The sequence below is a fragment of the Pholcus phalangioides genome, unplaced genomic scaffold (genome assembly GCF_987345545.1).
Source record: "Pholcus phalangioides strain wild (caught in Gottingen) unplaced genomic scaffold, Ppha-v1.0 ptg000018l_1, whole genome shotgun sequence".
Lineage (NCBI taxonomy): Eukaryota > Metazoa > Arthropoda > Arachnida > Araneae > Pholcidae > Pholcus > Pholcus phalangioides.
In genome coordinates, this window is record NW_028301611.1 from 761,955 (window position 1) to 873,996 (window position 112,042).

At 39.7% G+C, this 112,042-nt stretch overlaps 4 protein-coding genes and 1 long non-coding RNA gene across 5 annotated transcripts; 2 read left to right on the plus strand and 3 right to left on the minus strand.

The window, feature by feature from the left end:
* Positions 1 to 12,728: 12,728 nt before the first annotated feature.
* LOC149071495 (fatty acyl-CoA reductase 1-like) lies at positions 12,729 to 13,525 on the minus strand. The gene is made up of 3 exons (XM_089247986.1): positions 13,412 to 13,525; positions 13,025 to 13,261; positions 12,729 to 12,876 (listed from the first exon to the last, which is right to left on the minus strand). Exons 1-3 carry the CDS (start codon positions 13,486 to 13,488, stop codon positions 12,729 to 12,731), a joined length of 462 nt encoding a protein of 153 aa, XP_089104112.1. The 5' UTR covers positions 13,489 to 13,525.
* Positions 13,526 to 25,124: 11,599 nt separating this feature from the next.
* ksh (transmembrane protein 167A-like protein ksh) lies at positions 25,125 to 39,108 on the plus strand. The gene is made up of 4 exons (XM_089247913.1): positions 25,125 to 25,270; positions 26,581 to 26,690; positions 35,091 to 35,125; positions 38,992 to 39,108. Exons 1-4 carry the CDS (start codon positions 25,268 to 25,270, stop codon positions 39,060 to 39,062), a joined length of 219 nt encoding a protein of 72 aa, XP_089104039.1. The 5' UTR covers positions 25,125 to 25,267; the 3' UTR covers positions 39,063 to 39,108.
* Positions 39,109 to 39,408: 300 nt separating this feature from the next.
* LOC149071497 (uncharacterized) lies at positions 39,409 to 47,952 on the minus strand. The gene is made up of 2 exons (XM_089247912.1): positions 47,696 to 47,952; positions 39,409 to 40,149 (listed from the first exon to the last, which is right to left on the minus strand). The coding sequence occupies exons 1-2, from the start codon at positions 47,850 to 47,852 to the stop codon at positions 39,533 to 39,535; spliced, it is 774 nt and encodes a 257-aa protein (XP_089104038.1). The 5' UTR covers positions 47,853 to 47,952; the 3' UTR covers positions 39,409 to 39,532.
* Positions 47,953 to 71,246: 23,294 nt separating this feature from the next.
* On the plus strand, positions 71,247 to 109,143 carry LOC149071498 (uncharacterized). Its single transcript, XM_089247987.1, has 12 exons — positions 71,247 to 71,359; positions 72,769 to 72,975; positions 75,658 to 75,860; positions 76,453 to 76,657; positions 77,861 to 77,998; positions 80,080 to 80,201; positions 80,502 to 80,678; positions 87,511 to 87,655; positions 88,780 to 88,928; positions 100,476 to 100,653; positions 105,368 to 105,590; positions 108,762 to 109,143. Exons 1-12 carry the CDS (start codon positions 71,353 to 71,355, stop codon positions 108,991 to 108,993), a joined length of 1,986 nt encoding a protein of 661 aa, XP_089104113.1. The 5' UTR covers positions 71,247 to 71,352; the 3' UTR covers positions 108,994 to 109,143.
* LOC149071499 (uncharacterized) lies at positions 95,210 to 98,625 on the minus strand. The gene is made up of 2 exons (XR_016194571.1): positions 98,342 to 98,625; positions 95,210 to 97,690 (listed from the first exon to the last, which is right to left on the minus strand). It is a non-coding gene; the product is annotated as an uncharacterized LOC149071499 (long non-coding RNA).
* Positions 109,144 to 112,042: the final 2,899 nt, after the last annotated feature.

The window sequence follows — 112,042 nt, forward strand, 5'->3', positions numbered from 1 at the left end:
CGAGTATAAGCCAATCCCTCCCCCTTCCTTCGAGAAACGAATTTTTCCACAAAAAAACTCGGCTTATACACGAGTATATACGGTATGTATTTTACACTCGAATCTTTTGAATAAGAGCAGAATTTCGAGTGTCTCACCGCACCAGTACCGATATCTACTTAGGGACTTAAGGGTCATTCAAGTATTACGTCAGCATCGAAGGGGGGGGGGGGGGGTTCAGATTTGTGTTGACTTTTGATGACAAGGGGGGGGGGGGGTTGAAGGTTGCTTACGTCATCAATCACCCCTCTTTGAAGATATGAAACATTCTAAGCTGCTGACGAAATTTTGTTGACAGGAGGGGAGGGTCAGTGTTTTGCTGACAAGGGGGAGGGGGTCAAAAATGGCTGAAAATCTGCTTACGTAATACTTGAATGGCCCTTAGACTGCGTTATATGGGAGCGAAGTGGTCAGCGGTATGACAATTTCGACTAGGAAGGAAAAACTTCATATATAGTGGTGGAGGAAGAGACGTCCGCGCATAGTAAAAGATGAGGAGGAGGATGAAGAAAATGGCCGGGGGAGTTCTGAAATGTTAAGGGTCTGATGATGGTGATTCCTCCGCAGAGGAGGGAAAGAAAAAAGGGAGAAACGGACCAATCAGCAGATCGAGGTGAAAATAAACCGGATTGTTCAAGTCATGCATCTCGTTGAGTGGCCTCTTTCTCTTCTTTGTCTCGCTGCTTGAGAGAGTTGTGAGTTTTAGAACAAAACAATACAATTGTTTTCGTCGCTAGTCCCCATTATGCACTCCCGTACCTCGTGGTCGCCTCGCTATGTGTTCGGCCTTTAGTCTAGAGACACCCTCCGGAAAGTTCTTGCCATACTTTATGGGATTCCGGTCAGGGGAACTGATTCCTTTGCTCAAATAATATCTGGATAGTCTCTCGTAATATTTCTCCTTACGATAACTAGTCATCGTTAACAATGATATAGTAAGTCTCGCAGCGTCATGAATATTCAAAATATTTTACTGCGTGCGGTTAAACACGATGTCGTCCCCGTCGGTAATTGGATACGACATCTGCTCGCGACACCGGCGTAGGACGTTGGTGGATTAAAATCAGTACAGATTTTGGTTGCACGCGACCGAACAGTGGGGAAATGAAACTCTATTGTGTGTGTGTGTGTGTGGGGATTACAAAAGACACTGAGAATAATGAATATTCTGGATTCGCAACGACTGTTTGTTCCATTCACGGGCGACAAAACGCTCAGTCGGAAATCCAATGGTTTCGCAACAGACATCGGAATCGATACCGACGAAAAAAGGAAGGCACCAGTTTAAATTGCGGTGCCCGTTATCGACGGTAGCAACAGGTCGGGAAACAGACTTTGGCAATGTTCACGCGAAATCTAAACAAAGGGTGCAGGGCGTATGACATTTTACTGGCGTACCGTTGATCCTAGAGGCACACTTCCAATAAGAAAAGGTATTCAAATAACGTGTAGTACCAGAATAGGTTATTCACTTTGCAAGGGGCTGCATAGTTATTAGAATAAAAATAATAATCTCTATACATTCCCCGTACGCCCAAAAACCCACTTACAGAGTTGTTGAGGTGTCTCTCTTGATGCCAACTAAAAAAATTCGGCATTTCTAAAAGCAATATTCAATGAGATATTCGAATTCGAAAAACGGAGGAAAGTTGGAGGAAAAAACAGTGTTAAATGCGGGTAAAACGGTTTATCTGTATACCATATCTCAAAGAACCCCTGTCTATACGTGGATTCGTACGACCCATCTCGGAAGCCCCGTGAATCGAGTTTGCGTTGGGACCCATAGCTCAAGAGCCCTTGGCTCAATGGATTTGAACGATTCATCGTTTTGGAAACCCATGCGACCCAAGTTTGTGTCGAGACCCATAGGTAAAGAACCCTTGCTCTAGATATACAGCTGTATTCTTACTAGTGTATAACAAAGGAAGAAGCATATCCTTCAACGCTTACAACGTTCGATTGCATTTATGGAAAAAGGGAAAACTTTGGCAATCGGCGGCAGCTGTTCTTTCGGGGCTATTCATCAGGAATGTGTGTGTGTGTGTATTATATGAATGGAATAAAATTCCTATTTCTCTCTCCAGATTCAGGAAAAGAAGAAGGAAAAATAAGGAGAAAGAGTTTTAGAACTTTGTTCCTTGAGAAATAGCAAAACAATGCCTTTCCTTGTATGTGGACAAATATTTTTCTTCGCGATGGAAGAACGTCCGTCCGTCCGTCGTCAAGATTGAACAAACTTCTTCAGCTAACATGTGTTATGGGGTTTCTCTTTTCTTATTTCCGACATTTCTTCGCACAAATATATCGCGTTAGATTCAGTAAATGGCTACCGTGGCGTAAACCTCTACTTCTTCATTCTTGGGGTTTTTTTGTGGGAGACATTTGAAGGGGGAAAATGTTTTTTCCATGTAAGAATGGTTATATTTTTGTAGATTTGCAAAAACCAGGGCTGCAACTGGGAGGGGGAGAAGCATGTTGTTCTGGGGCCCCCGGTGCTGGACCAGAACTCGCTATTCAACTGCTCATTCTACATTACACGGGGTGCCATAATGCGTGCTTGCCCCAGCTGACAAAATATCTAGTTGCGTCTTCGATACTCATTCCCCAATTCTCGTTTGAAATATTGTTTAGTATTAACGTTATTTACATCAGTTACGTCATCAATTATTTCTTTCATTAATTAAGGAATTATTTTCTTTAATTCTGAATTTTTATTAGTACCGAAGTTTTTCCTCCATTAGTTTTGGCATTTGTTTTTCCAGAGTTTAATTATCGCTATTATTAACTGTTGCGATACGGCAGTCGATGCGGCATGCAACTCCACGCAGATTGGTTAAAAACCTGAATTTCAAATTTTTTTTAACCAATCCGCGTCAAGTTGCATGCTGCATCGATTTCAGTATCGAAAAGGCCTACCTGCCTAAAATTTGAGCAAGTTGGCAGCACCAAAAAATCACCTACTGCCTCCCTAACTTTTAATGAGGCTTTTTGGATCACGTGATATTTCCGCCTTTCTTGAGGGAGGGACATACAAACCGTAGACAAGGTAACAAATATGGCGACTCCCTGCGTGACTCATGAAAGAAACAAATCTAAAACAAATGTAGAAATGAATCCTTTTTTTCTTTTTGATGGTCGCAAGATGTTTCAAGTTATTGATCTGCCTGTTTCTGCTCCAAAAAATGCTGGATTAAAGTTGCGGAATTTCTTCAATGTAATTTATGGGCTCATAATTAATTTCAAAACGTCCTAAACTATATGGTTGATGCAGCTTCATATTATGAGACAGTACGGACACATTAATTTTCATTTTCGTACTTGAGAAGAAATTTGAAATCCAATTGCATTTGGAGCGAGACCTGTGCGGAAATGTGAATATTATTATTCATTAAACATATTTACAAAGAACGAGAAATGCGACGGTGTCGATGGCACGTGGCGAACTCAAAGGTCGAAGACGAACTTGTATCAGTGTTAGTAGATTAGTGGTGTCCACAGATATATTTTTGTCCTCCCAGAAAGACCTTTTTCGTTCTGCCACCATCCGTGCTGCCATCTGTTGGGTTTTTACTTAACGGCAAACAGCACACCTGAATATCCAACTCAAAAAAGTAGGTCCTGTTAATTATTCCATATTTCTGGGTTTAGTATATGGGCGGATATACGGAAGGGGGGGGGGCGTCAAAGGTGGAGTCGACTGATCTAATGTATATATGCAGTGCCGTTTTAAGGCATGGGCCCACTCGGGCAAGGCCCGGGGGCCTCACAGCAATGAGATCTGGTTGAAATTTCCGAGAATTTGCCTGGTAGGGCCTCAGAAAGATCACTTGGACCAGAGGCCCATGAACTCTCAAGACGGCCTTGTATATATGAATTGACATCATCATCATCATCGTGCCCCCCTCCCCCAGACTTCCAAGTCTATATCCGCCTATAGCTAAGCGAATTCAATGCTTCCAAAATCTAGAATGCAATTTAATTTGTGTTCAATTGATTGTGTTCAGGCCCGTCATTTATGGGGGGGGGGGGGGTTCTGGCTTTTTGAAATACACTAAAAAGGGTATATATATATATACACATACATACATTGGGTACATTAGCTTTGCCCTCCTCCCCCTGGAAAAAGTTGAAATGACGGCCCTGAGATTGTTCTCAATTCATGTGGCGGAAAACCACACCAAATTCCCGCATTTCTACGGTGAAATCGGCAATTTTAACATTGATTTCTATGGGGATCATCCTGTGTTTGTTCCTCAATGTGATGCTGATGATGATTATGACTTCTATTCAAAAAGCCTCATTCGTAAGTTAGATAACATCACCTGTCTACACCACGATTCTGCATCTCTAACTAATAATTATAATTTATTATGTTTAGAGATGTCGCGCGAGTTCGATACCCGGTTCGTCCTTGATAGAAAACTTTCCTGACACCGGGTTACAACAAACACGGTGACATGACCACAGAAAAGAATTGCTACCGCAGGGAGTGACCCCCATCGAGGAAGGGGGGGGGGGTGTCAGCGCACCAACCTCTCAATGAGTAATAAAAAAAAAAAGCTGATGAGTCAATAAGAAAAGCTTAGAAGTGACTTCGCCAATCACATCACCAAAAATGATGTAATGCCTTCTTTCCTTCCTGACTCTGCGACCAATCACGGGACGTGAAATTTCTCTCCTCACCGGAAGCAGTGTAACGTTTGTTAATATGGCTGTCTGAAAGGTATTTTTGAAACTGCATTTTCGTGCAATGCAGATTCGGGGGGGGGCGCTTAGAAAAACGTTTCAAAAACTAATCACGATCCTATAAACAGTAAATCAAAATTATATATCCATTTTCTGTGGCTGACAATTTCCATATCTCTCATGCTAACCACACCCTTGGGAATGTTAAATATCTTCACGGCAACCCCCCGCTTGATCTCAAAGCTCTCCGACGACTATCCTAATTGTAACTGAATAATTCAATTTTTACTCATTTGAGGAAATTAACGATATTGATTAGTTTAATTATATAGTTATACCATCGCGGAATAATTAGCAATATTATGCCATGCTAATTTCTTTTGCAATTCCGGGAAATTAACTCCATAAAAACACCGATTAGAGCGGTTATAAGGAATCTCATTACGAGGTTTCATTTTATTATTGAATTGTAATCGATAATTTTATTATGGTTGTGGTTTTTCGGTTGGAATGTAAAAATATTTAATCGTATTAAGAGATTTTCTTCTCAACTTTTGGGGCCGTTCAAGTATTACGTCATCATCGATGAGGCGCGTCGGGGGGGGGGGGGGGGTTCCGATTTGCTGACTTTTAATGACAAGGGGGGAGGGGTCGTTTGGATAATGCTTACGTCATCAACCACCCTTTATGAAAATATGAGTTGGATTCAGAGGGGCAGAGCTGATGACGAAATTTTGCTGACAAGGGGAGGGGGTGAAAAATGGCTAAAAATTTGCTTACGTAATACTTGAAAGACCCCCTTTATGCCCTCACGGCACTCGTAACTTCTTATTGGCTTTTCTGTATATTACAAATGCATTTAGTTGTGTATATATATATATATATTTTTTTATATATGCACTGCCAAAACCCTAACACTTGGTTATATTTTGCTTTGGAAATGAAGAGTGCTTTGATGTTTTTGCCATTGACGCTTGTATCAACGTGACCGACTTGATGAATTCACAGAGCATACGGTCAATTCCGCATCAAAATTCGGAAAAAATAGTATACAGTCGAATCCCGTTTTAACGAATACCGTTATAGCGAAAATCTCGTTTTAACGAACACTTTTCTAATCCCCGACATAAATTTACATAGAAATAGGGCAAAAACCTGGGATTGCTTTATAACCCAGGGGGCGTTAACGCCCACGTTGGGAATCACTGCTATATAGAGCATAGTTTCCCAACCTTTTTTTGTCCCATCGCCCCCTTCTTCGGAAATTTTTTTTCTCCCATCGCCCCCCAAAGCAATCTAACCCATAGGATCCTATGCTATATCCGTAGCTTCTACCGCCCCCATGGAACATTCCATCGTCCCCCAGGGGGCGTTAACGCCTACGTTGGGAAACTGCTTGTTTAGAGGAATTCGTTGTTTCCTCGGCTTCCGCAATACTTGTGCAAAAAAAAAAAAAATTACGGATTATTTGCCTTTTGCTACAACGAATTATTTTTTTTTTTTCCATTCGTTATAACGAAGTGATTTCTTCGGTCTCTTGTAGTTCGTTATAACGGGATTCGACTGTATCTCGACTTTTTTTTTTTTACTTGTTTACGAAGTTTCCATTTCTTATTTACAGATGGCAGCACAAAGAAATCAGAATTTTTGAAAAAAATAATTTAAGAATTAATGAGAAAAAAATAAAAGTTGTGAGTGAAAAAGGAATAATTACATGATGATTTGCACATTGTGAAAAAAATAATTTCAGATTTTATGGAAATTTAAGGTTAATGAAAAATAATTTCAGATTTTATGGAAATTTAAGGTTAATGAAAAATAATTTCAGATTTGATCAAAATTGAAAATTAATTTCAAAAATAATTTCAAATTCAATGAAAAGGAAATTAGAATTAATTAGAGGAATAGTTTCCGACCCAATTTCCAAGATGACGGAGAATTTGAGTTAAATTTATGATATAATTCATACTTAAAGAAAAGTCAGAATAATTTAGAAATAATTTCAGATTCAATAAAAACTTAGAATTAGTTTAAAATTAGGTTTATAATTAATTAATGGAGTAATTTTAGGAATGATGAGAATTCAGCGTTAATAGAAGAAATAATTTAAGATTAAATGGAAATTTCAAGTAAATTCATAAAACGAATTCATATTTGATGGAGATTCAGAATGAATTGAAGAAATGATTTTGCAATAAAAATTCAGCGCCAGTGAAAGAAATAATTTCATAATTTTAAAAAATGCAAAGTTAATGAAAAAAATTTTCAGTATTTAAAAGAAATCGTTGATGAAGAAAGAATTTTAGATTATATGGCAATTTTATATAAGCATATAAAAGAAATAATTTTATAATTAATGAGAATTCATTGCCAATGAAAGAAATAATTTCAGAATTAATGAAAATTTATCAATAAAAAAATAATTTTAGAATTAATGAAAATTCATTGTCAATGAAAAACATAATTTCAGAATTAATGAAAATTCATTGCCAATGAAAAAAATAATTTTAGAATTAATGAAAATTCATTGCCAATGAAAAAAATAATTTTAGAATTAATGAAAATTCATTGTCAATGAAAAACATAATTTCAGAATTAATGAAAATTCATTGCCAATGAAAAAAATAATTTTAGAATTAATGAAGATTTATTGTCAATGAAAAAAATAATTTTAGAATTAATGAAATTCATTGTCGGTGAAAAAAATAATTTTAGAATTAATGAGAATTCATTGCCAATGAAAGAAATAATTTCAGAATTAACGAAAATTTGTCAATGAAAAAAATAATTTTAGAATTAATGAAAATTCATTGTCAATGAAAGAAATAATTTCATAATTAATGAAAAATCATTGACAATGAAAAAAATAATTTTAGAATTAATGAAAATTCATTGTCAATGAAAAACATAATTTCAGAATTAATGAAAATTCATTACCAATCAAAAAAATAATTTTAGAATTAATGAAAATTCATTGCCAATGAAAAAAATAATTTCATAATTAATGAAAATTCATTGACAATGAAAAAAATAATTTTAGAATTAATGAGAATTCATTGCCAATGAAAGAAATAATTTCAGAATTAATGAAAATTCATTGCCAACGGAAGAAATAATTTAAGAATAAATTAAATTGCAGAAATAATAAAATAATTATAGGACGGAAAATTCCAAATAACGAAATAATATTAGCGCGCAAATGAATGTCTTCAACAATTAGAAAGCCCGGTTGGACCTAGGGGGGGGGGTTCCCCCAGGCACCGGAACCCACCCGTCAAGACACCACTGCTGCATACGGCGAGAGAGAGTGCACAAAAATCACCTTTAATTAAATCCGACAAAAAAAAAACTTTCAAAAGTTTACAAATTCATTTTTTTCATTAGGAAAAACTGAAAAGAAAAAATACGAATGTGTTCATAGCCATTTATTTTCTTGATCACGTCACACGGAAATAAATTCACAACCAAAATCGAATGCTGGAAACAATGAATAAAACGGTGTTTCTTCTGTATCATAAATTTATGAGAATCATCCGGTTTTATAACAGAGACTTTTCTTTATTTTTTGAAAAACCTTTCCGCTTTTCATTAAACAAAAAAAGGATAAAGAAATCAAATATAACAAACTCAAAGAATGAAAGTGAGAATATCTGATATCAAGATCCCAATGAGAACCATGAAGAATGTTGCGGATATCCACTTGATACTTGTCGTAATGAGATGAGTCCTGTAAAAACAACCCATTAAAAACAAAGAAGAAGTAACATTAGAAACAAAGTCTTATTCACGTGGGTGTAATTCTTTAATATACGGGGTGATTATAAAAAAACTATCCCGACATATGGGCCCCTAACTATCATACCATTCACAGAAACTGAATGAAATTTTGGCATAAGGTATTTTGAGGTATGTGCTCAAGAATGATATGGAAAACGACAGTGTCACTCGAACAGTTACGGTGAGAAAATTTCGAAAATATCAAATGGCAACACCAAGTTTTTTGTATTGGAATGCGATCTCCATACTGAAAAACACTAAATAGCGTTGGAATGGCACCTGTAACACGAAAATCTCCGGAGCTAGGCAAGGAAAAAGTAAAAAGGCCGTGCACCAGAGCATTAATGTTCGTTTCATTCGTCACACCGTTTCTTCGGCTTAGATCCCAGCCTGATTAGTCCTCCACAAGGTCATGTGGAAAACACAATAAAATGCTTTATTTTATGCTGCTTCTCCGTCCTTATTGGTTGTCCTCACTTTTAGCCTATCTACCGCCGGTGATTTTCATGCTACAGTTGCCGTTCGCACGCTATTTAGGGTTTTTCACAATGGAGATCACATTCCAATACAAAAAACTTGGTGTTGCCATTTGATATTTTCGAAATTTTTCTCACTGTAACCGTAACTGTTAGAGTGACACTGTTGTTTTCCATACCATTCTTGAGCGCATATATCAAAATACCTTATGCCAAAATTTCATTCAGTTTCTGTGAATGGTATGATAGTTAGGGGCCCATATGTCGGGATAGTTTTTTTATAATCACCCTGTATATTTAGAGACACGTTTTTAAAAAAGCGCGCAATCGTAATCTTGCGCATGCACAGCCGCCCTTAGGGGATGAGAGATTTGGATAACCCCCGATGATAATAGAAGTGTGTGAAAAAATGAACGATACCATGTGCCTGTGTGAGCTTCAACTGATTTGATTATGGAATTTTTTCATCAATTCTGGGGTGTTCTGTCTCATTAAATCTGAATTTCCGTCGATTCCGGGTCGAACATACCCACACGGTCTTATACTAAAACATTTTCCCCTCATTCCCAGGGCCGCAACTAGGGGGGGGGGGGGAGCAGGTGGGTTTCGTGCCTCGGACGCTGGACCAAAGGGGGCGCAAATTTTATTATCAGACCTCTCCTTCAACATTACAAGTCGGGTGCCAAAATGCGCACTGGCCCACGGGTGACCATACATATAGTGGCGGCCCTGCTCATGCCTGTAACTTTGTTCAAAAGAACCTCAAATGAATATTTACGAGGGTGGTTTAGTGAAATTTGTAGTGGCCCATGGCACGAAATGATTAAAAATTTTGTCTTTTTTTTCTATGTGCAATGAATTGCAGAAGGCACATCCTCCTCCTCCTCCTCCTACCCATGGCCCCGTCGCTCTGTCTCAATGAAGAGGTAAAGACCTGGGCCACGCGTATGCGTTTGTGAACCTAACGTGAAGTTAGTCTCTCTGTAATGCTTGTTATAGTGCTGCGAGCTGTCATTTATATTTCGAACTATGAGTGTAGCGAATATTTGTACCGTTGTAGGACCATTGCTCTTTGTGGCGTGACTTTTTTTTAACGGGGAGATCGGCTCCCAGAAGCCGCCACGCATGCGCAAAGTTGCCACACAATGTAAATGAAAAATAATTGCTGGTAAAACTCCACTTCAAAACTATACCTCGTATGGAAATTTACATTCACATATTTCACAACCCGTATTACAGCTGCGTTTCCCTCCACATGCCTGCGGCAAATCTCAAGAACATGCCGTACAAGAAACATGAACATGAGTTAAATGAAATTACCAAAATGAAATCAAAAGTGAATTTGTTTACCTGCGCGCAATCTCGGTGCGTTCTTTCGGTGTTCGGCGGTCCTTTGACCAATCGTAATACGGAGCTCCTAGCGGTGAAAGCTTTATTACATCAGAGCTCTTATGTTTCCTCAAATCAATTGGAAACATCTGGAAATGTAATTACAAATCATTATTAAATATAGACCAATTGTTGGATCTTCTCAAATTCCAAATTGTGTCACTCATACGGTCACTGCATGCGAAATTTCAGGGGTGAAATGTCCAGTTAACTTGACCACTCTCATACGGTTACTCCGTATGATCACTCATACATTACTCACTTGGGCTCTCACTTGGACACTCCTACGTTCACTCACTTGGCCATTCATACTACTTCTCACTTGATCACATAAATGATCACTCACTCACCTCACCGTAATAGTAACATAGTGCATCCCATCTGTGGCAGATTTGTTCTCTAAAACATTTCTGGCGATAACCGTGACTGGTTTTAAATCGGGGGGGGGGGGGGGATTTTTATCGGAACTGAAGGGATGTAGTATAGTGGGAAGAGTAAAAAGAAAAAGAAAAAAAATGAAGTAATCTGGATGTACAGCGTTATGACAGCGCAGCCAATTAGGAGCTGGCACTGTAAAGTCCCAAAATTTGCATTCGCGTGCGAAATATACTTTCGTGTGGCCAAGCGGGAGCGGCGTCACGGAGTGGTATGTATAGAAAGGTAATAAACTGTCTTTGTCCAACACAAACCGTCCAAACCACATCTGCTTCTCGGAAAATCCGCTGATATCCCGCAACGGACAGAGCGGGGGGCCATGTTTGGTGATATGCTTCTCGGAACATCGTCACACAATCAGTTAATCTACGGAATGGGTTTTGAGGGGAAAAGAAAGCGTTTCACTTTTTGTAACGGTTTTCTTTCCCTCATAAATTTCCCCCTCTTATTAGGCTGACCATATTTCCTCGAGAGAAATACGGGAAATTGGGATTCCCCAAATATGGGAAAATACGCGACATCACTAATTATCGCCAAGAACAACGCCAAAAGTGCACAAAGTTGCCAAATGTTGCTGAAATTACGGAAAAATCGCAATGGCGGTAAACGAAGCATTGCTTCAAATTACAGTGGATTGAAATGAATTATACGTAATAAAACGTTCAACGAGTCAAATATGGGTGATTAATGTTCTTACTATAGTTGTAATTATCATAATATAACTTATGAGTTTAAAAATAATTTCAATCTTTGACTTCAATAAAGAATAAAAATCCAAATAAGCGTCATGTAAAAAACGGGAAAAATCGGGACGCTTTTGCCAAAAAGTCGGGACGGTCAGAAAAAGGAAGAAAACCGGGACTGTCCCGGGAAATACGAGACGTAAGGTCACCCTACCTCTTATGTCCCTTTCGACTCTTAAGTCGCTATAGAAGTTTCACTTCAAAAATGCGCAGAGGGTATAATAATAGTGGCGAATCGTACGCGCGGCAATGCATGAAATTACTCAAATTGGAACTAAAAGCCTGGGACTCGTACGGCTTTAGTTCATAAGGCACATATTAGGATATATGTGCCATGAGGAGGAAGAAGAGAGATTTAAAATAAAAAAAATAGTTCGATTTTTGACCACCAGGTAAAAAAGCGGCGCTTTTTATCGCAGTTATCTTTTGGTCCAAGTAACGTATATACCAAGTTTCAATGAAATACGTCCACCGCAACGGCGCTACATAGATCGGAGCAGTGTCAGTATAATTTGAACTGATACCAACCAGCACCTTCTAGAGATAGAAGGCCTCCGCACTCATCTTGTGACGTCAGTGAGTAGTCTATTTTCCCTCCGAATATTCAGGGGGGAAAAATTCAAATTCCCCGCTTGTGCCAGTATCATCTTTGTGAGGAAAAGAAATGATCGGGTTCAGAATTGGTGATTTCTATGTCCCACATCCAATCACTATGCGGTATTTGTGAGCCGATGGAGAAGATTCTACGCCAAAATAAGAAGAAACGAAATAGGATGCTGTGTTTCAAAATGTGGCAAACTTGCTAAGTAGTCTGAATGACGTTTATGGCAAACAGCGCAGAGGCCTTCTATCTCTTGGAGGTGCTTTACCAACTCAGCTTAATTGTATTGACACTATTCATACCTTTGTAGCGCCTACTGTGGTGGACGTATTTCATTGCACTCGCTATATACGTTACTTGGACCATAGGAGAGTGAGAGATAACTGCGATGAAAAGTGACACTTTTTCACCAGGTGATCATATAAATTGAACTATATTTTTCCCTGAATCTTTCTTTTCCCCCGTGGTCAATATGTATACCAAGTCGCATCAAAATACCTCCATCAGAATGAGCGCTACATACGTCTGAGTAGTGGTCAGTTTATTTACAACCGCCCTGCACATTTGGTAACACCGTCGCAATCATATACTCACTTCTCTATCTTTCTTGTTCTGAGAATCCATCAGCATTACATAATTGTCATACGGGAACTTTCCCATATCATGAGCATGGAAAATGAAATCTGAGTAATAGAGACCCAAATCGTACATCAAGTACGTCTTTACTAATCTAAGAGAAAAGAAAATATTTTTATTAACCCAGAACTATTACACGCGCACACAGGTATATGCAGGGCGACCGGTTAAAAGTTCGTAAAAGTTCTATTACACATACGTAGAAGAATATTTGATATTCATAAAAAACAACAACAACAAGCTTTGGCTTTTTTCCTTGAAAGATTCGTGCGACGTCCATGAAGATAGCCGGCAAGTAGTGGTTTATCAGAGCACTCGGCAAGTACGTCCAGTAGGTTTCCCTGAACAGCAAGTAAGGCTCCTGGTAAAGATTCGGAGGTGGGTAATTCTTGCCGAGTTTAGCCAAGAAGCACAGCGATTCTCTAGCGGTTAATGAACTCTCTGATAAGATGTTGTTAACCACAAATGGTTTTTTCGGCCTTAAAAAAATTAGAGGAGTTTTGTTTTAGTAATTCCTTTGGAATCCAGATGCAACGTCAGAAAATAAGTTCAATTTGCAGATTTTGGTTACCTTATTTCGATACATACATATAATGGCATCATTTGACCGAATTCTTGACGTAACTCACTTTTTGGCATAAAGATACCAGGCCGCTGTCAACATCGTATTTGCGACGGTGTCAGCAGGAATAACATCCGCAATCATGTTAGGATCGCCATAAAATACTCGAAACAATCCTCGCGTTATCTGTAAAAACAAATACAACGTGAGTGGATCGAGCAAATAATACAAGTAATATTCATTGCTCAAAGTAACATTGTTAACATTGTTGTCTTTCTCTGATCCCCCCCCCCCCGCCCACGAAATACCAGTCGACCCCATCTGCGAAATAAATTTCTTCCTACTGCTTCGTTTTCTATTGTGTTTTTTTTTCTTAAGTTCAAAGTCAAAGTTCAAATATTTCTTGTAAGAACGTAAAGTATAGGTTTGTTTTTCATTTCAGCGCAATGAAAATCAATTTCAGTCGCAAGGAAATGAAAAATCTTCATTTCAAACATGTATAAATCGGTATGAAAATATTACTCGAGGAATAATCAATAGAAAAAAAATCCGCCCGCGGGCGTCCATAATTGTTTTGAATATGTCAATTCATAAAATAATTAGTCTCATTAAAAGTTTCTGATGGAATCGTTGTTATTATTTTGCTATTTTCACCAGTCACCTTCGTCACAAGATACGATTTTTACACACTGTATTGAAACTTTTTACTTTTAACAGTTCCGATAAAAGCGTAAAATAACTCAAAAAATATTGATCGATATTTTTTGAGTCAAATAGCATCACAGGTGGTCTAATGAGAGGAAAAACAAGACGTAAAATCTTCTCTCTCGCTCCTACAGTCAAAGCCAAATTAAGGAGATGGACCAGAGAAATGTTTCTCTTCTTCTCAGAGAACGCGGTCCATTTCATTCTTATTTGGCTGGATTCCACCGAAGGACGGATAAATGTAGGTTCTGTGAGGAAGGCACAGTATTACATTACGCCACGTCATGTTCTCTTACAAAAGCCTACCACGTCTTTTCTCCATCTTTCAATGCACATCAGTAGAAATCGCATCTTTTTAGGAATCAAGAATTCTATCAAAAGATCAATAAATTAATTAACTACATGGAAAACAATCAAGACCATATCATCGTTCCTAGACCTTTCCTAGACTGTTTTATTGATCCACTTGTAACCTGATTAAAACGACAGCGTAAAAAAACATGATCGCAGAGTAAACACAGCAAACACTGTGCACTGTGTATATTCACTCTTCCTCTCAAAGCATTTCGCTTTAATAGTAAAAGAGAGAAAATTACCACATCTTTTTCGGATTTGGTTAAACAACTTTTCAAACAGATCTCATTCGGCTAACACTTTACATCTGGTTATAAATTTCCCTATAGAGTGGGCGAAGCTAACAAGTAATAACAAGGTTATAACATCGTACTACATGGAGAGAAAAAACGCCAATCTTGAAAGAAGAAGACCGAACTTGGCTTCTAACGGGACTCGATATTTGAGCTCATTTTCAAAAAAGCTGTAACCCTCTGCTGTGGGAAGAGGTTTACTTTCGTTAGGTGTTCGGCGCGTAACTGGCCGTTACAAAACTAGCATGTCAGAAAAGTTCAAAATGACTCCCTAAATATTATATATAGTCTGATCCTAAAACGCAAAACACTTAACGAGGGAGCATTTCACTTAAAAAAATGTAGTGCCATGGGCGGGAGGTCAGAGATAGACTATCACTACGGTGACCACATACGTCCCTTATTTGTTGGGAGGACAGTCCCGGTTTTTTATCCGTAATTCCCGTATTTTTACCGAGGAAATTTTGTCAGCCTCTATCACCCACCCGTTCCCCGAGCCTGTGTCCGCTTATGACCACCAAAGGTGCCATAATCGTTTTTTAATGCAAAAAAATATTTTTTTTAATTGAAATTTCGGAAGAAAATACCTTTTTTTTCCTATTATAATAAATTTCTGTTAATTTCAATGCTATTTGAAGGCTATGAACTCAAAATGTATCTTTAATAAATTCATTGCGACACACCCTTTAAGTCATACAATGATAAATCGCATAAAGACACTTGGGTTCGGGAAACCAAATATGGCCCTGGGCTTATCTGATGCGGCCTGCCCTCCTCAAACCTAAGTTTGTAAAAATGAACATTTACATGCACATTTACAGATCCCTTAAGTGTCCCGTGGTAAAATTCCAGAGCATTTAAGCGGCCGTGGCACATTTTTAGATCACTTCAATGACCCGGGACACAGTTCCAAAACACTTAAGCGATCCGTGACACATTTAGAGTTCCCTTGAGTGACATGTGACGTAGTTTTAGAGCACTTAAGCGGGCCCCAGTGTGGTTCAACATCACTCAAGTTACCCGCGGCAAATTCTCAGATTATTTAAGTGGTCCGCGGAATATAATTACGGATCACTTGAGTGATGCGTGGCACAGTTCCAAAGCACTTAAGTCAATAGTGGGGAGGAATGTTACTTCAAGTGCCCACAAACTATTTTGGCTCATCGGGTAAGATGCCATTAGAATATTTCATATTTTCATAAAGGGGTTGGTTGGTGACGTAAGCATTATCCAAACCCCCCCCCCCTTGTCATCAAAAGTCAGCAAATCGGATACCCCGTCTTCCCATCGTTGATGACGTAATACTTGAACGACCCCTAAGTACTTTTTAGTTGACACTACAAAAATTAATAAAGTAATTATGAAAATAATAATATAATTAGCGATACGTAAATTTCGTATTTACGAAGTGACCGCGATAAATGCGAAATTTGCGAAATTTGACGAATAAATGCTAAAATTTGGTTTTTTACAACTTTTTCGCAAAATCTTGGTAATTTGCACTTTTTGAAGTGGAAAGTCGTAATTTTGTTTATACGCGGCCCGGACACTGGGAGATTTTTTTCCAGCAAGGTGAACTGCTTATATCCCTCAAGGGACAGAGCGGTGGCCATGTTGTGTGGTCTCGCTCTACTTGTATGTCGCAAACCGGCCTCGTAACAAAGGTGCGCAAAACTAATAAGCATGTAGCATGTTAAGTTGCCACTATGGTGGTCGAGTCGTCATATTGACGGACTTGCATCGCGACGACCCGGGTTCGAACCTCGCCATAGTGGGTGGTCGGCTGAAGTTGGTTTACTGTGGTTCCCAACTTCAAGGCGCGAATGCGAGCAGTTAAAAAATGTCTCGCCCCAGACCTACAAACAGCACAAATGTAATTCAATCATAACACATCACTCACTTCACTTCTGAATTATAGATGGCAGCACTGAAACTCAAACACAACACTACATATGCAGTCAGGCTGTAAGGTACACGCACAGTTACACCACCTCCGGCACAACTCGCTAGGTAATAAGTCACCCACAAATGGTGATAGACCCGAGTTTGTGCTCGGTTTGAAAGAAAGAAAAGCATATTATATATAAGTTTACATTAAACAAAAGGGTGGATCCCTCGAATTTCAACAATGCCGAAGACGAAATTTCATAACATTGGGGCATTACTAAAAAACACTTGAATGCAGAAATTTCATTTTGTCCGGTTTTGTGGAAATGGGCAGTTCACCACAAACTGTCAGCATCTCAACAGGTACCGAAATTATTGCTGAATGTATGGCCTACTCGGGTGACGAAAACACAGAAGATGATCCAGGGAAATTAGAAGGGAAAAAGTAACAGTGAAAAAAAAAATACCGAACAATTCAGCAAAAGAAACGCTGTGTCGTTTTCTGGAGTAAACTGCGGATGTAAGGCCCGGAAGAAATATCTGCATGCGCTCGCTAGTATACGAGTAGATGCTCAACGAGCACAAAATGTAATATAATCAATCTTGTGCGGATTATTTCAAATAAGGTGCGTACATTTTGAATTGAACAAGACAAATTCGAACATATTTTAGTGCTTGGTATTTGCATATAGTGTAATTGAAATTTGATTGCATAACTTATCGAATAATTTCATTATAGTATGGGATCATTTTCAAGTATTACGTCATCATCGATGGGGGGGAGGGGGTTTCCGATTTGCTGACTTTTGGGGACGGGGGAGGAGGATTTGGATGATGCTTACGTCATCAAGCACCCTTTGTAAAAATATGTAATATTCTTAATGGCATCTTTTACACTCTCTCGTTGGACCAAAAACGAGAAAAACATTTCGCTACTTTGTGGGCACCTGAACTAACATTATTTTCCCTAATGATAAATCCCTTACAGAGCCACTTCAGCGGTTTCTAAATGTTTCACGGATCCTTCAAGTGCTCAGGAATGTGTTCGGGCCGCTTAAGTGCTGTGAAACTGGGCGCTACGCATCGCTCAAGTAATCCGTACTTATGGCGAATCATTTAAGTAATCTGGAAATGTTCCGCGGGTAACTTGAGTGATATCTAGAACTGCACTGGGGGTCGCGTAAGTGCTCTAGAACTGTGCCACATGTCACTCAAGGAATCTCTAAATGTGCCACGGATCGTTTAAGTGTTCTGTAACTGTGTCAAAGGGTGGGTTACAATGAATTTTTCAAAGAGGAATTTTGAGTCCATAGCCTTCAAATAACATTGAAATTAACGGATTGAAGCGGGTTTGAAACCCGCTTCAAGATTCCCATTTAACAAGGCTCTTTAATAATAAGGGCTTAATTTTTCTATTTCCCATGTAAACAGGGCTTTTGACACTTGACTGAGTTTTTTGGACGTTTTTCCTCAGTCGTGTGTGTGTGTGTTCACGACAATATCAAATCTAAGCGAACATGCTAATAACACGAGGTACCAATGTAAACAAACCATGAAATAGGTCAGATAAATAATGATATTTTTTCTCAACCGAAATGGTGCGAAGTACAATCGCTAATTTAAAGAAGAAACTTTTACAACGCGAAATCCGTACCACGTTCCTGCGAGCAGAAGTCAGGAGATTACGAGTCAAAATATTGGTATGATTCATATTTTTTTAGGAACTGAAAAATTAAATTTTTATCATTTCAATTTCCTTTCATAATCAGTCAACGTGTAATTTTTTTTTTCCATCTCGCACCCACAAAAATGCTCTCCCGCACCTCCGGTTAGGAACCACTGGTCTAGTTCTCTAGTGCAGTGGTTCTCAACCTTTTTTTGTCCATGGCCCCCTTTCAACCATTTCTCCTTCCTGTGGCCCCCTTGCGAACATGAATAATTTTCTACTTCCCCTTCCTTTCTCCCCCCCCCCCCGTTTTCCCATTAGAAAATAATTATTCAAAAATTGTGTAAAAGATTATGGTTTCATTGAGAAATGTCAGTTGTAGCTTCCAAAATACGCATTCTTATAATGATAAAAATCGCAAAAAGTGGTAGCAAGCAGTTTTATTTATTTTATTCTCTTCGTAAGGATAAAAGTAGTAATGAGGGAGTAGCCACACAAATGAATCACAATTGAAAAGTTCAACCTTTCACATCGTTTTCAACAATAATACATGTATCAAGGATATAGATTCATGTTGTAGCCCTACTATGAATTTAAAAAAAATGAGCTAAAATACATGTGAAAATTTTTTAAATATTTGTTTGAACCATTCATTCCAGAGAAATCATGTTTCCAGTGACAAAACTGTTCGTGTGAACATAATAATGATTCGTTATCAGGATTTCAAGCCCATCGGAAAATATAAATAATCAGATTTTCAAATAAGAAAATGATCAGTTTGTTGACTTCAATTTCGATACGGTGAAAATCTGATATTTCATTGGATGACAAGCTACCTTCAAGTGGCTTTTTGGTTCATAATGTGACCGCTCTCTCGCAGGCGAACGAAGCAACGTGCGTGTTGGCTTAAACACAACACAATATTGTTGTGTGTTGGCTTAAACACATAACAGCCAGTACAATATTTAATATACAGGGCGCATAGGTAACGGAGCGTATGGCATTTTACTGGTGAACCATTGGTCCTAGAGGCATACTTCCAGTTGGAAAAAGTGCCTGAATAATTATGTAGTACTCAGATATTTGATTCATGTTGCCAGGGGTTGTGCATAGTTATTAAAATAAAAATGTTAACTTTTTATACGGACACCCTGTGCTCCAAAATCCAATTGGAAAGTTGTTTCCTTGTCTCCAACAAGAAATTCAACGTGTCTAAGTTCAAATTTTCACTGAAATATTCGAAGAAAGTTGGAAAAGAACATCATTAAATGAGGGGAAACCAGTTTACCCGCACTGAATGCTGTTTTTTCCCAAATTTCCTCAATTTTTCGAATTCGCATGTCTCGGTGAATATTGCACTTAGAAACGTGAAATTATTTTAGTTGGCATCAGTAAAGACAGAGCAACACCTTCTTAATTGGGTTCTTTGGCACACGGGGACGGTATAAAAAGGTTTTTTTTTATAGCTATACAACCCCTTACAACATGAATGACGTATGACACGTGATTTGGATACTTTTTCTAGTTGGGTATGTCTCTAAGATTAATGGCTCACCAGTAAAGTGTCATACACCCTGTTACCCATGCAGCCTCCAAATACACGTAAAAAAATAGTTTGAGACGAAATACAGTCAACTCTCGTTTTAACAAATACCATTATAACGGGGAAAAATATCGTTTTAACGAAAACTTTTCTAATCCCTCGGATAGGTTTACATAGGAACAATATAAAAATCTGAAATTCCTTCGTAACGAAATTCCGTTATTACGAAGTGATTTCTCGGGTCTCTTGGAGTTCCGGTCTAATGGGGTTTGACCAAAGCGTATTAATAAAGGGTCTTTAATACGCTTTGGGTTTGACTGTATTTCCCCCCAAAAAAATCGGACATTTTTGCAGTAAAGTAATTGAACTTCGGTAATTTGATCTGAAAACAGTCCTTTTTATAATGATTACGTCCTTTTTACTTTTATAAATTTAGGAAGGAAACAGAAGGAAGAAAGGGTGGGGAGAAAAAGAAAAATGGCCAAGACGGACTGGGTTGTGCGTAAATGCTTCGAAATTCCACTTGTGCGCAAGGGGATTCGTGCCTCACTCTCAGTTTTATGACGAAACTTCATATTTATGAGACGTTTGACTACGGACACGATTAATCTCTATATATATAGCTTTCAATATTAAAATATTTCATTTATACGAAGCACAATTTAAATTATTTGACATTTTCATTTCGATTCGAACTCCAGATCTTTGGCATTTAGATATCATTTCCATTGCGCCGCCTGGCAGTTGAGTGGTTAGGGAACTAGCTTCTCACTGTGAGGTCTGGGTTCGGGCATGGATGTTTACTCACCAACACTAACAAATTCCCTGGACGGATCATGCTGATTCCTTGGGAATACGTGAAGATCACGTTATTTAAAAAAAAAAAACTATCAAATCCAAGCAGATTGTGAAAACGCGTCGCTAAATTGGTTTTGCATGCGTATTATCAACACTAAAAACTATAAATTTTAGGTTGACAAATACAAAGAGACGCATTGAGCGGGTTATGGACAAAGTGAAGACTTACGTGAGAATTTATTGCACTTTTTTTAGAAATCAGCAGATGCAATGAGTCTCTAATAAACGGGTTTAAATTGCTTTAAATGTAGTCATACGCCTTTTTAGATTTTTTTTTTTCTAATGTCCACACAAAATTGTTCTTGCTGGATAGGAAAATTGCATTGAAATTATTTAGGATGCTGCAGGCCAGTAGTAGGAAAGTTAATAGGAAGCATTACAGTATTGATTAAAAAAACTTTAAAAATGTGGTGTCAACCTTAGAGGAAGTCCCAATACAGAGGCGGATCGAGCTTACCTGCTACCCGGGTGCGAAGCCTCATGTGCCGCCCCTACTGGCGACCCTGCCAGGAGGCTGATAGGGCTTCGGTGAAGGGCACCTGGAGATAAACCCGATTTTTTTTTTTTTTTTAGAAGAAAGCCGCACATCATTGTTTACTGTGCAAAATGTACGTGACCATATGTCCCGCTTTTGAAGTAGAAAATTTTTTTGTCTTTGTTTTTTCTTCTAGAATTATTTTACCATTCTAAATAAATGTCAGATAACTTAATCCTTGAAAGAGCACTTATTTTTGTGAGCTGTCATCACTTATCCTGTAAAGATGATATTTAACGGGGTAATTTTTATTAAGAAAATATTTTCAAAGTTGTTTCTGGTATTCCAGGGGCCGGACAAGTCAAAAACCAAATTTTTCCTTTGCCTTCATTTGACTATTATGGATCAAATTATGAGTGAAGGTATGGGCTCCTAGGCTGGGATCTTTTGCAGGCCCCCCTCCCAGTCAGATTTCTCCCGGCACCTTCTATAGTTAATTTATAGCCTGAAAAAGCCAAAAAATTATGAGAATTATCCCGGGCTCTTGTGGAGGCCATGGGTGAGGGAACCAAAATGCACCTTGTAATAGAGTACAGGGGTGGCGCTTGGCCTTGGTCATGCGACCCATTGCGACCACACGGGGCACCGCTCAAGAGGATGCTAAATCCGGGGTGAATGGATAAAAAAAAATTCCATTGGCCAAAAAAAAACCAAATTGTCGGCTCTGGAGGGGCGCAAAATCCGAAATGAAGGGCCGAAAAAAAATGTTTTGTTAGGAATTGTTTGGATAAATTGTGAGGGAGGGGCATGACCTTCTAAGGGTAGGGCTGACAGGGCTCCAGCTTCAGGCCCGGGACTAAATCCTTATAACTTTTTCTTTTTTCACTCTATAAATTAACTGTAGAAGGGGCCCCGTGGAAAATCGGGCATGGGCACCATGAAAGATTCCCTGACGCAGGAGGTAGGGACTATGGAGGGAGGAATAGGTAGGAAGCGCAAAAAATAAGTCCCACAGGGGTACAGATTTTGTCTCGAGCCGCCCAGATAGCTTGCATTCTTTGGTATTACGATCAGAGGACTTGTGTATTTTCTCAACGTTTCCGTTGTCGAGGTATAGTATGACTCAAAAGCGTGATGTCGTGAATTTTTACTGTGCTAAATCTTGTTGTCTTAAGTAAAGTCTACGCTGCCGCACCCCTTGCACCCTCGCTTAAGCCACCCCTGTTCCAATACATTATCACAGCAATGTAGTTTTAAAAAATTAAATTTCGCGCGTATGTTTCCTCATGTATGATTTGGTCTCTTGGAGTTCGGTATAACTGAATTCGACTTTATTTCTTTTCAGCAGAGGCAATGGGTTGACACCCCCTTTCAAAATTCATAAAAAAATACCCCAGAGCAATCATTCTCTATTCGATTTTTATAAATATATTCCGCATCAGACCTCTCAGTGCTGGCTGAAGATAACTTTCTGCTAAATTAGATGGTTATTCGTCTGTAATTGTATGAAAACGATGGGTTTTCTACAAGCTTTCATTTTTCACCCATCTACTTTCTTGGATTACATTTACTACCAGCACTCAAAAGAATGTCAATGAATGATCAAGAAATCTTTGTCTGTTTTCTTTATGGCAGTTCTCTTTGAATGAAAAGTCTGAACACACACAATTTTCTGTGTTTACAGTTATTCCATTTTGCTTAAGCCTCTTCTACAGTTTGTGTCGGGACCTACTATCAGCCCCAAGTCGTAAAACCAACGAGATTACATGAACCACTTTTTTTATTTCCTTCCTCATGTTAATGTTACTTGAATGGGAAAAAATTACAAAAAAAGATATTCTATGCATTTTGTTTGAAATTAAATTTTTTTAGTCAGAGTGACTAAAAAATATTTAATGTCACAAATTTCTTCGTGGCCCCCGTATCAGTAGCCGTGGCTCCCCTTTTGCAAGATTTTCATCCGTGGCCCCCCTGGAATATCCTAGGGCCCCCCTGGGGCCATATGGCCCCCGGTTGAGAACCACTGCTCTAGTGTATATCACGAATCACGATATTCTTTCCAATGTACAATACATTTCATGTATCCCTTGAGAATTTGTTTCCCGGAAAAATAAATTTAAATCCTGTCAACTGAAAGAAACTGATCAAGAACTGAATGATATGGCTTTTTTTGTCATACATTTGCCTCCACTATTTAAGTACGGAAATGTTTGTCAACAAAAAAAATGTGAGAGAGAACACCTAAGTCTTGCAGCCTATAGGGGAAAAATAAGTTTGGTATAATTAGTCTTTGGATTCAGAAAGTCGAGTAAGTTTGGCTTCAGAATGCTCAAAAAAAATAAAAATTTATACTGTGGGAAAGAAAAAATTGATAGCATTATCCGCAGTCCCGATAATTATGGACGAATTTTTTCCATGTTACGATATTGGTCCGCTCCGTTCTTTGCAAAAGTAATAACAATAATACTTTCTTCTCTTTCTTCCAAACCGAGCACAACTCCGGTCTATCGCCATGAGCAACTTACTACCGACTGAGTTGTGCCGGAAGTGTGAGTGCATGTACCTAACAGTCTGAGTGCGTATATGGTGTTGTGCGTGAATTAGTGCCGCCATCTATATTTCAAATCTTGAGTGAAGTGTAATGACTGAATGGTTGTACTGTTTGTAGGGTTGTTGCTCTCTGTGGCGCGACTTTTTTAACGGGAAGATCGGCTCGCATTTGTGCCTCAAAGTTGGGAACCACAAAAAACCAGCTTCAGCCGACCACACACCACTGTGACGACGGCGGGGTTGGAACCCAGGTCCTCGCGATGAGAATCCGTCACTATGACCACTCGACCACTACAGCGGCTAACAATAATACCAGAATGATAACATTATCCGTGATTTTAATGAGCCACGTTGATTGTATTTGCGAATGATTGTTGGGCCAGGCTGGACACGAGTGTGGCTCTAGCTTTAGTAATTTCTGTGAATAATCCTGTATCTTAAAGAAAAGTCCTAGTGCCCCAAAAAAAAATTATTGTACTGTATTTTCATTTACAAAATGTGTGCACCTCTGATTGTTCGTTCCATCCTGCAAGTGTGTAAAATTTCGATAATGTGACGCCATCTGTCGGAGAGACAGAGAGTTAATTCACTGACTTTTCCCAACTAATATACAAACAGTCACGCATGTTAGTCGGTGCCGCCTTCTGGATTTAAAGTTTAAAGCTCTATAAGAAATGTGTGTGTCCTACATTTCTGGCTGACACGCAACAATAACCATTTTTCAGACCAATACACAAACAATAATTGCATATGTTATTCAGTGCCACCATCTATGTCTAAAATTTGAAGCTCTTCAATAAATACGTGCCTCATATTTCGATTTCCGAAAACTGATAATAAATTATGCATGTCAGTCAGTGCTGCCATCTATATATTAAAGTTTCAAGCTCCACGTGAAAATGTGTCCCATATTTTGATTTCTGAAATTTGGTGACCCTGATTTTCTCTCTCTCCAGAATTAAAATGAATTCATTTCCCAAGAAGCACAATGGACACCATGGCCCCACATCCTGGAGCGGGGTCCCTAGGCTGGGACCTTTTGCAGGCCCTCCGGTTAGACTTTTCCAGGGCCCCTTCTATAGTTAATTTATAGCGTGAAAAAGCAAAAACGATGAGAACTGTCCCGGGCCCTGTCAGATCCCCCCCCCCGCCCTTTGTGGGTGTCATGTGGACAGCTATAAATGCCCTGACTGGCAACTATTCCATGCAATGTCCCGCTTTTGATGTGATACAATATGGTAATAGAATGTCAAGTATCGTTTCGGTTCAAATTATCGTAATAAAATATTAAATAAAACAATGATTATTTTTGCAAGCATGAAAATCGAAAACTCGAACAAAATTATTATTGAAATATTGTCTGAGGCTTATTATTATTATTTTTGAAATAATGACCAGTGCTTTTTTTTTTTTTTTTTTTTTCGACCGCATGATGGCGTTGTCGATTAGCACTTTCTCCTGGAACCCGCAACTTGAACCGCCAGCAGCTTTTGTTGGTAAATTTACCGAGTGAAGGAGAAGTTTATTCGTCTCGGCTCCGATGTTCACGTGAAATTTACCCGTCGGAGATTATCTCGTCCATGATCTGAAGGATGGTGAGTCTATTTACATGGTGTTTTTTTTTTTTTTTTTTTGTATTCTTGCGTTGCGGGGCCCACCATACTTAAGTGAACGAAACGGGTTTGAATAAAAAGTGATTAATATCCACCCACGCTATGAAAACTCATGTTATTTGGGCCAGGTGTTGTAGAAAGCATTTATATGTTTAATTTATTTAGGTTAGCTTATACATGCTCAGCCCGTGGCCTCAAAAACCTGGTTCTGTAGAAATGAACTGAGCGACACATTGCCAGATCGCTTTGGTGATCTGCGGCACAGTTTCAGATCACTTGAGTTACCCGTGGCATATTTCCAGAATATTTGAGTGGCCTGTGGCACATTCTCAGATCATTTTTAAGTGACTGCCAGCATATTTATAGGTCACTTGAGTGACCTGTGCCGCAGTTTATAACGCTTTGGAGTGTTGCGGCACATTCCTAGATCACTCAAGTGACTGGTATATTTACAAATCACTCTGACACAATTCCACAGCACTTGACTTACCCGCACCACAGTTCCAGATCACTTAAGTGTCCTGCAGCATATTCCTAGATCACTTAAGTGTCCTGCAGTATATTCCTAGATCACTTAATTGACTCATGGCATATTTGCTTATCACCGCAGCACAATTCTGGGTCGCTTGACTGACCCATGCCACAGTTCCAGATCACTTAAGTGACCTGCAGCATATTCCTAGATCACTTAAGTGACTCGTGGCATATTTGCTTATCACCGCAGCACAATTTTGGGTCGCTTGACTGACCCATGCCACAGTTCCAGATCACTTAAGTGTCCTGCCGCATATTCCTAAATCACTTAAGTGACCTGCAGCATATTCCTAGATCACTTAAGTGACTCATGGCATTTTCACTGATCATTGCAGCATATTTCTGGATCACTTGATTGACCTGTGGCATTATTTACTGATCACTTCAGTGACCGACATGGAAACAGTGACTTTTAGACAGTGACGTTTAACTTTGACCTGATCGGTTTATTATTTCAAAGAGAGTCTGGGTTTCATACTGAGATTATTTATTTATACTATTATTTATAATATTATTGTTGGTTTCCACATTTATGTTTTCATGCTGGTGATTTTTTTTTTCTGGTGTCCGCAGTCAGTTACGGCCTTAGCGACTTTTCGTTGGGCTGTCGGACCTGTTTGGCACCGGAAAAAAAAAAGTCGCCTAGGAGATCTGGATTATACTGCATCTGTTCCGTTGTGTATGGGGAGGGATTATCTGATTGTTATTATTTTGCTGATTTTCGCAGTTGTTGTATGATTTTGTTTTTGTGTTCCCAGTCTGCTCTCTTCAATTTCCAAAGTCTGCTAACAGTTGTGTTGTTGCTGATCTGCACATGTGCATATATAAGGTCCATTGCACCGAAGTTGCTTGACAGAAATAAAACCGGGTAAGTCCTCAGACTTTCTTATATATACAGTAAAACCTACCAAAAACTTCCACTAACGGCACCATGAAAATGTGTTGCCACTATTGGGAATACATTACAATAGTTATATAACTGTAAAACCCCTCTTAACGGACACCCCCTCAGATGTGGTCACTTCTCTTTTATGACCAAATAATAATTCCCCCATGTATAATAAAAGTATGCTTTCCTAATCCCTGATTAATGGTCGCCCCCTCTTTTACAAACAAATTTTTTCATCCCGTCATAGTCCGCAAAAAAGAAGTTTTACTGCATTAGAAAAATGTGATTACGTTGATTATATTGTAATATTATAATAATTGATTAATCAACAATGTCGCTGCTGTAGGGGGATCAGTACCGGGCCAGAGGGGTTGTAAATTTTACACTCTAAACTCCCATGCAACGTTACAAGGGGGCTCCAAAATGTGTGCTTAACCCTGGCTGAACAAACATCTAATTGCAGCTCTGTTAATCGATCTACTGTGGTATTTTGGCATTCTAAAATTTAAGCTTGCAGCACTGAGATAGAACATAACAGGTTTGGTGGAGAACAACTGGAGAAACCGCGAGACACCCAGGCTCTGTCGCAAGAAGCAACGTAAGCGCTTCGCGTCCCCCCCCCCCTGGAGGGGGGAAACAGGGCATCTCCGGTAAAACCAAAATTTATTGATACGTCAAAGATTACATATAGTGCAAAGAAATCAAAAATTATGTAAATCGAAGAATCAAATTAATCAAGTTAAAGTAAAGTGCAACGGGCACAGATAATAAATAATCATGGAAAGTTGTATAAAAATCGTATCGCAAAAGGCGCAATCAGAAATTTGATTGATCAAGGATTGTATCAAATGACAAGAAGGGCAGAGCACCTCATTGCACTCTGGCAGTTCAATACAGTCAGTCTAATTTCTCCGAGACGTCATTAATTAGGTTTGGGATTCATCCTGCTCCTCGCTCGCAAACAGTGCCACCAGCACACTGTCAGGGTGAAGACGCGGCGATCTCCTTAACAGCGCTGGTACCGGAGTTGCAGGAGCTGGAGGAGATGGATCCCTTATCTTCTCGGGATGTTCCTCAAGGAATTTCACCATTTTTCTTATCTTTTCCTTTGATTCCTCTCGACGTAGTATGCCAAGCATCCATGGTCTGTGTAGATGGGCAGTCGGCGAACGGAAGTGATAGGGTGTCGTTTCTGGACAGCATGTGGCGTAGTGCAGGGGCGTGCCAGGCTCAAGACAAGAGCATTTATCGCTGGCAATCACTTTAAAGCGATGTAAGGTTGCCGGGAAAGGCCCATGACCGGTGACAAATAATATGAGCTCTCGTGACCAGCCCCTGCTCCTAGTATCTACTTTCTTCATCACTTCATGAGTTGATCTTCCTGACGCCTCCGGCATATCCCAATGCAATTGCCAATTTGCTATCATGTCTCTCCAGAGGAGTGATTTTGCGTGAGAAGCTGGATATAAGAGTTCGTCGTAAAAGACTCCGGTATTGGTCGCTTCTTTGGCCGCCGCATCCGCAAGCTCGTTTCCCCACTGGCCGTTGTGGGCTTTTACCCAGGAGATGCGTATTGATGGGTGAGATACAAGTATACTCCTTATCTTTCTGGCCATTGCGTTTTCAGAGAGCGGGTTTAGAATGGCCTGGATACTCGAACGGCTATCGGATCTTATTACAGTCTGCTTCCTGTTTGTAGCTGCATCCAGAGCTGCTGTAAATATAGCGAGCATCTCAGCTTGATATACTGAATTATTTTCTTTTAGTTTAGCAGCCCATTTATCCACGATCTCCGTTCCCACGGTTTTTATACAGGCAGCTCCTGTACCTGATTCCAGTTTAGAGCCATCCGTGTAATATACGACGGATTTCTCCTCAGGTGTATCATCCTCCGAAGATTCTATTAATACTTGATTGGCCTGCAGAGATTCTGCAGGATGCGAGGTCCAGCCTATAGTTTTTTGCTCGAAGGCGTCCGGGACTAATGTTTCCTCTAACAATGGACATGGCTTGTGAAGCTTTAGAAGACGTGTGACTCTTGCCAGGAATTCTATCTTGAGGGATAATGGCGGGAGCCCCAAGATCACCTGAAGAGCATTCGTAGGTGTAGTTCTATACGCACCAGAGATATATAGAAGGAAGGGTCTTTGTATAGAATCGAGCCGTCTGAACATCTGGACCTTGGGAGAATGCCATATTGAAGCTCCATAAGCTATCATAGGCTCAACCACTGTCAAGTAGAGGGATCTCCTCAGAGCCCGTGTCAGTCCCCACTGTGGTCCAGCCATCAGACGCATCTTCTGAAGAACACGTGACGCCTTTCTCTTCTGTTCTTTGATGTGATCTTCCCAGCTAAGTTGCTTATCGATAAACACGCCGAAATAACATAGCACGTCCGTTTTCTTGATGGTTTTCCCTTGGAACCAGATGGTGGGAGGTCTTTTCTTTGATATCCACAAGAATTTTGTCTTAGCCATAGAGAGAGTGAGCTTATGCATGTGCAGCCAATTTGACACTGTTCTAAGGGCTTCTTCTGCTAGATCACCTGATCCCTTGACAGTAGGGGCAGATGCAATTATCAAAAGGTCATCAGCATAAGCCTGAACTTTGACGTTTGAGGGCCAATTAATTTTCAGCAACTCATCCAGAACAAGATTCCATAACAAGGGGCCGGAACATGAGCCCTGAGGTGCACCCTTTTGAAGCTCTTTCACAGCTTTTCCCGCACCCGTGACCAACACCGCTCGGCGGTGGTTCAGAAGGTCCGATAAGATTACCTTGAGCTGTTGTGGTATGGGCGCTATTGCTAGACGGTGGCGTATAGACGAGTATCTGAGGTTATCGAACGCCCCTTCTATATCCAGGGATATGATGGCTACGTCATTACCTCGATTTCTTTGCGTCTTAACCTCTTCCATCATGTTTGCAAGCGCCATTTCTGCTGAACGACCTTGTCGGAATCCATACTGGTTGGCATGCCAGAATCCTTGCCTCTCCGTGTAAAACATAACTCGTTGTACCAAAATTTTTTCCAGTACCTTCCCGAAGCCAGAGAGTAAAGAGATAGGGCGGTAAGCTTTTGGGTCTCCTGGACGTCTTCCTTTCTTCAATAAAAGGAGTAACTTACCTTCTTTGAAATGATTTGGAAAACATCCCAGTTGCAGGCACTTATTGTATAGGGAATGTAAAAGATCTGGAAATGCTTTATTTATCGCCTTGACCATCCTGTTGTTCACCCGGTCTAGACCCGGGGCTTTCCGCATATTAAGCTGGTCAACGATTCTTTTTATCTCTTGCTTAGATATTGCTCTCATATTCAAATCCGGGTCAAAGTACATACTAGAGCTCATACAAGGAGGACCATAATCATCGGAGTCAACATCGGGGTAAATGTCATTAAGGTGTCTTTCCCCCGCCTGCAAAATTGTTTCGTCACCAAATTGGCTCATAGTCAGCTGCGGTTTCGTTTTGCGAGACATAGAAGCACGATATACGGTACCAAATTCAGAGGCCATTTTTTCACATAGTGCACGCCAGGCAGATAATTTTGTTTTACAAATCTCTTTACGGTACTGAGCCTGATATTTATTAAATACGATGCGCAGGCGAATTTTGTCCCCCTGATCTTTTGCTCGTATATATCGTCTTTTCAGAGCCCTGAGCTTCTTGCGTGACTCTTCCAGTTCAGTTGTCCACCATGTGCTTTTGGATTTAACTGGCATCTGCGATCCGTTGCTCCCAGGGACTAACGACCTATTACCTGCCTCTTCTATTACTTGATGCACAGTGTTTGTAATATGCTGAAGTTGATCATACGTTCGGCACTCACGAATCTGCCTTATCAGGACTGGTGTCGTACTTCTGAGGATACGAATAAAATTGAAGAGCTTACGCTGCGTTGTTTTGAAACAAGGGGTTTTAGTTGATGGAGATGAGTCACATATCACCATGTGAATATAGGAGTGACTACTTGCCGAATATTCCTCTCCCACAGACCATTGTATGGCATTTGCTAGAGACACGTGATTGCATATAGATAGATCCGGCCAGCCGAAGGATCCAGTGTGTCCATAGGTCGGTGTGCTGTTGTCGCCATTCAAAAGGAAGAGGTCTTTGGACATAAGGAAGTCTAGGATGTCTTCACCTCTTTCATTATTATCGGAATAACCCCATAGAGAGTTGTGTCCATTCCAGTCTATGGCAATAATGATCCCGTGCCTTCCATTCTTTACCACGATCTCCTCAATCTCCTGGATGGCTTCTTTTATGTCCTTGTATGGAGAGGAATATGAGCTAGCCACGATCAGCTCCCTTCCGTCCACGTGCAGTTGCACCGCCACCGAGTTATTCATAACCGACAGCACAGCTCCATGAAGTGCTCTGTTGCGGATCAGGATCGCAGCCTTCCCATTATTTGATGTCCAGCGTGACCAAGTCAAGGGGAGACCCTTGAGTTCCGGACCTTGCGCTGTGGACCAGACCCAGGGCTCTTGGGCCAGTACTATGTCCACGTTCATTTCGTTGGCAGTTTTTTCTAATTGGTAAGTAGCCGCTTTAGAGTGATCTAAGTTAATCTGAAGTAATCTAATTCCCTGCTCTTTACTCAGTAAATTATTATTGGCCATTACAAAATCTATTTCATGATATATCGTCTACCCTTGATAAGAAGAAAACTGGTGCACATACAATCATTGGCACGGTGATAGACATCGAGATTTGTGCCATGTGCTAGGTTTTGGAAACAGCACTCCACACATCGGTCCTTTCCTTCTCTCCTGAAATCGGGGATCGACGGGAAGTTATATTGATAGAGTTGAGCACCGAATCGGAAACAATCAGCTTCTTGGCAAGATCTGCCATTATCATAATTTGCCTGCCGTCTACAGTTTTTGCCACTACTATAGCTATTTCCATTAAGATGCTTCATATTTCCCGTGCGTCGCTGACGATCTGAGTCAAAGTGATGTCGCCATCTACCACAATCCAAGATCCATCGTTGCAAGTCCTTCTGGGGTCTTCTTAGAAGCCACAGGTGATACCACAGTATGCTCTTTCCTCGGTAAGACGATGTTCATATGCTGCTCCTGGCAGTTGAGTGATTGTTCCAATTGGTGAAATTGTATACGCAATTCTTCCTGGGCGTGTAAAGGCACAAATCGCTTGTGCTTTCCTACCGAGTTTTTGCGGGGAGCAGTTAGCCATTCCCATATTCTTCGCACATGCTCATTAGAGAAGACGCCTTCGTAATCTGTCTTGGACAGTGTCAAAGCTCCTATATCCATCTGCTCTGTCTGATCTGCAGTACCCCTATTGTCCCCTACTAACGACATCATTGAAGATTGTAAGGTGCGCAGCTGATTATTACCGTCTGCTACTACACTTCTCTTCAGTGCTCTAAAAGTTTTCATTCCTATGTATAAGCCAGTGCTCAGATACCTATTTTAAATGGTCTTATCCAGCATACCAGTCGTTATAGAGGTACGTCGTCGTTCTTTTCTGATTGCCAAGAGCGTTAGTAATGAAAAAGTCACACGTCTTATAAAAGGCAGCAATGTCTCGAGTCAAGTTCCGACAGTAAGACGCAAAGGAACACTGATGAGAGAGGCCTTTAGAAAACAAAGAATAAGCAATGCCTTGGTAGCAATGTTGAAGCGGCCATAGGAAATGGGACAGATTCTATACTAAGCCTAATTCGGTCAGAAAAATTGCAAAACACTTCTGAGTTTGACATGAATCAGCACAATTTAGCGCATAGATGATTCGGAATATGAAATCAGAAATCGACACACACATGATTATATTTCTAAATCAATATATAAATCACTTGCGATCGCGCAAAGTTCACTCGAAGTCGCTTCGCCGATTCACACTATGGCCGCTGTCAGAGTCCAGCTTCCATCGGCGGGATGATGGCAATATTTTAGGAACTGCTCCTGCTAGAATCTTGAGACTAGTCTCGTCAGAGACCCCACGGTGTAGGTGAAAACGGGAACTAGTGAGCACTGCTAAAACAAACAGGAAAATGCGTCCTTTTGGAAGTTGAAGAGGAGCTCCGTAAAAAAGCGTCTGAACAGTTCTGCAGCCATTGTTCACACCTCGGTGGAGAACAACTGATATGGACGAAGGCGTTGTACCCCAACGACTCCAAATACTTCTTTATTCCCACCCATAACCAACTAGACCATACATGCTCAAACCCATGATGTATAGGGGGGAGGGCCAAATGTGGCCCTCGGATACATCTGATGTGGCCAGGGATCTCAAACTAATTTTGTAAGAACGAACTGAGCTGCACATTCTCAGATCACTTAAGGGACCCGCTGTGCATACTTCTCTGTGAGTATTAAAAAACAAAGAAAGGCTGCAGTTCGGAATAGTCAATAAATTGTTGATTCCGGTCTAATTAGCTCTTGCGTGCGGAAAGTGGCAGTGGTTTCTATTAAAATTATCAGACTCACTGTGTATTTAAAGATCACTTTAGTGACCCACAGCAACACTATAGCTCGCTGAAGTGCCCCCCCCCCTACTGCCAATATACCCGTCTAGAATTTGTACCCAGGAAAAGAAAGCTCGATTTCCCCTCCCCGGCCAGGAGGGAGCACTCCCTTGAAAATTATTTTTTCGCATAGTAATAGGCATATTTTTTCTCCTCCAGTAGCCGTTGTTCAGAAGTTATCTGTATGTTCAAGTCTAACATGTTCTATATCCGAAGGTTCATTGAAAAAAAAGTAAAGATTAATTTACCAGTTTATAACCAGACTCCCCCCCCCCCCCACCCCTCTCGCTATGGCCTTGTTTCTATTGAAGAAACTTAGCACTGTGCTTGTGTGTGTGCCCAGCATGTTTCATGTTCAGTAGGTGGTGCCAGCCATCCAGGGCCACAACTAGATACTTTCTCAAATGGTACAAGCATGAAATTTGACTCCCCCCCCCCCATGTAATGTGGAGGAAGCAGTTTTTTTTGTTTTTTTTTTCAAACCGAGCACAACTCAGGTCTATTGCCATAGGCAATTTACTACCTAGTGAGTTGTGCCGGAAGTGTAATTGCGTGTACCTAACAGTCTGAGTGCGTATCTAGTGTTGTGTATGATTTTTCAGTGCTGCCATCTATATCTCAGAAGTGAAGTGAGTGATGTGTAGTGACTGAATATTTGTACTGTTTGTAGGACTGTTGCTCTCTGTGGCGAGACTTTTTAACGGGGAGATGGGATCGCATTTGCGCCTCGAAGTTGGGAACCACAGAAAACCAACTTCAGCCGACCACCACTGTGGTGCTCGAACCCGGGTCCCCACGATGCGAGTCCGTCATTCTGACCACTCGACCACCACAGCGGCGGAGGAAGCAGTTATAAAGAGTGAATTTTTGGCATCCCCTCTAGTCCAGAACCCAGTGCACCAGATATGCCTGCTCAACCCCCCCCCCGCCCTTCCCAGTTGCGGCCCTGCGTCTATCCTACAAATCGGTGATGTGTGAATTTGAAACTTAATGTATACATATTTGTGTTAGATCGTCATGAATTGTGTATGATTGTCATGGCAACCACAGCTTTTTTTTTTCAAAGGAATAGCCAACTCAAATTTAGAAAATCATATTTTTAGCCAGTCGTGGGCTCAAAACCCAGAGTTTCGTCGAAATCGGGGGGTATAAGGGGCCCATGCCCCCCCCTTTCCCCCCCCCCCCCCCTCCCCACAAGATGATCGAAAATTAAAAGTAAAATTTTCTACGAAAAATTTCCAAATATTCCTGAATTATGGGAAAAAATCATAAGTGTATCAAAATATCTATTATTTGCAAATAAGCAGTGCAATTGTCGAAAGTTAGGTAAACTTCTATTTTTTCCTAACGTAAAATAATTTGATCTAAAAAACTCCCTTTTTTTGCTTGTTCAACCGTCTCTCACTCATAAATTTAGGATATCACCCATGCTTATTTATGACTTCCACAGTCCATGGGTCAAGTTTTCAGGCTCCTAAAAGTGGCCCTAACCCCAAGATATGAGGAAGTATTTTCAACCAACAAATGACAAAAAAAACAACGAAGAATTGTGAAAATATACGAGAGAAATGTCACGGAAATTTATTAACTGCCAATACATGGCGATTTTGAAAAATTATTTGTGATAATACAGTGGGTATCATAGTTGACTCGTCAAGGTTTAGCTATCTTGTCGAGTTAAGGTGGTTTCTCCCCATTGAATTTAGTATTGTGTCAACTCAACCATTGGAATAATAAATGTTAAGTTATCGAGGTTTTACTGTAATTACTTTGTAATGAATCAATGAAGTTACCCAATTATTACGAAAAATTCATCTACTCAATTGTTTTTTTTTCTGTTTTCACAATATTCTAACCATGTTTTTTCTTGCATATCATTTCAGTTTCCTTGGTATTTTCTGGAAATGTGCAAGAATCGGTAAGTTTATTTTTGCTCCTTAACGTGTTTTTACTAAACAGCTCATATTCAAGATTGCTGTCTCTTGAAATATAGTTTATGTTACAACGTTTATATACGTTATGGTAAATGTGATAAAACGGGTTATTACGCATGATTGCTGATCAGTTCAGTTTGATAAATTTCCCTAAATCAATCACTTTTGCCAGCGGTTATGCATAGTGCCTAACAGAGATGCCGCTGTACTGTAATTTACCTGGGCAAAATAATCTGGGTCCTTTTCAAGTGAGTCCCTCTTAAAAAAAAAGTTAAATTACTGTCTTTCTTTCTCTTTCCCCCCTCCCCCCTCATCATTCATGGGTGTGGCATTCCTGTGAATCATGAATAATTCATTTCTGAAAACGTTCAATCCGAAAGTTCATCAAAAAAAGGTTAATTTATCGGTTTATGACTAGGTTCTTTTACGTTCATTACCTACTAGTAGAGAAAAGCTTAAGCTTGTAAAAAGAAACTAGTAATACCAAGAATAAAAACATCACTTTCATCGGTGATTATGCATAGTACCCTGTGTTGTGCCGTTGATAAACAGGATAAATCGTAATGTATGATATATTTTGCGCGACATAATTCATACATATATTGTATCCTTATATTGGAGTCTGCCTATATTCATCACACCATACTAGACCCATTTTGGATTTTTTTTTTTTTTCAAATGATTCAGTTGCACTATGCATAATCACATATGGTGATAAATTGCAAGTATTTGTCAAATTTACCAATGATGCTTGGGTATTATAAGCACATTTGTCAGTAAAAGTGATAACTTCATCAAACTTACTAAGACGATTGGTAAGTATGAGCTGGATTTTAGCACCATCCATCACAAGAATTTATTTCACTCGAGCCAGATTAACACGTCTTACTTGGAATTTTTTTCCAGATGTACAGGTACGAAATGGTACAAAACTGGATGTCACCGCTTTTCTTTCTGAAAGTATTTGAACCATTTCATGAAAAATGAAAGATTCAGCTAATAAAAAAAAATGCATTGAAAGAAAAGCAGCTCGTGTTTTCAGAGCACAGGCTCTTTCAGTGCAAGACTTTAGCATCGAACTGGACAGTTTGGTCATTGTACATCATAGTTTCCCAAACGTTTTGTTCCATCGCCCCCTTCTACAAAAAATCTTTTTTCACCCCACCCCCTCCCCCCCCCAAATCAAGTTCACCAATAGAATCCTATACTAAATTCATCACTTCTACCTCCGCTCACGTATTTCATTGTCTCCCTCCCCCCTCCTCCGCAGGGAGTGATATTGCTCACTTTGGGAAACACTGTTCTAGATTATCTTTTCCAACTGCATAATTATGAGACAAGTGAGTTGACCAAATCACAAATTTACGGGGACACCTACGAACTCTACTACATTGTGTCAACACCAGCTTTAGCAGATTAAAGTTGGTGTTGGTTATGTACATTAGTGTAAAATAAAAAGCTCTTAAGTCTCTCAGCTTCCTATAGATCAGTTTCCCAAACTTTTTGTTCCATCACCCTCTTCAGAAATTTTTTTCTCTCATCGTCCCCAACTCAAGCGACCCCCATGGGATCCTATGTTATACTCTTAGCTTCTGTCGCCTCTCTTGGACCATTCCATCGCCCACTTTGGGAAACACTGCTATAGATGCTCATTTAATCAATTTTGAACGTGTTAGTTCTAGCCTTCAGTAAGTTTTTGTCTTTTTTTATAGTCCTACTTGATGTTCTTTTAAAAAACTTTAAATTTTGGGTAATTTCTGGGATGAATTAAACAATTTTCCATAGAAACCTATTTAAAATTGTGTTTCGGATAACCACGCGTATACATAGGATCAACCTTTAGCAAGTGCACAAAAAGGTTGGGGGGGGAGCCACATAAATTTTCTTTCAGAACAATTTTGAGTTACTACTCTTCAAAAAGCATTTAAATTAACAGAAATTGGTTAATATAACATATGAAGGGTAATTTCTTTCGATATTTCAATTTTTTTCACCGAAATAATTTTTTTCTCAAGTTTTCGTCAACTTGGTGGTGGGGGGGGGGCACAGGTTTTTCCCTGAAAAACCCTTGACTGCATATGCCACTACTGCTGATGTGCTAACGAACACGTTTTCGGAACAATTCCTCTTCGCTAGCTGAGATATTTGCTGTATTTATAAACTTTGTTATAATGAACTTCAACCAAAAATTTGGTTTGCTATATGCACTGTACCCAATCTGATAAGATTATCCCAATTTGAAAGTGTTTGGGGAGGGACCAAATATTTCACTTGTTACATTTAAATGTTCGTTCCAAGCTGGGCGTGACTAGGTACTCAAGTTTCGTGCTTTCAATTGAATTTAATAATATTCGGAAAATACAAATTCTCCACATTGCAAGATTTTTTTTTTCATAAAAATTAGAAATCGTGATTTGAATGTGTTAATCAACTTTTTGAGTAACCGATACCCCCCCCCCCCCCACACTTGGGTGTTAGAGAATCAGTGAAGCAAAAATGATCGTTGGATCTAAAAAAATTATATTATTTATTATCAGTGACTGCATGTACTTTACATAGCAAAATATGAATCGCCCGGGAAGGAGGGGGAGAGTCTGAAGTCACCTTATAGAGGCTATATATATATAGAGAGAGAGAGAGAATCTCTGATAATTGATTGTGAAAATGTAATAAATAAGACCTTGCGAAACCAGGGTAAATTTATTTTTACCTGATAATCTGTATTTTTACATATCCAGCCTCCCTAATCCTGTCACATAGCTGGCAACTTTTGAAAATGAAAATTAGGGAGATTTTCGCACGGACCAGTATTATGTACTAAATCCACTCCCTAATAAATACAAAAGGGATTTTTCTAAATAAAATAGGGATTTTACACACATGGAAGTTAAACCCTTTGGGAATAAAATCCCTACGCAAAAATCAAGTGAAATTGGAGGCCAAAACTTCAATAGTGATCTAAAAAATATAGGGCCTATATATTGTGTGTTCAATCAGAAACGATGTGAGCAAACATTCTGCATGAATGACCCCAAAATCATCTAAGACCAAGGAAAAAGCATCAATTTTTGAAGAACACTGACTTTTTGTTACACTTGCTTGATGTTTTTTTGATTTCATATGGGTGATTTATGTCCGTAACACAACGTGTACAAAAAGAAAAAGTCGCCCTTTTCTGGAACATTTGATGAAAGGAAATTCATTGGGAAATAAGCACCTTTAAAATTGATTAAATCTTTTTTTGCTTATCAGTATTCATGTTTTGCTATCGCAGGTACGTAACTTCAACAAAAGAAGAAGTTTTCACCACATGCGCATCACTGTAATCTTCGATTATTATCCACGACTATTGGCTGCTAAGCTATAACTGCGCTAGGTTATTTGCAATGAATTACGATGGAGGCACTTATGTTGTGTACCAAAACATAAATACTGTAGGACAGACTTCAAATTTTAATATGAAAAGCAGAAAAGTGTAATTTCAAGAGATGGATGTCGAACAAAAAAACACCAGACAGCTTTTTCAAGACCTTTCATCAGTGAAGATAACCTGTTATAGCACAGGCTACTAGCTGGAAAAAAAAACTGAAATCTTTCTTTAGGAAGTGGCCTGTAGTTTAACAGGCTATTTCCACTGGCAAGGGAAAACTCTTGAAACAACTGCTCTTTAGTGAATTTATATTGCAAAAATGTCTCCGGTCCCTCATTCCATGCTAGAGCCCTACTCTTGTAAGAGGTCATGTCACTAGAACAAGGGTAATGACATTCTAACAACTTGGGCTTTTGGAATTGAACATTTTACCTTAAAACATGTCATTTACCAAATTTACGTTTTTTTTTTTCTTTCCAGGTGAAAGAAAGAGCCCCTATGTTGGAATTTGTTGTGTCGCGATGGCGTTTACCATTTTATTTTGGACGTGAACTGATTTGTTATGGAAATGTGCCGAAATAAAATTTTATGTTTATATGTCGCAGAGTGGTGAAAAAAATATTGTTGGTAGTGTTTGCAAAAATGTGTATCGATAAATTGATTTTATTTCTTTCATATGGCATTCCTGGAATTAGAGACTCCTTTGGTGAAAAAGGAATGGGTTTGTAATGAATGATAAAGAGAGCTGACGTCAAAAAAAAATATGTTGTAGTGTTCAACATAATTTCTTCCCCCCCCCCCTTAAAATAATCGCTGTTACAATTTTTCTTTACCATTGTATGAATGTCTTTTGTTAGATTTTTAAGTTCCTATATCATAAAGGTAGGACAACAAAGATTGTTATAAATTTTTAGCTTTTATTTACAACAGCTGCAATTACATACAAAGATATACTAAACATGTGTGTTTTCAAATCAATTTTGAATATTTCTCAATGATATTTGGCTTCTGAAGGAAACCCTCACGAGTTGTGGTTAGTAGGTGAATTGCTCTCTTTCCGATTTCTCAAATTCCTGTTGGCAGATTGACTCTTCTGATTCAATACGTCCATGTCGGTTACAATTTGAAAGACTTTCATTTTAGTCTGTGTCACAAGTTCCGGTCTGAATTTTTTCACAGTCATTGCTATGCTTTTGAAAAACAGGTCGATTTCGTCTTGCTCCTCTGGTTTCGTCAGTTCTTTGATACAGTTACTCAAATTTCCTTTGTCATCTATTTTTTCCAGCAAGTATTGTACTATCGAGGAATTTTCCCTCCTTCGTTTCAGTGTTGGAACTTGGAATACTGCAGCTTGAGAAGGCTGGTCTGGCATTTCATCTTGATTTCTCAGCGAAAGACAGTCCTCCCCAGTGCTGCTGTTGTGCTCATTGTCCAGTTGGATGGATGCCCCTTCTTTTTCATGTATTTCAACGAGAACGTTTGGAAAATTGTCTCTTTCATCTTCGACGTTATCTAAAAATCTCAGCCTGTCCCAGTAGACTGCTCTCTTCTTACTAGCAACAGATCCTGTATGTTCGTCTTTCCTCTGCCTTTTATAGTGGTCACGGATACTTTTCCATCGTTTTTGGCACTCGTTTCCTGCAACACATACAGAAAGCATAATATAGTAAACTAAGACATCTAAATAACTGTAGAAAATACACTACAATTGTACTTTTGTTTAAATCTTGTTTTGATTCTCTTTTCACGGGAGAGTATAGTGTAGGTCATTAGCATTTAATTACAGCATCCCATCAAGCTCTATTTACACACACATCAGTGATGACTATGATTCCAGAGATCGTCTTGTCTCGGTTCTCCACACAAAAATTCTTCCTCTACTAGCATATTTATTCACACTCATTAGGTGCAGTTTAGAATCCAGTCCTAAAGGTATTTTGGAGAGATGGAAGGGATCTCTTAGAATGGATACAGGTCTTGACTGTCGTGTGTGAATTCGATGTGAAGAAAGAATATTCTCCTTGATGTAAAAATTGAATAATCAAAAACAGTCTTTCTTTAAAGTAATGAAGAAAAAAAATTAATTTTGTTTATACTAGCGGTTCTCATCTTCTGTCACCCGGGGACCTCACAAAAACAAAAAAAAGGTAAAAGATAGAACGGACCAAGTTATTTTTCTGAGGCCCTAACCTGGCCCAGGGGCCCCATGATGCTCTTAAGACAGCACTGTCACCCGCAGCAGGGTTGGCAAGTTTTTACTGTTTAAACTGCCATGTCAAACCTCAAATATTGCTTTTCAATGCAAAAAATTCCCATTGGAAATATACACATTAATCGCATGAAATGTTTAAAGTGACTGTGCTGTACAAATAATAAATACTTAATATGATTGTAAAATAATTTTGTATACCCTACAGAATTATTTTGGACAATATATATGGGTTCCCCCCCCCCCCATATAAAATATGCAATTTGAATAAAGCATAGCATAAAAGCTGCAGGAAAAACTATGGTTAACTATTTGATATTATTCAAATCATCTATTTACACCATATATGTTGTGGCAACACTCAGTCGCTTGCCTTTTTTTCCCTGATCAGATTTGTGTCATGATTTTCAAAGTTTCACCATGTTACAGTTCTAAATATTTCAAATCAATGCATCACTGGGATTTCGGCCCTGTGCGTCATATTCTTGATTGTGGAATACAGAGCGGGCGACACCTTTTTCTTGAGGTATAACATTTCCCCCTCCCCGTATTTTTTATATCGTATTAAGTGGTACTGGTCAATACTGGCACGGCCGTTTCCATGATTCCGCGTAGTAAAAGTTACAAAAAAATTAAAACCTATGAAATAAAATTGTTTGCTGCAAACGTCTCGCAAATTAAAATTTTTGGCACTCATTTTGAAAATGTCAATTTAGGGTTGAAGCAAAAGTTGCCCTTTACGTTCTTGATCACAGGTCACAAGACCTATTCTCAGAGCCAATTTGTTGAGCAAATTTGAATTATTAGTCGACATAAAAAATTGGTGTCTTATCAAGTGACTTCACGCAGTATCAGGGCTAGAACCGTGTCTGGTCCTTCGATCAGCTTGAGTTTTGTTTCTAATGATTGGGAAATTCATAAATTACTTTCAGAATTTACGGAGATAGACAATTTCGAATTAACTATCAACGACGGAAATATGTATAATGCTGATTTCTGTAAAAATTCATCTTGATATAATCACTGATACAGGGTTCGTACAGTGCTTAAAAACTCCTTAAAAAATCATTAATTTTCATTTCCTTTTTAAGGGCCCTTAAAATCCCTTCTAGCTGTTTCTAAAGAAAAAGTCGACTTTCCCCCGCTCTCGATTTTGCCCCCGAAAATCGGATTGTGGTAACTGCAGCTCCTTATTCAAATTATCGGTCCCTCATCAGGCTTTTCATCGTGAAATTCCTATCGTATCCTTGATCGTAATTTGCTCTCATTTTGTAACAATTTCTTTCTGAGTATAACTGAAAAACTTAATTTTAAAGAATTTGTATGTGTTGATCCACTTTGAGCGAGAGATGAATAAAGAGTTGCTACAAATATATAATTTTGTGAGAAAAATCTTTGTCAGCTGTGGATTTTGAATGATTGGGGGAGGGGGGAATGAATATCACTTTTAGAATTTTTATAATTTATGTGATGCTGTTACGAGTGACCGAAACTTGAAAGTTTTAGAATACTTTGGTGACAATGGAAAAGTATGTGGATTGATTATTTTATGAATTTTTATGATGCTGGTTAACAAATCAAAAGTTGTAATTTCTGAACCACTTCTACGTCTATATTTTTGAGAAGAGGGAAAATTTGTTTGGCAAATTAAAAATAAATTTGCATATGTGCCCCGCCCCTTTTTTTGCTGTAAGACTTATAAGTTATGAAGTTTGCCATGACTCCTTAAAAACTCCTTAATTTTTATTTAGGAAATTTTGTATGAACCCTGTGATAATTAAAACAATACCCTTGTGCATAACATTAGAATATATCTAGCAATCAAAATACTAAACTTTAGGACTAAAATGTCCTTTTTAATTTGGCAGTGCTGGCTTGTATATATATGATGCTTATTATAACTTATTCGTATTGCAAAGGAAAGTTTGACTATGATATGGTATATTTACCAGCATTTATACAATCTCTAACAATAAAGTTTGGTGAATGAAGTTCCTGTAACATTAACGTAGATGAAATGTTAACGAAAGTTACCTTACTGTCCTTCGAAATAGTCACCTCCCATTACTATGCACCGCTAAGATCTCCTATACATGTCCTGGAATCTTTGCAAGAAGTCTTCTTTTGGGATGGAGTTCTAAAACCTCGTCAAATCTCTTTCCTTTCAAAGCGAGTTTGAGTCGTGAAAATAGGAAGAAGTCTGGAGGATTGAGATCTGGCGAGTATGGTGGATACTCAATTTGCACCACCCCTTTTTTTGCCAGGAACTGTTTGACAATATTGGCTGTGTGAGGGCGAGCATTGTTGTGAACAAGAAACCATGAACCTTGTTGTGCGTACTGAGGTCGTACCCTGCATAGACATTTCATGAAACGGGTAAAAATTTCAATGTACCTTGCAGCATTCATCGTCATTCCCTCAGGTAGAAATTCCTTGTGGATTTTCCTGTTCTCAGTTAAGAACCAACGCACTAAACAAGCACTTTGTAAAACAAGTCTTTCACAGAACACAAATGAAGCTCAACTGGCGGCAGATGGTCAACACCTGCCACTACACATGTGTAGCATTTTGCTTCGCCAGTGTTGCCAGATCAGCCGTTCTGACTTCATTCACCGAGCTTTATTGTCAGAGGTTGTATATTGCAATGTTTTTCCAACTGAAGCTGTAGCAAAACAATGCTTTGGGTATCAAGTCCTGCCACCTCTGTGCTTTGATCGAAAATACTCTTTAAAACTCTGGATTTACACAACCTGATCCAAGATATTTTTAGGTGAGAATAAATTAGTTTAATTAGCATATTAACAGATGCTGCGCGAGAATTTTTTGTAGAAAATTTAAAATATCAAAACACATATTTTATGCTCAGTAAAATATAAAACACTTTAATCGACATAAAAGTGTTTGGTTATTTAACATATCTATTTTAAAACACTGGCAGTAAGTTTTGGTCAGCTTTAATACTGAGCTAATTTCTAAGATCAAAAACCTAACCCTGATCTCCTATCACACATATCTTGAATAAACAGCTCCATTTTGCTAAAATTCTGTGGTGTTTGGTCAGAACATGATAACTCCAAAATCACATTTTTCACATATAAGAATTTTCATTGTCATTTAAAGCTCAAAAATAAAGCAAATGCAAACAAAAATATCATACATTAGCATATTGTTTAGCCGTATGCACGTATTTGTGCATTTCTCACACTTCTAATTAGTTATAATTAGCAAAACTTTTAGATCAAAAGCCATTTTTTGGAGAGATCGTGTTCTCACCAAATACCACAGATAATCAGTAGTGTAGATAGAGACGTGAGGTGAGAATATTCTCCTGGATGTAAAAATTGGAGAATAATCGAGAATATTCATTTTTCTTTTAAATAATTTAAATTTTTTTACTAATTTTGTTTATATTGTGAAATATAAATCAGTTTTCATTGCCTGAAACATTTACAACAAAATAATTTTTGGTATAATCACCCCCCAATATGACAACTTTTAGTTCGAGAATATTCTCCAGGTGATGACGAAAGGTTTTGAAAGTTTGGTTAAAGATTTTAGAAACCTTTATATTGAAACCTTAAAAAACCATTTTAAAATTAGATAAATTTTCAGAAATAAGTTCACAACAAAATAAATTAAACCAAAGTTGATTGATAAAGGAAGCTATTCTTATACAATCGCCTTGATTCTAAGATACAGAACTGTTTTCTTCTTCAATGCACATACACTTAAATTCTGTATCACTCACATTCTAAAAGTTGCGCAATGTTGGTTTCATTTTCTTGCTTACAAACTTCAATACACCAATTTTCTTGACGGGAAGAGAGACGGGGACAGACTATTCTCTCAAAGGACTATTATAAATTACTAGAGAATATTCTTATCAAAAATAATTATTATTCTCAAGTTATTTATCGAGATTATATATGTATATTACATATATTCCTGATAGTACTCTCTGGAAAAATTTCGGTAACAAGAATATTCTCTGGAAGGCCTATTATTAATAGTCAGAATAATATTATTATTATTATTTTCTATAATATTCCCCAGTAATTTATAAAAGTAGTCCTTCCACAGAATTTTCTCAAGGATATTATATTTAACTATATCATGAATAACAGGAGAATATTCTCAAGTTACTTGTAATAGTGGCCTACCAGAGAATATTCTCCGAAAGATTATTCTCGAGAATTTTACATCTCTAGTGTAGATAAAATGGAAATAAAATTATATATTATCTGTTCTAGACTCTGTATGTTAAAAAATTGAAAATTATATTTCGTTTTAATCGTAATAAATTAATGTTTCAAAATAAAACATAATATGCAAAATAAGTTTTCCCATTATGTTATACACCTATTGTTTTCAAAACATTATCCAAAAGTTCATTTAGGTTTTTGATGGTTTCGACGGTTTAAACCAATTTTTGATGCTTATCATGTTAGTTTAGTCAATGTTTTCACATATAAATGAGACACAAACAAATATCTCCAGCTCTCTGCGATGGCCATAAGAGCCGCAACGCACTTTGAGAAACACTGGTTTATACAGTCAGACCCCGATATAACAAACACTGATTCGTGACTTGCAAACGGTTTCCGGGTTATTAGGCCATGGTCTTGGAGATTTTCTTCCTGATGTTTTGCCTACATGTGGCAGGCATCATCTGAGGTTATTTGGACGTAAGTCTCTGTGCCAAGCGAGAAAGGCTTTGTACATCTGCTGTCATTGACTTGTTCTCTATATGCACTTCTGAGACTTGATCGGCCGCAGAAGAACCGCATTGGTCAGCTTGTGTGGATGTATTGTGCGCTGATTGGCTGCAAGTGGTGTCTGGCAGCGATTGGCTGTCGAGGTCATTTTCTCTCTGGCATTCATCGGAAGCACATCTCGACTCTCTACGCCGCTGAAGTACCGGGACTCGAGTGGGATGCACCTTCGTCTCCTCCTTTCGATTTATGTTTGGTGCTTGAATATTTTGATGGCTTCTCTATGAAGACGAGCATGGTAGTGCACCTCGAAAAGACCGAGATAATATCGTCCAAGGCAGCCAATCAGCGCACAATACATCCACACAAGCCGACCAATGCGGTTCTTCTGCGGCCGATCAAGTCTCAGAAGTGCATATAGAGAACAAGTCAATGACAGTAGATGAGCCTTTCTCGCTTGCCGCGGAGACTTACGTCCAAATAACCTCAGATGATGCCTGCCACAGATGTGGCGAAACGTCAGGAAGAAAATCTCCAAGACCATGGCCTAATAACCTGGAAACTGTTTGCAAGTCATTTAACGCCGGCCATGAAAGCCTCAGACAATATTTCAAAAACACTGATTCATCAAATTTTTTCTTAAATAGATCGAATCAAAATTTTTTTTGTCAATTCTAACGAAAATAAAAATCAATTGGCACGATCGCATATATATCTGCTTTATCTATATGTCCCGTTTCGGGCCCGACAAATTTTTTTGGTTTGCAAGATTTGACTTTTGAGAGGTAATTTAACCCAAGGACATTAACCTACTGGTTGGCGATGGCTTGAACAGTTGTCGTCACGGTTTTTGAATGGGAAAATATCCCCAAAATTTCGCTTTTACTAATGAAAAATCCATAAAATGTTTTAAGACCCCTTTTACAATATCAAATCAATCTCTGCCAATAGCCAAATAATATGGGAAAATTTGTGTCTGTCCCGTAAAATGCAAGATCAAACAAACTTGCACAATTTGCCCCTCCCGACAAATCATCTCGGATCCACGCCTGGTACTACGTGGGGAACGGAGTTCCCCATTCTAATGGGAACATTGTAGGCGAGATCCACTATAGTGGGTGAGTTTCCTATCTAAAACATGATTTTCTCTCACCTGCATGGGCAAGTGGAGGGCCCAAAAAAATTGAGTTATATATCAATCAGGGGCGGCTTGTAATGAAGGCGCACACAGCCCCAGGAGAATTTCTAGGCATCAGTTTGATACCCTACAGTTAGCTGAATGTTAATGTAATGTCTCAAAACTGATGTATATCCCGTGAGATTTATCACTGATTGATTGAAGAAATTTTCTGAAGAGAAATTTGGTTTCTGTTTGCAGAAGAATTATTTAGAATTTGTAGCAAAAGATTCAATTGAACAACAAGTTCAGTTCATATTTTTGGCGCACAAGGAGTAGCAGCTTGGTCCTGATTAATCAAAGCTCTTTGACCCCAGTTGCAACGGGGGGGGGGGGGGCCTTTAATTAATACTTTGCCCGAGGCCCCAAATTTGGTTGAGCGTAGACTCTTAAAGGCTCAATTACATTAGGCAAGTTTACTAGCTACTCGCTGCTACTAAAGTTGCTCTGTGTGATAACATTAACTAGTTTAACTCACTCTGCTAGTGCGAGTAAAGATGAAGGGTGGACTACTTTCCTCCCGCTACTCACCGTATTTTTGTGGCTACTTTCTTCCCTCTCTCGCTTTGCCTCGCAACAAAAGAGAAAGACAATTCACAAAAAAAGAAAACGAGTCGCTCGCTCATCTCTGGTGAGCGATTTTACTAGTTGTGTGTAATTGAAACTTGCTGCACTACATGAAAACATGTTCGCTCACCAGCTACTTCAATTGCCTGAGAAGAGCTAGTATACTCGCCCAATGTAAAGGAGCCTTAAGGCAGCTTTGCCAGAGCCTCATGTTAAAATCCTTAAACCCCCCCCCCCCCAACCGCCACCGAGTGATTTTTCTGAGTTACCCCCCCCCCTCCACCCCTTTAGGCGAGAAATGACTGCCAACCAATTCGCATGATTACCTCTCGGCATTTTCAATGCGATCTCATTCTCATGAGGGCTCCCAAACCCCCCTGTACTTGGGGATCCTGGGCACTCAAATCTCGAGTGAGAAATTTTACAAGATTTACTGATTATTTTACAATAGTCATGTAATGAGAGAAAATAATGTCTATCCATGATATTGAATAATGAATGAATTGAGATGGCACTTGCTTGTTTTGTTGAGCATCTTGCCAATGTCTTTCCAAACCTCATCCTTTTTGAAAGTGTGTTTGAAATCCGGGTGTTTCATGTCCCACATGAAATCGTGACAAGCAACCATTTGTATCAACTGCTCGTCTTCTTCGTTCGTGAAGCGCATTTTTGCCATTTTTTTTTTGTGCAACAACAATGACAAGAACGCTATTAAACAATACAGAGAAGGTCTGCAACAAAAAACGCCAGCGCAGTAATAAGTGTTAAGTAGGAAAATACTCACGCTGCTCTCCTATTGGGTGAGCCGACGGCGTGTTGCGCTTGGCGTTTTACGTTCAACTCGTACGAGAAATAGCGACATCTATAAATCATCGATGTAACTCAAAGAGTACGTATCTCCAGTCTTTAGTTCAAATGAATAACCACAGATGGCAACAGTTGAGTTCAATCATCTTGTCTGTCATTCTTATATATAAGGTTACCATCCGTCCTTCTTTTTTTTGGCGGCGGTGCCTTAGAGGAGAAATAAAGTAAAGTGAGGAGAAATATCTTCTCGATGGGCGGTACAGTGGCAACCCACCCCCCCCCCCCAGCGTCAAAAATGAAGTCGTCTCAGAGGCGTAGCCAGAAATTTCGTTCGTGGGGGAACCACTTTAATCACCCCCCCCCCCCCCCGCTACGCCCTTGAGTCGTCTAGTGTATATATCAATTGACATCATTTTACCTCCAACCCAGACTTCCAAGCAGGGCCGTCTCAAGAGCATCATGGGCCCCCGGGCCAAGTGATTTTTCCTGAAGCCCTATCGGGCAAATTCTCGAAAACTTCAACCGGGTGGACCCATGCACGGCACTGCATCCAAGTCTATCTCCGCATATGATTTGTATAAGTTAATTATCTGAGAATGTTCCGCGGGTAATTTGAGTGATGTAGAACCGCACTGGGGCCCGCTTAAGTGCTCTAAAACTGCACCACATGTCACTCAAGGGGTCTCTAAATGTGCCACGGATCGTTTAAGTGTTCTGGAACGGCGTCACGGATTACTTGAGTGATTTCTGAATGTGAAAGTGATCTTTGAGGCCTACTTCAGTGACCTTGAAAGTGTGCTGACGGGCTTTTTAAATGCTCTGGAATTTTGCCTCGGGCCATTTAAGCGATTTGTAAATGTGCCGCTAAGTTCATTTTTACAAAATTAGGTTTGTGGGGGGAAGCCACATCAGATAACCTTCAGGGCCACATTCGGTCCTCGGTTCAAGGGTTTACCATGCATGGCTTAAAGGGTGGGTTGCAATGAATTTCTTAAAGAGAAATTTTGAGTTCTTACCTTTCAAATAGCATTGAAATTGACAGAAAAATTGATTATAATAACATACAAAAGTATTTCTTTCGAAAAAAAAAAAAAAATTTTTAATATTTTTTGCAATTTAAAAGAAAAAAATGTTTTCGTCTTGGGGGGAGGTCCACGAGCATGCCCCCCCCCTCCCTCGTACGTTTCTGATCCCACCAATATGCGTTAGGAGGCAAGGGGCAGTGCTGACGAAATTTTGCTGACAAGGTGGGGGGGGGGGTCAGTTTCGCTGACTATTGCTGCAAAGGGGAGAGAGGGTCAAAAATGGCTTAAAATTTGCTGACGTAATACTTGAACGGCACCTTATGGCCGGTTTTATGAATCAGTACAGTGGTGCAATTTGTTGTGGAGATTATGGAATGTGAAGTTTCTAAGGGTCCTCTTTTCTCAGTTTTGGAATCTGATTACCCTATTCATGTAGGGGGGGGGGGGTAACATCCGTCCTCATTTTCGGTGTCATTTCAAGTGTCTTCCGAACGTCCTTTCGCTTTTTTGCCCAACTTTTCAGATATTTCGAGACTCATTTTCTCTTCTTTTTTTTTCACTCTGAAACATATACAGTGTGTCTTCATTGGCCTGAATGTGTTTGCTTGTGTGTTTTTTTCCCACAATTTTTACACGTTTTGACCGACGCCCTCGAAATTCCCAGACGAATCCAAGTTGCATCCATGGAGAATGTGCATTTTTCACACCATAGGCATAAAGTTATCAAAGATATTGGTGGGACACCAGCTCAATATTTCAATATATACCTATTTAAAATTATCATGATTTCATGAAATATCGTTGGGGGGGGGGGCGCTTGAGCCAGTGAAAAGTTGCACCTGCGAATATCATACTCATAAAATATATTTCTCTAATGTAGGCTACTATATATCAAAATATTCTCAATATTCAATAAATTAAAAGAAATGTATTTTCAATGTTTTATAGGTTTTGTCTGAAACATAGGATTGCTGAAATTTTTTTGCTGGCATGAAGCACCCTATTTCATCTACAATAAAAAGTCGTCTTAACCGCAACTGCATCAAAAAAATTTATCAATATTTGAAAATATCTCTTTAAAAACTTGTATATGGAGCAATATTAAATCATGTCTAATAATTCTATTTGTGCTTGCTTTATCTTTGCTCTCTTCATTTAATCCCCAGAAAACTGGAACCAGTTTTATTTGAACAGGTCATATAAAATACATTTAAAATTATTGGTGGTGTGTTCAAATGACCTGAATTTCTAGGATCCTGTACGTGTATAGTGTGAGGTAAGTACACCAGTAATAGGCTTCAAGTTTTAAAAAATGTATTTCAAAAGTTATGAGAAAACTCTGTAACCTTTTTTACCATATACCATGCTATATTCTTTCAGTTGCCGTTTGGTGTCCAAGCCCGCTTTGTAAAAAAGAAAACAGGTGAAAAAGGATGCCAATAATCAGTCAAAGCAACACATTTCATTTTGCACTAAAGAGTATTAATTTCATACCATCATATTCTAAATACAAAATCGATTATGCTTTAAAGACACAAACTGCACATGAAGTTGAAAGGGTGGCCTATTGTAGGATCAATCATTTTCACATTATTCAAATTGTATGACGTGACATTGCTGTCAGGCCTACCAATCTTATTGGAGTGGTACCCTCCTCTGTGAACAATCTTAAATATACATTTTTTCCTTCAAACATACTATATCTTTTAAGAAAATTATTTTCTATCCACAAATACAGATATTAAGACAAAAAAAGCATGAGACTAAATTCCTGCCGAAGCAACTTCTGAAATGCTTAAATGAAAAATGAAGCTTAGAAAACAGAACAAGCAAGAATTGGGAAAGAAAATAAGAATAAGATAAAAGAAAAACTCAAAATAAAACTTAGTTTCATGTGTTTGAGATTGACAGGAAATAATAGGCGTTTTGTTCATGTATAAAATTATGTGTTTATAGTCCGTTTCAAGTTAACTTTGCAGTGAAGAGGAAGCTACGAGGGAACCGCATCACTCGTTGCTATGGGAACGAAAGCCTCTTAACCAATGTATCGATGCGCAGCCTCGGTAAGGTATGGCTGATTCTCGCCAATCTCGCCAATCAAAATATTTTTTACGTATAACGTAATGCTTGTAGAAAAAATTGCAGTCGGTTAGTAACAAAAAATTAGCTAATGAAAAAAAAAAATCATTGTCGATACTTTCAGAAAGTAAAGGGCGGTTTTTGAAATCATTTTTTTTTTATTGAAAAGTATCTTAGTAACTTCTATTAACTCGGTTTTCACGTCTGAATTTGGCCCCAAATAATAAAAATGATACGGAAAAATTTAGAATTCTTTTACCCACTTTTCTTGCCGAAAAATATCCGTCGCTCACCCACCCAAACTCACGGTATACGTCGATTACACTTATTATCACTACAGTTTTAGTCATTTTTTACGGATTCCCATTCTATGGAATCCTCACTTGAAGTTGTAGAACTATCGGATTCTCTATTACTTATTAATTGCTGTTGCTCCAACATGTGTTCCATCTGCAATCCAAAATTCCTCTTTTCAATAACGGGCTTCATGCATTACTGCCAAAAAGAACGGAGAACGTTTTAGCGTGTCTGTCTCTGGTGAAAAGATACAACTGTCACAGAAGGAAAAAATACACTGCAAGCCTAAACCATTGTGGGTCTCTCTCTTGCTTATTTATATTTATCTGGAGAGACAGCCTCTGTATGTGTGTGTATGTGCAAAAGAGACATTACTTATGTCAACACCCTCCGCTATCGGCTATTGGAATTCAGAAACCACCCCTACCTATCCCACGAACACGGCAAGAAATAGATAATTTAAAAAAAAGGAGAGGGCGCCTGGAACCGTAACCTACACCCATAAAGAGCCTCTCACAACGGTATCGGCGCTGTAGTGAAAGAGGGACTTTTCCTGTAATCTGTGAGTGAATATCTGAATTCGTTGGAGGTTATTTTCGGGAGAATAAAAAACCTGATTGAATATTCGTCTGGGTGTGTAGGCCTATAACTACATGCAAAACTGAATGGAAAAGTGTATTGGAAAATTCAACAAAATGACGATATATATAATTATACAACCAAAAAAAAGCACGACAGTGATATTGGCGGGGAAAATTTCTTGGAAATCGCGCCAAAATGCTCTTGAGCTCGCCATGGATTTTTGATGATAGTAACCAATATTTTTTCTGATTTAAAAATTTTTAACGAATATACATTAGTTCAAAACGGTATTTTTTCAGTATCTTTTTCGAAATCATAAAAAAATTTGAAATATTCTATATAAATGATCATCAGAAACCTGCGATGTATGGGAACTGTATTTTGCGGCGAAGGAATACACTCTCTACCTTTCTCTTCACTGCAAAGTTAACCTGAAACAAACTATATTAATCTAATTTTACAAGTTGCTGGCACAAGTGTTGCAAACAATGTGCGATGCCCACGATTTTTATCTTGGTCTCCGATTCGGCATCCAAACGGTGATATGCCGTTTCAGTCAGTGCCGTGATCACTTGTTTCTCACTTAGAAAGGGTTCCCTCGCCACACACATGTTTATAGCGCACGTAGGATTTTCTCAATGTGGAAAAAAAGGGGTTCGGCTCTTTTTCTTTTTTTTTCTTCTTCCCATGAGTTGGTTCATTTTTTAAGGCAGAAATACACTATAATATCGGCTCTGCTCTCTCTCTCTCCCCCCCCCCCCCTCCAACGTACGCCAGTGCTCAAAGAAAAAGCTGTCAAGACAGTTCACATAAACTCGAAGCATTCTGAAATGAGAAAACGAGATCACCAAAAGCCATAAATAAACATTTACGCACAATGAAAATTTAAATGAAGTCGAAATATATTCACTTTTATAAATGAATATTCACAGCCGCCCCCGTCCTATCCAGGGCCCCCCTCTACCCTCATCCAAGAGTGAGATACTTCCTATTTTCTTATTATGAATGAAATTTTAATAAATCAGATCAATCTCTGGAATCCTGGATGTGTCTGGCTAGGACACATTTCCAGATCACTTGGATCCGCTAAACATTTAGAGATCACTAAAGTGGCTCTGTAGGGCACTTATCAATAGGGGGATGCTACTTCAATCGCCAACAAACTATCGAAAGGTTTTACTCGTTTTTGGCGCACCGAGTAAGATGCCATTTTAAAAATATTTCATATTTTCATAGAGGGTGGTTCATGACGTAAGCATCATCCAAACCCCCCCCCCCGTCATCAAAAGTCAGCAAATCGGAAACCCCCCCCCCCCCATCGATGATGACGTAATACTTGAACGGCCCCTAAGCCAGGGCCACACTTGTGTCAAGCCTGGAATTGATTCGGAATACATTTTTTAAAATTATTTCTCCGTCTTTCTGTACGTGTCATTAACTATATGCGCATTTATGAGTAAAATAAAACATTGCGCATTAGAACAGTGGATTCCTACTTTCCAAGCTGTGAAACAACGACCGTTTTCAATCCAGACATAAGCCGGATTATATCGGTCCAACGCACAAAAATCGCTTACAAAGCTGTATTGCAACAAATTTATCAGAACGTATTTTAATGGAGACTGTCGAAAGGAAAAAACCATGACGTGTCGTAACACCTGCTTGAAGATATTTACATTGATGCGTTGTTATACCGATGTAGACGCGAAAAAAGCGGGGAAATATATTTTGGCATCTCTCATCTTGGAAGGCATCAAATCCACATTTTATGGCTTTTTTTTCCCCCTACGGGGTGATTATAAAAAAACTATCCCGACATATGGGCCCCTAACTATCATACCATTCACAGAAACTGAATGAAATTTTGGCATAAGGTATTTTGAGGTATGCGCTCAAGAATGATATGGAAAACAACAGTGTCACTCTAACAGTTACGGTTACAGTGAGAAAATTTCGAAAATATCAAATGGCAACACCAAGTTTTTTGTATTGGAATGCGATCTCCATACTGAAAAACACTAAATAGCGTTGGAATGGCACCTGTAGCACGAAAATCCCCGGAGCTAGGCAAGGAAAAAGTAAAAAGGACTTTGCCGTGCACCAGAGCATTAATGTTCGTTTCATTCGTCACACCGTTTCCCAGCCTGATTAGTCCTCCACAAGGTCATGTGGAAAATTTGTGAAACACAATAAAATGCTTTATTTTATGCTGCTTCTCTGTCCTTATTGGTTGTCCTCACTTTTAGCCTATCTACCGCCGGTGATTTTCATGCTACAGTTGCCGTTCTAACGCTATTTAGGGTTTTTCGCAATGGAGGTCGCATTCCAATACAAAAAACTTGGTGTTGCCATTTGATATTTTCGAAATTTTCTCACTGTAACCGTAACTGTTAGAGTGACACTGTTGTTTTCCATATCATTCTTGAGCGCATACATCAAAATACCTTATGCCAAAATTTCATTCAGTTTCTGTGAATGGTATGATAGTTAGGGGCCCATATGTCGGGATAGTTTTTTTATAATCACCCTGTACAATATATACATATATGCTCAAGAACCTCTGAAAAGACTAAAACGCAGATTTATGCCATTTTGTGGTATTGCAACTTCACCATTTCTTAGAAATGCACTCGTAAATTTTAATGATCATTTTTCCTAAGTTTTTGTAACAAGCATGTTTTAATTCTTTCCTCAACCATACCACTTTTTTGGAAAAAAATTTTGAGAAAGCAAGAGGGAAATCAGACAATGGTAAGGCACTTGGAAAGTAGGCAGAGGACCAGTACGTCTTAAACCCTCCGACCGACCGCTTATCCCGCGATTTCCAAGGGCAACAAAAAATTCGCTCATCCCGCGATTTTTTCGCGGGTATGCAGGTTTCCCCCCCCCCCCTCTATTCAAAAGCGCATCCCGCTTTTTTTCCCCGAGGTTAACTGTCGATAATACATTGTTTACAATATTTTAGACTTTGAGTTGTGTTTTGGTCAACAGATGACGTTATTGTCGCCTAAATTTTCGTATTAGCATGGAGTTCACTAACTGATTGCAGTACACCTTGAAGATCTAGTTCTATACTCTCAACCCTTTGAGATTGACAGCTCGTCACTTTGCAAGACACACATACCTCATAATCCCATAAAAAAAATAAAAAAAGAGCCTCGCAGACAGTTTGTTTCTCCAAAAGAAACTGCGACTGGCGAAAGAATTCGCAAAGAAACGCGAATTTGGTGCGAAAAATGTGAAGTAGGACCTTACCTGGAACCTTGTGGTTTTTTTTTAAATTTACCACACTAAACTTAATTTCTAGTGTAGTTTGTGTAAATATTTGAATACTTTCATATTAGTATACATACTTCACATTTGTACAGGGGCGTCGGAAGTGTTTCGAACCTGTGAGTGTGGCCATCTTGAGATTCATGTAAGAAATTTCGATTTTTGAATCAATTCTGTGGGTGCTCGGACCCATTCTACAAACCTCCGTGTGTGCTCGAGCACCCACAACACCCCCGGTTCCGACGCCACTGCATTTTTATTCTACACTGGTGTAAGAAATTAAGAGAATTTGCAGACTTGGTCGATTATCTCTAGAACTACTGTACCGATTTTAATGAAATTTGATATGTACATACATTGATGCAATACAAAACAAATAACCATTCAATAATTGTAATACACACGCATGATCGTGCGTAACACTCGTTGGAGTCGGAAACAGCGGTTGCAGAATAAACAAAAAAAATGGGTTAATAGGGGGTATGGTCCCCCTCTTACAGATATACAGGTCTCGCAGCGTGATTTCATACTTGAAATAAGGCAGTTTATCATTTCCTGTGGCAATTGGTCCCACTCGTTCAGCAACGCGGTTTTCATTCCCTGGATGGTTCCCGGAGGAGGGTTGCGAGTTGCAATTGCCCTCCCCAGAGCGTCCCAGACATGCTCTATAGGGTTAAGGTCTGGAGATCTGGCTGGCCAATCCATCCGGCGAATATCCTCACTCTCTAGAAAATCGTCGAGCAGAAGAGCTCTATGTGGCCTCGCGTTATCGTCCATTAAAATGAACTCGGGGCCAACTGCACCCCTGAAAAGGCGAACATAGGGTTCCAAGACCTCATCCCTATACCTCACACCAGTCACGGTGCCTCTTTCAAAGACATGGAGAGGTGTGCGGCCATCCAACATGATGCCTGCCCAGACCATTAAACCTCCTCCGCCGTAATGGTCGATTTCGCGGACATTGGAGGGTAGGTAGCGGTCCCTGGTTCTCTCCATATGAACGTACGGCGAGAATCGGTGCTTAGGCTGAACCGGGACTCATCAGTGAAGAGAACGGTCGCCCATTGATCCATACTCCAATCTCTCTGCACCATGATAAACGGATTCTCCTGTCCGTAGAAGTGAGCGGGACGCAAACAGCAGGTCTTCTTGCAAACAACCCTCTCTCGTGAAGTCTTTTGGAAACAGTCACCCTTGATACACGGGTTCCTGTGGCTGCATACAAGTCACAAGAGAGCTGAGAAGCTCCTGTTACGCCTCGCGATCTTCTCTGGCCGTCGTGGCGCTCTTGGACGACCTTGCCCAGGCATTCTGTCGATGGATCGGTATCCTGGAACTGTTTCCACAATTCTGGACTTGAGATTGGCCTGCTTCTAGCCTCCCCACAATTCGCCACCTCATTCCACCTCAATTCATAACAGAGTAATGATTATCCGGTAAAAACATCTGACACAGAGGCCCTGCTTTACTCAGGAAGGTGGAGTTTTACTCCTGCTTTACTCTGGGTGCCTGACGCACTAATATGCGTTAAGAAGAGGAGTGACTCGAGAAGATATCTGTACTTCGTTGTGCGGAACCTATTTTTGGTGTCCCCTGTCTACGTTTTTTTTTTTTTTTGTCGACAAAGCTTCTCACTTTTTCAACTCGAATTTCGCACTCCTCTTACTGCAATGCCCAAGTGCGGATCCAGACGGGGGGCCATCGCCCCTCCGAAGAGCCTAATAATATGGGAGAAATTAGTCTGTCCCGTGAAATACGGATGATCCAATGCACCTACACAATGAGTCGCTTCTCCGACACATCGCCCTGGATCCGCCTGCCTTCACTCCATTCGAAGCTGAAGATGTCTGCCACAGCTTTATTCGCAGCTAAAGATATCTGTCTCGGCTTCATTAGCAGCTGAAGATACCTGCCTTTGTTCCATTCGCAGCTGAAGATCTCTGCTTGGGGTCTATTCGCCGCTGAAGATGCCTTGTACCTCTGCTCCATTCGGAGTTGAATATTTTCTGCCTCCACTCATTTCTCAGTTTAAGATGTCTGCCTCTGCTCCATTCCCAGCAGCTGAAGATGCCTGCCTTTGCTCAGGAACGGATCTGGGGGGGGGGGGGGGATAGGTAAGAACCGAATAATATTGGAAAAGTTTCCTGTCCCGTAAAATACGGGACGATCCTACGAACTTACACACAATTCGCTTCTCCCACCACCAAACCAACAGTAACTCCCGCTCTGGTCCCACTAGAGCAATGGTCGGCAAACTCATTAGTCAACAGAGCCAAATATCAACAGTACAGCGATTGAAATTTCTTTCGAGAGCCGAAAATTTTTTTTAACTCAAACTATATAGGTAGGTGCATTGTTATTAACTTAATTAAGGTACCCCTAAGCTGGCCTTTTCTAAAAACGTCCTTGATCTGATTGAGGTCGACCCCTTCAGACTCCCCCATCCACACTCGTCTTGTATATGAACGATGTTGGATGCGAATGGAGAGAGGTAGCCACGCAAGTTCACCATATCTACAGACAAAATGTTCGAGAGTCCAGATTCTGCGCCCTGATTGGGCGAAACGAAGGTTGTCAGACGCTGTCCGTTTGGCTACTTTCCCTTTGCTTGGCTAGTTTCTCTTTCCATGTCGTGTCATTCTTTCAGTGATGGTAACTCGTGGGAAATTTCCCATATTCGTGGGAAAATTTGGCCAAGTGGGAAATTTCTTAGCATTTGTGTGAAATTTTGAGAGTTCATCAAGCAAAAGAATTTTTTGAAAAAAATATTAATGCAGTGCAATACTTTTCTATTGTAAAAGACTTGACAAATTTTCACCGGTAGATGGCAGCACATTTTTTGGAATGCGTGGAAAAAATTTAGTCAAAAAGAAATTTTTGCGGGAAATTTTGCTGGGAGAGGTTACCATCACGTTCTTTATACATTTCTCTCGGCAAATTTTCTCTCTTTATTTTTCCCCTTTTCGATTTTTATCTTTTAAATTTTTAATCTTACGCTTAATTTTATTAATTTAACAAAAGGCGTTTCTCAGGACGAAATCACATTGATCACAATGGAGGATCTTCCTAGTAAGTACTGTTATAAAGTAATCAGAAATGACGGGAATAGAAAAACCGTTGTTTTTAGGGTAAAAGATGTGACAAACAAAGAAACCGCTATGGTAAGTACTGTATAGCCTTTCCGTTATACCAGGGGTCTTCAACGTGTGGCCCGCTGATCATTTTCTAAACATAGTTGAAAACATTGAAAAACGATTTATTCCACAGAATTCATTGAAGAAATAATTTCGAAATCAATGAAAAAAGTAATTTCAGAATTTATGCAAGAAGAAATAAATACTGTAATTTCGGAATTTATAAAAGAAATAATTCTAGAATAAATGAAAGAAATTATTATAGGAATGAATGAAAGAAATCTAAAATTTAGTTAAGAAATTATTCCAAAACTAATCGCGAAAATTCAGAATTAATGATAGAGATAATTCCAAAATTGATCATTTTTGTCGCACCACGGTCATTTTCTGCACACGAGGGCTAATTAGACCGGGACCTACAATTTATTGCCGATTCCGAACGGCAAGCTTGTTCTTTTTATACTCATAGAGAGGTTGGTGCGCTAATCCCTCGATGGGGAACTCCCTGCGGTAGCAATTTTTGCTGCGGTCAAGTCGCCGTTTTTTGTTGTACCCCTGTGTCAGGAAAGTTTTCTGACAGGGACGAACCGGGTATCGAACTCGCGACACCTCCAAACATCCTTTGGTACTTCAGGCGAGCATCTTATCGACCGGGCTACCGCGCCCAAAATTGATGAGAATCCTGAATTATTAGAATAAATAATTCCAGAATCGTTTCAGAAGTAAAAAATTTCCTATGTGAAGCCCAAGACAATCACCCACATGATTGAAACACTTCTGACACCATGGAGAAGTGATCAGCCCAGTTTCCCATACTTTAAATTTTTTCCTCCTTGTCAACCAATAACTTCTGAAGGGGGGATGAAATGGTCCAGAGGAGAGAAGGCTGTAATGAATTTGTTTTTTCCCCTATAGATTAATGATTTAAAACTCATCTCGCCTATTGCTTGCTAGCACCCAAGAGTGCTGTTTAACAGCCCAATTGGAAACCACTTCAAGAATTCACATTATGCTGGGTGAAATCAAAGCAAGGTCATTGAAAGGAGTAGATTTCTCTCTCCCCGCAGAAAAAAATTTCTAGCTATAGAACTTCAGATCTTAAACAGCTACCTGAGACGCGGGTGGATGCATGGCCAAGATTTATCTGAGGTCCTGCCTGACTAAAAATGGTCTGCTTATGAATTTACATGTATACTAAAACAAATTTGAAGACCATCCCGCCAGGCTCGGGTGAGTTTGTGTTAAGATGACACTGTTCCACCCATGTAAGGCATACATAGACATGTTCTGGGGGAAGGGCACGATAATATGCAATATATAATGGTCGCCATGGCCCCGCAAGGTTAGGTAGGGCCCGGGACAATCATTTCCCTTCATGCTACAAATTCACTGTTGAAGGGCCCATGAAAAGTTTGTTCTGCGGGCCCACAAAATATCCCAGCCTAGGGGACTTGCTTCAGGCTGTGGGGGGCATGATGGTCCATAATCACCGGGTTTATTACAGTTACGGTAACTTACACAAAAAATATATAGGTTACCCCACGTCCTTCAGCTGGGATCTTTGGCGTCCCATCCCTCACAGTAAATTTGTTCTGTGAAAAATATAAAAAGTTAAAAGAATCATCCTGAGCTCTGTCAATCTCTGCCGCTGTGGTGGTCGAGTGGTTATAGTGCCGGACTCGTGATGTGAGAATCCGGGTTCGAACCCCACAGTGGTGGTCGGCTGAAGTTTTTCCGGGTTTTTCTTTGTGGGGCTTGAAATACGATTCATATACCTGTTATAGAAATAACATTGATAATTTAAGGTGGTTACTTTGATTGGCAAGAGGACATTTCTTCAAGTTTGCAGACGTACAGCATTTAAAAATTCGAGCATGACACAACGAACAAAATTTAACTTGCCGAGTTGTCTGCTTCCGAATCCGGAAGACAGATGGTAGCACTACTTGAACACATAACAAGCATTCCCGAGAAATAAAGTTCACGTTAGGTTCACAAGAATGGCCCTCACATCCCTGAGCAAAGCCGACCCAGGATGGGGAAAAGCGTGCTCATCCCCTACAGATGTCCAGAGCACGGGTTTCCAACTGCTGTTCCGCGGAACCCTGGGGTTCCATGACAGTTTTTTTTTTTGGGGGGGGGGGGGGGGTTCCGCATGATCAAACGCCTCGGAACTCTTAAAAATCACGGATTCTGGGGACAGTTTTCGGAGAAAAGAAACTTCCTTGTTAGTGATACTCGTAAAGCTGTTCTTTGTTTTGAATTTTAACGAGATAGTGTCGTTTAGAAAAAAATCCCAGACCACATGGAGAACTAACCTAGAGAACGCGCAAGCATCTGAGTCACCAAAACAGTGCGCAAGTTTGCAAGTGACTAAAAGAATGATCTTGTGAGCGAGGGACGAAAACAGCATTCTAGAGAGTGTGAAATGAAAGCATGACCACAAAAGTGTGACTTAGATACAGAGGAATATTTACGTTCCTTCTTCAATTCAGAAATAAACAAAATGAGCGACACAGCACTCAGTGCCTAATAATTAATAATACCCTCCGTTGAAAAGCACTGGAGATGTGGTTCTGTTTTGGTTGGAAAATAATTGTTGTTCATTGTTGGTGTGTAGTGGCGACATCCCTTGTAAACATATTGTTCCGGATAATTCCTCACAAGTCCTTGAAATAAGCAGATGAACAATTTGCAGGACGTCACAGATTTATTTTACAGCTATTTATACGAGAAATAGAGTTCTCACATCAGCGTAAACTCCAATAACTGACTTATTCCTCGTATCGTTTCTGTGGTGGTCGCTGTGGTGATATTAATAATAACTGAATTACGCACTCTAACGGTAACATGTGCGACTCGTAAACGTTCCTCTGGGAAATTTCTAAAGATTTTCGCATGCCGTGAAGGCCTGGTGTGTATGAGTGGTCATAACGTATTTATGTTGTCAGAATCATGCGTGTAACGTGTTGTAGTGGTGGTGGTGTCATCCGACTTCCATATTTTGACGTGGAAAATGAAATATGCCTGAATTTCCGTGTTGAACTTCTGTCTATGCTTACTACTTCTACTACTTACTTAATGGTACGAGTACCTCGTAGACATTCCTCTACGGGATTTCTAACGAATCGACACATGGCGGAATGTGTGTTCTGAGCGTATGTGTGGTGGTACTGTAGTGGTGAGTTGGTAAGATACGCAGTTAGAGAAAATGGGAAAAAGAGTTCAGGGTACATGGGTTCAAACCCACCCACCTCCACAGTTACATTTTTAGCCGCTGTGGTGGTCGAGTGGTTATAATACCGGACTCGTGATGCGAGGATCCGGGTTCGAACCCCACAGTGGTGGTCGGCTGAAGTTGGTTTTCTGTGGTTCCCAACTTCAAGGCGCAAATGCGAGCCGATCTCCCCGTTAAAAAGTCTCGCCACAGAGAGCAACAGTCCTACAACGGTAAATCATTCAACCATTACACTTCACTCATAGTTAGTAAAACTGGGGGCAGATGACAGCACTACACATAACAAGCATTACACAGAAACAAACTTTACGTCAGGTTGCACTACACGTACACGCACATTCCCACATGTACCGATTCGTTGGGGGTTCCGCGGGGGGGGGGGTGTGCATGTGTGGTGTAGCAGTAGTAGGTAGGGGCTCGGGGATCCATGATGTTCTTAAGTCAGCCACCTCGTTGGGCAATTTGCCTGTTGTGGCGTTGTATTTGTATTTGTAAACCCGTAATTGTGGGTGGACATGGGTCACCAGCATAGGCGGAGATAGACTTGAACATCTGGGGGAACACGATGACGTCAATTCATATATTATATATATATGCCTACGGCTGGGATCTCAGGGCCGCAACCACGGCCCCACATGGGCGGGGCTGACAGGGCTCTAGCTCTGAGGCCCGAGACAACTCTCATAATTTTTTGCTTTTTCACGCTATAAATTAACTATAGAAGGACCCGTGGAAAGTCTGACCGGAGGGGGGGGGGCGTAAAAGATCCCAGCTTAGGGACCTTACTCCAGAATGGGGGGGCGATGGCCGCAACTGGGGGGGGCAGGTGGGTCTGGTGCCCCAGGCGCTGAACCAGAAGGGGGACAAAGTATCTAGTTGCTGCCCTGCTCGGGGTACACACCGCAGGAACCAACTTTTGCAAGGGCCCTGGGCATGGCCCCCACGAGGGTGGGGCTGACAGATCTCCAGCCCTGGGGGCCCAGGAGTATGGACGAGATGGCCTGGGACGCTTCTCAATATTTTTCACGTTATAAATTCATCATATAGGGGCCCGTGAAATATCCCAGCCTAGAGAGCCCTGCTCCAGGATGTGAGGACCATGGCCTTGGGCAAAGCAGACATTAAATAACCCGCACCCCTCAACTTGGGGGAGAGAATTTTTTTTTTTTCATTATATAATCTGCACTAATAAATCCGCGTGAACTGAATAGGAGTATGTTTCTAACATTTTGTCGCCAACGATAAATGGCTAGGCCTGACCACCCTCTACTACTGAATTAACCAATCAGGGAACAGAATACTGGCTTCCGAACATTTTGTCTGTAGATATCGTGGACATGCGGTAGCCACGGGAGAGTCGTCATGAGAGGTGGTGGCCCAGGAGCGTCCTCTTCTATATGATCTGGCCGGTGGCCGGGTAGAGGTTGGTGTTCCTGTGGTATGGAAAACGTTGCATGCCGCCTCCCCCCCCCCCCATGTTCCGAGAGGAGACTCGTCTTTTGCGTCTATCTGCCCCCTCCCCCCCCCCCAGTACCTTAAAAAAAAGGTTCGCTTTCGACAACTTTTTCCCGAACTTACTAGTTTCGACTCACCTGCTTGGTCGCTGAAGTGTCACGTAACAGCAGCGTCAGGCTTTCGGCAAAAGCCCGCGAAAAGATGACTCACTAGGGAGGGGAAAAGAGCAAGAAAAAAATGGCCAAAATGCGTGTCTAAACCAGTGCCATCTAAACGCATGGGGCCCACCCGGGCACGGCCCGTGGCCTCAGAAAAATTAGAACCGGTTGAAATTTTCGAAAATTTGTCAGGTAGGGCCTCAGAAAAATCACTTGGCACGGGGCTCCATCATGCTCTTAAGACGGCCCTGGTCTAAACATGATTTTTCAAAAATTTGGAGTTTCTGTGTGCCCGCACGTGGTATTTTGTGGAAGAGCCACACTCTAAGGGCCAAAGAGCCGCATGTGGCTCGCGAGACGCGGTTTGCCGACTTTTTGCACTAGAGGATATAAGCTGGTCCTTCTCGGGAGACGTAGGCCACGGTGGAGAAATCCATGACATCCAAGACCAGCAAACCACCCACATCAAGCTAACCAGCAGCAGCAGGACCCTCATACAACTTCGACCCCCCCCCCCCCACACACACACACACACACACACACACACGTCCCCACTTGTTGTACATGAAATTATATATCAATAGAAAGATATGGGGGAACATGAGCAGGTGCAGAGGCGCACATCGCCTGCAGGCCATGAGTGGAGCCCACGAAAACTAGTTATACAACTTACATAGCTATATACAGTCAAACCTCGTTAATGAGTCACTCTAGTGAGAGCAAAAATATGACTTATTAAGCAAAGTGACTTGTTAAACGGAACTGGCCATAGCTGTGCCAATTCCTGCCTAAGGACAATTTGGACTTCCAAAAAGTGACCCGGTAAGCGGAGTGACGTGTTAACCGGGTGACGCATTAACGAAGTTTGACTGTATATACACATATGAGCATATAGACAATAATGCCATTACGAAAATATACAAAAGAATTACGAATGATACATGGTGCACAGACACACATCGCCTTCTGGCCACGAGTGGGGCCCACGATAATTCGCTTCTCCCGACACATCGACCTGGATCCGCCCCATACAGCCGCGCAGGTCGCACGGCCAAAGAACCGTCCCTATTAGAACACCTATTATGGTTTCTTCTCTGAATTGTTTCCAACTCTGCTTCAACATTACAACAAGAGGGTGCCAAAATGCTTGCCTCTAGGTTTGTGGCCCCGGGTCTACGGTGGTCTTAAGGTAGCTTTGATGTACAAATGGGTAGGGGCAGAAAAAAGAAAGGAATCTCTACCCGCGTGCGGGATTTATTTTTGGTGCCTCCGATGACGTTTCTCAGCTCAACAATTTTTTTTTTAACTTCCAAATCGGATTTGGCACCCTTTCCTAGAGAGGTGCCCCATGTGGATGCACAGGTCGCACGGCCTCTGTGGGGGGCTGAAAGGCTTCAGCCTAGTTTCTTATAATTTTTGCTTTTTTTCATACTATAAATTCTTTATCGAGGGACCAGTGAAAAATCTGGCCTCTAAGGCCCTAACAAAGATCCCAGCCTAGCGACCCCTGCTGCAGGACGTGGGTGCGATAAATGCACATCCAGTCTTCCCGCTTGGCGAGTACGTCTTATAGATATTGTATTTAGGAAAGTAATGAGTCAAGTATATACCGGGTGACTCGAAACGTTACGCCGTCCGCCAATAGCAGTTTTTGTTTGTTTTTTTTTTTTTGCCGTGTAGCATTTGCAGCGAATTCACAATGACACTAATAATTTTAAGGGAATTAAAATTAATTTAATACTTTAAAACATTCATTTTTAAAAATATTGTTGGTGCTGCTACCTACTTTCAAAATCAGAAGTACCTTATGTGGTGATGACGAAGCTCAGGTATAAAAAACTAAGTTCTTCATTCAGCTTTGCTCCTTATAAACAAAGCTTATAAACTGACCTGAAAGATCAAACTTCCAGTTCATTTATTTAGTCAACACATAAGGAGAAATCCAAAACAAAGGACCTCCACACAAGCAGAAGACAGGTTAAGATCGTAAAAAGTGAATTTTTCCACATTCCACTTTATAGTAATGTGCTGCCATCTAGTCTAAAACTTATAAGTGACTCAAGTGGTGATGATGAAGTTTAAAGTAAATAAACTATATCCTCTATTCCGCTTGGTTCCTTATAAACAAAGCTCATAAACTGAACTGGAAATTTAAACTGAAAGTTCGGTTATTTTATTCGAGAATAAGGAGACGCCTTAAACGAAGAACCTCCTAATGAGCAGACGACAGACAAGAAGTCGGTTACCTACAAGCTCAGCTCACAAACAGAACTGGAAGTTCAAACTGCCAGTTCAGTTATTTCTTCGGGACGCAAGGAGAAGTCCGAAACAAGTGACCTGGAGAGAAGCAGACGACAGAGATTCTTACATCGAGCTTATTATATTACTGGAGGGAGCGTCCAGCCACCGCGACAGCAGCGACATCAAATGCAAGGATACTACGTGACTCGGTCAAAACAAAGTTCCCGCCTGGCAATTTGCCCATAGAAATGCACAGTTCGGTCTCTAAATACTGGGTTTTAAAAATTAAAAAAAAAAAATATAGAAAACTCATCCAAAGGTGAAAAAAGATTAAATCATTTATTTCGTTAATTCTGAAATTTTCCTTCATTATTTCTGGAATTTCCTTTCATTAGTTATGGAATTATTTCCTTTATTAATTATCATTTCTTTCATTACTTCTGGAATAATTGCTTTCATCAATTCTGGATTTGTTTCATTAATGCAGAAATTATTTCTTTCATTACTTCTGAAATAATTTCTTTCATTACTTCTGAAATAATTTCTTTCATTACTTCTGAAATAATTTCTTTCATTACTTCTGAAATAATTTCTTTCATTACTTCTGAAATAATTGAATTCATTACTTCTGAAATAATTGCTTTCATCAATTCTGGATTTGTTTCTTTCATTAATGCTGAAATTATTTCTTTCATTAATGTTGAACTTATTTCTTTCATTACTTCCGAAATAATTTCTTTCATTACTTCTGAAATAATTGCTTTCATCAATTCTGGATTTGTTTCTTTCATTAATGCTGAAATTATTTTTTTCATTAATGCTGAAATTATTTTTTTCATTAATGCTGAAATTATTTGTTTTATTAATGCTGGAATTATTTGTTTTATTAATGCTGGAATTATTTCTTTCAATGATTCTGAAATTATTTCTTTCAATGATTCTGAAATTATTTCTTTCAATGATTCTGAAATTATATCTCATTAATTCTGGAATTGTCTTTCATTAATTTTATTATTATCTCTTTCATTAATTTTATTATTATCTCTTTCATTAATTTTATTATTATCTCTTTCATTAATGCTGAAATTATTCCTTTCATTAATGCTGAAATTATTCCTTTCATTAATGCTGAAATTATTCCTTTCATTAATGCTGAAATTATTCCTTCCAGTTATTGTTTTAAACTTCTTTAAACTCCTATGGGAGCCGTAATAAAATAACGGGGATTGCTTTCGTTAATGCTGGAATTATCTCTTTCCTTAAGGAATTATCTCTTTTCTTAAGGAATTATCTCTTTCATTAATGCTGGAATTACCTCCTTCATTAATGCTGGAATTATCTCTTTCCTTAAGGAATTATCTCTTTTCTTAAGGAATTATCTCTTTCATTAATGCTGGAATTACCTCCTTCATTAATGCTGGAATTATCTCTTTCATTAATGCTGGAATTATCTCTTTCCTTAAGGAATTATCTCTTTCATTAATGCTGGAATTATCTCTTTCCTTAAGGAATTATCTCTTTCCTTAAGGAATTATCTCTTTCCTTAAGGAATTATCTCTTTCATTAATGCTGAAATTATCTCTTTCATTACTGCTGAAATTATCTCTTTCATTAATGCTGGAATTATCTCTTTCATTAATGCTGGAATTATCTCTTTCATTAATGCTGGAATTATCTATTTCAATAATGCTGGAATTACCTCTTTCATTAATGCTGGAATTATCTCTTTCCTTAAGGAATTATCTCTTTCCTTAAGGAATTATCTCTTTTCTTAAGGAATTATCTCTTTCATTAATGCTGGAATTACCTCTTTCATTAATGCTGGAATTATCTCTTTCCTTAAGGAATTATCTCTTTCCTTAAGGAATTATCTCTTTTCTTAAGGAATTATCTCTTTCATTAATGCTAGAATTACCTCTTTCATTAATGCTGGAATTATCTCTTTCATTAATGCTGGAATTACCTCTTTCATTAATGCTGGAACTACCTCTTTCATTAATGCTGGAATTACCTCTTTTATTAATGCTGGAATTACCTCTTTTATTAATGCTGGAATTATCTCTCTCATTAATGCTGGAATTATCTCTTTCCTTAAGGAATTATCTCTTTCATAAATGCTGGAATTATTTCTTTCCTTAAGGAATTATCTCTCTCATTAATGCTGGAATTATCTCTTTCCTTAAGGAATTACCTCTTTCATTAATGCTGGAATTATCTCTTTCATTAATGCTGGAATTACCTCTTTCATTAATGCTGGAACTACCTCTTTCATTAATGCTGGAATTACCTCTTTTATTAATGCTGGAATTACCTCTTTTATTAATGCTGGAATTATCTCTTTCCTTAAGGAATTATCTCTTTCATAAATGCTGGAATTATTTCTTTCCTTAAGGAATTATCTCTCTCATTAATGCTGGAATTATCTCTTTCCTTAAGGAATTACCTCTTTCATTAATGCTGGAATTATTTCTTTCCTTAAGGAATTATCTCTTTCATTAATGCTGGAATTACCTCTTTCATTAATGCTGGAATTACCTCTTTCATTAATGCTGGAATTACCTCTTTCATTAATGCTGGAATTATCTCTTTCCTTAAGGAATTATCTCTTTCATTAATGCTGAAATTATCTCTTTCATTAATGCTGGAATTATCTCTTTCATTAATGCTGGAATTATCTCTTTCGTTAATGCTGGAATTATCTCTTTCATTAATGCTGGAATAATTTCTTTCGTTAATGCTGGAATTATCTCTTTCATTAATGCTGGAATTATCTCTTTCATTAATGCTGGAATTATCTCTTTCCTTATGCTGGAATTACCTCTTTCATTAATGCTGGAATTATCTCTTTCCTTAAGGAATTATCTCTTTCATTAATGCTGAAATTATCTCTTTCATTAATTTCGGAATTACCTCATATCGATGCTGAAATTATTCCTTTCAGTTATTGTTTTAAACTTCTTTAAACTCCTATGGGAGCCGTAATGAAATAACGGGGATTGCGCCGACATTTCAACGCGTCACGTGATCTTGCGAACACCGAAGGCTTCCGCACGAAGCTCGTGACATCACTAAAGAAGGTCAACTCACCTATAGTAATTCAACATAGCAGGCCGACCGTATGCGCCATCTTTACCCTTTTTTAGGGAGACGGGGGGGTTGGATGATGCTTACGTGATCAACCACCCTTTATGAAGATATGAAATATTCTTGATTACCTGTTATTCCGTCGCGAAAAAACGAAAAAAACCTTTCGATAGTTAGAGCACCTGAACTAACATTCTCCCCATTAATAAGTCCCCTAAAGAGCCACTTTAGTGATCTCTAATTGTTTCACGGATCCTTCAAGTGCTCTGGAAATGTGTCCGGTCAGCTTAAGTGCTCTGGAACTGTGCTAGATATCATTCAAGTGATTCGTAATTATGCCACGGATCACTTAAGTAATCTGGGAATGTTCCGCGGGTAACTTGAGTGATGTAGAACCGCAATGGGGACAGCTTGAGTGCTCTAAAACTGTGCCACATGTCACTCAAGGGATCTCTAAAATGTGTCACGGATCGCTTAAGTGTTCTGGAACTGTGTTGCGGTTTATTTAACTGATCTTTGAATGGGAAAGTGGTCTTTGAGGCCTACTTCAGTGATCTGAAAATGTACCACGGGCCACTTAAATGCTCTGGAATTGTGCCACGAGTCCTTTAAACGATTTGAAAATATGCCGCTTAGTTCATTTTTACAAAATAAGGTTTGGGGGGGGGGGGCAAGCCACGTCAGATAACCTTCAGGGCCACATTTTCGGGTCACGGGTTTACCATATATGACATAAAGAGTGGGTCTCAATGAATTTCTTAAAGAGAAATTTCGAGTTCTTCAAATAGCATTGAAATTAATAGAAATCGATTACAATAACGTATAAAGGTTTTTCCTCTCGAAATTTTAATTTTTTTCTTCATAATGTTTTTTACATTAAAAAAAAAATTTCTTCTTCTGGGGGGGGGGCGCACGAGTTTCCCCCTCCTCCGCCTGCGTACGTTTCTGATCCCACTAGTATGCGTTAGGAGGTGGGGGGGGCAGTGCTGACGAAATTTTACTGGCAAGGGGGAGGGGTCAGAGTTTTGCTGACGGGGGAAAGGGGTCAAAAATGGCTAAAAATTTGCTGACGTAATATTTGAACTCCTAACTTGCTGAATTGGATAGACTCGTGGTTAAGAGATAGGTCACCGCGGGTTATGATAAACGGGATTATGGTGAACTCTGATTGGACAGGCGTCGCCAGTGGAGTTCCACAAGGAAGTGTCCTTGGCCGACTACTTTTTTCAATTTTTATCGATAAACTCAGAGTATCGATGGTGTTGTTAGCAAATTCTCCGACAACGTGATTCTAATGGGGGGGGGGTAGTCGGAGTCGGGAATCAAAGCGATAGGGAGTTGCCCCAAACCTACTTAAACAGAAATGGGACATGGGCAAATGAATGGAGCATGGCGTTTAGCATTGACTAGTGCATGGTCGTTCGCTTTGGTTTCTCTTACGAGTTGAATGGTGCCACCATCCCGGATGCAACTAGGGTCACTGATTCGGGAATTCTCATTGACGAGAGACGGTTTAGGTCTTCTGGACATTGTTCAGCGGTGGTCGAAAAATCGAATGGAATGCTCGATTTCATTTTCAAAAAGGTCTCTTCGCGTTCTCCGAAAGTCATTCTTCCGCTTTTCCGAGGCCTAGTTCGTCCTGGACTGTAGTATGATGCTGCAAGGGTTTGGATACCATACCTACAGAGGGACATAGACTTGGTTGAAGGAGTGCAGAAAAGAGCTACGGCTGTCCTTGTTGGCACACGGGGCTTGAGTTATGAAGAGAGACTCCATTTTTTGTTATATGTTTACATTGGATGGGCGGTGTGATCAAATTTTGTTCAAAATGTTTTCAACGGTATGGATAGGATGGACCATGAATAATTAATACGCCGTCAATCGACTGCTTTGACCAGGGGACACCAGTATCGATTGGTAACTTACAATTCTAGTTAGTTGTGTCGCGGGGAATTTTTCTGTAATGGGGAGTTTGTTGATAAGTGGAATAGCTTACCTCCGGAGGTAGTGAATTCTAACAAAATTGGCAAATAGATTAAAAATGAAAACGATAAACATGTTGAGGTAAATCGAGAAGCTATCCATACTTAGAGAATAAGGCAACCATAAATATTTTCTGTGGGCATTGTATAATATTTTATCATGTACATATACGTAGTTTTTAGTTTTTATAATTGCATTTTTTTAATTAGGATTTGGCTGCTTTACTTTAGAAATATACGGCATCCATATTTGTTATCGACATCTTTTTCTCAACAGGTATTTCGCCTGTTGTGGCCTTGTACTTATATTGGTATAAGTTCCTGAGCTGTGTCAACATCTCCATAGATAAGATATAGGGGTAGATATAGATAGATCTTTTATATGAGAGTGTGTCTTACGTTTCGAGAAAGCAGGATGTCACTAAAAAAACCGCGTAATCCTCAAATCACGGAACACCTTTGGAATCGATGGATGACCGTACTATACATATCAAATCCGTTCCATACTCCGAAAGATATAAACACGAAATTGGCCGTTTGCAATTTTTAAAAATGCGTGCTTCATTTCTTATGAAGAATTAGAAATAGATTCGATCATTTGATCACCTGCATAGTCCGTGGTAGAAACGGCAGTAAAGGATAACAGGAAGAAACGGGTTTTTAAGTAAAGAAAAAAAATATATTACTTTTTTTGTGTTTTCAACACGGGGGAGCTGAATTTCCGTGGATTAGTACCATTACGCCACTGATGTTGGCCATAAAAAAAAAAAAGTTTTTGATATATACCTGCAAGCACAAGAGATTTGACAACGTCTGGAGCAATGGCATGTAAGTTGTTTTCTTTTTCACTTGAAATTAAATAGGAAATAGTCTTAACTTGATAATTATCAAGATTTAATTTGTGAAACGCATTACCGAAACATGCTAACTGTCGGGTGATGTTTTACGTGTTATTACAACCAATTTTAGCGAAGGAAACCCAATATATGATAAATTTCCTTCACCGGTATTGTTTTAACGCGTATAAGGCAGGACTGGACAAATCTCACGAAGAAACCTAAACGCTAGAAGAAAATTTCAGGTGCCAAAAAATTTTTTTTACCCGAAGAAAAAGATCCAAAATCATGCTCCTTTTGACAATAGCGATGCTCTTTCATGTTGGCAGATATGCTACTATGAATTCCAAACATTATGTGCTGCTCTCTGCCTGCAATTTTGTAACCAAAAGAAAATTTTAGGCACCAATTTTTCAGTCGCCATGGCGATCTGTGGTGCCTCGGATTTATCCAGCCTTAGTATAAGGAGCCCCTCTTTTCGGCCAAAAATCGGGTCCCAAAACTAAGGAAACTATAAAAGTTTTACAAAAGAAACTTTTATATTGTAATCCTGGCCTTATTTACATGGATAGATAGATATTAACAAATTACTCAATTTCTTGAAGTTTACGATGAAAGCGAATCCAATAACTATAATTGACTAGTTGATGACTTGATGTAGCTAATTGTGGTATTTCAGATGAGAGTGATAAAGGATTTAATGGTTTCCATGATGTGTGTGAATAATAAATATCTTTGATGGCAAATTTTATGCACAAATAATAAGGGAGGTTTCTTATACACGAGCAGGTTCGTTACTATCTAGGGCAACTGGAAGGGGGGGGGGGGGGGATCAAGAGCCGAATAGGGGCCACTTAAATTTGTTTTACTCATTTGGCATAATAACCCTTTCAGAGCCCCCCCCCACCAAGAAATCACGTTGTAATAACCCTGTGCACGTAGGTACCTTACTTATACACCAGAGGTCTTCAACCTTTTCCTAGTCGCGAGCACTGCCTGTACCCATCATCAAAAGAAGAGCGTGCCTACGGCAAGTTTGACGTACGAAACCATGAGATCAGGATGATTTTGATCCTTGAATATAATTTGTACTAGGTTTTTCTAATTGATGTAACGTTGATCAAGTGCTCGCGAGAACGAAATAGGACACGAGCATCGAGCGCTCTGGGCGCTTCAGGGAGCAACCGTGGTGCTCGCGAGCAACGGGTTGAAGATGCCTGTTATACACGATACGGTAATTAAGAATCCCGTGATGAATTCCACATTCCCCACACACACACACACACATTCCCAGAGAAGGATTTTAATATAAGTTCGGAGAATCGTATATATACGTTCTCACTTCGTTATTGTAGCGTGATATGAATTTCGTGCAAATTATTATTGGGTCATCCTTTCCAGTGCTCGAAGATGTCGGCAGAGTTATCGGGGACTTGGGATCGCTTCCTGTAATAGACAGCGCTTCTTCGTTCGTCGTCAATACTTTACTACGGGAATCGTCGCTCGACATCAGTTTGTTGACTCTGTTGCTGAATTTCTTGTCCGTGCAAAAATATGGACCTTCGCACACTGCGACTACTTTCAAAGATGAATACGATTATATCGTAGGTAAGTTTTTTTAATACTTAAAATTTCAATTCAATTCAATTCGCCGACAATAGCCCCAGCAAATCGTCTAGGGACAATTTACTGCCGAATCCATTTCGGGGGGGGGGCTGATGCGGGTTTTTTATTGTTTATGAAAAATATTTACAAAAGCAAGACAAAAAAAATACATGCATGATATATACAGTCAAACCTCGTTAGTGCGTCACCCGGTTAACACGTCACTCCGCTTACCGGATCACTTTTTGAAGTTCCAATTATCCTGAAGCAGGAATTGGTATAGCTATGGCTTACTCCGTTTAATGAGTCACTCCGCTTATCAACTCATATTTTTGCTCTCCCAAGAGTGACTCATTAACGAGGTTTGACTGTGCATTATATACATAAAGATATCATGCAGCTATGTAAACCGACATTTTTCATTTTTATTCACATCCATTCAAATTTGTCCCTGGGGTCTCTTGGGCCGTGACGTGGTCGCTCCCTTATTGTTCTGTCTGTCGTGTTGCCACCTGTGCTGCCAGTCTGCTGGATCTTCTCGTAGGCTGCTCTGGTCTAGTCGTCTGGTGGCCTGTGTCTGTCCTTCTCCTGTGCAGTTTCTCGATGCCCTCTTGTTCAAGGTAGCGCACGAGATTCTCAAGTGTTCGTGATTCTTTTTCGAGCCGGCTCATCCTCCTAAATCACTCCTTTACCAGCTCTTGCCTTGGTTTGATTAGGTGGAAGTCTTTTGTGTAAGGACAACTGGTGGCATAGTGGAGTGGTGTGCCGACTTCTCCGCATATGCATTTGTTGTTGTTGGATATTTTAAACCTCTCAAGGTAGCTGGGGAATGGTCAAAGAAAATGGCTTTCTCTCGTGACCATCCCACAGCCCTCCATCCAACTCGAGGCAGAACATCATGAATCAGTCTGCCTGGGTGTTCAGGGTCGTCCCAGTCCTCCTGCCACATTTGTAATAAGTGGCTTTTGAGAAGTCTTTTGGCATGGGAAGGGGGGAAGCTTAATTGGTCTCGTGCTCTGAACAGATTTAGTGGTTTTCTTAGCTAGCTTATCCACCGACCCGTTGCCATGGATACCTGAATGACCTCGCACCCAGTGCAGGCTGCCACTGCCTGACCACCAACAGAAATGTTGGTGGTCAGGCAGTGGCGGATCTGTCTGGCATTGTGGTGTCGCGTGAGCGGGTCTCTTATCGCTTCCAGGCTAGCTCTGCTATCCGTGTAGATCCTTATTCTCTCCTCGGTTTTTATGTCTTGGTTTTGTAGCCAGTTTGAGGGCCCACAGCTCTGCTTGGAAGACACTGCAACCGTCCTGCAGCCTCGCGGCTCATTGATTGGTAGTTATTCCATCAGTCAGCCATATAAGGGCTGTTGCTGTGCCGTCCGCCGTTTGGGAGCACTCTGTGTAAATTACTTAAAATGAAAAGAGTTCTTTATAAAAGAGAAATTTTCACTAGACTGTACAATCATAGACATAGAGTAGAGCATAGTTTCCCAACTTTTTTTATCCCACCCCGCCCCCTCCCCTTCTCCACAAAATTTTTTTCTCCCATCGCCCCCAACGAAATCTAACCCATAGAATCCTATGTTATACCCGTAGCTTCTACCGCCCCCTGGAACTTTCCATCACCCCCGAGGGGGGCGTTAACGCCCACGTTGGGAATCACTGAAGCAGAGGGTGATTCCATATAATTCCTCTTACTGCTATTTAGTGCCAAACCGTTGATCGTAGAGGCATACTTCAAATTAGAAAAAGGAACTAAATAGACTTTTTTTGGTTGACCTCAGGGTGTCCGTATGAAAAGTTAATTTTTTTTAATAACTATACCACCACTTGCAACATGAATGACGTATGTGAGTTCTGCATGTTATAAACTCTTGAAGCGTCTACACAAGACAGGGGATTAGGGGCAGCTTGCTGAATTGGATAGAGTCGTGGTTATGTCACAACGGGCGTCGGAGAAGATCAAACTCGTGATGCTTGGCTTGAGCTTCATGTAAAAATTCTGATTTGTGAATACATATTATGGTGTGCTCGAATGCATGCCAAAAAATACTGAGGTGGGGGCTTGTTCTCACCCATGGCTCATAACAGTCTCTAATGTAAAAAGTTTTGCAATATTCGTTTAAAGGAAAACGAGTTGTGTTTTAATTCGAGAAATAAATGACATCAAATACTTGTTTCTCGGATGAAAATCAATACTCTTGATTCTCTACCTACTGTAATGATTAATATCCAATCATAGACGGCCCCTAGTCTCCATTATACCACATAGTCTTTGTTATCGAATCGTAAAACCTATTTATGCAAGCACGTAAAAAAAAAATCAAACTAGAATAACCTTTGTTCTTTCTTTTCACTAAAAACCCAGGTTTCCACTTTTGGCGAACTTGCATTTAGGGAGGAAAAAATATATTTTATTGAAGGGAGAAAGGAATGCGCCGCGAGAACAAAAACATTAAAAAGGTTGAAGTAAAAAAACGTCCAAGAGCTCTGTAATGAAATCCACTCGTTCCTTTCCGCACATTCGTAGAATTCATATCTAAAAAAAGCCTTTATTATTACAGTATCAATTATCTATTTTTATGGAAATTCATTTCAAATAGTTTATTGATTATTATTTTTTTTCAACGAAAGAATAAATTTTAATTCTGTAATATTTTTTTCTAACGCTTCCGCAACAAAGTGGGCGCAGGCTCTGCAGGTTCGGCTGTAGCAAACCGTCTCTCCGAAAACAAAAGCGTGGACGTGTTGTTGTTGGAAGCCGGTGGGGTTCCGCCGATTCTCAGTGAGGTACCGCTACTAGGGATCTTGCTCTTGGGTTCGGATGCCGATTGGAATTATCGGACTGTCCCACAAAAGTATACTGGAGCTGGACTGAAAGAAAGGGTAAGAAATTCCTTTATAAAGTTTGCAATAGAAAAATGTTAATGTGCTAGCCTCAAATCAAAAGTTCAATTACCGTAAGCTGGGGTTACTTGGGCCTTGGAGAGGGTTACTTGAACTTAAGACAAATTTTTTTTTTTACAAATCAGTCATGGGGCTGCTGCATAGGCGAGATAGACTTGGAAGTCTGAGGGGGGGAGGCTAATGATGATGATATCAATTCATCTGTACATGTATGCATTAGATCAGTCGACTTCACCTCTGATGCTGGGGGTGCCCCACGCCACCCAGTATCTCCGCCCATGGCTTGCTGTTATGCAAATAATGAGTAGTTCAACTGCATATATAGAATTATACGTTTGGTTCGAAAAAACGTAGAATGTTAGAAAAATATTCCAAAAGTAGTAAAAATTGAGTTATCAACATAATTAATGTTTTAAGGCTACCTTTTCCTTTGACAAGAAATATACAAAAATGTACTCTTTTTGGGTCCAAGTAACCCCAGTTTACGGTATTTCTAAAAATTTGAAACATAACAGAAAGTACTCCGAACGATTGATTACTACGTACATGTGGGGTTTTGGGGGGATTAAAGGTCTTATTCTACGACCAAGGTAAATCACTCGGAGGAGGAAGTTGCTTGAACGCCTTGCTGTTCGTCAGAGGGAACAAGAAGAACTATGACGATTGGGTCTACAAGTACGGTGCCGAAGGATGGAGTTACGATGAAGTCTTGCCTTACTTTAAAAAACTCGAAAGCCTGGATCCGAAAGATAAGAATTTCGCGGACAATCACGGGGGTAAGATTTTTCATTATTTTATACTTATCACAAATTATTATTGTCAAGGATTCAGGTTGAATATCCTTGCGATGGAAATTTTTAAACATATTCATGCGTTCCCAAAATTTCTTATTTTAAATCTTTGTGACTCTTGAGAGAAACTAAATGCAGGGTGTTTCAAAAAGAGTCACCCGATTTGAAATGCGTATATTACGAAAAATATTGAACATAGACACTTAAGATTAATTTCATATTTCATGGCTAATCATAAAGTTCCTTAACAAACCAAATTAAAAGTTGAGAAGACACCAACGAATAAGGCAAATACACAAAAAATAATAAAAGTCCTAATGCATTTCAACACCAATGGGTGCCGTCTTCAGAGGAAAAATTTAACCACTAGTCTCGCTGACCGAGTTTCCCACTTGGGTTGAATACCAAATCTTTACGCTCGGTTGCTCAGCGGAAGAAGTACGTCTGTTCACTTCAAACGTCGTGGTCAGAATGCATTTCAACACCAATGGGTGTTGAAATGCATTAGGACTTTTGTGTATTTGCCTTATTCGTTGGTGTCTTCTCAATATTCTGGGGCAAAGTTGATCAACTCTTCTACAAATTAAAGGTTCTCAATATGTCCACCTTGGGATGCACATCATATGTCTGTACGGTAGTCAAATTCGTCCCAAACTTTTGCGAGCATGTTTGCATCCACTGCTTCCACGGCTGCTGTTATATGAGTATCTTCAGTTCGGCTAATGTAGCTGGAAGGAAAGGCACATAAACGTAGTCTTTTATAAATCCCCACAAGAAGAAATCGCGCACTGTGAGGTCCGGCGATCTTTGGGGCCAGTGATGTTTAACTGAATCGTCAGGTCCCGTACGGCCGATCCCTCGTTTAGGAATGTGATTGTTGAAAAATTCTCGAGCGTACGAGCTCCAGTATGGTGTTGCCCCGTCCTGCTGGAAAATGAAGTCATCCGAATCGGTTTCTAACTGTGGGGAAAAGACAATATTGATAAACACTGAAGCGGCGGCCGAAGGAAGAGCGTTAACGCTACCTGTCGGCAACTGCGTGAAACTCGAGATTTCCCTCTTTCTACCTATACATTATTCGATCAAAACGGATTAAAAGCTGAATAGTCATGATTTTTTTTTTTTAAATCGGATGATTCTTTTTGAAACACCTTGTATATCACTGACCTTTTTCTTACACGCATGTAGGCGAAGGATATCATGGATTGCACGGGCCTATTACATCTTCTCAGCCCAAATATGATCCTGAAGTTAGAAGAGCAGCCATTGAAGCGGCCAAAGAGCTTAATTACCCAATCGTCGACGTTAACGGGGACTCACAGATAGGTACGTAATTCTTTTTCTTAACCCCTAGTCTGCTGCTGGGATATCAAAACGGCAGCGTAACAGAAAATTTACCCTTTCTTTCGGTTGCTTGATGTGAAAGATAGATGGCACTCAAACTCATACCCTGAAACCTGGCCGGGGTTACACAATAAACGTTTCATGAAAGTTCTTTTATAAAACTTGAAAGATTCAACCAATGAGAGTATCGGTTATTGAAGCAATATAACCATTGGACTTATTAGTTGTTTTTCAAGTTCTATAAAAACACTTTTACAGTAAAATCCTGGCCTAAGGCGGACACAGTATGAGACGGAAACCTGTCTTTGGCCGGTATTACACACTATAAACGTTTGATAACATCCCTTTTATAAAACAAAAAATCCAACCAATGAAGCTCATACGTTACATTACAGCAAATGCAACCGATAACATTATTGGTTGAATTTTTTCAAATTTTATAAAAGGACTTCTAGAAAACTTTTATAGTGTAATCCCGGCCTTAGACGAAATCGAGAAAAAAAATGATCCTTTCATTTATTAATGCTTTTATGTGCACTTTTATAAAACAGAAACCTGTCTAAGGCCGGTATTACACTATAAAAGTTTTCTCAAAGTCATTTTATAAAACTTGAAAAATTCAACCAATAAGATTATCGGTTGCATTTGCTCGAATGTAACCTATGAGCTTTATTGGTTGGATTTTTTGAGTTTTATAAAAGGGATTTCATCAAACTTTTGTAGTGTAATACCGGCCTAAAATTGAATGTTACTTCAGCCTCCTGACGTTCCGTTTCGTATAGCTTTCACTGTACACTGAAGTGCCAAAAGTTTATGGGATACCTCTTAATATTGCTGCACTTCGCCGGATAAAATGAGGTCCCACACGATATTAATAGGTATCCCATGACTTTTGGCACTTCAGCACTGAAGTCATGGGATACCTCTTAATATCGTGGGGGTTTCTCCTTTTACTCGGCACTCGAAGTCCAGCAATAATAAGAGGTATCCCATGATGGCACTTCAGTGTAGATATGTGGCTGCAAATGGAATCAAATGCTCCACCGCTCACTTTACAAGACGGGGGAGTACAATTGTCTCATGGAGCCCCAGAACTCTGCAAGGCTTTTTGAATCGTATTCCAATCCTAGAAGGTTTCCTGCTCTGAGGGTCGATTAGTTCATCTTTTGACAAGTCAGCATCTTCAATGCAGATTATATCGGATAGAAAAGGATTACGGATCCATGTTTCTCTACTTAAGAGTTCAAGACGAAAATTTTGCATCCACAAAACTGGACACAGGGCAAACAGGCCTTGATCATTCTCCCCGCCAAAAGTTTTATTGGGCATTTTTATAGTACAACGAATACTTCAGTTGCAGAAACTGCTGCATCCCACAAAGCGTAATTTTTTTTTTTGTACAGTCAACATTGTGTATGCATAAGCAGTTAACTCTAGATCAATGGCTCTCAACCTGTGAAAGCCTGCCCTTGTTGATTTTTTTTTTTTTTTTTTTTTTTTTTGTGAGTGGAAGGCCCGGTCATACACGCGACTAATAGGAAATAAACGGGGAACAACTCACGGGGTCCGGTTTGACTGATGTCAGGTTCCAGTACCGGGCCGCAGCCCACTGGTTGAGAAACACTTTTTTTAGATGCATATTTCAGCAGAAGTTGTTTAAAATAAAAGGAAAAAGAAAAGAGTAAATATTTATGTATAAAAAAAAAATATGTATATAACTTATATATATAATCGAATCCCGTTATAACGAACTCCAAGAGACCGGACAAATCGCTTCGTTATAAAGGAATTTGTGATTTTGTTTTGCATTGTTCCTATATAAACTTATGTGGAGGATTAGAAAAGTGTTCGCTAAAACGAAATTTTCGTAATATCGGTATTCGTTAAAACGGGATTCAACTGTGGTTTGTTTTTTCCCCTCATTTTCACGTTTCTACAGTGCAAAAAAAAACTAAAATTAGTTTATAACGAGACATTCGTTATAACGACAATTTTCCCTCTGATTGTGAACTGCCTCGTTATTACGGACTTTCATTACATCTACAAATTTTTCCTCTGAACAGGTTTTTACCCGCTTCTGGCTACTATCAGAGATGGCCGAAGGAGCAGCACTGCCAAGGGTTACTTGGCCACTGCGGATGACCGAGAAAATCTGGACATAGTGAAACACGCCTTCGTCACAAAAGTATGTTGTTATTGCAAATAAGGATATGCTTTTCTTATTATTTCATTTTGTTTTTCACACTATGCTTATTTTCTAGTTTGAAAATTTCAGTAAATTTTTTTAATCTGTGTGAATAATTGGTGATACTGTATTTTACCAATAAGTTTTCCCAATTGCAATATTTACTATTCCATGAAATTATTATTTCTGTATTTGACAGTTCTGCGGATTATTTCTCCTGGCGTTAACTCTTTGAACTAATGTAATTTTTTTTTTTTTTTTCAAAATATTACAATGATTGGATGTGCTGATCGTTTTCAGATAATCTTTGAGGGCAACCGTGCAACAGGAGTGCAATTTTCTTATCCTGATGAAACAGGCAAGCAGTACACGATAAAAGCTCGACAAGAGGTAATAGTAAGCGCCGGAGCAATCAACACTCCCAAACTGCTGATGCTTTCTGGAATAGGACCTCGCGAAGAGCTCGAAAAACACAACGTGAGTCTAATTTAACTTATCTACTCTATAATATAAAATCACAAACTCGAAAAGGGCCTGTTGCTAAGCAACCGAGTGACGGAAGTGGGGGAAGTTTTTGAGTGACGGAAATCTGTTACGTTTTTGTGTTACGGAAGTCGGTTACGATTTTGGGTCAAGTATTCATTTAACTCTAGCACATATTGGGACACATTTGACCCATCGGGACCATGTTATGTGCATGTACCGAGAGGCTCCTACATCCTACAGCAGGGCCCTTAGGCTGGAATTTAGATGGCGAGCCCCCAAACCAGCTTTTCAGGGCCCCTCTGTGGTTAATTTATAGTGTGCAAAAACAAACAGTGATAAGAATCGTTCTGGTCCTATCAGCCCTGCCCTTGTGGGGGGGGGGGGTCATGCCGAGAGGTATGTATATGTATAATATACATATAACAACAGTGCTCCCAACACACAGGGTCGGGGTATCCGGGGGGGGGGATTGTACGTATACCTTCATGGGCCGCTGTATGCCTCTAGGGGCGGGACAGCAATATATATGATTGATATACCTTCATGGGAAAGTTAAAAGTTTTCATTTCCAGGAGCCCTTGATGGATCTCATTGTTTTCTTGCTGCTTTAACGTTGAAAAATTTGCGATAGCGAAAGCACAAGATATATCCAGTCTGGGGGCTCCAAAAAATTTCGGTCACGGGTAGTTGCGTGGGTGGTCCTGGATTTTATTCGTTGGTAAAACGAATACAAATGAAAATTTTTCATGGCATTCGCACCGGGGGATGACCGACAAGCTTCCAAGTCGGGGCCCCGTGTTTACAGGTTTCATTTTGGGGGCCCTGGATGAATCTCATTCTTTTCTGTTGTAGAATTTGCAACAGCGGAAGCCCGAGATAAAGCCAGTCTGGGGCCCCACCAAAAGTATGCGAATTGGTGTCCCGGGTAATTGGTTGAGGCCCTCGATTTTATTCGTTGGTAAAATGAATACAAATGAAAATGTTTCATGGCACTCGCAGGGGGGATGACAGACAAGCTTCCAAGTCAGGCGCCCCATGTTTACAGGTTTCATTTTGGGGGCCCTGGATGAATATGATTCTTTTTGTTTTTTAACATTATACAATTTGCAATAGCGGAAGACCTAGATAAATCCAGTCTGGATTCCCCACTAAAAATCTGCGTATTGTGCACCATCGTATTGTGGACTCTGCACCATCATTAAAGACCATTGATTTGTGGAATCAACGAATTTAAATGGGTCGCACATCCACCGAAGAAGACGAGTTCAATTCGCCGACAATAGCCCCGGCAAATCGTCTAGGGACAATTTACTGCCGAATCCCTTTCGGGGGGGGGGCTAATGCGGTTTTTCATTGTTTATGAAAAAATATTTACAAAGTAAGACAAAAAATATGTACATGATATATACATAAAGATCACATGCCGCTATGTAAACCGATATTTTTTTCCTTTATGCACAACCATTCATAGCCCTGATCACAATTTGTCCCGAGGGTCTCTTGGGCCGTGACTTGGTCGCTCACTGTGCCGTGTGGCTGCCTGTGCTGCCAGTCTGCTGGATCTGCTCGTAGGCTGCTCTGATCTAGTTGTGTGGTTGCCTATGTCTATTCTCCTCTTGTGGAGTTTTTCAATGCCCTCTTTTTCGAGGTAGCGCACGAGATTCTCAAGAGTTCGTGATTCTTTTTCGAGCCGGCTCATCCTCCTAAACCACTCCTTCACCAGCGCTTGCCTTGGTTTGATCAGGTGGAAGGCTTTTGTGTAAGGGCAGCTGGTGGCATAGTGGAGTCGTGTGCCGACTTCTCCGCACATACATTTGTTGTTGTTGTTAGATATTTTGAATCTCTCGAGGTAGCTGGGGAATGGTCCATGACCAGTGAAGAAAATGACTTTCTCTCGGGACCATCCCACAGCCCTCCATCCGACTCGAGGTAGGATATCGTGAATCAGTCTGCCTGGGTGTTCAGGTTCGTCCCAGTCCTCCTGCCACATTTTTAATAAGTGAGAAGAAGACGAGTGTCGTCTTCAGTGGATGAAATGAGGTTTAGGCCGCCACACCCTGGAAATCATTGGAAAAAGTCCATGGTGTCTTCATGGAAAATCGCAGACTGAAGGTGCTTGAAACAATTGATGTTGTGAACATTTCAATAGAATATCCATAATATTCTCCATGACAAATTGGAAATAAAAAAGCTTTGTGCAAGATGGGTGCCACGATTGCTGACCGTTGATCAGACATTTCAAAAGAAAATTTGTTGGTATATATATTGGCTCGTATACCCAGAAGACTTTTGGTGTCTATTTTTGACCGTGGGTGAAACATTGATTCATCACCATACACCAGAGTCAAAACACAGTCAAAAGCAGTAGAAAAGTGTGTTGAAACTCACCAAAAACACGGCGAAGGTTGTTTTATCTGCTGGAAAAGCGATGGCTACATTTTCTGGGATTCTCAAGACATCAAAATTGACTACTTCCAGATAGGTCAGACAGTACTAATTGAAGAACATTATGCTATACACTTCTGGAAAATTTAAAAAAAAAAAGCTGTGCATATGGAACGGCTAAGACTGACGCACAAGAACAACCCTTTTTCACCAAGCCAATGCACAATCTCGCACCGAATCTCTCGTCCACTGAATTCTACGATAAAGCTCCCAATATTGAAACCCGGTGAGAATTTATCTGACGGCATAAGGAAATTTGAACATCATTGAAGAAAAGCATGTGGGGCGTCAAAGGAGACTATGATGAAAAACAAAATAAACTGAAGAGCCAAAAAAACTGGTACAGCCATGCATATGCAAATAAAGAGATATGGAACCAATCAGAGTACGGCGCTGCGGTCGGCAACGTCTATATAACACAACAAGTGTCTGGCATGGTTGTTAGATCGGTTACTGCTGCTACAATGGCAGGTTATCGAGATTTAAGTGAGTTTGAACGAGATGTTATAGTCAGCGCACGAGAGATGGGACATAGCATCTCCGAGGTAGCGATGAAATTTGGATTTTCACGCACGACCATTTCACGAGTGTACCGTGAATATCGGGAATCCGGTAAAAAATTAAATCTACGACATCGCTGCGGCCGGAAAAAGATCATGCAAGAACGGGACCAACGACGACTGACGAGAATCATTAAACGTGACAGACGTGCAACCCTTCCGCAAATTACTGCAGATTTCAATTCTGGGCCATCAAGTGTCAGCGTGCGAACCATTCCACGAAACATCATCGATATGGGCTTTCGGAGCCGAAAGCCCACTCGTGTACCCTTGATGACTGCACGACACAAAGCTTTACGCCTCGCCTGGGCCCGACAACACCGACATTGGACTGTTGAGGACTGGAAACACGTTGCCTGGTCTGACGAGTCTCGGTTCCAATTGCTTCGAGCTGATGGACGTGTACGGGTATGGAGACAACCTCATGAATCCATGGACCCTACATGTCAACAGGGGACTGTTCAAGCTGGTGGAGGCTCTGTGATGGTATGGGGCATGTGCAGTTGGCGTGATATGGGACCCCTGATACGTCTAGATACGACTCTGACAGGTACGTAAGCATCCTGTCTGATCACCTGCACCCATTCATGTCCATTGTGCATTTTGACGGACTTGGACAATTTCAGCAGGACAATGCGACACCCCACACGTACAGAATTGCTACAAAGTGGCTCCAGGAACACTCTTCTGACTTTAGACACTTCCGCTAGCCACCTAAATCCCCAGACATTAACATTATTGAACATATCTGGGATGCCCTGCAACGTGCTGTTCAGAAGAGATCTCTACCCCCTCTTACTCCTACGGATTTATGGACAGCCCTGCAGGATTCATGGTGTCAATTACCTCCAGCACTACTTCAGACATTAGTCGAGTCCATGCCACGTCGTGTTGCGGCACTTCTGCGTGCTCGCGGGGGCCTTACACGATATTAGGCAGGTGGACCAGTTTTTTTGGCTCTTCAGTGTATATATACAGTCGAATCTCGTTTTAACGAATACCGTTAAATCAAAAATCTCGTTTTAACGAACACTTTTCTAACCCCCCCCCCAGATAAGTTTACATAGGAACATAGGGACAATTTTAAATAACCTGGAACTCCTTTATAACGAAATTTCGTTATAACGAAGTGATTTCTACGGTCTCTTGGAGGTCGTTATAACGGCATTCGACTTATATACATACAGCCGGACTCCGAATTAACGATTTTCTAATTTTTTAAACTCCTACTGAAAATAGAAGTCAACCCCTCCCCCTCATTTAACAAACTAAAAACTTCGATATAACGAATATCTTTTTAACTATCCAAAAAATTCTTATTTCTGGTCACCCGAAACCACAATGCAAAAGATTTGACTTCCCAGGAATTGACCTTCAACCCTTCTTTAAGCCCCGTTCACATGTGCAAGATTGGGGGTCGCTATGGTGGTAATTACCGGCATGACAACTTTTTTCCCCTCGTAGGGAAGAAAAAGGTGGGAGAGAAGCTCATAAAAAAAACCCCATCTTTCTTGGGGTGGATCGACACCGACCTTCTCTCCCATAATCCTTTGCGCCGCGAAAACTGCTATAAGCTCCTTCGTCAACCATCTTGAATCAATCACTTCCGTTCAACCTACGTAACCAGTGACGACTTCCGGAAAGAAGAGGGGAATTACCAGCATAAAGTTAGCGTCATGTGAACGGTCTGTAGCGAAAATCCCCGTTACCGGGAACTTCCCGGGATGTTTTATTGCACATGTGAACGGGACTAAAGAGACAAACCAAAAAGCGGGAAAAATGGCAATTTCGACAGAATATGATAAAAAAATGTTGGACGTACCAAACAGACTTTCATCAAGAAATTTTTTCAACGACTTTATTCTTACGTTAATGTATTTTTGGTTTCAGTTGTTGTCAGAAATGAGTTGCAACAACAACAACCAAAGTATATAGAAGCTTTTCAAATTTGAGTGTGTTTATGCTGCTCCTCACCAATTTTACCCCCAATTTAACGATTTCCTCGATTTAACGAACAAAACTGTCGATTTCTTCACAGTCGTTAAATCTGGGTTTCGACTGTGTAAGAGGGAGAGAACTTGAAAACCTAGGTTTTACCAGTTGCGATTTGATGAAAGCCCGAAATGAGCTTGTTCACGTTTTCATTTCGGACTTTTACCAAGTCAAATCCCTGATCTGTTTCTCAATGAATTAATTAACCATCATCACAATAACTTATTGGTTCTTGACGAGTATTAATTAATTATTAATTATAATTAACCAGCTTTTTCTTGCGATTTCTATTAAGCGTGCACTCTGTCTTGCGAATACATAACCGACAAGAGCCAAACTGTCGTCCGCCGCGCCCATTCACAGCACCTATCCATCTATCTCTAGGAGGTGCTGGTCCATCACGCACTAGCGAATTGAAAAGTATTCCGGAGCGTGCGTGGAGGAAAGGGTATTCCAGGCTGAATCCGGAAATATTTTGACAGGCCTGCCTGATCAGTTTCTCCTGAGAGGATTTCTTGAACGTGTATGGGAGGGGGGGGGGGGCTTTGGCTCAGGAGAAACGAATGATGTATCTGAGGTCTACACATCGCTTTGATACTTTTTCTAATTAGGAGTATGCCTCTAGGATCAATGGTTCACGAGTTATTCCTGGGTAAAGGGACTTTCCTATGCACCCTGTATATAGCCAATACCACAAAATACACAGTCCTCGTTTTCTTTCTTTCATAGGCTTTAAAAGTTTGAAGTCAGTCTTTAACCCTTTATTTGGCAGTGTTGTTCTCAGATGCTGAAAAGAATGAAGGAACGAGTCAAGCCAACACCCCCTATCTTATCTATAGGGGGTGTTGGTCAAGCAGGGTCCACAGAGGGACGGAGCAAAAGACCCTTTAATCGGCGTCAAATAAACTCCCGCTGGCGAGAGCAGAGGGAGAAAAGAATGACGGAACGAGCCAAACAGAGTTCACAGAAGGCCCACATGGGGGGGAATCTCAAGGACGGAACCAAAGACCCATTGATCGGCGCCTAACAAGAGCCGGCTGGCAAGAGCTGTGTATCGGCTGAACTTTGAAAGCTGGGCCAAGACTGGCCAAATGTCACGAGGCAGCTGTGTATATTAATGTATTTTTTGTATATTTTCGATGTGTTTATTTGCGCACAGGTTTCGGGTTCCAGGAGATCTGGGGGGGACCCAGGGGATTCTGGAAAACACAAACTCACACTTCCTGAACAACTCAATCGGTATTAAATTGCGTCTGGTGATAGACCGGAGTTGTGCTCGGTTTGAGTGAATGAGTGTTACTCTCAAGCAACATGAATTTCTTATATATTCTTCAAGTTGCCCCCCCCCCCCACCTATAATGTTGAAGTTGGAGTAAAAGGGTGGAATCTTTTCGCTCCCACTGGTCCAGCACACCCCCCCCCCTCCCGGCACCAGACTCACCTGTTCTCCTCCCCCCCCCCCCAAATTGGGGGCCCTGTCTTCAACAATGATAGAAAAGTAAGTTGGCAAACAATAACTGCCATTTTTACACTATTCAAATCTATGTAAATCATGTAAATATATATAGTGCGGTCCCTGAAGTGCAACATCCCATATTTTTTTTCGAATATTGGCAATAAATTTGTTTGTTGTCATGTAATATAGCATTCACAGGGTGTACCTCAATGCTTAATATAACGCCCATCAAAATTTCTCTCCCGTGGAAATTTCAAAATGCTTGCAAATTAAAGGGTTAAGCCGCACATTTATGGGGAGCTTGCCAAAAAAAAAAGGTTATACAAAAAATTCTGTTTGACTTGCCATTTTTTTTTTCTTGTCTCGCCAGATTCCGGTTATTGCAGATTTGCCGGTAGGAAAAAACTTCCACGATCATCTCAATGTTTTCCTCTCCTACGATCTCAGTGAAGATATTTTATCGGTGTCGGAAAAGTCATTCTTGGATCTGCCAAATTACCTTGCGACTCAAACTGGTAACTTTTTTTCATAGTAAAAGAATATATATATTTACGGGGAGGGGGAGGGGGGTTTCCGCGCCCCGCGGAACCCCCAACGAATCGGTACATGCGGGAATGTGCGTGTACGTGTAGTGAAATCTGACGTGAAGTTTTTTTTTTGTTTCTGTGTAATGCTTGTTATGTGTAGTGCTGCCATCTGCCACCAGTTTTTCAAACTATGAGTGAAGTGTTATGATTGAATGATTTATCGTTGTAGGACTGTTGCTTTCTGTGGCGAGACTTTTTAACGGGGAGATCGGCTCGCATTTGCGCCTTGAAGTTGCGAACCACAGAAAACCAACTTCAGCCGACCACCACTGTGGGGTTCGAACCCGGATCCTCGCATCGTGAGTCCGTCACTATAAATGGATATACATATCTCATAGTTTGGATATACATATTTTATCCCAGTTGTAAACATGCCTGTAGGATATAGTTTCCCAACTTTTTTGTTCCATCGCCCCCTTCTTTGGAAATTTTTTTTCTCTCATCGCCCCCTAACTCAAGTGAACCCATAGGATCTTATGTTAGAGCCGTAGCTTCTATCGCTCCCCTGGACCATTCCATCGCCCACTTTGGGAAACACGGCTCCAGGATCTCCACGCCAGTAATTTGCGGCAATAAGAGTTAGCTATACAGTCAAACCTCGTTAGTGCGTCACCCGGTTAACACGTCACTCCGCTTACCGGGTCACTTTTTGTAAGTTCCAATTGTCCTCAGGCAGGAATTGGCACAGCTATGGCTTACGCCGCTTAACGAGTCACTCCTCTTACTAAGTCATATTTTTGCTCTCCCAAGAGTGACTCATTAACGAAGTTTGACTGTACACCCTGTATAGCAAGAGTGCTCGATATTTAGGAGAAAGTACGGGCCACTTCGTTACTTAAGTGCTCTGGAATCGTGCCGCGAGTCACTAGTCATGTAGAACAGTGCCGTGGGCTGCTTGAGTGACCTTTTATGAATCAACTTTGGAAACCACACCAATCTTTACCGTATATATACATATATATCTGAATTTTTATCGGAATTTCTCTTAAGTTTCGCAATGTCAACATGTTGTTTAATTATCATATAAAAATGTCTGACCGAGCAATTTTCAGGAATCTTGACAGCAGCGTATTCGGTGCAAGTGTTAGCTTTCCTGTCGAAGTACGCCAACCAAACTGCTGATTCGGTGCCCGATTACCAGCTCTACTTCATCGAGTATTCTGACACGTTAGTGAGGAAAGTATTCAATACAAAAGACGAGGTAAGATTCCCAATCCCTACCATAAATCTCATTTATTTGTTTGAATTATAATAACTTCGCGAATTGATTTCTATTCCAACCCTAGAGCTTAGATTTCTCCAATCAGACGTGAATCCAGAACAATGTGACGAGAGGAGCGAATTGTGTAAGTTCGTTAACTCGTCCCATACTTTACGGGACAGACAAATTTCCCCCATGTTATGCGACTCTTGGAAGGGGGCGGTCGTTCCCATCAGCCCTCCTCTACCCCACTCTGGATCCACACCTGATCTTCAGCTGCGAATTCAGCTAAAGCAGGCATCTTCAGCTTCCAATGGAGTGGGAGCAGGCATCTTCAGCTGCGAATGGGGCGGAGTTAGTTGTCTGTAGTTACTATGCAGGGTGAACTGCGAATAATCTTCCAAACAAAAATGGTTGATAGACAAGCCCAAGTTGAACATAAGACACCATAGCAGCCCTCTCTAACCGTTTTCGAGTTATGGTGGATAGTGGATTATAGAAGAAACATGCGTCCACAGTCTGGAAAAACACCAATTTGTGAAGTTTCTGAAAGACCTACAGCCAATAAGCACGTAACTTGGAAAGAGCAGAAAAAGTCCTATGAAAAGTGACACAAATTTCATCGAAAAATCTGGAGTTAATGTCGAGCTACAAACGCTGAAAGACCGCAAAATGGAATTGTTGCCAAAATTTTTAAACGCGAGTTCCGCAAACACGCTTCTAGCTACAATCGGGAAAATTCTCCAAAAACATGTTCATTTCACCAGCTTTTGAAAGAGCCTGTGATAAATCATATCGATGTTGCAATTCAGGAGAACAGATTTAGTCTTTTGTTTGCAATACATCACTGAAATCGTCATTCGTCGAAGTAGCTATTCGATGAAAATTCGAAATTGTCAGTTGCAGATTTTGGCAACAATTTGATTTCGCGGGAAAAAAATCCTACATGGTATCATTATATTCTAGATTTAAGCCCTTCGCTTACAAGGTATTGGCTAGAAATTCGGATGATCTCTATTTGACGAATGAGTGATAGATATGGTAACCTAACCGTGGCCTTCGTGATGTTCGTTTCTTCCCTTCTTGGTAAGAAGGGAAAAATCACGAAGGCCTTAGAAAAAGGTAAAAAAATGAAGGGAAAAAAGTAGAAGAAAAAAACAAATGAAAGGAAAACAGTAAAATAGATGAGTACAAATAAAAGAAAGGATAGAGAGAAGGTGTACGAAATACATTTCTATTTTCACCTTCACCCTTCCTGTTTGTGTTCTCTTTCACTGTATATATGTATATAGTAGAAGGATGCATCATATGTGGGGAAAAAACACTAATAATTGTATAGAGGTAAAAAAGAACAACTTCGTAGGGTTACAACAAAGCTTCGCGATGATGAGGAGAGAGGAAAGAAAACAAAGAGAGCTGCTTTTTTATTCATATGCTGCTTTTAAATTTATTCCACAGGCATTTGCCATGGGCAGAGATACGGATGGGGGAGTGGGAGGGGCATTACTCTTCCCCCCCCCCCCCCCAGCGTCAAAGGTGTAGTCGACTGATCTAATGTACATGCACTGGCGGAAAATAAAACCCCAAACACCAAGAAGGAGTTATGCCAGATAAACGAAATTTGGAAATTGGAAGGCGTGTTTGCACATCTGAAAGATGGCGCTCATACAAATTTCGCACTAGACGAATAAGAGTGGCGCTAGTTGCGCCACTGTGATCATGCAACTCACGTTTGCTTTAAATACGCGATGTAAACTTCGTGAGCATTATTTATCGTCCGGATTGAACTTTGTGAACTACGTTTGAGTCGAGAATGTCTTTAAGGAGACGAAAAAGGCAGTGTCATCAGCTTACTGAGTTTGAAAGTGTAATAGGGCTACGAAAAGGTGGATTTTCTTTCCGCGATATCGCGGAATATTGCTTTGCCTAAATTTCATTCCTCTAAAATAGTGGTTCTCAATCTGGGGCCATATGGCCCCCTTGCGGTCCTGGGACATTCTAGGGGGGGGGGGCCACGGGAGAAAATCAGAAGAAAGGTGATCCACGACAGGTGGTGAAGAGAAAAAAGTTTTAAAAGTGAAACATGGTTGAAAAAAATATTACTACTTTCAGAATTCATCAGATCCGTTCATAGAACCAGGGTCATCTTAACCCTTGGGTCTATGTGGGCATGACCCGGGTCTTCACGTCTATAACGGAGGGAGAGGAACTGCACTATATGGGATCTTGTACTATATGATTTTCATATGTAAGAACAGCTTACATGTGAAAATCATAGTACCAAATCTAGTACCAGCTAGTATGGAGGGCCGCCAGAGCAACGGTTGATGTGTTGGGAGGGCCGATTTATTGTGCACGTTCGTTGGATCGTCCCGTATTTTACACAGATCCATCTTTACCATATAATTTGACTCCTGGGAGAAATGATAATCCATCATTTGAATCCGTGCCTAGCCAGGATTCTAGAGATTGGCCTGATTTAATAAAATTTCATTCATAATAAAAAAAATAGAAAGTATCTCACTCTTGGACGAGGGTAGGGGGGCCCTGGATAGGACAGGGGTCCACGAGAAAAAAATTTGATCCTTCGGGGGCCATGAGCTGGAAAAGGTTAAGAAACACTGCTCTAAACTAATTTCTTCTTAGTGTTGGGATTTTATTTTCCGCCAATGTTTGTATATATGAATTGACATCATCATCATCGTGCCCCTCCAGCAATAATGACCACTACTACTAAACTAGACATGCACCTCCAGCAATAAGGGTCGTGTTTTCCCCCAGACTTCCAAGTCTGTCTCCGCCTATGACATTTGCACGCAATATTACGTCTTTTTATCGTAAAGAGGTTAATGGCGAACTACAAGCGCTGACAGATTAGCGGAGTGCAAAATCTAACTGTCGCCAAAATCTACCGAGCTATTCCACTTCGACAAACACTGATTTCAGTGATGTATTGCAAACGAAGGGCTAAATTTCTCCTGAACTCCTCCGTTTGTTGTAGACTCTTTCGGGCATCTCTTGCAAGACCAGAATTTATTAATATGTCAAAGATTACATACAGTGCATCATTAAAATTATGTAAATCGAAGAATCAAGTGAAAGTCAAAGTGTGTGCAACGGGAGCAATAATAAACAATTCTAGAAAGTTATATAAAAACATAATCGCAAAATTCGCAATCAGAAGTTTAATCGATCAAGGATTGTATGACAGAAAGCCGGAGCACCCCGTTCCGCTCGGACAGTTCAATCCACCTAGTCTTGTTCACTCTTGAGCACTGTTAAAGGTCTTGAAAATTTCTTAGGGACTTCATTAGATTGAAAGATTCATCCTGAAGCTTGCAAACAGTGCCACCAGCGAGCTGTCAGGGTGAAGATGCGACGATCTCCTTAACGCGGACGTTCTGGTACCAGAGTTTTAACGGAATTGGAGGAGTCGTATCCCATAGTTTCTCTGGATGTGCTCAAAGAATTTCACCAATTTTCATATTTTTTCTTTTGATTCCTCTTGACAGAAAATGTCAAGCATCCATAGACTATGGAGATGGGCAGCCGGCGAACGGAAGTGGAAGGTCGCCGTTTCTGGACATCATGTGGCGCAGTGCATGGGCGCGCGACTCAAGACAAAGCATTCTGGCAATCGCTTTAAAGCGGTGTAAGGTTGCCGGGAAAGGCCCGTGACCGCGGTGACAAATAAGATGAGCTCCCGCGACCAGCCCCTGCTCCTTCATGAGTTGATCTTTCCGACGCCTTTATCAAATCCCAATCCATTTGCCGATTCGCTTGTCATGTCCCTCCAGACTCCAGAAGAGTGACTTTTTCTACTGGTACAGTTTCAGACAAAAGGGTTCCCCTACAATCACGGCGGGAGATAATCACGCGTGATGACATTCTGAGCCCGTGGTTTCCACCCTTTCATGCTTCAAGTATCGCTTGGAAAGGCGTAGGAGGCGCTGGAAAAGCGTGCTTATCCCTATAGGTATTTAAAAGACGTGCCCACTTCTTGAATTCGGTAAGAAACTTACGTACACCCAGAAATGCGTACGAGTCGTGCCTACTCCTAAATATGGTAAGAGGCTTTCGTACCTGCTTGAAATGCACAGTAGGCGTTAATGAAAGCAGAAAAGCGTGGACAGGGCCGTCTTAAGAGAATCCTGGGGCCCCAGGCCAAGTGGGATTTTCTAAGGCCCTATCTTACAAATTCTAGAAAATTTCAGTGAATGAAATGACTGAAAATGTTCCTATATACTTACGTAGAGTTTTTGCCCCACGGGTAGGTAGCACGATTTTTTTTTTTTTTTCATTTTGCACAGATATCGAAATTCTGTGCGCAGAGAAACATCAGGTCTGTGCAGGTGAAATTAAAGAGAATGTGCCCACTATCTAGAAAATAAAAAGGATCCTTAGTACCACCGAAATAAAGATTGTTTATTCAGCTCATCAGGGTCATTTAAGCCGGCCGGGGTTCCAATGGGTAACGAGATATTACGTATTACTTACGTACTCAATATACGAGAGAAAGCGTTGAAGTAGAGTTGCTTTAAACAGGCCCGTGATTTAGGGGGGCCGTTGCCCCCCCCCCCCGGATTTTGAAAATACACTAAAAATGGTATATATATGTATATACAAATATATATATACATACATTGAGTACATGTGCTTTGCCCCCCCCCCCCCCCAGAAAAAGTTGAAATGACGGCCCTGGCTTTAAAGAATGAGTAGAGGATCCCTAGTATCCACCGAAATGACAATTTTTATTTAGCTCAGCAGGATTTTTTAAGCACAGGCTGGTGTTTAGTATTTGTTATATCTTATAGATACCAACAGGAGTCCCAATGTAACGATATTATTCATTATCTACGCACTCAATATGCGATAGAAAGCGTTGAAGTAGGGTTACCAGATATTTTTCTGAATTTCGACATGAGGACGCATGAGCGCGCATCTTTGGCTACGTTCCTTGTATATTGTTACGAAAATTATGTTTTATCATTATGTCGCTGACCACCTGTAAATATCGGTAGTGCAATCCGTTATAAACCCCCCTCAAAATGCAGTCAAGTTGGAGCGATGTCAAACGGCAAATGTGAAGATATACTCAATCTTTTATAGATTGATCTAGAAACTCAGGTATGACCTCAAGAAGGTGGCGCCGCCAGTTGTGAACTATGGTAGACTTTCCTCGAAACTTCCCCGTATATCTTTACAAATACAATACAAATACAACGCCACAACAGGCAAATTGCCCAACGAGGTGGCTGACTTAAGAACATCCTGGATCCCAGAGCCCCTACTTACTACTGCTACACCACACATGCACCCCCCCCCCCGGAACAATACCTTCTAGAGCAGAAGGCCTGACCCCGAGATTCGTGACGTCATCGAATTCCGTCCTAGAATCGTCTTCCCTGTAAGATCGTTTTCCAGCAGCACCACACACTGTAGCGCCGTTATATATATTTTTTTTTTGACCCACCCCGCTGTAATAGATATTTTTTTCTTATAAAAAAAAGGTTGAATTACCTAAGAATTTAGCACTCGAATGGACGAGTTTATACTTATAATTCAACATTATTTTCAAGTATCAATTAGAGCCAGAGTTTTTACGAAAACTTGACAATATTTGAATTACCATTTGACATCAAAATTTCCCCAAGAGAATTTTTCGGAATTTCATTTCTGTTGATTTTAACCAAAAAAATATCCATTGAATACCAAAATTCAAGTATATGTAAAATATCCTTTATTTTTCATTAAGATAGACATATGCAATATTCACTATATATTTTGTCATTTAAAAAATATATACAGTATATACAAACTTTTCACGTAATGTGTATTTTATTGAAAGGAAGAAAAAAGAACGAATGAACAAATATGCTTTGCTCCTTCCAGAAAATTTCAATGAAAACTATGGATTAGATATAGATTGTATGATTCTCATTCGTACACAAATTCATAACATTCAAGTAGTAAAAATCCATTTCAAAAATAGTTTTTTTCTTCAATATATGTCACCAGTTTCTTCTTTGCATAAAATTGTTTTATTATTTATAACTTCTCTTAAACATTCATTTTTATTCGAAGATTCTTTAGAAATAAGCCAGAAAAAAAACAAACCAAGAATACGTAGATTAATTTTGAGGTTTGTTATGAAGCAAAGTGTGATCTATGTTCAAGATTATAAATATCATCAGGTTCATATTTTATTTAGGCTGGGGAGAAAAAATTCTATCCAATGTTTTTCACTACACACATGGAATTACACAAGAAATAAAACTTGCTAGAATTGAAAAACAATCTTTAATTGAACATTTGCATTAAACATGAATTCAACATCATTTTTCAGTTTCTCAGTCACAACGTCATTATATAGAACATAACTAACAACTACAGGAGTTGACACGACAAACCCCTTTAACCAAATTTCGTATGATTATGAAACTTCCATCTTCACACATAACACATAACCATCACACATAAACACATTTCTTTTTCAGTACTTAAATGCTCAGAGTGGAAAGAGTATCTAAGTTTTTTCATGAAAGCATGTGAGCAATATATATATATTCAGAACTTGATGGCAATTTTCTGTGAACGACTAAAATCATAACCACCATCATTTATGTATAACTTTTTTAAAAAAAAAAAAGGGAGGTGTAAAATGTACCAGTAATGAGACACTTATTTCAAAGATTTAAAAATAAAAAATGAATTTAAAGGTGAATTTGAAATTTTGAGCTGATAATGATGTTTGACTGATATTGAAAAGTAATTGAGTAAATATTATTTCAAGTTTCGGAGCTAATTAATTAAATGTTAAGTGGCCCATTACTTATACATTTACCGAACTTGATCAAAACAATCAAGTTTCCTCTTTGCACATTTTTCATTCCTAATTTTCCCTTTTTTCTTTGTCACCAAATCATTTTTATTCATACACAGATTTTTGAGTAAAATATTAGATGAAATCCATAAAAAATTTTTGAGCAATATCAGCTTCCCTGTGACAACTACAACATTCATATACATTTCCTAAAATTTCAAACTCTTCCAAGGTGGTAAAAGCTGTGTTTACAAGAACTTCTCTATGCTTACTCTGATTATTATATATCATTTATTACTATATATGATATGATTATTACTATGATTATCTGATTACTGTGATTACTTTGATAAATTCAGCAGTATCAGTAAAATGAGGGATATTTCTGTCTGGACCCAATATATTTAAAGCCTCGCAAACAAACTAATTGAAGACTGAGTACAAGTTTGATGTTTGTCTCTCTAAATTAAAAGGTCTGAGATTTTCATGTTAGCCCTCTTGCATATGAGACAACATTTGCAGAGTCTGTCATACAGTTGTTTCACTGATGCAAAAGATGCTGTACAAAAATTGTCAACTGAAACATCAAAGTTCAGGTAAAAATAACACTTGCCATCATTTCTTTGATTCAACCAGTTATTTCTGATATTTTTTAACAAATACACACTATAACAAAAAATAGTGGTCTCGATGGACACCGAGGCTGGGGATACATATATAAATTCTTATGTGGCTTTGTGAACAAGCTCATTGCTTTTCTATTGATAGCATTGTTATCAGTGACAACACCAATAACTGTGAAACCAATATTTTCTAAACCTAAAATAACTTAAGATAACATTACGTAACAATACGTGATTTATCTTGAACACAGGTAAAATATGCACAACTTCTTTAAAAGGGGACATTAGGCTGGAAACTATAAACACAAAAGCACTCTTCGCAGCTTCTTCTGTGTTGAAGGCCATGCCAACAACAGAACCTCCCTTATAATCAAAATAAGGTTTTATGTAAATTTCGTCAACAAGAAAAATAACTTTATCTGCATCAGAAATATATTTTGCTCTGACTTTTATGTACATCAAGAAATTTTGACTCACCTCCTCGGTTGGTGAAACTGGTAGTCGCTGACTAATTTTCCTCAAAGTTGATGGATGAGGCAGTATCATTTTATTGCTAGATCTTATAAATTTGTACACTTGTGGCGAAATTGAATGTAACAGAGTAGCAAATATATGATGTCATTAGAGTATTTAAAGTTGTTTTTTGCACAACGACTAATCTTAATTTGTTCCTCTATAAAATTTATCAGTAATTCATTTTCACCAGTCTTCAAAGAAGACAGAGCATCATTGAAGAAATCTATTTTAGAGGAATTTTTTCCTCACACATAGGATTCATACTTTTAAGTGTGTCTAATATATCAATTAAGTCATTGAAATTTGTGAACTTATATGGGAGGGTAAATTTTGTAATTCTTTTCAATGCAATACTTTTTAGATAAACAGAAACATTAAGATTACTTACAACCACTGAATGCGAAATCTGTGGGTATGGTTGTATATCCAAATGATAAACACAAAATTTTTCACTGATTCGACACTTCATAAAAATTGTCAAGACCAAATGTTTCAACACATCACTGTAGATCTTCCATACTGCTGATTTGTCTCTGCTGAGAAAATGTTGCTGCATCAGTCACACTTTCCTCAAGGGCCGTTTTTAAGCGTTCATTCTTTCAGTGTTTTTTGTAGTTTGGAGATAACCTTCCTTTAATAGGAAGTGTCATAGAAGTTGATGGATATCCTTCGAAGAGTCACGGCACAGCGTTCTTTCTTCTCTTAATTATCAACGGAGCTGTTAAAGTATTACCACTGTTTCTGTCAAAAGCTGAAGATTCTGTTAACAAATCCATGGCCAGAAAATGCAGTTCACATACCTAGACATAAAATAAGCATAATCAGACTGATGGCTATTGGTAATAACATGAAATTAATTTAGTCTCTGACCATTACTTGTTCTCCATAAGAGATGGGACAAATAATCTGCTGCTAAATTATATATAATATACTATTATTATAACTAGTTAAATACTAGTTCATAAATTATATGGTGCATTACTAGTTAGGAGTAAATAATGATTTACATTTCCTTGATTGGATATGAAATTGTAATTAATTAAAAACAAAAATCATTTGGTAATATTAATGTACTATGATGTATCATTGTCAAATTTTGTCAGTATCACGGCAATATCTCCCAATTACCAGTTTTACAATATCTATTGAAATAAAAAAATTCCATACTTAAAATTCAATATTTAAAATTACCAATAATTTCATTTCTTAATTAAAAACACTAATTTCATTTACAATTGTGATGAATTTTAAGGAAATTAATATTCGGCCACGAAATATTTGCTATCTGGCCAAAACATTATCTGAATATTTGGTACTCGGTTATTCCGCCGAATCACTATTTGTCCCATCTCTTCTTAATATCGGAGTTGATTTTTTTGCATTCCGTTGTTTTTTTCTTTAATTTTTCTTAAAGAATAAAACAATATAATGTTTACGAAATGAGCACTTACACTATTGCGATCATTCGGTACGAAGTCCTTTCTTTGGATGGAATTCAACCACTTCTTCTTCAGATCTTCACATTTCGGAAAATAAAATACAGATACTTTTGGGTCAGACATATTTCTATAAAAAAATATCTAATCGACGACCACGTGCCTTCGTTAATGGCGATTTCTTGGGAGAAGCAGAGCGTGGATCGGGGGAGAATGCCGAGAAGAAGAAATTCTCTTTCTCGTTTAAGCCGGAGTGTGGTGACGTCACAGCATCGAAAATATCTCGGGCGAAGGCCTTCTCTCTAGAAGGTATTGCCCGGAACCCCCCAACGAATCGGCACATGCGGGAATGTGCGTGTACGTGTAGTGCAACCTGACGTAAAGTTTTGTTTCTGTGTAATGCTTGTTATGTGTAGTGCTGTCATCTGCCCCCAGTTTTACTAACTATGAGTGAAGTGTTATGATTGGATGATTTATCGTTGTAGGACTGTTGCTCTCTGTGGCGAGACTTTTTAACGGGGAGATCGGCTCGCTTTGCGCCTTGAAGTTGGGAACCACAGAAAACCAACTTCAGCCGACCACCACTGTGGGGTTCGAACCCGGATCCTCGCATCACGAGTCCGGTATTATAACCACTCGACCACCACAGCGGCTAAAAATGTAACTGTGGAGGTGGGTGGGTTTGAACCCATGTACCCTGAACTCTTTTTCCCATTTTCTCTAACTGCGTATCTTACCAACTCACCACTACAGTACCACCACACATACGCTCAGAACACACATTCCGCCATGTGTCGATTCGTTAGAAATCCCGTAGAGGAATGTCTACGAGGTACTCGTACCATTAAGTAAGTAGTAGAAGTAGTAAGCATAGACAGAAGTTCAACACGGAAATTCAGGCATATTTCATTTTCCACGTCAAAATATGGAAGTCGGATGACACCACCACCACTACAACACGTTACACGCATGATTCTGACAACATAAATACGTTATGACCACTCATACACACCAGGCCTTCACGGCATGCGAAAATCTTTAGAAATTTCCCAGAGGAACGTTTACGAGTCGCACATGTTACCGTTAGAGTGCGTAATTCAGTTATTATTAATATCACCACAGCGACCACCACAGAAACGATACGAGGAATAAGTCAGTTATTGGAGTTTACGCTGATGTGAGAACTCTATTTCTCGTATAAATAGCTGTAAAATAAATCTGTGACGTCCTGCAAATTGTTCATCTGCTTATTTCAAGGACTTGTGAGGAATTATCCGGAACAATATGTTTACAAGGGATGTCGCCACTGCACACCAACAATGAACAACAATTATTTTCCAACCAAAACAGAACCACATCTCCAGTGCTTTTCAACGGAGGGTATTATTAATTATTAGGCACTGAGTGCTGTGTCGCTCATTTTGTTTATTTCTGAATTGAAGAAGGAACGTAAATATTCCTCTGTATCTAAGTCACACTTTTGTGGTCATGCTTTCATTTCACACTCTCTAGAATGCTGTTTTCGTCCCTCGCTCACAAGATCATTCTTTTAGTCACTTGCAAACTTGCGCACTGTTTTGGTGACTCAGATGCTTGCGCGTTCTCTAGGTTAGTTCTCCATGTGGTCTGGGATTTTTTTCTAAACGACACTATCTCGTTAAAATTCAAAACAAAGAACAGCTTTACGAGTATCACTAACAAGGAAGTTTCTTTTCTCCGAAAACTGTCCCCAGAATCCGTGATTTTTAAGAGTTCCGAGGCGTTTGATCATGCGGAACCCCCCCCCCCCCAAAAAAAAAAAACTGTCATGGAACCCCAGGGTTCCGCGGAACAGCAGTTGGAAACCCGTGCTCTGGACATCTGTAGGGGATGAGCACGCTTTTCCCCATCCTGGGTCGGCTTTGCTCAGGGATGTGAGGGCCATTCTTGTGAACCTAACGTGAACTTTATTTCTCGGGAATGCTTGTTATGTGTTCAAGTAGTGCTACCATCTGTCTTCCGGATTCGGAAGCAGACAACTCGGCAAGTTAAATTTTGTTCGTTGTGTCATGCTCGAATTTTTAAATGCTGTACGTCTGCAAACTTGAAGAAATGTCCTCTTGCCAATCAAAGTAACCACCTTAAATTATCAATGTTATTTCTATAACAGGTATATGAATCGTATTTCAAGCCCCACAAAGAAAAACCGGGAATGTCGTGCTTCACAGAACCCATGAAACCAAGGAGCCGTGGGACAGTAACTCTCCAATCGGCCGATCCTTATGATCCTCCGCTGATAGATCCAAACTACTTGGCCGATCCAGAGGACTTTGACGACATGCTACAAGGTAAAATTAACAGAAAAATTGTAATGTATAAATAGCTTTACTCTTATCAGCAGATGTTGCTTTTAACTTTATTTCCTATGCCGTATTTTAGAGGAGGGATTTGATGAATCAGAAGAAAATTTAGGAGCCACAGTCTCTCCCTCCCCCCCCCCCCCCCCAATTCTGAAAATTTTGTGAGTCCTCTGGCAACAAAAAAAATCGGAAAATTTTCGGCGCCAATACCGTTTTTTTTTTTAGTTGCCATGTTTGTCACTCAACGTGTCACTCCCCGTTTTTTGAGCTTTGAGCAAGGATGCTCAATCTTTAGGAGAGTGTGGGTCCACCTTCACAGGTTTGAAAACCGCATCGCGGGCCACTTAAGCGATCTGTAAATGTGCTACGGTTCATTTGATTGATCTGGAAACGTGCCGTGGATCACTTGCATTATCTGAAACTGTGCAGCGTATCACTTGAGTGATGCGGAAGCGCACCACCAGCCACTTAGCTCTCTGGAAATGTGTCGCAGATCACTTGAGTAATCTGAAAATGGGGACATTCAAGTATTACGTAAGCATATTTTCAGCCATTTTTGACCCCCCCCCCCCCCGTCCGTCCGTCCGTCAGCAAAATTTCGTCAGCAGCTTAGAATATTTCATATCTCCAAAAAAAAGCGTGGTTGATGACGTAAGCAACCTTCAAACCTCCTCTCCCCCCTTGTCATCAAAAGTCAGCAAATCCGAACCCCCCCCCCCGATGCTGACGTAATACTTGAATGACCCCAATGTGCCGCAGGTCATTCGAGTGATGTGAAACTGCACAACTAGCTGCTTTAGCAGGTGGGTGCACGAACTTTGGTTTCCTATGTGAAAAATCCCCTCTCGTTAAGGATTATTTAAATTTTTCTATTCACACTTTGGCACTTAATTTTCATTTCTCACAAAAATTCTGTTGATATATAGTATATATATATACAGAGTGGTAACTATCGACCGCCCAATAATTGCACACGTGATTCCTTGTGAAAAACTAATATGGAAAAGTGTTTTCCGTTTTTTGATCTGACCCGTAATTAATGAGTTATAACGCTTTAAAAATTGATGACGTCACTTAAAAATCCGGCCAAATTCACCAAACGTACACCAAATGTATAACTTGGCGGGTTTTTTTTAACTGCACAATCATATAACCCTATGCAATCGGGAAAGTAAACCAGTTTCTTTTCCATCTTTTGTTGTTGTTGTTGTGTGCACACTTTTCAAATTTTTAAGTGGGTGTTAATTATATATAGTAGGATTTTATAAGGTTGCAGATGTTTTTGAGTTCTTCCATAAGATTAAAAAAAGCTACTGCCACCCCGAAAATTCTGAAAGTTTGCTCAAATGTGTTACTCGCCATGTTTAGTAAAATGAATCTCGGATTTTGAAGTTAACCCTCTAGTATTTTTTGAAACAAATATTGAATACAGTCAAACCTCGTTAGTGCGTCACCCGGTTAACACGTCACTCCGCTTACCGGGTCACTTTTTGGAACTCCCAATTGGAATTGGTACAGCTATGGCTTACTTCCGCTTACTAAGTCATATTTTTGCTCTCCCAAGAGTGACTCATTAACGAGGTTTGACTGTATTTTCTCATATTTAAAATTAACTTTAAAATTCGTAAAATTCTAAAGGATGATCAAACATCGAAGTTCTATATTCATCTCACTAAAAAATGTCATATACAGTCAAACCTCGTTAGTGCGTCACCCGGTTAACACGTCACTCCGCTTACCGGATCACTCTTTGGAAGTCCCAATTATCCTCAGGCAGGAACTGGTACAGCTATGGCTTACTCCGTTTAACGAGTCACTCCGCTTATCAAGTCATATTTTTGCTCTCCCAAGAGTGACTCATTATCGAGGTTTGACTGTATATATTTCTGCAAATTTTCATAATTTTTGGTGTAGTAGGTTTCTTTCAAATCTTAAACGGATATGAGCTCAAAAACTGCAACTTGTGAAAATCGCATTCAAAGCGTTTTTTCTTGTTCACATTTACACTATAATTCATCAATTTTTGAATTTATTTTGAAAAAAAAAATTAACCCGTTTGACAAGAAATTTTTTGCATCTGATTTTCACGATTGAATGAAATATTTTTTAAAGTCATGTTTAAAAATTCGACTTCAGGGGTCATGACACCCCTTAAATCGTCTCCAACAATTTTGAGGATTTTTTTTCTTTTTTCCAGTTCCAATTCAGAAGTTCTGGAATATTCACATGTTGCATCACAGCTTTTGATTGAAATTCTGCAACACAATTAACTGAGTAACACAACAAACATAATGAATGAAATCGATCACAGTTATTACAAATTGTCACGATTACAGTTTAACAATCACAGTTTAAAATTTTTACGGGATCTCATTTATGTTATGAATGTGCGTATGAAACAGTAGGCTCTACTCAAAACCATATTTGGAGCAACAGACAGTAAACACATGGTGATAAAAAAATTCTCAAATTTCGAAAATTGAGAAGTGGGGGGGGGGGAGGAGGGGTAAGAGCATGATTTTTCGGGAAAAAATTAAGAAACTAAATACACATATAAGAACAACGGGGCGGCAAAATCCTAAAGTCCGTCTCTGTTAAGCGGGATTCCAGGGCAATTGCCTCTTTCCTAACATAACAAGCACAGTTATTTTCAATTGGTCATTTGTTTTGGCGCAGTTTCACCTAATTGGTTCTTGCGCTACAAAAATCGAAGTCCAATCGAATAAATACGCCCCTGAATAAACCTTCATTTTCTGCGCGAATCATGTAGGCTGGAATAAAAATTTCAAAGTAGTCCAAATCTTTCTTGTGAAAAGATAAAGTAAAAATTTATTAATATTTCATCGCGATAAAAAATCAATTGCAGTCAAAAGGAAATGAAAAATCGTCATTGCAACATGCAGAAATCGGTATGAAAATGATGAATATAACCAATAGAAAATATCCGAGAGAGAGAGAGAAACCACTAATTATTTTGAATGTGCCAATTCATAAAATGACTAGTTTGATTGAAAGTTTCTGATCGAAGCGTTGTTATTATTTTGGTGTTTTCACAAGTCACCTTCGTCAAGTTACCACTTTTGCAATCTTCTTTGAAGTTTATTACACATGACTGTGTGTGTGTTTCGATTTCGATGAGATTTTAAAATACCTCAAAAAATATTGTCCTGTTTCATTGATCAATAAGCAATATGATTAAAACGACAGCGTATAAAAACGATCGCGTAGTAAACAGAACGCACTGTATGCACCTTCCCCAAAAAATTTTGACTTGATAGTGAAAGAGAACAAATTACCACATTTTGGCAAAAAAGTATTGATTTGGTTAAAAAAAAATTGCAAGTAGATCTCATTTGGCTAACTCTTCAAAAGTCTGGTGATAAATTTGCCAATGTAGTGGATGTAACTAATACGTAATTACACGTAACAACAAGGTTATACTATCACACTGCATTGAGAGTAAAAGCGCCAATCGTGAAGGAAGAAAGCCGAACTTGGCTTCTAATGGGATTGAATATTTCAGTTCATTTTTAAGAAGTGACAACCCGCTGCTAGCGGAGAAATGCACTTTGGGTCGGTGTTTGGCATATAACAGAACGTTAGAAAAATGACACGTCACAAAATTTTAAAAGCTTATAACTCACTTAATATTCGTCCGATCGAAAAACGGAAAACACTTTTCAATATTAGTTTTTCACAAGGAATCACGTGTGTAATTATTGGGCGGTCGATAGTTACCACCCTGTATATACGGGGTGATTATAAAAAAACTATCCCGACATATGGGCCCCTAACTATCATACCATTCACAGAAACTGAATGAAATTTTGGCATAATGTATTTTGAGGTATGCGCTCAAGAATGATATGGAAAGCAACAGTGTCACTCTAACAGTTACGGTTACAGTGAGAAAATTTCGAAAATATCAAATGGCAACACCAAGTTTTTTGTATTGGAATGTGATCTCCATTGTGAAAAACACTAAATAGCGTTGGAATGGCAACTGTAGCACGAAAATCCCCGGAGCTAGGCAAGGAAAAAGTAAAAAGGACTTTGCCGTGCACCAGAGCATTAATGTTCGTTTCATTCGTCACACCGTTTCTTCGGCTGAGATCCCAGCCTGATCCACAAGGTCATGTGGAAAACACAATAAAATGCTTTATTTTATGCTGCTTCTCTGTCCTTATTGGTTGTCCTCACTTTTAGCCTATCTACCGCCGGTGATTTTCATGCTACAGTTGCCGTTCGAACGCTATTTAGGGTTTTTCACATTGGAGATCACATTCCAATACAAAAAACTTGGTGTTGCCATTTGATATTTTCGAAATTTTCTCACTGTAACCGTAACTGTTAGAGTGACACTGTTGCTTTCCATATCATTCTTGAGCGCATACCTCAAAATACATTATGCCAAAATTTCATTCAGTTTCTGTGAATGGTATGATAGTTAGGGGCCCATATGTCGGGATAGTTTTTTTATAATCACCCTGTATATATAAAAGAATTGATTAAAATCCCTTAAAGTTATAGGAAAACACTTCTCCGAAAGGCAACGAGACTGAATTAGCCCACAATAGCTGAGAAGTAACTTTCAAAGGTACCTTAGCTGCGGCTATATTATGGACAATTACGTTAGTTGTTATTGCATGAAATACTTTATACTTGATTTTATTATTATTATTATTATTATCATCTCTCTAAGGTTTAAAAAAATGCAATGAAGTCGCCAAAACTCAAGCGATGCGAAAAATTGGCGTGAAGGCATGGCAGAATAAAGTTCCGAACTGCGAAGAATACGATATCGAAAGTGACGAATATATCGGTTGCTTCATAGGAACATTGAGCCATACCATATGGCACCCTGTGGGAACCTGCAAGATGGGCAGAATCGATGATAATACTACAGTTGTGGATTCGAGACTAAGGTAATAAATAACATTACGTGAGTTGCTCAAAATGAACTACTCTTGTAAAATGTCATAATAATTAAAATATCAGACAAAACAGCGGTTCCCGATTGGGGGATGCCTTAATTAACACGCAAAAGCACAGCTGCAGCGTTGGTAAACCGCAGTAGTAGTAATAGTAATATTGTCACGTTTATTACAGACAAACGGATCAAACACGGCGAGTTATTTTACTAAGCTGAGCAAAATACAAGGACGAAAGGAATATCCTGACCGAACATAATGAATACGCAGATCAAAACTGCCCAATAGAACAAAATAATCAAAAAGAATAAACTTAAGTAACCATAGCAACCAATAATTTTAAAAGAAAATGAGATGGAGAAGACAGTCCTTTGTAAAGGCTTGTTGTCAGCCTTCTTCCTCTTCATCGTCGATCTTGCCTTTCATAGGATTGTCGTCGTTGGAACAGAAATTGTCCAGAGCGACCGGGTCATCGTGCGCCTTGAACGCCTTGAAATGCGTACGAGGCGTTCCTAATGGTAGGAGACTTTCGTACCTGCTTGAAATGCACAGTAGGCGTTAATGAAAGCAGAAAAGCGTGGGCAGGGGCCGTCTTAAGAGACTCGTGCGGCCCCGGGCCAAGGAGATTTTCTAAGACCCTATCTTGCAAATTCTAGAAAATTTCAATGAATTAAATGACTGGAAATGTTCCTATGTACAAGAGTTTTTTTTCCCACGGTAAAAAATTCTCTACATTGTATAAGGTAGCATGTTTTTGTTTTTTCATTTGCACAGATATCGAAATTCTGACAAGCTAGAATGTGCGTGTATATGTTGCGAACCTAACGTAAAGTTTGTTTCTGTGTAATTTTTTGCTACCACGCTGCTTTTCGAAATATGAGTGAAGTGTAATGATTGAACAATTGTACTTTTTTAGGACTGTTGCTCTCTGTGGCGAGGCATTTTAACGGGGAGATCGGCTCGCATTCGCGCCTCGAAGTTGGGAACCGCAGAAAACTTCAGCCGACCACCGTTTACTAGAACTGGATAGAGTGTCCTCCATTTTTCGAGAACATTCTTTCTGTTAGATGACTGTAGTTTCTGCCGCTATGAATGGGGGCCCATGGCAGACATCAAGCTTTTCGAGGACTAAAAGTATTTGTTAACCGCTGATCTACACTTTTCGGATTATGGTATTTCTAATTTATCTTTTATTTTTCCATTACGTTTATTATTATGCACGTATGTAATAAATGCGTGGGGTTAATGCCACAACTTCGTAACTCGAAAATTTGTAATTTTTGAAACAAGTACAAAGAAATAAAGCAAATGCCTTTTTACCCATAAATACATTGCTTTGCATATGTGCAAAGAGCTCTTAAACGTTCGTTACTGTATCTAGTTTGAAGATAAATACTCGGAATCACCTTTACACATTATGTGGGATCATATACTTTTCCCATTTTATATTTTGAATTTCTCTAGTGGATGGCAACAATTCCTTGTATGTTGTAGAGCGTGTGGAGGCTGTGATTTCCCTACTTTGTTCAAGTGTTTTGTTTGCATTTCTTTTCTTTCTTTCGCCTTTGATTTTTCAATCCGAATTCCTTTTTCTTACTGTAGTTTGAATCACAATGAAGGTTGCCTTTTTTGTCTTCACCAAGGTGTCCCCCCCCCCCCTCAAAAAATTATGAAAAAATTAAGTGCATTCATCTTACCCAGAAACAAATAAGAACAAAAACAAATTAGCGGAGGAATGCAACTATCAAAGCCACTAGAAATTATTGAACATGATAACAGTTGGCTACTCATCGTTTCTCTCCAGCTTCTTGTGCGATATCCATAAATTATACCTTCCCCCTCCTCTTTTTTTCTCTGTGCTGTACTTGACCATGCGTTGTTTGAATTACGTCAATCTAACAGTGTAGGGTTGCTGTATTTTTAGTCATTTCTGGCCACTATTGACTACTACTACTACTAAACCACACATGTACCTCGTCCATATTCCTCTGCGGAACTTCTAACGAATTAGTACATGTGCGTGTCTGTGTTGTGAACCTAAACGTGAATCTTGTTTCTGTGTAATGACTGTTATAGTGCTGCAATCTACCACATATTTTTCGAACTATGAGTGAAGTGTAATGTTTGAAGATTTTACCGTTGTAGACCTGTTGCTCTCTGTGGCGAGAATTTTTAAAGGGGAGATCGGCTTGGGCCACTATTGACTGCTTATATCTCTTCGTTGAGACAGATCGGTGAGGCCTCCACCCGTTACTTGTGACGTCAGTAAATAGTCCATTTTCCCTCAGAATATGCTGGGAAAAAATTCCCTGCTCGTGCCTAATATCATCGTTGTGCGAAAAAGAAATGATCGGGCTCAGAATTGGCGTTTTCTATGCCCAACATCCAATCACCACGCGGTATTTGTGAACCAATCAGGAAGATTCTACGCCAAAATAAGAAGAAACGAAATACGATGCTGTGTTTCAAAATGTGGCAAACTTGCTAGGTATGAGCCCAGACGTTAATGGCAAGCCGTGCGGAGGCACTGAAGGAGGCCACTATATTGGCATTCAAAATGTTTACAATTTTTTTCTGAGTGACTCCATAATGACTCCACCGGATTTTTTTTTTATATTTCTGTGTACATTTAAATGAGTAAAATCTCTGAATTTTTTTTTTAATTTTTCGAAATACGACCTTATTTTGGGACCCTGTTACTTGTTAGTTTTGAGATTATGTATTTCTAATCTCTTGAACTCAGAACGGCGACATGACCGCAGAAAAAATTGCTACCACAGGGAGTCACCCATCGAGAGGTTAGCGCACCAACCTCTCGACGAGTATAAAAAACAAGCCTGCCGTTCGGAATCGGCAATAAATTGTAGGTCCCGGTCTAATTAACCCTCGTGTGCAGAAAATGACAGTGGTGCTCCAAAGATGATCAATGATCAATCGAACTCAAAAAAATCAGCTAGAATCCTATGAAAACTATTTCAAGTGTTTCAAAGTTTACTAGCTCAAACAAGGAGTATATATAACAGTTTCTTCTCACTCTCTCTCTCTCTCTCTCTCTTCGTTCAATGTCCAAATATGGTTTTCCCCCTTCTCTCTCTCCAAACACTTCAAATAGATTTACTTAAGATGAATTATTGTAGCATCTCTAATTTTCTTTTCTCGTTTCAGAGTGAAGCATGTGCAAGGCCTAAGAGTTGTAGACGCATCGATCATGCCCCAAATTACAACAGGGAACACAAATATACCAACGATAATGATAGCTGAGAAAGCATCTGATATGATTAAAGAAGATGCGGAAGAAAAACGTCGCCAATCACATAATACAGCCCGACCAAAGAAACAAAAACCATCAATACTTCAGAAAGCATTGGATTTTCTTTCCCTTCTAGCTAGAAACTGAAGTGTTCAGTCATGCACATTTGATAAGAACACGGGTGGGGTGGCATTGTATTACTATCATGCAAATTTGTTTGTATTCAATTTCGTCATCAGATGGCGTTAGAAAAATACCGTAAATTTCAATCTTTATGAGAAATAAATTCAATCTTCATTAATATCGAGACATTCACGATTCTTAAAGAAAGTTAAATATGCATCTTTTGTGTACTTGGTTTTCCAAGTTTTGGATTACCAAGTTTTGTGTACTTGGAAGAAATGGTATAAGGCAGTGTTTCTCAAAGTGGGCAATACCACCTCCTGGGGGTTGGGGGATATGGAGTTGTCCAAGGGAACGGTTGAAGCTATTGGGGGTTTGGTATGGAATCCTATGGGTTGGCTTGAGTCGGGGGAGCTGAGAACAAAATTTTGAGGAGGTAATGGAAATAAAGGTTTGGGAAACTATAGTTTAAGTACAAGTCATTGTGTGTAATGGGCCGCAAATGGATGATGTTCGGTCCTTTTCTTAGGTTACCAAGGTTGGAATTTGTGTGTTACCAGATTCGAAACTTGATTATTTGAGCACACACAGTTGGTAAAATCACTTTTTCAAACTTTCGAAACAGATGGCGCCATGACACTACTACTCAACCATACATGCACCTCGTACACATTCCTCTACGGAATTTCTACACGCCGGAATGTGCGTGTACGCGTTGTGAACCTAACTTCAAGTTTGTTTCTGTGTAATGCGTGTTATGTGCTTCTTAACCTTACAAGGGAACAGCTTCGGTATAGGGGACAGGTTGGCGATTTTCGGCGACTTTTTTTCGGCGCCAAATATGTCCGATGACCCCCATCAAAAGTCGCCAAGGCCGTTAGGCACATTACGAGCGCCGAAAAAAAAAATCGCCAGCATACAGAAGAATATGAAAAATATCATAAAACACAAGAGAAATGGGAACATAAATAAGAGCTGGATTGAGCGAGCATAAAAATGCTAAAACCAACAAGCATAATTATAATAAAAAAATAATTATAAATGAAAACCCGGACTCTCTTTCCGGGAATCCGGGTTCTTATAAATAAACAACGGTCCTGCATGTTGTATAAATAAATATATTCTATGTGTTATAAATTGAAACCCGGACTCTCTTTCCGGGAATCCGGGTTCTTATAAATAAACAACGGTCCTGCATGTTGTATAAATAAATATATTCTATGTGTTATAAATTGAAACCCGGACTCTCTTTCCGGGAATCCGGGTTCTTATAAATAAACAACGGTCCTGCATGTTGTATAAATAAATATATTCTATGTGTTATAAATTGAAACCCGGACTCTCTTTCCGGGAATCCGGGTTCTTATAAATAAACAACGGTCCTGCATGTTGTATAAATAAATATATTCTATGTGTTATAAATTGAAACCCGGACTCTCTTTCCGGGAATCCGGGTTCTTATAAATAAACAACGGTCCTGCATGTTGTATAAATAAATATATTCTATGTGTTATAAATTGAAACCCGGACTCTCTTTCCGGGAATCCGGGTTCTTATAAATAAACAACGGTCCTGCATGTTGCATAAATAAATATATTCTATGTGTTATAAATTGAAACCCGGACTCTCTTTCCGGGAATCCGGGTTCTTATAAATAAACAACGGTCCTGCATGTTGTATAAATAAATATATTCTATGTGTTATAAATTGAAACCCGGACTCTCTTTCCGGGAATCCGAGTTCTTATAAATAAAATAAATAAATAAAATAATAACAATGCAGGGGCATCCTGCATGTAGAAAAGAATAAATATTGGAAAATATTAAAGGTACAACCTGCGGGAAAAGATATCCAAAATAATTCCAATTAATCCGACACAAACACTACATTATATATACGGAAGGAAGAGAACATGAAGAACTATATATTCTAGAAACCTTGATGAAGAACTATCCCAACCAAAGCTGCATTAAGAGTAGACTTACAAGCGGCTTTGATCCCAACGGTTTTTCAAAACGCCGCGGCTATAAGGTGACGTCGTTTGGAAGAAAAAAAGAGAGAGAATAGAATGGAAAAAGAGAAAACCTGAACAGTTTGAAAATGTCAGTAAGACCCGTGTGAAAGACGCGCTAGGACGCTAGGAACACGGAAAAACAACAACCAGCGCCACTGCCTGGCAGAATTCTTCGAACATTCTGGAACGACGACAACCCAGCAGAACAACAACAACCCAGAGCGCGCCAACGATGGCAACTTATCGCCGGAAAAAAAGTCGCCAACTTGGCGTGTCCCCTATACCGAAGCTGTTCCCTTACATGCACCTGGTACACATTCCTCTGAGGAATTTCTAACGAATCGGTAGATGTCGGAACGTGATGTTGTGTGAGCGCATGCATATTCATGGCCCTGACGTATTTCTGTTATTAGAGTAGTGCTTGTTTTGCGTTCGCGCTGGTGCTGCCATCTGTGTTCCTTATTTTGAAGTAAATATGGTGAATGTGCTTGAATTTTACGCCTAATGTTATGTAAGTGTCATGTTGAAAGTCTGCCTGCTATCTACTGGAGAGACTTTTTCATATGTGCAACCAGACATGCAACCATTATTAAACCAGACATGCAGCTCGTCAATATTCCTCTGCGGAACTTCTAACGAATTGGCACATGTTGGACGGAATGTGTGCGTGTGTGTGTAGCGAACCTTCCATGAACTTTGTTTCTGTGTAATGGTTTTTATATTTTGTGCTGCCATCTACCATCAGTTTTTCTAACAATGCATGAAGTGTAATGATTGCATATTATACCGTTGTAGACTTTTTAATAGAGAGGTCGGCTCACATTTGTGCCTGGAAGTTGGGAACCACAGGAAACCAACTTCAGCCGACCACCTGCGTCGACGGTGGGGTTCGAACCCGGACGACGCGAGTACGTCACTATGACCACATGTGTTCATTGCTGCCACTCGCCATCAATCTTTTCAACTATGAGTGAAGTATAATGATTGAATAATTGTACAACAATTGTAGCATATTGTTCTCTGTGGCGAGACATTTTAACGAGGAGGTCGGCTCGCATT

Excerpts from the sequence above, each read along its gene's own strand:
- LOC149071497 (XM_089247912.1), bottom strand. The coding sequence starts at position 47,852 with ATGGCAAAAATGCGCTTCACGAACGAAGAAGACGAGCAGTTGATACAA. Across the intron at positions 40,150-47,695 it reads CAAGATGCTCAACAAAACAA|GAAACGAGTGCCAAAAACGA; the intron begins GCAAGTGCCATC and ends TATGTGTTGCAG.
- LOC149071498 (XM_089247987.1), top strand. Across the intron at positions 75,861-76,452 it reads GAGCTGGACTGAAAGAAAGG|GTCTTATTCTACGACCAAGG; the intron begins GTAAGAAATTCC and ends GGGGGATTAAAG. Across the intron at positions 80,202-80,501 it reads AACACGCCTTCGTCACAAAA|ATAATCTTTGAGGGCAACCG; the intron begins GTATGTTGTTAT and ends GATCGTTTTCAG.
- ksh (XM_089247913.1), top strand. Across the intron at positions 26,691-35,090 it reads CTTGACAGAAATAAAACCGG|TTTCCTTGGTATTTTCTGGA; the intron begins GTAAGTCCTCAG and ends ATATCATTTCAG. Across the intron at positions 35,126-38,991 it reads CTGGAAATGTGCAAGAATCG|GTGAAAGAAAGAGCCCCTAT; the intron begins GTAAGTTTATTT and ends TTTTCTTTCCAG.
- LOC149071495 (XM_089247986.1), bottom strand. The coding sequence starts at position 13,488 with ATGATTGCGGATGTTATTCCTGCTGACACCGTCGCAAATACGATGTTG. Across the intron at positions 13,262-13,411 it reads TGGTATCTTTATGCCAAAAA|GCCGAAAAAACCATTTGTGG; the intron begins GTGAGTTACGTC and ends AATTTTTTTAAG. Across the intron at positions 12,877-13,024 it reads TTTCAAGGAAAAAAGCCAAA|ATTAGTAAAGACGTACTTGA; the intron begins GCTTGTTGTTGT and ends CTTTTCTCTTAG.